Below are 144,179 nucleotides of genomic sequence, written 5' to 3' on the forward strand. Positions count from 1 at the left end.
AAAGGACCAAATCTGAGAATCATGCATATTGATGAAGGAGAAGAGGTCCAGCAAAAGTGATGCATAATATATTCAATAAAACAATAACAGAAAAATTTCCAAACCTCAAGAAGTTATGCCCATTTAAGTATAGGAAGCCTCCAGGACACAAAACAGAACTGACAAAAACAGAACTTCCCCACAACATATTATCATTAAAACAACAGTCACAGAAAATAGAGAAAGAATATTGAAGGCAGTAAGACAGAAAAAATAAATAAATAAACTACAAAGGTAAACACATCAAAATCACAGCAGATCTCTGTTAAGGTTTTAACGGAAACCTTAAAAGCAAGAACATGGAGTGAGGTCTTCTAGGAAGTGAATGAAAATAACTTCAGCCCTAGGATACTCTACCCAGCAAAACGATCATTCAAAATAGGTGAGCAATAAAAGTCGTCCATGATAAGCAGAAATTAAAACAATATATGACCACAAAGCCACCACTACAAAAGAGTCTTCAAGGAATTCTGCACACAGAAAATGAAAGCAAATAAAACCATGAGAGGATAGGAAACACAAAAATACAGGAGAAGAAAAGATAAGGAAAGAGAGAGTAACATTAATTCAGCTACACACAACCTAACCCTTAAACAACAAAACCAATTTAATGACAGGAGTCACCGCATCCTATCAATACAAACAATGAATGTTAACAGACTTAACTGCCCCATCAAAAGACACCATTTGGCAAAAGGAATTAAAAAGGAAATCCAACAATCTGTTGTTTATAGGAGACCCATCTCATCAACAGAAAGAAACACTGGATTAGGGTGAAAGGCTGGAAGAAGATTTACCAAGCCAGTGGCTCCCCAAAACAGGCAGGAGTAGCAATACTAATCTCAGACAAAATAGACTTCAAACTTACATTGATCAAATGAGATAAAGGACACTCCATACTAATAAAGGAGGAAATACGCCAAAAGGAAATACCAAATATCAACCTATATACACACAACATCAGTACACACAGTTTCATCAAACATACTTTGAAGGAATTAAAAGCATATGTAGACTCCAACACACTGGTAGTGGGAGATTTTAATACCCCACTACCACATCAAATCCAACAACACATCAGAAAGATCATTCACCACAACCAAATCAGCTTCATAACAGGGATGCAGGAGTGGTTCAAGATATGCAAATCTATAAATGCAGCACATTAATAGGAGCAAAGAAAAAAACCACTTGATCATCTCAATAGATGCCGAAAAAGCCTTCAATAAGAACCACCACACTTCATGATTAAACCTCTAAGAAAACTAGGAACAGAAGGAAAGTACCTCAACATTGTAAAGGCTATATATGACAACATATATACTTAATATGTTACATATAGCCAACATCATACTTAATGGAGAAAAACTGAAACCATTTCCCCTAAAATCAGGAACAAGACAAGGGAGCCCACTCTACACACTCCTATTCAACATAGTCCTGGAATTCATAGCCAGAGCAATTAGGCAAGAAGAAAAAATAAAAGGAATACAAATAGGTAAAGAACCTGTCAAAAGATCCCTATTTGTAGATAACATGATACTATATCTTAAAGACCCAAAAATCTACCTGAAAACTCCTAGACACCATAAACAGCTACAGCAAGGTGGCAGGATACAAAGTAAACTTCCAAAAATCATAAGCTTTTCTGTACAACAACCATGAACAAACTGAGAAAGAATATATGGAAGCAATTCCATTTACAACAGCCTCAAAAAAAATCAAATACTTAAGAGTAAACTTAACAAAGGATGTGAATGACCTCTACAGGGAGAACTACAAATCCCAGAAGAAAGTGATTGAGGAAGACTACAGAAAGTAGAGAGATCTCCCATGCTCATGGATAGGTAGAATCAACATGGCAAAAGTGGCTACACCACCAAAAGCAATGTACATGTTTAATGCAATTCCCATCAAAATCCCAATGATTTTCATCACAGAGATTGAAAAATCTATGCTTAAGTTCATTTGGAAACACAAGAATCCATGAATAGCCAAAGCAATACTCAGCAAAAAGAGCAATACCAGAGGTATCACAATACCAGACTTCAAACTATATTATAAAGCAATAGCAATAAAAACAGCATGGTACTGGCACAAAAACAGATATGAAGACCAGTGGAATAGAATAGCAGACCCAGATAAGAATCCACACAACTATACCCACCTTATTTTTGATAAAGGGGCCATAAATATATGAAGGAGAAAAGACTGCCTCTTCAACAAATGCTGCTGGGAAAAGTGGTTATCCATCATCAAGAAACTAAAACTAGATCCATGTCTATCACCCTGTACTAGTATCAACTCAAAATGGATCAAGGACCTTAATATCAGACCTGACATTCTGAAGTTAGTATATTAAGGAGCAGGAAACACCCTGGAATTAATAGGTATAGGCAAGAACTTCCTCAATAGAACCCCAGCAGCCCAGCAACTAAGAGAATGAATGGACAAATGGGACTTCATAAAATTAAAAAGCTTCTGCATAACAAAAGACTTGGTCTCTAAACTGAAGAGACCACCCACAGAGTGGGAGAAAATATTTGCTAGCTATACATCAGACAAAGGAGTGATAACCAGAATATTCAGGGAACTTAAAAACTAAACTCTCCCAAAATCAATGAACCAATAAAGAAATTGGCAACTGAACTAAACAGAATTTTCTCAAAAGAAGAAATTCAAATGGCCAAAAAACACATGAAATAATGCTCACCATCTCTAGCTATAAAGGAAATGCAAATCAAAACCACACCAGGATTCCACCTCACCTCTGATAGAATAGCCATCATCAAAAACAACACCAACATGTGTTGGTGAGGATGTGGGAAAAAGGAACTCTCATACACTGCTAGTGGGAATGAAAGCTGGTGCACCCACTCTGGAAAAAAATTTGGAGGCTTCTTAAAAATCTAAACATATATCTGCCATATCATCCAGCAATCCCACTCTTAGGGATATACCCAAAGAATGTAACACAGGTTACTCCACAGGCATCTGTACACCCATGTTTATTGCACAGCTTTTTTGCAATAGCCAAGTTATGGAGATAGCCAAGATATCCTACTACTGACAAATGGATTAAGAAAATGTGGTATTTATGCACAATGGAATTTTATTCAGCCATGAAGAAAAATGAAATCTTATCATTCTCAAGTAAACGGATGGAAGTGGAGAACATCACTCTGAGCTCGGTTAGCTAGACTCAGAAGACCAAAAATTGTTTTTTTTCCCTCATATGCAGTCTTTAGATCTAAGGCAAATACAGCAATGTTGTAGGACTTGGCTTACATGACAAGGGGAGAACATATACGGGAGGTATGGGGTTAGATAGAAAACTCAAAACATGAAAGCATTTGATGTCCTCACTCCAGAGGAATCAATACAGAAGCCTTAAAGTGACAGAGGTCAAAATGAGAAGGGGATCAGGAACCAGTGTAAAGATCAGTTAGAGATGAATCAACCTGGGTTGTAACACATTTGTACATGAAAGCAATGCTAGGAATCTCTCTGTATAGCTGTCCTTATCTCAACTAGCAAAAACTCTATATCTTTCTTATTATTGCTTATTTCTACTATTCAACAGAACTAGAAAAAAGCACAGAAAAGGTTCTGCCTGGAAGGGAGGGAGGAGGAACAATGTATGCACATGTGAATAAGTGAATAATAATAATAAAAAAATAAAACGTGGTGGTATTTATACAAAATGGAATTTTACTCAGCCACAAAGAAGAATGAAGTTTTGTCATTCATATGTAAATGGATGGAACTGGAGAATATTATCTTAAGAGATGTTAGCCAGGCTCAGAAGGCAAAAAATCATATTTTCCCCCTCATATGTGATTTATAGACCTAAAACAACTGCAGTAATATTATTGGATATGGGTCACATGCTAAGGGGAGAACATGTACAGGAGGAATAGGGAAAGGGAAGGAAACCTAAAACTTCAATGTGTTTGATGTGCCCACTGTAGAGAAGAGAATAAAGTAATCTTAAACTGACAGAGGCCACTATGGGAAGGTGACCGGGACGTAGTGAAGAGGTCTGGTAGAGATGAACCAATTCTGGTTATAATATAAATGTGCATGGAAGCAATGCTAGGAACCACTCTGTATAGCTATCTTTGTCTCTAGCTAGCAAAAATGCTATTTCTTTCTTATTATATCTTACGTTTTCTCTTCAACAAAAATGGAGAAGAGGGTAGAACAGGTCCTTCCTTAAAGTGAGTGAGGAAGGTGTGGATGGAAGGAAGGGGGGAGAAATGGCCCAAACAATATATACACCTATGAATAAATGAATAAACAATAAAAAAAAGAACTTCTACACATTTCTTAGTCATTATTTCAGTGAGAAATGAGAGTGTGAGGAGTCCTATTGACTAGTTTATGCCATCAGTGCTCCTATAAGTTAATTCCTAAAGTGTGTTTTCAATATATACTAATCAGTGTATCCTGCTGAGTTAAATGTGGGGTTTGTTAGTCATGTTGCAAAATTCTTAGACTTGTTTCCCATACTAATCACATTTGGAATCATAGAAAATATGTTCTGCAAGCTTCCATTTCTTATAAAAGTTCTTTAAGTGCTGTCAGGATCATTTGGCTTATGAAATAATTCAATGAAATAAAAAATTACTTGCAAGGCCTGTCACATAGAAAATGCTAGTTTTTATTTCCTTTTGTTTTCATTTTTCTTTCCTTCCTCTCATGATCAAACAGACTCACTCAAATGTTGCATTTCCTTGTGATTTAGAAGATCAGCTCAACCAGGATTATCACTCATGAGGGTAAAACTCAATTGGGATGGCCAAAGTGGTATCTCATGTGAGCCAAATCTGAGTTTAGAAGCTATGTAGAGCTTTGATGACTCACTAAGCATGGTTCATTCATCAGAGAGAATATTATGCACTGTTATTTGAGAATTACACTACAAAATAAAAACACTGCAAAATTATTTTTAATGCTAAATGCATAATTACAATATAAAAGTTCATTAAAGAATCACATAAGTATGCAGAAATTCATAGAAAACATGACTGAAAAGAAATCTACCAAATACAGTGATAATATTTGTTGATGAGATTATGTGTTTTAATACTTATTGATAAATAAATTTCATAAAGTTGAACAATAAGTATGATTTTATGAATATTTGATACATTTTCATACTAAATAGGATTAACATTTTACAAAAGAGGTAATATAAGATGATCAAATAAAGTGCATTTTAGCAAAGTCTGGGAAAACAATGTCAAAAAATAAATATAAAATATAGTATTGATAGCTACAAATATTTGCAAATACATTATATTGTAGATATGTTCTTAAAGAGTTACACGTGTTATCTTTACTTATAAAAGTCATCCTATGACATAGTACTATTCCTTAACATTTTGGGGGAGATGAAGCAATTATGAAAAAGAAAACTCCAGAGCAAGCTATTATTAGAGTAAAATTCAAACACTAGGCAGTGTGACTCCAAGAAACTAAAATAGATAGAATAAAATTGGTGTATGTCCTTAATATGAGTCAATATTCCTAATAATTTTCCTTCAAATTGAATAAAAGCCTAACTCATGGAATTTTACCTTTCAGATTTTAGTTTCATAAAGAAATTGAGATAATCATCCACATATCTATTTATACACACATCATACACAAACACAACCATGATGGTTAATTTTTATGACTTTCTAAATGCCCTTTGTGAATAATTCATAATGAATGGCTTATTTGCTTTACAGAGAAAATATGAGTTTGTTAATCAAACCTGACTTTATTAATATGAATGCTATTTTAAGGGTCAACATTGGCCACATAGGGTACAATAGACAAGGCATTCAGAAACTAAAGATTGTAACTTGAAATATGCAAGGACAAAATAAACCAGAATGGAAAAGTTCCAATATATTCAACCGTCTATTCTAGACAACTTGAGTCTAGACATGCAAAAATCATTACGTGAAGCCTACAGCTTCTTAATTTACCTAATGTGTTTTGGAGGGATATTACATCATTAAATTCTAAGACAATTCTAGAAATGACTTCTTGCCAAAACTGGGGAAACAACACGAAGTTTGCCTTATTTTAAAGAAAGCTTGTATTTTAATTAAAGCTATCAATGCCACATAAGTTACTTTAACAAGTTACTAGTTACCACTTTACCTTGAATCCTGGTGCATATTCATACAAATACACACAAATTTCCTTTTTTATAAATTCTTGATTAAAGGAGATTTTGTATAAATAATTCTAAGGGTAGCTGATTCTCAACTATTAGGTATGCTACATTTACTTTGTGAAAAAACAATATACTTTTGGAATCTGAGGCTTGCTTCACATGTCTGAAAAAATGCAAAGATAGAAAAGGTGTCTGGTAGAGAAGAAGGTAGCACAATTTTAGTGTTCTCACCACCCAAAATGATAAGTATGTGATCTAAGTTTTAATATTAATTAGCTTTTTTCATCATACCACAAAATCCATATACTTCAAAACATCATATTATATACTTCATAAGTATACAAAGAAGTCTTCATAATGAAACTACTGTACAAGAACATATCAATATTTCTTTCTCTTATGTGACTATAACTATAACCCATCTTTCTTAATCCTTCTTTTGTCTTTGCTCTATAGTGTAGGGTGGCTACAAATAATGATTTTTAAAACAAGAAAGGACTTTCAATGTCTTTACCATAAAGAAGTGGTGTTTGAGGAGCTAGATATGCTTACTGTAATTTGAGCATTACACAATGCATGTTCATGCATTAAAATAGCACAAGGTGCCCCATAAATACATGCAATCTTATGTATTAATCAATTTATCTTGAACTAAATAAATGAGAAAAAACTTGCCTCTCTTTAGAGGCATTCTTTAAATTTTTACCAGAATCTAGCAATAACACTTTATTGAACAGTTTATTGCCTCTCGGGAATTACAAGAGTTAATAATGGTTCCAAGGGACACAGAATGAATTTATCAATTGAAAGATTTTAGAAGACAACACATTCCCAAGATACACCTCTATAGAACAGCACTTGATATTTTCACATCAAGTCAATACAGAAACATTGATATCCACTTGTTACACAAAGTATCCAAGCCCACTGAAATAGAAATACATTTTCTTTAGACAAAACTGGGGTGATTTCTCTCAAACTTCCAATCGCAGGAAATGCAGATCCTGAAGAAAATGCTGTACCTTCTAAGTCAACATTACTTTTATCTAATGTTACCTAATTCATTTCTGGTGGATCAGGTATGTTTTCAAACTATATGTTTTAAATCTTATTCCTACATTTGCCAGTTTTATTGAATAAATGTACTGTTTTGCCAAGAAGTATAAAAACTCTGAATCCAGACTTCAATGTTGTGATTTTGGTAAAAAATTTTTCTGCTTCAGGTTTTGTCATTCATAAAATAATATGTCTACTTCTATGTTTTTTTCAACAATGATGTTCAACAATTCAGATTGCTCTGTGTGTGCATGTGTGTGAGTGTGTGTGAGTGTGCATATGTGGTGACTTCTGGGTCTTATTTTCAAAGATTCAGCAAACCATTATTTAAAAGAAAAAATGATTAAATATTAAAGTAAAACATTTAAATATCCCATCATGCCATATAAAGGCATCAGAGATAATCTTGCTTTCAGCATTGTGAAAGAAATTATGTTTCTTTATTAGCCTGGTACAATACTGATACAACAGTTTTTAAAACTCTCTGTGTATATGCTCTGAACACAGAACTCAAAGAAATAATAATGAAGCATAATATATATGCTGTCTTCAGATGATCATATTTAGATTGAAGAGCAAGGAAGGAACCTTGTGAGCCTTATATATTGTCAAGTAGTGTGGAAGAGACAGGTATAATGCTGACAATAATGACATTTTAACAACACAGACGTGCATCAAATTCAGATTTCCTGGTTAAGGGAACTGAAAATTCCCCTAACTGAACTGAACTGAAAATTTCATGCATTACACAAACTAGATGATAATGTCATTTGCAATTTTTTATGTGAGAATTAAAGGGGTAAGGCATGAAAAGTGCTGGCACGTAATATTGGTGTTGGCTTGTAGTGCTCTTGACTTCTCCTGTTAGAACTTCTTTGTCTTTCTCATGTCAGTAAATAGCAGTTGCTTCTTTTCACTTACTCAGTTCTAACCTGCACTTACAGTTATCACCCTGATCACATACATCATATCCAATTCAGGAGCAAGTTATTTTATCTCCTCTGGCTTTCTTCCTATCCATTCCAACAACCTACTTTGGACCATGGCACCCTTATCTATTACCTAACTTTTCTTTCTGCTAGATTGTTCATTAAATGTATGTCTGACCAAATTATTGACTTGCTTAAATCACTCTTCCATCTTTCATCTCACATAGATGGAAAATTGAAACTCTTAAAATGCCTTCAATGATTAGGTCTCAGTATGTACCACTTAATGTACCACTTCTGTCCCAGTCAACACAGATACATTCCTGAATAAACTGAGAAAGTGCTTGACCATACTGTTTGTCTTTGTCTCTCATCTTTTTTAAAGGTTTTTGCTGTATATCTGTATTCTTTGCTTTCAGGTAACTTCTTATATGTCACACCATTAGAAAAATCTTTCCCAATCATACAATTTATGCAAATTATAAGAGTTAAAATTATATGTCCTTTACACATAATCATCACCATAACCCACCTAACACAATAAACATGAACTTGCTGGTTTATCATTTACCTTATTGTGTGAAATACAAATTTCAAAAAGGCAAGATTTGTAGCATATTTTGTTCTCTTCTGTGTTGATGAGTCTAATGAATGTCTGATAGATGATAGGAGCTTTGAATAATATCTCCTTAAGTAACAAATGAACAAATCATACAGAATTTATGTCTACAATAATGCTCTATGTGTAGGAGGAAGTCTCAGAAAGAAAAGAATTCAAGAGAGAAAAGTACCCTCTCAAGATAAATTCCAAGGAATCCAGATTTTAGAAAACTAGCCAATCAAAGATAGCACACATACACACAGACAAGTATTTAAATGTTTACTCAATACACTTACACAATCTCAGAACTTACTGAGTTAAGTTAATTGGCTTATTTTTAAAAGAACACAACACTCTCATGTGGTTATATATGCAAACATTGTATCTTCGGATTCAGCAAAAGTCAGAGATAAAAGTTTTCTTTATGGAGGAATCATTAACATATGGATAATGTTGAAGATTAATGTTCTTGATGACTATAATTTAAAAAGTATAGTATTGTTGATTTTTAGCTCATCAGAGCACTCAAGTTATCCTTTGTTTGCATTGTTTACATGCGTTTGCATAGTTTTTGCCTGGAGTACTTTTGATACTAAAGGTACTAGGGACAGGACATCAATAATTCTCTAATTATTTAACCCTTCACAATACTCTGTCACCACGGCCTTCACTTAATATTGGAGTTAAGTGATTCATTGTAGTGGAACCACTAACATGGAGAAGACTGGAAGAAAGTGATTTCAAATAGAACTACCTCCTTCCTTTCAATGCATAACTCATTGCAGGTTTCTCAAAAGTGTTCTTTACCTACATGTGCTAGATTTATTTTATACATCACACACACACACTTATTTAGCATCCCTTTCCCAACATCAGTCAAAGTGTTAGTACAGAGAAGATATGCAGTGGTTGAAATTCAGGGTGAATAGGGATGCATGCAGGTATGAATGGTCTAGAAGGTGGATGGATGAAAAATGGAATAAAGGAAGTAAGTAAAATATTTCTGGCTTTGAAATTAAAGTAGAAGAATGTGAAGTCATATCAGCATATTATCTCACTTGAATGAAAACATTATTATTAAATAGATATAACATAGTAAAGATACTTTTTTGGCTCCTAAAGGAAATTTAAAATAAGAGGAACTTTTGGCCGATAGAAAAGGTATAAACTTGGCAGCTAAACTAACTTTATTTTATTTCACTCATCTGCAACTTCATGCCTGAGTATCTTTAAATAAACTCTTTAACATGTACTAGTTTTTGAATTTTTATCTGTAAACATAGATCATAATGTTACATGATTGTTGTAATATTTGGATCCATCAAAGAATTGAAGTATATTAGGAGTTTAGTCAGTGGTCAAATAATATTATTTGGTAAGAGCATCCTGTGAAGCAAAGTGTTATCTTTAATAAACTACTTAAACTTGAATTTTGAGGTGTTATTTAAAGGCAATGTTTTATTTGGAGAAATCTGCAGAATGTCTCGTTTTATGAAAGCAAAACTCTTATAATTTCACACTTGCTGAATTGATTAAATAATGCAGCACTTTAGGGAATACAAAATGTCATGTGTCACCCAGTTCTAGGTTAAAATGTATCATGCTAGTTAAATCAGAGACTTCATAATCAGACTTGTGTTTCATTCGCTGCTCTGCCACACATACCTGTTTGACACTGGGCAAGTTAATTAACTTTCTAAGGCTCAGTGATCTCATTCATCTCCAAAATAAGGGTAAAGATGCCTACATCTTAGAATGTCTAATGTCTGAAAGGTATATTTTGCACAAAGTTCTTAACCCACCTAAATGAGTTTATACTCATTATTCTTCACAACAGACTGTGAGATAAGTGATATTATTATTTCCTTTTGTAGATGCAAACAGTTCCTGAGACTTGCCCAAGTTCCAAGTCTATGGAAAGTGAAGTCTGAATTCTCACCTAGGGAATAAGGTTCAGGAACATTCTAAACCTTCTTTGTATTGTCTTTCTCTTCTCTCTGTGGGACTATTCAGCAACCTAAAACCATTTGAGAAAGAATAGTGAACACTATTATTTCAATTTTTTGGTACCACAGAAATATAGAGTTGGTAAGTTTTCTCTCATAAGTGGAAGATAGACCCAAAAGATAAACATATACACAAGTACAAAAATGATTATGTTTATATATAATTATGGCTATCTGCACACATATATACACATCCTCACATATATAACATGTTTTTAAAAGTGGGACTGTTTGAGATTATGGGGAGGAGGGAGAGATAAAGAGAGTGCTACTGAATAATATAAGAATACATTGCTCCTGTGTAGGAAGATGGTATAATGAAATATACTGAAAACTGTTGAATTATAGAGGCTGAGGGGAAAAGGGTAAGGAAGAGTAGGAGAGGAGGTCTATCCAATTAGAGTACCATATATTTACAGGTGAAATACCATGGCAAAACCCCTTTGAACAATGAGTATACACTTAAATAATAAAGACAGTAAGTAAAACCGGTCCTATTGAAGGGTATTAGGAGGAAGAGGAGGGTGAATCGAGAGAGTAAAGTAGGGTGAATATGGTCAATGTAATTTGCATACTTGTATGAAACATAGCAGTGTAACCTATTGAACTCATTTTGAAGTTGGGTTAGGGAGATGAGGAAGAATTGATGGGTAGATGAAACTAGGCAAGTTACATTGTCAGTGTATACGGACATGTCACAATGAAAACCCCTGTACAACTAATATATGTTAATAAACATGCTTAAAAATATCCTAGGAACCATCAAAGGTCCTACATTTCTATTTTAGCTGGTGTTACCATAACTTTTAAAATAAGAATAGGCTTCTCTAATAAGAATTTGAAGCTTAGGATAATACGGGAAGCATTTCTCATAGGAAAACATTTCCAACTTCATTTTAGGATTCTTAGGAATAATATTATTTAGTACAATAAACTGCAAGTTTCACTTAACTGTTGGATTTTTATCTAGTCTATAATATGATAAAAATTAATACTGATGTGCATAATATCTATATAAAAATAGGAAGTGGCAAATTTTAAAGGGAACAAAAACAAATTTGGTTTCATGACATTTATATCTGTGGCCATGTTCTACCATTCATCAACTCTATAACTTGGTATAATGCACCTAATCTCTTTTATCCTCAGTTTTTTCATGTGAAAAATCTGAATACACACTTCACAGAATTGTAACCATCCAATGAAAGAATCCATACCAAAACAGCTTGCAAAATATTATACTGGTTCTTAGAATGATTAGTGATCAATCATTCCAATTTTAGTTTTGAATAAAAATGTTTGCCTAGGTACCAGTTCCCATGTACATCTCGCTTTGCAGATGAAATTTTGCCTGTGGAACAGTTTCCTAAAGACACATGCAACCCCAAAACTTAAAAGAAAGTGTAATCTATTTTCCCCCTGAGAGAGATTAATCTAGTATTTGATATGATGCCATGCATCTTTAAGCATAATAGATGGAATATGATTTATCTTTTTCTTAATGGCTCATTAGTATGAGAAACACGATTGAATAAACTGATTATCTTGTAGTGATCTTCTCTGAGGTGATGAAAGTGAATGCACAGCTTCTATGGCACTGGATACTCTGTTTTATCTTCACTTTTTCCACCTTTTATGAAATTGTCACTCATTTAAACTCCTATTCTTAGGATCATCAGTTCTAAATTTAGCTTGATGTGATTTCTAATCTTAATTTTCTACATTTCATCGCAGAAGAGAATATCTTAAAACAAGTGCTGGAAGATTATTAATACATAGTAAATTTGGAGTTGGAGCCAAGAATCCCTTCCAAAATAAACCACATAGGTTTTGGCACAAAAATGATTGAATAGATGGTAAATCTCCATGAAGGCTTTGATTTATTTGGCTGACTGAGGTTGTAAGAAGTCTAATTTCCAGAAAGTACTACTGCATACTGCATTCCTCAATTTTTGATAGTATCAAATGTCTAGGGAGGGAAAAATTAGTAAAGTAGTTCAGAAAATAGACAACATCATAAATTTTGTATAAAGACATAGTTCTCAGTTTTCTCAGCTAAAAAGAACCCTGAAATTTATATAGAAATCTCAGTGCCACCTGAAAGTTCTTGTTTAAAGAAGATACTAATTTGGTTTTCATATCCTGAAACAACAAAGAATATATGACTGATTTATTTTAAATATATATATGCTCTCCTTCCAAATATTTTTAGATATGTCAAACATCATTTTAACACATTTAGGTGTTTGGACTTGATATATACAAGCAATTTTCTGAAGTTCAAGACAAAAAAAACATGGAAACATTTCACTTAAAAATATATCTGTCAAGTTCCTATTACTTGGAAGAAACCTGTTTGTTGAGCCTCTGAGAATTGTCTAATATGCCTAATTACTCCTCTACACAAAGGAGAAGTATTTTTGTTTAGCCATATTTTCTATGTGTTCTTACTTTTAAATTGTGTGTTTGACCACAGAAATTATAAGCCACATTGAATGCCACATTTTGTATTCTAAACTCAGAAGGAAATAAGAGTAGGTGAGTGTGTAAGTTCTGTTACTTTTTCCTTCTACAAATCTTCAAGTTCTTCTATTATATTTTAAATGTATCTAAAAACAAAATACTATGTAGCAAATTAATTTTTGTATTAAATGTAGAATGAAGCTTCCTGTGAATAATTTCCATTAACAAATTGGCTTGGGCTGCATGAATAATCTCAAAAAGTTTGTGGATAATAACTTTTGACGAATGAGAGAAAAAAGTCTTTAGTACAGCTGACCTACAAGGGCTTTATCCTCCCTCAGGAAAAGTGACTTTACCTTCTCTTATTTTGAGCTACTCTTAATTTTTGAAAAACTTAGGAAATGAATATGTTTTATCTCAAGGTAAAAAAGTGTTGCATAATCTAAAATATAGTAGAACCAAGTATATAAAATTAGTGAAGTGTGAGTCTTTGCATTTCACAGATACTAATCCATTGTTCATTTTCTAAATAATGCAGATATATCTAATTTCCTGTATTTTAGACATTCACTTGATGAAAAATAGTAGTGTTAGAAGTTTTTAATGATGATGGGTTAATTGTAGGTATAGCAAAATCTGTCTTTGACTGATCAAATTTGGTTCAAAATATCTTTAGTGGTCTCTGCAGAACATATTTTTTGGTCCTATTTTGTTTGATTTATTTGTTGTCCATCAAATCCAAGGGTAAAGTGATGAAAGAAAAGAGGCAAATTGAATTGCCTATTATTATTCTAATCATGGTCTCTTTCCTTTCAGAACTCAAGTACACTGAATTCAAAACATATTATAACATCACCACCCCGCTGGAGAGAGAGAAAGAGAGAAAGAGACAGACAGACAAACAGATACAGAAATAACTGGAAAAAATTTAAACTAAAGAATATATTCTAAGTATGCTTTATTTATTTAGTAGAATAAATATAATATTAGCTCAGATTTATTTTATTGTAACCAAATTTTTAAAAGATTTGAAATATTAATTGGATTAGTGTTTACAGACTTCATAGACTTATAAAGATAAAGCTACCAGAGGTGACTGCTTAAGTTACAGGGAAGTCTAAAAAATCCTCCCTACTTTTAATTTCAATTAGTATAATATCAACAGTGATTTTTACAACAAAGAAATTCTTGTGCTGATTTGCATTAACCTCTTCCAGATTAATATCCCTCAAATCCAGCTACTGTCATCCCAGCATTTCTCTGCTCACTTTCAGAGATTGCAGTATAGGCTAAACAGGCTTAAAATAGCATGTTCTTAAAACCTTTAGTGATGTTACCTCAATTTATCATTTCATTCCAATTTAACATTATGTCTTTTTCATATACTTTTCAGCCAGATGAAAATACTTGCCATTTTAAAAATATATTTTTGTGTGTCTGCATACTGGTACTTTCATATGATCTTCCATATTATATATACTTCATTGCTTAGCTCAACTCTCCCTTGTAGTTAATTTTTCTTGTTCATTATCAGAACAGAAATAATCAACAACTTTTCTGAAGTGTATTAGGACTTAAATTCTCACAAATGTCATGACTGTGTGTGGATGGGTTTGTGTGGAGAGGGGAAGAGAGAGAGAGTGTGAGTGAGAGAGTAAGAGAGAGAGTGAGAAAGAGAGAGAGAACGGAAACAGTATGAACAGTGTTCATAATCTATACAAACTGTTACTGATTTATAGAACACATTTATGTATCCTTGACCAACCCCACTCGTAGATGAGCACCATGAACACAGGCATACAATCAATACTGAGTGAAGTAAAAAATTAGTTACAAACATATAAACTTTTAACAAAAAAAACTTTACATGTTGGCATGTTTGCTCTTGATTTAAAGTGAATGGTTGTTAAATCATTGCAACCTGATTTAGTGATTATGTATGAATATCTATATTGTGTACTGAGTAAAAAACAGGATTGCATCCTCTTTAAAATGCTACATTTGAAATCAGGGTTTAAATACTAGCTATTCGCCAAAATCTGTGAATATTTTTGTGCACATTATTCAAACTCTGCTTTTGATGTCCTCATTTAGGAAATTGGGTTGATAAACTGGGGATGTAGCTTGGTGGAAGAGAACTTGCCTATCATGTGCAAGGTTCTGGGTTTGATATTCAGCACCTCAGAAGAGAATGTGGTGGTGATGTCACAATTCACTTTAAAAGTCACATTTTTTAATGGATATTAGGATTAGGTGAGACAATATACTTACCAGCTTTAGGCTTCTGACTAGTATAATAGCACAATATTGACAAATATTAACTGTTATTATTACCATACATTTATATTGTTTAACTGCATGTGTTTTCCATGATTTAAATGAAATTATAATTATTTGCATTGATGTATTTGTGATCAAAATGTTTGTACTAATGTCCTCATTCTTATTTGTAGCCAAAATGCACATTTAAAAATCTATAAACACTAAAGCAGCTGCTGTAAAGAATTTAAGTTAATGCAAAATTTAATCATAAGCAAATATGTTTTATTAGTAAGCATTCTAAGTGGGACACATACACACACAACACCTGTGTGCAAACACAGACACTCACACATATGCATGCACTCATACAGTTAAAGACAATAATTAGCAGCTAAATGCACAAAGTGCTAGAGTGGTACAGAAAATATCAGCCCAAAGATGTATTTGAAAACTGCTCACAAAGTTACAGATGTTTTCAGGTTATGTGAACACACCAAGCGCTGTGTGCTGTGGATCATAACACTTTTTTTCCCAGCTGTGTCCCCACACTCAGTGACATGTCAGGAGAGACAACACCTGTGTCCTCCACAGAACATTCAGCACTTGAGCCATTCCTGACACGAGAAGCCTTGCTATTGTGACAGCTCTTCAGAAACTAAAATTATAATCAATTACCTATCTTAAATTAAAAGATAACTAAGATGTCCTTGCGATACACACTTACTAATCTCAATTTTGTCACCCCAGTACATTTTCTCATCTCCAACTCCTTTTCTAACCTCTCAGAACTTTTCATGTCCTTTGTTGCTGTTTGCTGGTTACAGATGATGTTTCTTCAGAACTTCCTTAAGGTAACTCTGTGGAAACTCATGTCATCTGGTTATGCCACAAACTATTTCTAAAGTTTGCAGTTATATAAAATGTTCACTTAATTCTTAATGCTCCAGTCATCCTTCTTCTCATTACTGCTAATAATTGTTGTCTAATATGTGATCTTCAACATTTATTGATTGGTAGGTCTATGACGCTTGATGTTTTGGATCTTTGGCAATCTCTTTTTAAATATTTTTCTTGTCATCATTCATCTTATAGCAACAGCCTAGACATTTTTACTCCCCAATGTTATGACATCAAAAAAACCCCTAATTTAAAGCACAACCTTTTATTGTCACCTCCTATGATTTCAACTATTTTGCTTGACACACTTGTCAGGAAAGTCTTGATTACTCTGCATCTTGCAATCTACTGACTGTCACTTTCTGAATCTCGATCACCATTCTCAGATCTGCACTTTAGTCTGCATGAAGCTTGCATTCTGCAGCCATCACATCATGTAATTTCTCCCTTCCTTCATTCAAAACGCATAATTCACTGTCCTTCTGTATTACCCACTTGGACAAAACCCAACTATAATTACATAAAAAAATTCCACCTAATGTGCAGAAATAAGCAAAGATGCTAACCTGCTTTTCTTTAAATTTTATGGCTATAAATCTGGCAAACATGCTTAAAGGAACTTGTCAATAACACTTTTTTGTTGGTAATTAATTTTTCTAGCATCTGATAAAATAATTTTATACACTCTAATTTCAAGGAGAAATTCTAGGGTTGATTTGGTTATAGTTGTGGAGAAATATTTTCTCCTATATTTTTGGGTTACAGTTTCTACTTAATATTTTGGAAGATTGAATTGTTTATGACTTTTATTTTCTAATACTGAGCATTTCTAGGCCATTGCTAATATCATTCATTCATGCATTTTCTTTCTGAACCACTTTGTCCACTATTTGCCTCTCTCTGTTTCTCTCTCCCTCTCTCTCTCTCTCTCTCTCCTCTCAGAACAAAAGAACATATTTGTTCAGAACATCATCTTGATTGAATCTCATTCTTACTATTCTAAACATGCTTTGGACATAGTTATCTGCATGAAAATAATGCTACAATCTACCTATTGTGCTTTGATGTTTTCCTTTTCAGGTCTTGTTTGTTTTGCCTAACTTCTTAGGTATTTCCAACCACTTAAACACTGCTGAAGCAGAGGCAAAAATCCCCATGTCCTTCCCAAACTTGATTGCTATTGAAACAAAACAAAAAAAAGCATAGATTTTAATAATGATAGCATGACTACCTATTTGTCCATTCCAGCCACCCAGTGCAAGCAACAGCACTGAAGCCTCCTCTAGATCATGCTCAGTTTTTACAGTACATCAAACCCAGGCCACTATCCTGCACTGTGTCCTTTTTCCTAGATTATGGAAACGCCCTCCTAATTGAGTTTCCTGCTTCCAGTCTTTCTTAACACTGGTCCAGTTTCTAGATGAGTTAGAAAGACTAGTCTAAATATGAAACTCCTATAAGTTTAAAATTCTACTTAGCAACTTCAAGGAATTTTTAATTCTCTTATACTAATGTCCACATGACAAGTATTATTGATTGTCTAATCAGCATGTCTTTATCTCATTTTTCCTACAATACCTTTCAGTACATCCACTGAAAATCTCAAGCATCTCTTTTTATCAGATGTTTGCAGTTTGAAAATAAGCAAATAACTCAATCCTAGCCAACTGAACCAGAAGTATGACCTACTAGATAGATTCTTGCATTTATAACAAAATAAGAGATAAGTCAAGATTATTATATTAGCTCCTATTGCCCTTCCAGTTTTTGTCCTTGTTTCTCTTCTTTCTATTTTTTTTAATGGCACTCATTCAAAAAGTCCTTTAAAAGGAAATCTAATCACAAAACTTTTCCACTCACAACCTCTTATTTGGCATACTACGTCACTCTAAATAAGCTTATGCCCACACAATAGTTTAAAAATTCTACCTGCATAAACCTGATAACATAGCATATCTAGGTGGTGTAAATCAGTATGGTATAGAACCATATGAGGTTGCTAACGAAATTAGTTGAGATTGTTCACAAAGACATTCCCTTAACAAGTCTCTTTGACAAAACAAAGCTTTGTTTTTACAAAGCACTTTCTCTTTAGTGATCTCAATAACTTCTGTAATTTATCAGATAATATGTATTCATAGATGGTGTCAGAAAAAAAAAGTTGATTTTCCCCAAAGGATAATTAGAGGCTAGAAAATTATTGACCCAACTAAAATCAAATGTTTAGTCAAAAAGATGCCCTAAATACTTTATTCATTTGAATCCATAATTTTTATCCTAGATTATGAAAAATTAGTTTAGTGCAGGTGTTTTAACAATTTCATTCTTACATAAAGAATCCTCAGGTGTTTACAGTAGAAATAATTTTAATTTTTATTCCCATAAATATGAAGTGTATTTATTTTTGAAATTATATCTCATTCTCAGTATTATTTGTGCAAGATTGTGTGAGATCAATGTTAACAATATAAATAAATATTTGAAGCACACTGAGTGCCATCCACACAACCAAATCTGAGGCGGTAGATAGAAGGGAAATAAGGAATGATGAATTAACAACTGACTTCTCCATTTCTCCTTAGGCAGCCACTGGACTCAATGGCTGTTGTGGGATGGAAAAGATAAGTGTACTCTCCAGACTGACTTTCACTAGGTTGCAGATATTGAACTGGATATCACAATGATAACATTAAGAGTGCTTGAAAACAACCCAGGCCTGCAAGATTAGAAGAACTTAAAGTGCTTTCTTTCTGGAGGAAGACAATATGAATGATAACCAGTAAAAAATGTCCCTGAAAATTTATTTGTTAAAAATCTCCCACATTCCATCAGAATTAACCTAACAGTTTGAAGTTACTTAATCAGAACTTTAAAAAAATTGTGATTCAAGTTGCTCTCAGAAAAAAGAATGAGATCGAAGATTTCAGCACAGACATGAATTTATAAAGAAAAAAATGAAAGTGTATGTAATTAGAAAACACAGTAACTGAATCTAAGAACAGATTTGATGAGAATTAGTGAAATGGAAGCCAGGTTAAGTGAAAATATCCAAACTGAAGATTTTTGTTTGCTTCATTCACAACTATAAATACAGAAAGTAGGGTCATTCTCGAACATATTAGGCATAGGGCATGACAAGAGTACTTGTGATTACCAGTACTCTTACTTTGACTACACCACTACTACCCCAATATTAAAATAATCTGTTCACAAAACAGAAACACCCAATATGTGATGAAAATGGTTGTAAGTACTAATCTACCAATCCTTTTGACTCTTAATCAAGTTTTTAGAGGACAATAATATCATATTCATTTGATAGGTGAGAATCTACAACTCAAAAAAAGTAACTTTCTTGGAGTGACATAGTAACTGAATACTAAATTGAAATTCTGTTCTCTTCTTCTTTTGGTGGTACTGGGGTTTGTACTCAGGGCCTCACACTTGCTAGGCAGGCGCTCTACTGCTTTAGCCACTCCGCTACTCAAATTAATTAGTTTTTGGAATAAACCCAGCATCTTGTATATATTAGGCAAGCATTTTATTTATTTATTTTAATTGTTTATTCATTTATTCATATGTGTATACATTGTTTGGACCATCTTTCGCCCCCTGCCCTCTCATCCTCCCCACCCACCTTGCTGTAGGCATAACCTGTTCTTCTCTCTTCTCCAATTTTGTTGAAGAAAAAACATAAGAGATAAAAAGAAAGACATAGCATTTGTGCTAGCTTGACATAAAGATAGCTATACCCAGAGATTCTTAGCATTGCTTCCATGCACATTTATATTACAACCAGAATTGGTTCAGCTCTACCAGACCTCTTCACTATTTCCCATAGTAGCCTCTGTCAGTTTAAGATTACTTTACTCACTCCTCTACAGTGGGCACATCAAATACTTTCGAATTTTAGGTTTCCTTCCCTTTTCTTATTCCTCCTGTACATGTACTCCCCTTAGTGTGTGACCCATGTCCAATAATATTACTGCTTTTATTTGGGGTCTATAATCTCCATATGGGGAGAACATACGATTTTTGGCCCTCTGAGTCTGGCTAACTTCCCTTAAGATGATTTTTTCCAATTCCATCTACTTACAAATGACAAAATTTCATTCTTCTTTGTGGCTGAGTAAAATTCCATTCTGTATAAATACCACATTTTCTTAATCCATTTGTCAGTAGTGGGGCATCTTGGCTGCTTCCATAATCTGGGTATTGTGAATAGTGCTGCAATAAACATGGGTGTGCAGGTGCCTTTGGAATAAGCTGAGTTGCATTCCTTTGGGTATATCCCAGGAGTAATATTGCTCTATCATATGGTAGATCTATGTTTAGTTTTTTAAGAAGTCTCCATCTTGTTTTCCAAAGTGATTGTACTAGCTTCCATTCCCACCAGCAGTGTATGAGGGTTCCTTTTCCCTGCATTTAGGCAAGCATTTAACTATTGAGCTATACCACTAAGTCCTCAACTCCCACTTTTTTTTTTTTTTGGTGGTACTGGGGTTTGAACTCAGGGCTTCATGCTTGCTAGGCAGGCACTCTACCACTTGAGCTACTCCACCAGCTAGAAGCTCTTAATCCATACTGCATTAATCCTTAAAAGTTGAGTGCTGAAAACTTATTTTTTATGTAAACAGAGATAGTAGTTTTTATTGTATTTCTCATTAGTTTATTTTTATTGTTTACAACTTTTTTCCTTTCATTTTATCGTTTTTACATTTATTTACATGTGTAGACATTGTTTGTGCCCCCTTCCCCCAGCCTTCCCAACCCCTCCACCCTGCCTGCTTCCACGCAGAACCTGGTAACAAGTAAAGAAGGAATAAAGGAGAGAAAGTAGGGGAAAGGGAAGGACACATATCATTCCTTGTGGAATCAAACTCCTTTCTGAATTTTATTTTTAAACTTTTCTATTTTCTGTGGACAATTTGTTGAAGGAACCATTCCTACAAAAGTTTCTTAAAATTTTCATAATTTTCATTTCATATTAGTTTAGGGTAAAGAGAGGAACACATGGCACCTGAGCTGTCCTTGTAACTTTGCCATTTGTGATATCATGTGTCATATCCTAACTTCTAGGATTACAGTTACAAAGAACTTAATGCTAAATTACACTCTGGATATTCACAATACAAATAGACTTGTTTGTAAGGTTAGCAGATTAATGAGCTAAAGTTGAGAAAGCATTTCAAATGAAAGGAAGACATTCTAGAGTCACTACAGATTTCATTAAAAATAAGCACAAAGTTATTTTGAAATCAAGTCAAATATGCAAGGAGCTTAAGAAGAGATAATATTTTTATGGTTCCTAGCATCGCAAATTTTATTGAATTTATAATTTCAATGTTAAAAGTTCACTGGCAATATAATTTGTATTTATACATTTTTAACTCTGAAAATACTATTCTTTAAAATATTTCATAGGAAGATTTAAAATTATGAGCTAATAGAAGAATGCAAGGAACCATGAAAATTATTTACATACTATTAGATACTACAGAGTGTCTTAAATTAGACACCCTAATTGAGTAATGCTCAGAAAGAAAAAACAGAGGCTTTCAACTGCTTGCAACTCAATCAGGTTCTTTGATGCCTCCCTCATAAAACCACATTTTATATCTTTTGAACTCTTAAGACATGCCTTCTCTTTTTATTGATCTTCCCAAAAGTATCTGCTCACTCTTCACTTTTAATAATTGTCCGATATGTACCCTTAATAATAGAAAGAGTAGAGATGCTCTTAGTAAAGTGCTTATAAAAGTTGCCTTTAACTTAACAAATGGAAATCATGCTCCTTGTATTAGATACTCTTAACTCATTTAAAGTAAGTTTTCTGAAACAGTTTATATAGGAATATATAATCAAATGAAAATGAGTCACTGTATTATAAATCCAATTAAAGCTAAATGTATGCATGTATTACTTAATGCTTATCAAAGCAGAAATTAGAGGAAAAAATTAAAGAATGAAAGCATTTTCTCCTTTTTTTGAGAACTTTTCTTTATTATTGTTGTTCTGGGTGGGGTACATTGTAGCATTTACAAAGGTTCTTACAATATAACAAACAGAGTATCAAAAGTTTAATTATGCACAGATATTTAAAATTAAAATAATTTAATTCAAATTTCAATCTACTCAATGTATTCATTTCAGGTTTTTGTCATATTAATCATTGTTTATATTTTTGTATATCTACAAATCTTCAGATCAGAAGAAGTGACAGAAAATGGTCCTAGTTATTCTTTGCTTATCTAAACATGAAACCCAATAGAAAATAATCAGGACTGAATAGCTATTTAAATTTGATGATTTACTAAGATTTTCCTCAATTAGATCATCCCTTTAGCAAAAATTTTTGAGAGTCTGCTATATTTCAGGCAGACTTTAGAAAATGCAGGTATAGCATTAAATAAGAAAAAATCTCTTCCTTCACAGAGTTTACATTTTCTAAAGGAAAAAAAACATAAAAACCTGATTGTTATGATTTTTATGATATGATTTTTATGATTTTTATTACATAAAAGGGTAATACGTAAGCATGAGAGTTGAGTAGGTGACTAAGTTTAATGGAATGGTCTGGAAATCTTGCAGATTAATAACCTATAAGCAGGTAAGACAGTCGAACCAAAGCTTGTGAACAGGTGGTGGCAAATATCTTAGCAGAGGAACAGCAGGAGCTATACCCAACAGAGCTCTGTGTTTAAGAGAAACAAAGTCAATGTGACTGGATTACAGAAAGACAGCTGTGTAAAGAATGGCTCACAGAAGAAAGGCAGCAGCTACACTGTTTGCAGAACTATTGACATAGTACAGGGGAGAAATGATGACACATGCTCCAGATGGTAATAGTAGGGATGGAGCAAAGTAATTGGCATTCAGAGCAAATTAATTTGTTGATTTTTAAGTCTTTAATTAAATTGAACCTCTGCAAGTATTTGCTGCTGATATTACATTTTCAGATTCTGGTATGTCTCTTCAATTAGTTTTGATTCTTAATTAATATAATTTATTTGTTTTTCATTTAAGCTAGCAACACTTACCAGTTTGGAAGGAAAATCTCATCTAGATCTTAATACATTTTCAAATCTGAGACTATCGATATTTTAACTTCTCAGGTATGGTAATAGAAGAGGAGGAATGTAATTTAAAAATAATTTTCTTCCATGTAAATTAAGAATGGTGAGTTTGGCAGATCTTCAAGTATTAGAAGTCAATATGCTGAGTAAGTTCTTTTGATAAAAAGAGTGCAACTTGAAATATGTCCAAAAGTGTTACTTGAAAATTTTAAGGTTTTTTTCGTGAACAAAGATTTTTAAATATATCATAAAATGTTCTATCATGAGAACTTTAGCAGGAGACAGTTTTAATGGAAAACATTTTATGCATCGTATTATTGTATAAAATTCTAGTTTAATTTACATATCAATGGCCCTTTCTAAATTCCAATTTTCAAATACATAATTTTACTCTGAATATGAAAGAAAAATGCATGTGTACAAAGTAAAATTGCATATATTTTTAATGCAAAAAAGCTTAAGTATGTGTTTGGAGTTGCAAAACAAACTTCTGGTCTTTCCTTCCTCTAGCTGTTTCTTGGAGGCAGAACTTTTTTCAAGTCTTACTAAACAGCAATTTTTTTATTATTATTATTTTTAGCTCAAACCTGTAGTGCCTACAATAATAAAAATAAAATGAATAGCAGAATGCCAGTATGTTAAAGTACATGCTGATATCTTCAACCAGATTTCAATGTGGTCTGTATTTTTGAACTCACGCCAACCTACTTTATGTGACTTTCTTGTTCAGTCTAATCAAACTGATTTGGAGGGAACAAGGTGAATTTTAAGTTAGTGAATTGGGCCATTTATTAATCAGTTGTAACTCTAACTATTTTGCTGTCTTTTATAGACCTGAACTTATGTTTTACCTCCATTATTACACCTTTTTTTGACTGTTCTATTCTATCAGTAGTATCTCTTCTTTTGCCTTATCATATTTATCCTCTAAGATTCATGAAGTTCCTTGTACAAAATTACATGACAGAATAGGAAATGACCAGGTCTTAAATACCCCCTTGCTTTTTGATTTTGCACTTCCTACATAATTCATCTGCTAATGGTCCCTATATCTTCATTAGAACAAAAGTTGTTTATTCATTTGTTTTCAGCTCAAAGCCCAGAATAGCATAAGCATTTAATAAACAAATGATGAATTATATCTTTCACTATGCAGGTGGAATTTAAATTTCTTCAAAATTCCCATTATTCTGTCTGTTAGTCTTTTTAGTCAAAGTTTCTCCCATCTTTGAATCTTTTCAGTTTTCTCAGTTTGTTCTACGTTTTTATTGACTTTAATCTGTGGAAATAAAAAATAGGAAAGAAAGAATGTAAATTTACTTGGGACATTTCCTAATTTTGTTGCATCAGCTGGAAAAGATCAAATGCAAATGCAAAAATGCTTCTCAAAATGGCTTGTATAATCTTGTTAATTTCTGACTGGTAAAAACATACTTCTTGCACAGAAAGCAGCAGTAAAGATTTTGGGAGCCAAAAGGCAGTGACTGTGCCTTCCCTTGCCAACTTGTGTTTGTGTATTTGGAACCAAGAGCTAAGATACTTTCTCTTTTCATCAAAAAAAGCTCAACTTTTTAATGCAGGCAATTGGTTTAATTCAAAGCACAATTGTTAAACATGGCTTGTCCATAATGTCTTGAAACATTTCATCAAGTTCTTTAAAGATACAGTATTTTTTAAAGGATTAATGCACTTTACACCTGCTAAAAGAAAGTTTAGGAAAAACCCCCACTAATCAAAAACAAAACAAGTCTGCACATTGTGGTACACACCTGTAATTCCAGCTACTTGTTAGAGATCAGGCATATCTCAGTTCGAGGCTACCCAGGAAAAAAAGCAGAAGATTCTATCTGAAAAATAGCTTCATGCCTATAATCCTAGCTACTCAGGAGGCAGAGATAGGATGATTACAGTTAGAAGTTATTCCCCAATGACCAGGAACTAGAGAAAAGGTTAGATCAAAAAGAATTAACCTAGAAGGTAACACCCACGCACAGGAAATCAATGTGAGTCAATGCCCTGTATAGCTATCCTTATCTCAACCAGCAAAAACCCTTGTTCCTTCCTATTATGGCTTATACTCTCTCTACAACAAAATTAGAAATAAGGGCAAAATAGTTTCTGCTGGGTATTGAGGGGGTGGGGGGGAGAGGGAGGGGGCGGAGTGGGAGGTAAAAGAGGGGGTGGGGGCAGGGGGGAGAAATGACCCAAGCCTTGTATGAATATATGAATAATTAAAAAAAAAGAAGTTATCCCCCAAGAAATAATTCCTGAGACCTTATCTCAAAAATACCCACACAAAACAGGGATGGTAGAGTGTCTCAAGTGCTAGACCCCCAAATTCAAGCCCCAGTGATGCAAATAAAAACAAAGCTAAAGGAAAAAAACGACTGGAGGCTCAAGTGGTAGAGCACCTGCTAACAAGCATAAGGCCTCAAAAAGCATCAAGAAGTAATCAGTATAGAAATATAATTCCCAGACTACATACCAAATTCTTGTGATCCATCCATGCTATAATAATAAACATGAGTGCATTGTAAATATGTGATAAGTGTACCTTGATCAGCTAAGAATAAGACATTTTAACACTGGAATATATTTATAGTGCATAATTTTAATAACTATCTGTCATCGTCTGGGACCAATCATAATAATTGTGCCTAACTCAGAAATGTACTTTAGGGTCTCATGTTTACAAGCACACTGTGTGACACACAAGTCTACAATGTCACCCCAAATGTACTTTAGCCATGTGGTTGTCCTGATGTACAAAAGAGAGATTACAAGGACCTGTCTCCCTCTTTCTCTGTGTGTATGGGTATACATACACATATACATGCATATATATCTGACCAAATGTCCTGCTTATATTATAAACTAGGAGAAAGTAGGTGATAGAGCTTCTATTTATTATTTTCAAATGTTTTCTTTAAAAGTAACTTGTATAAATTAAATTGCATTCAAATATTATTCAGCACATTGTTATTTTAGTAAAGGAGTAAGCAATAAAAATACAAAATAATTGAATCAGAATGCAAATGCAGTTATAAATGGCTGAAATTCTTTAAATATAACTATTAATACATTTGCCCAAATATTTTATGTTTCATAATTAATGTTTACTATACTTTATTACCTTTTACCACACAAGAATCCTTTTTTTTCTCTCAACTTAACATTTTGAGATAAATAATTTTAAGGAAAAACCTAGACTTGTGTTGGAATAAATCACTGAAACTTCAAACAAATGAAATTGAAGCAAAGAAATTAGGTTCTTTGAAGTTAAGAATACAGTTTTTGTGAATATGAAAGCCTCTGAGACTATGTATCACATTTTTTTCTCTTATATCTGAATGATCACAAGAAAGTTCAGAAATTAACTTGCTTTTTTTTTTTTGGAGATCTACAGAAAGACTAAGTAAAAGTTTACTCCATACTCAATATAAATAAATCATTACATTATGAAAAACACTTCATATTTCATTTAGCAAATCTTTATTTCTCCCCATATAAAAAGGAAGTTTTATATTTTTCCTTTTAATAGTTTAAAATTATCTATAGTAGCCTAATATTTAATGATAGATTAATATATTCAATAAATAATTGAAAGGCAAGATGAATATGATTTTAAGAATACATGCTATTTTTCTGTATTATCAAATGTTTGTGAGAAATTGATTTACATATTAAGAAAAATGAACTGGATCAATAGCATCAATGGAGCTGTGAGAAATACACATTATTGTGACTGTTTAACTGTTGAGCCAGAAACTCTGGGGCAAGTACCAGCAATATGTCTTGAAGTCAGGTTGTTTTGTCATGTGTGACTGTTCCTGTAATGTGAATATTCTCACTCTAATCAATTTCAAGGTACAAGATTCAGGTCACTGAAACCAGAGTTGGGTAGTGAAATTTATCTTTGCCTTCAGGTGACTCTATTCATATGTCACACTCTTGCCTTACTTCTGGACAAATTGAAAGTTAATTATTTTTGTTGTTGTTACTGCTACAGTTGGGATAATGTTGTACTACTCTGTTTCTTACCTCTTTTAGTTAATTTATGTGCAAATACTATGATTCTTTATACTGAAATATTTGATGCAGTTTAATCAATGCAATTTCATTGCAACTTGACAGGTCTTCAATATGTAATTCGTTAACATCATTATTGATTTTATTAGTGGATATATCTGACTTAAAATGTATAGTGAACATTCTCACCAGTTCTTCAAATAACTCTTTCCCCCTTAAATAATTGTTGTAGAAGGAATGGAGACAAAAAGCATAACACTTCATCTGGCTTTTGCCCACTTCTTGAGTAACGTTAACATTTTTCTTAGAAGTAGTTCAGTCCATTTTGGTTTTACTGCTTTCTGCAAATACTACATCTATCTTATAGTTCAAATTGCTCCAGAATATTCCCTTTTCTATATTTCATCCTAATATTCCCAGCTGCAAAGTACCATGTCCAAAATAAATAATTCCACTTTGCTGTGACATTTTCCCTATTCAAGTATTTGTACAAATTAACCTGTTCCCCCTTTAGCATAGTTGTAAATACATATTCCCTTTAATCTTTCCTGATATGACAGCCCTGTAATCAATTTTAGTTCCTTCATTTCAGAGTTTAATTCAATATGTTCTATAATTTAGCTCATATGAGTTAGCTGACCACTGTGAATATAATGTTTTTTTTGTTTTGTCTGTATTGAAAGGTTTGGGGCACACTTAGAAAACCACTCACTACTGTAAATGCATAGTAAAGATTAACCTGAAAGGCATTGATTTTATTTTGATGTATATTCTGCAGCTCATTGGTGTTTGAACACTTTACCTCCTGTGTTCCCCCAAGCAATAATACATTTTTCTGTCCTCTGAAGAATTAATGAAGCTTCCTATATCCATCATCTTTGAGTAAAATCAATAAATCCCAGGTTTTAAAGGCTGCTGTAATGCTTGTCAGAGCTATTGGCAATCACTGGAGTTGGTGGCCTATGATGATCTAGAAACGGAGAGGCAGACACAAGGAAGCTTATAAGATTTATAAGCATTTTATTGTATAAACAGATAATTAGAAATGTTCATTGATACTTTATAGCCTAGATCACAAAAAAATAAGAATCATAATATCCAGTAGCAAACACTTCCTGATTCCTGTGTCTTTTTAAAAGATACTTGAAACTCTTTCATTTTTGTGTATTTTAATATTAAGACACAGAGCAGTCCCTTTATTTTTTTCCTTTCTTTATTTATTAGAGTATTATAGTTGTACAGGGGATACATTGTGACATTTACTGTATACCTTAACTAGATTCATCCCCTCCATCATTCCACTTCATCCCCTTTCTTCCCTTTCCCAAAACATTTCAACAACTCTCATTGCTGCATATTCATACATGAATACACATTTACCCTCTTTCACCCTTCCCTTAACACCCTCCCCCCTCCCACCGTACCAGGTGGGACAGGACAAATGTTACCTTCCTTTCCTTTTTTTTAAAAAGTTGTTTTTTTTTTATGATGGTTATATAAGGAGTTTCATTGTGACATTTTCATATGTCACAAATTGGTTCATCCCCTGCATTATTTTCCTTTCTACCTTTGTACTCTTCTCATGGTGATTTTAACAGGTTTGCATGTTCCATATTCACATTTGTATAGAAAGTACATCAACCACATTCACCTTTCTTATTTTTTTCTCCTCCTCCCATTGTTGCCCTTCCCTTAGTGTGACATGTTTCACATTCTTGTCTTTCATTATTTAGGTGCATGTTCATTGTTCAGTTTTATCTTTCTATTTTGCCTGCACATGCATTGTGCTTAATTTAACCTAACCCTCCACTGCACTTCCTTGTCCTTTTCTCCCATCCTGTGTTGTTAAACAGTTGTTAGAGCATTTTGATGTTTCTTGTTCCTACACAGATGTGATGTATTTCATTATTATTCTTTCTTTCTTTTTCTTCTTCTTTTTCTTTTCTCTCTCTCTCTCTCTCTCTCTCTCTCTCTCTCTCTCTCTCTCTCTCTCTCTCTCTCTCTCTCTCTCCTTTCCCCATTAGTCTCCTCTACAAGTCCCACTTTTGGGTAAATATTTTGTATATATTTATATTATATATGATATTGCTTGTCTTTGTATTGAACCTAAGGAAATAAAACAGAAATTGGTAGACAGAACCTCAGAATGAAATAGAGATCTGAAAATATTTCAGTCAATTCTATGGAAATTGCTGGAATAAAGATTCCCTGTTAAGGGAGTTATGCTTTACCAGGATGGTTACTTTCAGATTCAAGTGTCAAGTGAGTACCAGATGTAAAAGATGGTCATTATGGTCACTGGACCTGTTCAATAGAATGCCAAGATATCTTCAACTTTTGCTGGGACTTGATGAAAAATGGCTTCCATGTCAACCAATGTACCATTCAGAATGTGTAGTTATGGTATAATGCTCCTAAAACTTATGCATGTTTACCAGAAATTTTCGCCCACTTCATCATGGAAAATAATGTAAAATAGAGGATTGTTTTTCCTGAGAAGTCTGGTGAGAAATAAAAGGAAAAGAATAAGAAATTCTAATTGCTCCCACATAGCTTTGACATTTGGATGCCTAAAATACATATTAATGGTTTAGGTTCATAAGTGATTACAAGGTTTATAGTCAAGCTACTGGTGTCCATGGATTTAATGATTTCTAGTGAAACCCACATCTCTTCTGAATGTTATCAGATTTATTCAGATCTTGTGCAAAGATCTACATGGTACTATTCTCCATTCTATAAGAACACAAAGTAATTTTTTATTATTTTATTTTCATTTGGGTTTAGTTTTATTTGTTACATTGAATTATTATGCATGTAAATATTATTCCACTTTAAGTGTGAAATTAAATAGATTCTGACAAAATATATGTAGTCAGGTAACTAAGATAATCAAAATATATAACATTTTTTATCAGTGAACCATATCTTCATTTCCTTTCGAAGCTGAATCACACTGCCCCATACTAGTTCCAAGCAACAACTAATCTAGTTTTTTTATCATTATAGATGTTTCCAAAATTTCATATAAAAGGGACAATATGTAACCTATTATGTCCAGCATCTCACACTTACTTTTAAGTTGCTGAGATTCATCCATGCTGATGTATTTATTTTTATTTTTATCTGATTTTAAAATAAATTTTTATCAATACCAAAATATGTTTACTCGTTTGCCAGAAGGTACATCACCTTCTAAGTATTAAAAATAAATTTGCTATGAAAATTCATGAACAAACCTTTGTGTAGATATATGTTTTCATTTATCATGAGAAAATGCCAGTGAGGATTCATGGGTTAAATGATAAATACATATCTATGTTTACAATAAAATGACAAGCTGGGTGCCAGGGGCTCATACCTGTAATCCTAGCTACTGAGGAGGCAGAGATCAGGAGGATTGCAGTTTGAAGCCCTACCTCAAAAGTATTCATCATAAAAAAGGCTTGGCAGAGTGGGTCAAATGGTAGAGTACCTGCCTAGCAAGTGTGACTCCCTGAATTCAAACCTCAGTACAATCCCCCAAAGTAAAAAACAATCTTCCTATGGGTTGTATATTAGAGTTCTTCCTGCTACACATCTGTCATACCACTAGTATTGTCAGTTCCTTTACTTTAAGGCTTTAAAATTTGTGGTTCTATCTACTTGTGTAATTCGTTTTCATTTTCTCAATGACAATAGATGTTGTATATCTTTTCATATACTATTTCACTTTGAAGTGTCTGTTTAAATCTTTAGCTATTTTTTATTGGGTGGTTTGTATTCTTTGGTTGTTACTGATTTGTAAAAATTCTTTATATATTTTCTTTTTTTTTATTCATTTATTCACATGGGCATACACTGTTTGGGTCATTTCTTCCCCTGCCCCCCCGCCTCCACCCTCCCTTCCCTTCAACCCTTGCTTCCAAGCAGAACCTATTCTGTGCTTTTCTCCAGTTCTGTTGAGGAGTACAAATAAGCAATAATAAGAAAGATAGAGCATTTTTGCTAGTTGAGATAAGGACAGCTATACAGAGAGATTCCTAGCATTGTTTTCATGTACAAGTGTGTTACAACCCAGGTTGATTCATCTCTAACTGATCCTTACACTAGTTCCTGATCCCCTTCTTGTGTTGACCTCTGTCACTTTAAGATTTCTGTATTAATTCCTTTAGAGTGAGGACATCAAATGCTTGCATGTTTTGGGTTTTCTATCTAACCCCATACCTCCCGTATATGTTCTCCCCTTGTCATGTAACCCAAGTCCTACAACATTGCTGTATTTACCTTAGATCTAAAGACCAAATGAGGCAGAACATACGATTTTTGGTCTTCTGAGACTGGCTAACCTTGCTCAGAATGATGTTGTCCAGTTCCATCCATTTACTTGTGAATGATAAATATTTCATTTTTCTTCATGGCTGAGTAAAATTCCACTGTGTATAAATATCACATTTTCTTGATCCATTCATCAGTAGTGGGGCATCTTGGTTGTTTTCATAACTTGGTATTGTGAATACATGGGTGTGCAGGTGCCTTTAGAGTAACCTGTGTTGCATTCCTTTGAGTATATCCCTAGGAGTGGGATTGCTGGATCATATGGCAGATCCAGTTTAGATTTTTAAGAAGCCTCCAAATTTTTTTCTAGAGTGGTTGCACCAGCTTGCATTCCCACCAGCAGTGTATGAAGGTTCCTTTCTCCCACATCCTCTCCAACACATGCTGTTGATGGTGTTTTTGATGATGGCTATTCTATCAGAGGTGAGGTGGAATCTTAGTGTGGTTTTGATTTGCATTTCCTTTATGGCTAGAGATAGTGAGAATTTCTTCATGTGTTTTTTTGGCCATTTGTATTTATTCTTTTGAGAAAGTTCTATTTAGCTCAGTTGTCCATATATTTTTTAAAAATAAATTGCATATGAGATATGTTTTCCAAATATTTTAATTCAGCATTTGACTGTCTTTTTAATTTCTTAGTAATGACATCTAAAGTATCTTTGTTAGTATACAAGAAAAATACAGGAAGCCTGTATTTTTTAATGTACCTGGCCACATTCATTATAATTCTTTCAAAATCATCCTTATAGTTGCATGAATCAGTTTCTTCTGATTCATACCACAATTTCTATATTCACTCACATTTAGATGGTTATTGACTTTTTCAAATCTTTGCTATTACAAATAATGCTACATAAATGTTTGCTTGCACAAACGTTTTTGTAGTGTATACTTTTATTACATTTTGGTGGTGAGATATATCTAAGAATATTTGTGATCTATTGTTTTTTTACTTCTAATAAACTTTTTTTTTAGATTGAGATCATGAAGATTTTCCTTCTGTCTTTGATTCTAGAAATGTGAAAGCTTTATGTTTTACAATATGGCTTGTAATGAATTTTGCGACATTTATAAGGATTAAAAGATATACAATGTAAAAAATTACTGTTGTAATGTGAATAAATTCTGCAACATGAAGAATACTCAGTGTTGTATAATCACGACCACTATCCATTCCCCAAGTATTTTCATCATCTCTAACATAACCTGTGCTTCCTTTAAGTAATAACTCCCCATTTTACATTCCTCCCAACCCCTAGGATCCTCTACTCTATTTCCTGTAAGTTTGCATTTTAAGTTACTCATGGGAATGGAAATTTACAAATGTTTCACTTTTACCCAACATATTTCACTAAGTATGATGTTGTATCATCTATTTAAATTATATTTTAAGACTGGATAATATCCATATATAAATTTGAGATGTGTTTATATACACACCACATTCCCATATCCACATTTTGTTTATTAATTCATACACCCGTAGACATTTGCATTACTCACACCTTTTGAGGATTGTGAATACGCTTGCTACAATAAGTATTCACTTGATTGAGTCCTTTTTACCATTTTTTGAATATGTATACTAGAAATAGAATTTCTTAATCATATGGTATTTCTATGATTAACTTTTTGATGGACTGCCAACCTTTTTCTGCAGCAGCTGATCGAGTTTACATTTTCACTAGCAATGCATAACTTCCAACTTCTTTATATTCTTTCCAAAGCTTCTTTTCTTTATTTTTATTAGTAGCCATACTAATGGGTATCAGTGGTATCCCATTGTATTTTCCATTTGTATTCCTTTTGGGGGGAGCATGTGTGTTTTTTTCTTTGTTTTGAAACACAGTCTTACAAGGCAGCCCAGGTTGGCCTCAACTTTGTGATCTTCCTTAGCCTCGCCCATGCTGGAATTCCAGTGGCACCACCAAGGTGTGCATGCATTTATATTCTGCAATGATTAGTTATCATGAATATCTTCTCATAAGCTTATTGATTATTGTATATGCCCTTCCTTTGCAAAACTGTCTATTCAAGACTTTGGCACACCTTTAAATTGGGTTGTTTTATGTTTTATTGTTGTTTTGTGCTATAGACTTTCTTTGTGTATCCTGAATATTAATCGCATCACAGATTTTATTTAAACAAATACTTACTTCTATTCTTCAGGTTGCCATTTTGTGAGCATGTCATAAGTTTAGGCTAAAGACTCTTCCTTCCATATGTTTTCTGTTCTTCTGTATGTTCTCTAAACATTTAGCATAGATGTCATTAGCTAATGTTCAGTACTTACTAACTAATTACATGTACAAAGCAGAAATATTAACAGTATTACTGCTTAGTTTTGACAGTTTCTTGCAGCTGTAAGATGAAAATATCTATGAAGATACACAATACTGCCGTCCTCCAGAAAAACCCTTGATGTCTTTTGTCAGTCAATTTCTACCATCTTGCCCCTATATTTAACCATCAACCATAATTATTCTTTTTTACAAACCATAAATACTATTTGGTGCCTACATTTTCACACAAAATTGATTAAATTTATGCATTCCTTTGTGTGAGTCTTCTATCTAAATTCAAAAGTTATTTTAAATTATTCTACACTGTTGCATGCACCAATAGTCTGTGTCATTGTAATGGTAATATTTCTTTCTATTAATTTGTAACAGTTTGTGTGATCATAAAGACTCTGATTTCTTCAATATTTTTAATGTCATCAGAATTTTGAGCATGTCTTTCACTGTGGACATATATTTTCTTTTTTCTTGGGTAAGTACCTAAGTTTTCTATTATTAATCACAACTGCATACATCTTTCTTTTTCAGTACTGAGGTTTGAGCTCAGGGCCTTGTGCTTGCTAGACAGGTGCTCTACCACTTGGGCCATGCCCCTACCCCTTTGTGCTTTAGTTATTTTTTCAAAAAGAGTCTCATGTTTAAGCTAAGGCCAGTTTGGACTGTGATCCTTCTACATTCCTGGGGCATGACAGGCTCAGCTTTTATTGGTGAGATGGGGTGAGTCTCTCTGCCTAGGTGGCCTCAAACTAACCCTCCTGATGTCCATCTCCAGAGTAACTAGGATTAGATGCATGAGACATCACCCCAAACCAGATGTCTTTATTCTATGAGAAACAGATAGAACTTTTCTCAAAATATTTGTACTTTATTTTATATTTTCACCGGTAACGTGTAAGAGATTCAGTTATTAATATTTGTGGTTATTACTAGGTTTTTATATTTTTTCAACTAGTGTCCTAAGAAGTATGTAGTAATATTTCTTTGTGGTTTTATTTACACGTACATTCTGAATAATTAGATTAAAAAAATTTTGAGGCCCTTTATTGTGCACACTTTTACTCATATTTTTAATTGACTAATCCAAACATTTGGGGATTTTGTTCCTAGATTTTTGGTAATTGTATAATTGAATGGTAGGAAATTTTCTTGTGCCTTATATTCAATCATCTTCTTATCAGGAAACATCTCTAACTGTTGAAGACTAATATACAATTGTTTTTCTTTATATGTTTTTTTCACTGACTTGAATAAAAAACTGTTGTTTCTTATAAAATCACAAAGAGCATAGTCTGTATTTTTCTAAAATACTATATATTATATTTTTGCTATGTTTAGGCCCAATAAATATTTCAAATTAGTTTTTAAGATGTAACGAAGGCCTAGTACTACCAAAAAAAAGATGTGAGGAAGAAATTGAATTTCAAATATTTGTTCTTATAAATACAATTTGTCAAAATTCACTTATTGAAATCTTTCCTACTAGATATTTTGCTTCCCCTAGTTAAATTCAATGAACACTTTAGTTTGGTTCTATTTCAGTGCTTTTTCCTCATTTTCATTCATCTTCCTGATATCAGCACAACACTCCTATTTTATTATTGTATCTTTTTAGGAAATTCTGAAGTCCAAACTTGCTCATCTTTTCCAACATTCTTATGTATACAATAGTCTCTGTGATGTTTTTAGAAAAAAATTAGATCATCATGTCGGTTTGTACTGGATAGGTTGATGGGATAATTATTTTTCTTGCAATAAATTTAGAAGACATTTCTGAGAAAATTGACATTTTATAATGTTGTGTTTTCTAGTCCATGAATATGGCATATTTTTTCATTGTTTAAGTTGTTTAATTTTTCTCAGAAATATTTGGTGATTTTCAGTGCAGGTATCTAGTATATCTTTTGTTAAGTCTACATTTTAAATTTTAATACTTAAAAATACTGCAAGTGAATTTTAACATTTTAATCTCTATATTAATCTTAACTCAGCAAACATTGGATCTCTTTTTAGGCAGATAGTTAAAAAGTTGTTATTCAGAAAAAAACAATTTATATTTTTTCTTTCTAAAGTCTAAAACATTTCAACATATTTTGCCACATTTTTCAATTGTTTGCAGAGGAAGTTTGTTTGGTCCTCATTTTCCATCAAGGTTTCTAAAATCGTGAGTTTTGGTGTGTGTTTCACATTGGCTATTATCACAATTAATAAAGGTTGAGAATCAATTCTGCACAGACCACCGTATTTACTGTAACAGTGATTTCTACTTATTAAGAGATATAGAATGTATATTTTAAATAAAATAATATAAGGATGATATAGAAATGACTAATTCTGATTTCATGCTCTTCATAATAGATTGATAATATTATTTAGTGGATAATATCAATAATTAAAAAACATAAGATTTAAAATTCTTTAATGAGAGAAAGATTTCAGACCTACTGGTGATCACGAGACAAGCATATCTAGTCTAAGTCCAATGTATGGCAGACCACTGACAGCAACACTATCTTATCATTCTTAGGATTCTCTCAATATTTATTGTATTTTTATCATTTCTACTGGATTTTTTCATTTCATTTAGGAATTCTGACAAAATCTTTACTTATTCACTAGGTACAGCTACCTGATATTATCTCCAGAATAATTCCAAGGCATATATTACAAATAGGGAGATTGAAGGTCAATTCATAGGAGAAACTTTGTAAAGTTATCCAGTCTTTCAGCAGACACCACATTCAAAAGTAGCTGGAATAAGTTTTAAGTTAGCTCCAATTAGGAATTTTTGAATATATGAGAGCACTTGTGAAGGGGAGTGATCATATATCAAGAGAGAAATCAAAAAAGAGAAACCTATGACTAATTAGGGTGCCACCAGAACACATTATGTCTTCTGAAGGCATGCATCCATGACCTAAGGATTTCTCGTGAGGCCCTAACTCTAGACTGTCTTATTACTTGTTAACATTGCAGTCTGAGAATCAAGTTCCAAACACATGAACTCTAGGAAGATAAAACACTTCCAACTCACAGTTATGGTCTGGAGGAGGGACAACCTAGAGTGACAAGCAAAAATAAATGTGTAATATCCAAGAACTAACAATCTGTAGGCCCTCTGGTATTTTGTTTATATCAATATAAGAGTTGATGTAAAGCAGAACTTTGATTTAAAGAGATATTACATCTCCAACTATATCTATCAGCAGCACACAGCACAAACAAAATCACAACAAGAGCAATGAACCACAAATGCTTTACTTTATGCAGTTTTACTTGTGGATAATTTTTTGTATGATGACATATTGAGGAATCCTCTTCAACTCTGTTTCATTCACTGTTTTCCCACTAATAAAGATTATCACTTATTAATTTCTGATTCCAACTGTTTTTAGGTATGTGCCTTATTACTTAGTATAAACAATAACAATGTTTTACTAATAGTTTTTTAATGAGAAATAAATAATAGCTCCATTAAAGTAAGTTAGCTATTTATTTTTATGAATTTAATCCTCAACTTCTCTTATAATCTAGTTATAGGATTTTAAATTATGCTTGTAGAATTTACTTTGTATGCAAATAATAATCTTATAAACGTATTTAAGTTTATAATTATTGTTTTCAAGGCTGGAATTGCCATACATTTTCCAATGTTTGGAAATTGATCCCCTAATTATGTGATATCTACTATTCAGTGATGGGGTAATTATGGAGTAACTGCTAAATCATTACTGAGTAATAACATCATAACACCATGAAATTGCCTTTGAGTAATAACACTGTAACACCATAAAATTTCAGAGCAGATAAATGTATGACAGATTTTACATAGCAAAGCACAGCACAGAAAATCTAATAATTTATATTTCATTGCATTTGAGAAAACCTTACAATAAATCACACTAACCAGTTTTCAGTACTTATATGTACTGAATTATATATATATAGTGGGCAAATTGCTTTAAAACAAAATCTTGGTTACTTTTCTAATTAGAACAACTGGCTTAGTTTTTGTGGAAAACATGGTAATAAAGACAGAGTGTAAGAGTGAGTTTACATTTGTCTTCATATATCACTACTTATATTACCTTTTACATTTAGGTAAGCCCTATTATAAAAAACAACTGAACTTTCTCCAGAAAAATATACCTGTGTCATTATTGCTGATGTAAATATTCCATTGAAATGGACACTAAATTAGAAATAATTAGTTTTTATAATTCTAATTTATAACCAAATTTACACATGCATACCCACCTAAATGAAATCAATAAACCAACAACAAAACACAACAACACAATAACAACAAAAAGCAACACCAAGAATCCTGTATGCTTTGGGAAAGTGATTTCTAAACTTCCATTGCATATTTTTTGGAGGTTTTTTTTATTTTTCACTTTTTAATTGGAAAATGAAAATTGTAAATATTTGTCATGTACAATATGTTGTTTTGAACTATTTATGCATTGTGCAGTGGCTAAACTGAGCTAATGACCACATGCATTTCCTCACATGTTTTTAATTTTTTAGTAAGAATACTTAAAATTTACTCTCTTGGCAATTTTCAGGAATACAGTAAGATACATTGTTTTAAAGTTAGCTATATTTAGTTAACACATTTACAATAGATGTCTTAAACTTTTTTCTCCTACTTAATAGAAATTCTTTATCCATTAGCTCCCAATCTCTCCTCCCTCCTCCAGCCTTTGAAAACCAACATTCGAATGTAGACTAGTACAACCACTCTGGAAAAAAATTTGGAGGCTACTTAAAAAGCTGGACATCGATCTACCATTTGATCCAGCAATACCACTCTTGGGGATATACCCAAAAGACTGTTACTCCAGAGGCACCTGCACATCCATGTTTATTGCAGCACTATTCACAATAGCCAAGTTATGGAAACAGCCAAGATGCCCCAGCACTGACGAATGGATTAAGAAAATGTGGTATCTATACACAATGGAATTTTATGCAGCCATGAAGAAGAACGAAATGTTATCATTCGCTGGTAAATGGATGGAATTGGAGAACATCATTCTGAGTGAGGTTAGCCTGGCCCAAAACACCAAAAATCGTATGTTCTTCCTCATATGTGGACATTAGATCAAGGGCAAACACAACAAGGGGATTGGACTATGAGCACATGATAAAAGCGAGAGCACACAAGGAAGGGGTGAGGATAGGTAAGACACCTAAAAAAATTAGCTAGCATTTGTTGCCCTTAACGCAGAGAAACTAAAGCAGATACCTTAAAGCAACTGAGGCCAATAGGGAAAGGGGAACAGGTACTAGAGAAAAGGTTAGATCAAAAAGAATTAACCTAGAAGGTAACACCCACGCACAGGAAATCAATGTGAGTCAATGCCCTATATAGCTATCCTTATCTCAACCAGCCAAAACCCTTATTCCTTCCTATTATTGCTTATACTCTCTCTACAACAAAATTAGAAATAAGGGCAAAATAGTTTCTGCTAGGTATTGAGGCAGAAATTGGGAGAGGAGGGGAGGGGAGGGGAAAAGCAGTTATGTAGAAGGCTAGAGATAAGAAGGAAAGTAGAGAAGAGGGATGTTTAAAGATGGTAGTCACGTAAATGCTCATTGTAATATTCTTTAATCACATTTTAAGTTTATTTTGTAACTAAAATTTACAGGAAATGATTCATATGTCTTTTAAGTGTATTAGAGCTTCACTTGCTTCCACCAAGATATTTCATTTGAGTAGGAAATTTCAGAAAATAAAGCAGGCTCATTTTCATTAAGAAATAGTTTCTTCAACCAAGATGCCCACTAGTGATGAATGGATTAAGAAAATGTGGTACTTGTACACAATGGAATTTTACTCAGCTGTGAAGAAGAATGAAATCTTATCGTTTTCAGGTAAATGGATGGAACTGGAAAGCATCATTCTGAGCGAGGTCAGCCAGGCTCAGAAGACCAAAAATCACATGTTCTCCCTCATATGCAGACTTCAGATCTAGGGCAAATGCAGCAATGTGGTTGAATTTGGATCACATGACAAGGGGAAAGCACATACAGGAAATACAGGAATAACTAGAAAACCCAAAAGATGAAAGCGTTTGATGTCCCCACTCCGGAGGAACTAATACAGAAACCTTAAAGCAACAGAGGTCAACATGAGAAGGGGATCAGGAACCAGTGTAAAGATCAATTAGAGATGAATCAACATGGGTCGTAACATATGGGTACACAAAAGCAATGTTAGGAATCTCTCTGTATAGCTAGCCTTAACTCAGCTAGCAAAAACGCTTTGTCTTCCTTATTATGCTTATATCTTTTCTTCAACAAAATTAGTGATAAGGGCAGAATAGGGCCTGCCTGGAAATCAGGGGGGGGAGGGGGGAGAGAGTGGGGGAGGGGGGCAGGCTGGAGAAATGACCCAATGTATACACATGTGAATAAATGAATAAAAAGAAAAAAAAGAAATAGTAGTTTCTCGATTACCACAGACATATACAGAAATCACCACACTATATGAATTAGTGCATTACTTAGTTTGAAATTGTGAGTTTCTCACATGTGGCCCTACAAAGAGATTAATGCAGCATGAAGAGATACTTCATAAATATTAAATTTGTATAAGAAAATTAAAACAAGGAAACTCAATGGTTTTAAACATGACTAAATGTCAGTGACAAATTAGAAGGTTTCTAAATATGTTTCATATTCACTTATCATATTTACTCCTTGTCTGTTCATGTGATATTCAGCCCTAAACTTGACTGAAGTCCCTTTCCACTTTCTCTACACACCCCCAAAGAGTGTTCCATGGTGACTCTACAACTCATAATCTTCTTTAATGATATTATCAGCATGAAATAGTTGTACAGGGAGATAACTTATGATATTTACATATGTATTTAAAATTTATCTTAGTTGGATTTACCCCCTCCATCATTCTCCCACTTCCACCCTCCCCCATTCTTAGACCAATTTCAACAAGTTTCATTTTTCTATTTTCATATATGAATACAAAATACTTCCATTATATACACCCTCATTTCCCCTTGGGCTCAAAACCTCCCACTGGGATCCATTCCCAGAAAAGATATATTTTGCCCTCCTGCTATTCTTTTTGTAAAAATTGTTTATTTATAGTCCAAGGGGATTTTGCCTTGGTACTTCAGGTCTGCATATATTGTGTTTTTATGAAATTTAATCCCACCCCTCTATTACTTCTCTATTTTCTATCAGCATGCTCCTCTAACAGTCAACAGTTTACTGTACAGTGCAAAATATTATATTCATATATAGATGGCTTGTTTTGATATTTTTCATTCTTTAATATTTTCTTTCTTGTTCATACCTCCCACAGCTCCCTCAGACAGACTAACACAATTTTGTTCTCTGTCACATGGTCATACATGTGTTTCTATATACATTTAACTTATAGGTTAACTTCCACATATGAGAGAAAACATGTGAACTTTGATTTTTTTGAGTTTGGTTTACTTCAGTTCACATGAACTTCTCGAGTTCCATCCATTTACTTGCAAACAATATAATTTCATTCTTCTTTATGACTGAATAAACACCATTGTGTGTACATGCCACATTCTCTTAATCCATTTATCAGTTGTAGAGCATTCAGGTTGCTTCCAAAGCTTAGCTAAATAGTGCTACAATAAACATGGATGTGCATTGGTTCTATCATATCCTGGAGTACATTATTTCAGATATATGCCCAGGAATGCTACCATTGGTTCATATGGTAGCTTTATACTTAGTTTTTTAAGGGACCTCCATATTGTTTTCTGTAGCAGTTGCACTAATTTACATTTCCACCAGCAGTATAGAAGTACTTCTTTTCCCTACATCCTTGTCAGCATTTGTTGTTGTTTTTGTTATTGATGATAAATAAGCATTTTGACAGGGGTGAGATGGAATCTCAGGGCTGTTTTGATTTTCATTTCCTTTATGGCCAAGCATGTTGAGCATTTCCTCATGTTTATTGGCCATTTGTATTTCTTCTTTTGAGAATTTTCTGATCAGTTCATTTGTCCATTTATTCATTGAATTGTTGACTCTTTGAAAGGTTAATTTTTTGAGCTCCCTGTATACTCTGGTTATTAATCCCTTGTCAGACGTAAAGCTGAAAAAGATTTTTTCCTATTCTGTAGGCTGTCTCTTCAGTGTGGTGACTGTTTCCTTTGCTGTGTATGTTAAAATTCTTACTCCATTTTGAATTGGTGTTTGTACAAGGTGAGAGACAGGGATCTAGTTTTAATCTTCTGCAGGTGGAAATCCAGTTTTCTCAGCACCACTTGAACAATTCATGATTTTATCATTATACAATATATACCAATGTCTCCTCAAATTTTCCTGTTAGTGTATTTATTCTAACTAAAATTAGCTATAACCTAAAGGTATTAATATTAGTTCCAGTGTTTCAAAGTGGCAGTCTTTATGCCCTATCCCATCTCTAAATCACAGTAGTAAGAGGTGAATTCCATATTACTGCTTCTAGGCTAAGTTGACAAAGTTTTACCATAAAGGACCAGAGAGGTACATTGCAGAATTTCAGACAATATATGGTCTCCCTCACTGTTACTGCTGCCTCCTTCTCCTCCTTTTTTTTCTGTTTTGTTTTCCAACTGGCTGAATGTACAAAAGAATATTTTTATCTCAATGACCGCACAGGCCAGGATCTGGATTTCCCTGCAGGCTATAGTTTTCTCACCCTTGTTCTAGACAAAAATTTCTCTTTTTTCACTAACAGAGATTTCATATAATTTGATTACCATCCTTTCATTTATCATCTATTGCTCTCTCAGTTGCTTGCCCTCATCCATGTTAGCATCTTGCTTATTCTCCATCTCTACTCCAGTCATTTTTCCTCCTAAGTTGTAAACCCACACAGACTATAGATGGTCCATGCATCCAGCTTACCTCTCATATGTATGTATTTGACATTCCCATCTTTAATAAGTCAAAATAAAAACCTCTCAAACCTCAAATTCAGATTTTAATGCTATGATCTCACACTTAGTTTCAATCTCACGATTTCTAATAACCTCACTTAAAAACTACTTTATCATAGGAACCTACTTCATCCATAATGACCCTAAAGACTTTTCTCTATTTGTCACTTCCCTCCCATCCCTATTTTTATTTCATGGTTTATTGTTATCATTACTCCTATATGCATACTCAGTATTTGTGTTCATTGTTCCTTTCTTTGATATATTCTACATGGAAAATGCAAGATTCAAAACACTAATTTCTCTGTACTTAAAACTAGAGTCAGCTGGAGAAATTTATACAATTGTGCCAGATAAGATCATTTTACTAGACGCTAGCACTTTATTGGATTTTCAGGGTCTCACCTGACATGATCCATGACCCTTTGCTCATCCATACTATGATTTTATAATCTTACTTTTGATATCACTGGAGCAAGTCAGAAAAGAGCACTCTCAAATCCTTGGCAATAATTCCTTTACCTCTCTCTTATTATGTCCATATAATCTACCAACCACCCTAGTACTAGGGTCAGAGTGTTCTCATTCCAGTCTCATGGATATGTCCTGCATTCCATCTCTTCTTACTCCTTTTCATAAATGCTCCATCCCATTTTTACCTGCTATTTTGTCTTTTGTATTTGAACATTGTCATCTTAATATAAACTTGACATAGTATATCATAGCTTTAAAAAATTCACCTGATTGTATCTTCTTAACTATTGGTTCACTTTTATGCAATCTTAAATAATAAAACTCTTAAAGTCACCTTCTCTGTCCATATCCTCTTCTTCATTTCTCCTTGAACACTTTCCAATTACACCTTTATGATGGATTCTTCCAAACTTCTCTTGCCAGTATTTCCACCAATTCTTCAAAAACCAGTTGTCAGATCCTCATGCTCAAATTATCAGGAGCCATTGATGTGATTGAAGGAATCCTCCTAAGTGACTAAGATTCCAGTGAAACTTACTCTTCTGCATTACCTTTCTTCCTAGTCTAGTCTGATTTATTCACCTCTCTACTTCTTGACTTTAGAAAGTCTCTTAGTATTCACTTGTTAAACAATTTTATTTTTTACTATAAAAATTTTTTATTTGGATATATTCAATATACAAAGTGACAATTCCAATTAGGCTTATATTGTACATTGGTTAGGTCACTCCATCCTTTCTCCTTAACCCTCTCCTCACCCCTACTTAAAGCAATTTCAAGAGGTTACTTTGCTCTATTTCATAGAAGTATATCAAGTCCATGAACCATATACCCTCAACCTAATTTCCTTTACTAACCTTTCCCTCCTAACTAGTACCCTCTAGACACACACTGTACCTATTATATGGTCTTGTATATCATTATTAATATTTAAGTTGATGTTCAAAGGGATTTCTCTATATATCCCCATTGTGGGTATATTTTATTTTGGTCCATTCAACCTCTCCCATTACTTTCCCCTACCCCTTTACCTCCCACCTTCCATTTTCCAATAGCTTTCAATACATATTGTTATATCTTCTGTCTTCACAGATCTTATTTTTTACAATATTACTGATGCTCTATCATTCTCTTTTTTCCCTCTCTTTCTCCAAGTTCCATAAAGTAGTTGCACTATTACTAACATGTTCTACATATGAGTTTGTATATGATCATGCTTGGTTTTTTGTATATGTTTATCTTTTGCACCTATCTTCCACATTCAAGAGAAAACACATGCCATTTGTGTTTCTGAGCCTGGCTTACTTCACATAACATGATGTTCACCAATTGCATGCATTTACCTTCAAACTACTTGTCATTATTCCTTATGGCTGAGTAAAACTTCATTGTTTATATATACCACAATTCTTGATCCATTCATCAATTGTAGGGTGTCTGGGTTGTTTCCACAGCTTGACTATTGTGAATAATGCTGTGATGAACATTGGTGTACAGGTGTCTCTACTGTATCCTGATTTATGTTCCTTTGGGTAGATGCCAAGGAGTGTTATCACTGGATCATTTGGCAATTCTATCTTTAGCTTTTTGAGGAATCTCCATACTGCTTTCCATAGTGGTTGTAGTACTTTGTATTCCCACCAGTAGTGTGTAAGGTTTCCAGTTTTGCCCACCATCATGGATAATTTACCTTCATCCTTTCTGATTTGGATGCTCTTCATTATTTCTTTTCTTAAGTTTTCTTCTACAACTTCTAGTGATATATTTAGTGAGTAGTGAAAGTGGACATCCTTATCTTGTTTCCAATCATAGAGTAAACATTTTTGGCATTTTCTAATTCCATAGGATATTGATTTTGGGTTGTATTTATTGTTTGTTTTTAATACAGCCTTGATTATGTTTAGTTATGTTCCTTCTATATAGAATTTATTGAATTATTATCATGAAGCTATGTTTAATTTTACTGAATGTTTGTCAACATCTCTCGAAATGATCATCTGGGTTTTTTGTCCCTCATTCAGTTGATGTGCTATATTACATGTCATCCTTACATTGTTGAGATGAATCCCACCTATCATGGTGTAGGGTATTTTTTATTTGCAGTTGAATGTGGTTTACTAGTATTTTATCAAGTTTTCAATAGATAAAGATGCACTGTCAACTTTTTCATCAAAAAGTATTTAGTGAATTTGGTAGAAACCAAATATATTCACTATATATCTCAAACTATGCTTGTTTGAGATAGCTCTTTATGCTTATTTCTTTTCTTTTATTTATTTCAGTGGCACTGGAATTTGAATTCAGGGTTTCACATTTAGTAGGCAGGTACTCCACCTTTGAGGCACACCTTTAGCATGTTTAACTCCATTTATAATATGCATAGAGTCTCAATTTTGTCTGTGCTGGCCTGGACCACAGTCCTGTTATTTACACTGCCCACTGTAGCTAGCATGACAAGCATGTACTACCACAACAAGCTGCTGGTTGAAATGGGGTCTTGAAAACTTTTTGCTCAGGTTAGCCTGAATTGCAATTCTCCCAATCTCAGACTCCCTAACAGTTAATATGATAGGCACTCTTTTGTCTTATTCTTGTCTCTCTCTTGAAATGATAGCACCCACACATGAGGAAGAAATAGAGATACAGTTAGAGATACAGAGAGAGAGACAGACAGAAAGACAGACACAGGGGGAAAATGTAAAAATTCAACAAAAACAATTTGTGTCTTTAAAGAAATAACTTGAGAGAATTATCTTTATAATATTTTTGGTAATATGAGTCACATGATTACAAAGAAAATTAAACTTTGGTGAACTTCAGATGAACTTGCACTAGAAATATCAAATTTGTATTATGGTTTTGGCTATTGCATTGTCCTAATTTTTATGGTACCATTCAAAGCAAAGGGAGAGACTTGTTTTCTGAATAATTATATACCCATTACTTGAAACATGCTTGTATGTTGTGAAAAAAATGATATAAAGTTGTCATTCTTTGAGAAATAAATATTTTCATATGAAAATGAAAACTTGAGAAAAGCTTTGGAGAAATAATATTTGAAATGCAAATCATTTCTTGAAATAAAAACACCCAGGATTTCATACCAGAATTACACATATTAAAGGGATATCATTCATACAATTCCACACTAAATTTCTTGCAATAAAGTATGTAAAAATGTACTTGACTATTATGTAAAAATCTCTACCATGATCTTAATTACAGAATACTATTGATGCTAACTTTATAATTATCTTGCTACGAGACACATATTAAGAAATATTTAATTCCTGTTACTTTTACCTTATTCATAATTACCATTTTTACAGAAAATAAGTATAGTTTTTCAAACTAAATCATTCCTATATAAGATGTAAATTATATGGTTTGCTCTTAAACCTTTGAAGGCAAATTATTCACAGTAAATGTGATATCTTAAATCACTAATAATTACTATTAAAACATTGTGTCTAATATTCTGCTTAAAATGATTATGAAATTTATATTTAATCTCAAGTGGCCTGAAGAGATTAATTTAATGCTCTTTTGAAAATGAAATTACTTATTAACAATTAATTCTATTCAATTATATTTTTCTTTTTTTTATTTTAGTAACAAAAAATAGTTTTACAGGGGGATACATTGTGATATTTACATGTGTGTAAAATATATCTTAGTTTGATTTATTCCATCTATCAGCTCCCTCTTTTCCCCACTCTCTTTCTTAGAACAATTTCAATAAGTTTCATTCTTCTATTTTCATATATGGATAAAAAAATATGTCAACCATATTCAACCTTATTTCCCCTTTCCTTGTGCTTGCTCACCTCTCACTGGTACCCACCCCCAGAAAAGATCTATTTTTCCTTCTTACCCTTCATTTTCTTTAAGTGTATCTTGATAGTGTGAGAGAGTTTCACCATGGTAATTCAGACCGGTATATGTCATGTTTTAATCAAATAAACAGACAATTCTCAAAACAAGAACTACAAATAGCCAGCAATCACAAGAAGAAATGGCCAACATCTTTGGCCATAAAGGAAATGCTAACCAAACCTGATTATGTTACTGTTGGTATTATTAATAATGCAAAGAACAATAAATGCTGGTGAGGATGTGGGGAAAAAGAAACAGTTCTACACTGTAGGTGGGAAGGCAAATTAGTTCAACCATCATGGAAAGCAATATGGAGGCCATTAAAGAACTAAAAACAATTACCATATCATGCAGTGATATCATTCCTGGGCATATATCCAAAGGGATGTCCTCAGGATACCATAAAGCTACTTGCCACACCCATGTTTATTGCAATAGTTAAGGTTTAGAAACAGCCCAGATATCCCACAACTGATGAATGGATTAAGAAATGCAGTATATATACACAATGGAGTTTTATTCACCCATAAAGAAGAATGAAATGATGTTGTTTGCAGGTAAATGGGTGGAACTAGAGAGTTTCATGTTAAGCTCAAAAACTCAAAGTTCACATGTTTTCCCTCATAAGTGGAAGCTAGACCTATAAGTTAAATGTATATAGAGATACATAAATGATCATATATATATATATACATACATGCACACAGATATATATATGTTTATATATATATACATATATATCGTGAGAGACAGAGAAAATAGTGAGTATTAATGAATTTGTCTGAGAGGACTACAATTGACAGGTGAGGTAAAGATAGTGTCCAAATCATATGTTCTCCCTCATATGTGGACATTAGATCAAGGGCAAACACAACAATGGGATTAGACTATGAGCACATGATAAAAGCGAGAGCACACAAGGGAGGGGTGAGGATAGGTAAGACACCTAAAAAATTAGCTAACATTTGTTGCCCTTAACGCAGAGAAACTAAAGCAGATACCTTAAAAGCAACTGATACCAATAGGGAAAGGGGAACAGGTACTAGAGAAAAGGTTAGATCAAAAAGAATTAACATAGAAGGTAACACCCACGCACAGGAAATCAATGTGAGTCAATGCCCTGTATAGCTATCCTTATCTCAACCAGCAAAAACCCTTGTCCCTTCCTGTTATTGCTTATACTCTCTGTACAACAAAATTAGAAATAAGGGCAAAATAGTTTCTGCTGGGTATTGAGGGGGTCAGGGGGAGAGGGAGGGGGCAGAGTGGGTGGTAAGGGAGAGGGTGGGGCAGGGGGGAGAAATGAACCAAGCCTTGTATGCACATATGAATAATAAAAGAAAAAGGAAAAAAAAAAGATAGTGTCAGAAAATGAAAAATATTGAAACAACTCATCTATATGTGAATATGATATAATGCATTATAATTGTTCTGTATTAGGGGATCATGGTGATAGACAATTCTATTTCTTTTTAATAATATATTGGGGTCAGGCATAATAATTCGTGCCTGTAATCCATTACCAGATACTCAGCAGATGAAGATGAAGATCAAAGTTCAAGGCTAGTGTGGAGATTCCTTAAAAAACTAGAGATAGAACTGCCATATGATCCAATGATACAACTCCTGGGCATCTATCCAAAGGAACATAAGACAGGATACAGTAGAGACGTAGAGACACCTGTACACTGATGTTCATTGCAGCACTGTTCACAATAGCCAAGCTTTGGAAACAACCCAGATGCCCTACAACTGATGAATGGATCAAGAAATTGTGATATATATATATATATATATATATATAGAGAGAGAGAGAGAGAGAGAGAGAGAGAGAGAGAGAATTACTCAGCCATAAGTAATAATGACATGTGGCTCAAAGGTAAATGGATGTAGTTGGAAGACATCATGTTAAGGAAGTTAGCAGGATCAGAAACACAAAAGCCTCATGTTTTCTCTCATACATCAAAGATAGATACAAAGATAACTATGTACTCAAAAACAAGCATGATAATATACAAACTCAATGGTAAAACATATTTGTAACATTGGAACTACTCTATGGAATTTGGGGAAAGAGGAAAAGGAGAATGATAGAGAATTAGTAACATCACATAACATAAGATATGAAGGTGGAGATATAAAAATGTATTAAAAGCTTTTGAAAAATGTATGAGAGGAGGTAAAGGAATAAGGGAAAGTAATGGACAGGGTTGAATGGACCACAGTAAAGTATATCCATAGTGGGCACACATTGACGAAAACTGGGGCTATAAAATAGGCACACTGTATGTTGGGAGTACTAAAAGGAGGGGCAGAGTGAAGAAGGAGATTAAGGTGAAGGCATATGGTAGATGGACTTCATATACCCATATGAAACAGAACTAAAAAACATCTTACAATTACTTTAAGTAAGGTGGGGAAGGGGTGGAGGGGGAGAGACTATGGGGGAAATATAAATAATGCACAGTACAACTCTAACTGGAATTATAACTATGAATCACCCCCTGTATAACTAATATATCCTAATAAAAAATTAAAACATAGTTAGCAAGACCCTTTCTCAAAAATGAAGGTGGTCGTAGTGGTTCATACATGCAATCCCAGCTACTCAGGAAGTAGAAGTATGCGAAACTTGGTCTGAGGTTCACTGTGGCCAATAGTGAGATGCTATCTGAAAACTGAACTAATGCAAAAAAGTTCTGGGGACAGGACTCAGGTAGCAGTGTGCTTGCCTAACAATAGTGAGGCCCTGAGTTCAAAATCCAGTACTGCCAAAAATAATAATAATAAAACACCTTCAAAATATTTTCATTCCTACCTTCTTTCCCTCATCAACTCAGTGATAATAAAGTATTAACTTATCATTTAAAATAATTTAATTAGGAGTATATTTTCTGTTTTGGAAAAAAATCTTAGGAAAGTATTGACTTAAATAAAGTGTATCATTTTCCACTGTAAATTTATATTCACCATGCACCCACTATAAAGATTACAAAGAAATTTAGTATTTTTGAGTGCTCTGATCATAGGTTCTCTACTGTTATGGATTGTTCAATTTAGACTTTATTATTAACAAAACTACACACACTATCAATTTAAGTAAATATAAACACCCACATTTCTATACGTAAAACTTATTTTCTCCTTGTTAATAAATTACATATTGTTTAGGCAAAACATGAAATTTATTATCCTTTTATTCTAGGCATAAAATCTAGAACTATCAAGAATGATTAAAAAAGAATAAGAACTTCATAACAAGTAGCACTTGCAGCCATCCTTATAATTTTGCAAGATTCTAATCAAACTGTTTAAGAGATTTCTATTTCAGTCAAGAAAACAGCCCCATTACACTGAAAATTGCTATCTGGATATTAACTTGCTTTAAGGTTTTAGAAGCTAAGTTATTCAATCCACAGAAGATTATGCTAAACATTTTGTTCTTTCAAGATATCACAGTTTTTCTCATTGTGAAGAATTAGGATGCTGGTTCGTGCACTTCTATGTTCTTCAGTCAGCAGTATGCAAGCCATTATAAAAATTAACAGAAAACATTTAAAGCATAACTCCACTCTCTGAGAAATACAACTCATTTGTGGCTGTAGTGTAAGGATTCCTCTATAATTTTATTGATCTAATTAAATAGTTATTACATACTTAAGTAGCAACTTATGATCTTTTTTTGATTCTTAAGTGTTAAATCTCCATTAATTTTAAGGAAGTCCTCATTTAATATTCTTCACTTTGTGGATGTGGCATCACTTCCTGACCACGGCTTTGGTTTTCAGGATAAGTAAGTCAAAAGCATCCATCTCTTGGTGCCTAAGCTATTGTCTTTTTCTTACATTTTCTAAGATAATTTTAGCACCAAAAATAAATTCTACCATGGATATGATTTAATTAATACTATTGTTAATATTCAGAGTATGGAGATAAAGCTGATATTTTAATGAAATTCTGATCTACAACATATTTTTCTATATTTGTTAAAGCAAAGCCTTACTCAAAAAAAAAAAACAAGGAAGAAAGGCAATCACCATCCTCATTAAAATGTTTACACAAAGTCTCATTCACCAACAGAGTAAAATATCCTAAAAGATAGATATTTTCATCCTCATTACTTGACAGCTGGCAAAATATAAACATTTGTTAAACAGCACTACACTTTTATCTAAACTGAGCTGACTCCTTGTGAAAGTCAGTGTTCTTATATTTCAACAGTAAGTATAATTAGTCTGACTAATAGATGTATTTGCTTAATTATTTAGAAAAACATTTCCTCCTGAATTTGTAGAACAAATGCTAAATTATCTTGCAATCACTCACCTAGAGGGGTGAGTTTGTTAGTTATTAAAGTATTGCTTGAATCTTACGGTGTCATTGACTTAAATATTGAAATGTGTTTTAATAACATCTATTTTTGGCCACAGTAATATATTAATCTATATCCTTAGTGTAATGAGACAGAAGCATGCATGAAAATTAGATCAAGAATCAACCCAATCCTGTTAACTAACTAGGTCTATAAAAGGTTAGAAAATAACTCTCAATTCTAGTTGTTCTTCATGTTTTCTAGCTGCTGCTTTCAGCCAATGATTTTATATCTTAGAGAAACAATTTCCTTATAAAACAAAACAAACCTATTTCGTGGATAACTTATATAAATCTTATACACAAGATTTGATAAAATGAGGAAAAGTTATGTCCTGCCATATACAAAGGACAATTGATAAATCATGGAGAAGAGATGCAGTCACAAAATTTGTAACTATGTTAGGGAAACTTAAATTATTTTTATTTTTTCTTCATGAGTTATACTTCTGGCTATATTCAAGAGACAAGTCAGGAAAATATTGTAAAGGAATCATTGTAATTTAATTGGCATAATGCATATAAATAAATAGAGCTGTTAAAGAAATTGCTTTCAATTTTATTTTCAATAGAAAATGTGATAATATGTTCTAATTCAAATGAAATTAGGACTTCAATTCTGACTTTGAGGAAAAACTCACTTCATTCTTCTGTATCTCCTATGAACATGACATGTCACATCACTTGACATGTCTGTACCATGTCAATTGAGTGAATGGTGATTCTGACAAGTAATTATAAAGCACAATTTAAAAATAACTTAGTTTCCTGGAAAACCTACCCTATTATAATTTAGGGAATATCTTTGACCCAATGTTTTCTTATCATTTTATCACTATTTTACATAGAAATGATCTAATTAATAATTATTCATAGTTCTTAAAAAACACAGAAACTCTTACTGAAATATAGTATATACCCTTTTAAAGTGTCATGTTTAATTATTCAAATGAAATTTGGGTTTATCTGTGTACTTGCAAGTTAATAATATTCTTTGTTAATGTAATTCTGTTATTTATATGACAATTATGATAGGATTATGGAATAAACTAAGGGTTTGGGATCAGGCAGAGGTTTTGAATCCTGCCATATTTATCTGATTTTGTCCACATATATTGTAAGTATAACAAAAGTAAGTAATTTTACCTATTTTTTTAATCATTTACATTAACTTGTATCTTTGGAAGTACTAAATTCTTCATACACAAGTTTTAGTTAATTTTATACAAGTTACCAATAAATTAAATGAAGGTTCATTCTGTCTTTCACTAGCCTAACAACTACCAGGCCTTAGGGTTATCTCCACTGCCCCACCCTCAAAAAAAAGAAAAAAAGAAAGATTCCATATACGACATACAACAAAAGGGCAAGAATAATGAAAATTTTGATGATGATATGACAACACACTTTTATAAATGTTATGAATTATATAACAATATGTAATAAATGATGAAACTATAAATTATGCTTTAAGAATATTCAGTATTTACACAGTCCTAAAGTCCACAAAGTTGCTGGTGTACATTTTTATATCTGGAAAGTATCATAAATTTTCTTTACATTGCTATTGATTTGAAATCTACCAGTTTACATTTAATTAAAAAGGACTTTCAATTGAAATATATAAAGAAGCTTTAAACAGGAAATAAAACAATGAGAGTATGCCCAATTTTGCCTTACGGAAGGAAAAGGGAGAAATGATGTTTAGATGATGATATACTTATTGATAGGGTGAGAAAATTCATCAAAATAATACTAAGTGAAAAATATCATAGAATGGGTAATTCTAGTTGATTATTTCTATGTATTTAAGTCTTGTTAAATAAAACAAAGCAAAAAGTTAATACTATAGTGAGTTGCTTCTTAGCTCCAAATAAGATGAGAAAAGGATGCGAGGATTACAGGAAGAACATTTGTAATTGCATTAAGTACTTGCCAGTCCATAATAGTTGGCTGAAAGGCTGAACTGTACTTCTGACAGATACATAAAGCAAAGACAACAAAAATAGATGAAAAAAACATTGAAGAGAATAGACCATGGTAAACCATAGTCCTTCTGGAAACCAAAGAAATCCATTCTAAGAGTAAAGCTGAATCTAATAAAATTAGCATTCATACATAATGAAGTAAAAGAATATGAATAGTCCAGAAATTTGCAAGTATACATTTAGATTAAGGTAATTTATGACTGCTGAAGTCAACAGAGGGATGGCAGAAATAAATGACAATTCTTTTCTGGAGTGAAACTATAATCCTAATCCTCAAATTACTTCAAATATTTCAAATTACTACTAATACTTCAATTACTTTTTAATGACATTACACTGTACACATAATCTAATGCAACCAGTCAAAGAAATGGCAAAATAAAAATGTGCAAAAAATCTCAGAAATGAGAATAGAAGTGAATAGATTCACAGAAATTAGAAATATCATAATTATCAAACAGACTTAAGCTAAAAATATTTATTTCTATAGCACAATGAAACCTATAATAAAATAGTTTTAAGAAGAGATGGGAAGATTAAGAAAATAATAGAGGGATTGAAACTGATCAAAGTATATTATATGAGTGTATGGAAATATCACAATGAAGCCCATTTGTAGAAATAAAATGTGCTAATACAATCTTCAAAATTAATACTAAGTTTTATTTGTCAGTTTATGAAAGACATACAATTTTTGAAGAATTAATATTCTTGACATATTATTTCATATCAATGTTTTATTTGATTCATATCAATGTTTTATTTTATGAGGGTTTTTTTGCTTATAATTGAACCTTAATTTTTTTACCAAATATCAGATATAAATAATCATTGAAATACAAAAGAGTTTTAATTTTCTACCAGTGTTTTTATTTGAAATGAGCATTAATGCAAGAAACCAAAAATTATTGCAGATCATATAAATATGTCATTGACTTTTCCTTGTATCACATTCTGTCATATATTTTCAAATGATTTCTCAAAGGAAACATATTGTATGCTAAAAAGGATAAATATACCATAAATTAATTGGGCAAATGATGGTGGTTTGCTATTTAATGTGAAAATGAAGGACATATTTTAATATTTATAACCCTCTATTGAAATAATTTTAAAGCATGTTATTTATATAACAACTTACATAATCTAAAATAGTCCAAATTTAAAAGTATTTGTTTCTACATTTAAGAAGATAAAAGGTAAACTTTTAACTCTTTACACTGGGAAGAATATCAAGAACAAAAAAGGTACTTACAATATTGAAGAAAACTCTTCCAAAGACTCATTTCTGTGAATAATATGGAATACCTAAAACAATGGCTAAGTAGAGTCACACTAAAGTCTATTACAGTAAGTGAAGGAAAAACAATGAATTGGAAACTTAGCCAGAAGAAAGAAAGCAGAATGCAGCCTTTAGAGACAGAAGTTTGGAATATTTGTGTAGAAGAAAAAAACAAAACAGAAACGAAGAATACGTAGAAGAACCAGGAACTAGAGAAAAGGTTAGTTCAGGAAGAATTAATTTAGAAGGTAAGACACATGCACAGGAAAGCAATGCAAGTCAACTCCCTGTATAGCCATCCTTATCTCAACTAGCAAAAACCCTTGTTCCTTCCTATTATTGCTTATACTCTCTCTTCAACAAAATTAACAATTTTTCCAATTTATTAGACTATAACTTTTCAAAAGATTGCCTAGTGATTTTCTGAATTTCAGATTTGTTGTGATATTCCCTTTTTCTTCCCTAATTTTACTAATTTGTGATTTTTGTTCTCTTTCGTTTAGTTTGGTTAAGGGTTTGCCAATTTTGTTTACCTTTTCAAAGAAGCAACACTATATTTCCCTCATCCTTTATATTGTTCTTTTGGTTCCTCATCCATTAATTCCCAATTCAATCTTTATTACTCCTTTGATTGTATTAATTTGGGATCTAGCTTGTTCTAGAATTTGTAAGCCTATGAGGTGTATCATTAAGTTATTTATTTGAGATTATTCTAAAATAGGCATTAATAACCATAAACTTCCATCTTAGAGCTCCCTTTTCTGTATCCCACAGATTCTGGTAATTGATATTTTCATTCTTATTTGATTGTAGCAATTTTTTTATTTCTTCCCTGATCATTCAAAAGCATATTGTTCAATTTTCATGTGGTTATGTATTTTCTTTGCTTTTTTTCTTGCTGTTGAATTCTAGTTTTATTCCATTATGATCTCATAATATGCAAGACATTGCTATTTATTTTTATACTTGTTAAGAACTACTTTATGTCTTAAAAGGTGATCTATTTTAGAGACACTTACATGAGCAGCTGAGAAGAATGTATACTCTACAACTTTAAATGGAGTATTACGTAGAAGTCTGTTAAATCCATTTGATACATGATCTAAAATTTTTTTGTTAATTTTTTGCTTGGATTATTTTTTATGTGAGTGGGTTACTGAATTCATCTAGTTTTATTGTGTATGTCTACAAGTGTTTGTTTTATGGTATTTGGTACACCAACATTGGGTGCATAGAAATTTCAATTGTTTTCTCTTCTTGATTAACTGCTGTCTTTGTAATTATACAGTCACTTAAATTTTTCATTTGATTTTGGGGGGTGGGTGGGGCTAGGGTTTGAATTCAGGGCTTTGCCCTTGCAAAGCAGATGGTTTACCGCTAGGGCCACACCTCCAATCCATGGTTGTTCTGGTTTTTTGGGAGATGTGGTGTCACGAACACTTTGTTGAACCATGATTCTCCCAATCTTGGCTTTCCAAGTAACTTGGGTTACAGGCGTGAGCCACAAGTGCCTGGCTTCCATTTGATTTTTTAAGGATATAAAACTATTTGTTGAACTGTTTCATCTATGATGCTTAGTTTCAAGTCTGAATCTTGAATTGACTCCCTTCCTTCATTCACCCATTTGTTTGAACCTTCTAGAGGTCATTGATCATTTTTATTCTTTTTTGTGGAGGCACTGGGGTTTGAACTCAGGGCCTCATGCTTGCTAGGCAGGTGCTCTAACCACTTTAATCACTCTGCCTTTTTAAAAACTAGACATTTAGATTCTTTGTCTAGCATTCAACAATTGAATATTTTTAGATTCAGATTGACAGTTTGTGAAATTTTGGAGTCATAGATGAGCAATATTGCTTTGCTTGTTGTATTTCATGTGTTTCCATACTGTAATTAATATATCTGTTTGGACAGGTAGCCCTTCCAATTTCTTTCTGAGGTCTTCTTAGTGGTCTAATTGTATACCATCAGGCAGAGGAGAGAAAGCAGATCACAGAAGTAAAAACAATTCAAATACAAATCAGATATTAAGTATAATAAAAAATAATGGCAAAGTTCAACTACACCCAGTATAAGAGGGGAAATGAAGGAGGTAGGATATTTATTTGATAAACTAGAAATTTAAAAACTATTAAAGTTAAAAATATTAATAAATAAAAGAAAAGAGGATGGGAAAACAAGACAAGTGAAAAGTGAGATAGGAGAGAGTATAAGCATATGGAATGAAGGTACAAGAAAGCGTTTTAAGGAAAAATACACTAAACAAATACAAGGGAAGATGAAACAAAGTAAAAAGAAAAGAAAAAATGAATATTAATCTCTGTCGACACAGAAGATGGAGATGCTTTGCTGGTTTTCCCACGTTTTCTACTTGGCAGTTACTTGAGGTGGTTGGCAGCAGGAGTGCTAAGTAGTTTTCTCTCTAAAGTACAAACAGTTTAAAGCACCAGAGGCTACTTACATGCTGTGCCCCACCTGCCTTTCCTGCTGCTGCAAATGATACTATGACAGTTACTGGGCAGAATTACTGCCAGTGCTCTCCAGATCTATATCCAGACCCTATACTTCAAGGATTGCAGGAGCCACCCTCAAACTCTCCTGAGCCTAAAGAGAATTCCGCAGACCAGAAGTGATGTTACTGTATGCATGGGCAGTCTATTTTTTTTTTTCCTTTGAAGTACTGTGGTTTGAATTCTCACTCACTAGGCAGGCGCTCTACCACTTGAGTACTCCACCAGCCCTTTTTTGTGTTGTATATTTTTGAGATAGTGTCTCACAAATTATTTCCCCCACAGCTGTCCTCAAAACACAGTCCTCCTGATCTCTGTCTACCAAGAGGCTAAGGCAGGCATGAGCCACTGGTACCCACTTAAGCTATGTTTTCATGGGGTCTCTGTCAATGTAGAAAACTGCCCTGTCTGGATGGAGCATGGGTCACTGATTGATTCTGTATGCCTGTCCATGCCAGTTTCTGCCCTGATACTTCCCTGTCCCGCCCATGTTCACACATAGCTGATCTCTCTCCTCAAGGCTCATGCTGTAGTTCCTGAATGTAGTCACCCTCGGTTTCCCTCTGCAGCTTGTCCCACACTTCCCACCAAGTAGACCTGTGCTTGAGAATCTACATCCAGGACACAAGTATTTTCTTGGGCCCACACTGGTTTTCTATTTAGCACAGAGGGAGAGGCCTCTGTGCACTGGAGAAATTAAAATTGAGGGACTTCTGCTCACCCTGCCTGAAAGATTTGATGGTAAGTCTTATGATGATTCTACACCATGGCACCAGTTAGTAAGCAAAGTCCTGAAGAAGGTTCCTTATCTGTCGTTTGCTTGCACAGAACTCTCATCTGGAGCTATATTTTTGCAGAGTGCTTAACTATGTGCTGTGGAACTCATAGAGACTTTCACTTTTCCTTTTGCTTAAGGCTCTGGTGGGAGTTTCTTCCCCTTCATTAACATTTTGCTTATCTCACTATGTTGGCATCCATTGTTTATTTCACAAATGTAACATTCAGCATTTCTAGATTTTACCTGGTCTCTGTCCAGTCTTCCAAGTTGCACTTCTATGCCTTTCCACAACACCCCCTTTTACCCATACACCTGATTTTTGTTTCAGATTAGTGGAGAGTCAGAAAAGTACTGGGTGTGTGTGTCTAATCTGCCATCTCACCTCCTCTTTGCAAAGTATACCCTAAGTTGGTCTTGAACTCATAATGGCCTCATTCTCATTAGCTTATGTTCTGCTAAAGCCAGACCCAAGTTTCTAAATCATTTGTGTGGTACTGGGATTATTCCTTTACAAACTTTATTACAATTTGCATAAATTACCTTAATTTGTGGAATTTGTTCTTAAAATTCATTCTGTCTCACTAAATTATAGCTGTGAATGACTAGAGACATTATTTTTTTTTCTCATTTTTTTGTAATTTAATTCCAGCTCATTGCAGGTCCATAATATTAAACTGAATGTGTTTACTTACAAATGTTTGTTGAAGGGTGAGTTTTCTGGGTACAATGACAATGTCATTTTCAGTATTATGCTCAAATGTATGGGTTCACAATTTGACTTCATTTTTTTATTATTCATTTATTCACAAGTGCATACATTGTTTGGGTCATTTCTCCCTCCTGCCTCCCCCTCCTGAGAGGTCCATAAACATTGCTTGAAAAATCAGGTGCGTTTGAAAGCAGAACAGAAACCTTTACAGGTTTAAAACTGAGTTGATCTCAGTTCTTTTCTTAAGTAATGTAAATTATGAAGGCCTATCTAAATGGAATAGAGCTAACTTTCTAAATGCTGTTTCATAGATGACAACCTCTGTGCATCAGATTTTATCTATCCTGCTTTAGATATGCCCCCCCATCCCCAGTAAGGAAACATCCATTCGATTTCTATTTTTATCTAATTTTCCTCCATAATGCGTTTATCTTCATTTCATATATTTCTGACTACTTCTCTTTTCATTGTCAGTTGCTCAGCACTATAATCTTTATTGCATTGTAATAATTTTAAAATCTTCCATACCTAACTTACAAGGCTTGCTCATAAGTTACAGGATTTGTGCACCTGACACACTTGTATTAATATCTTTTCTTTATGCTGATTTGGCCATCTCCATCACCTGTCTTTTCCCTCCCCACCGCCTCTATATCTTGTCTGCCATCTGGGGTTTTACTAATGTTTTTCAGTCTTTTCTAGCTTGCCAAATAATCTATATATCTTGTCTTTATTATTAAATTGTCTCTCTGTGGATTTTTAAACAACTGAAACTGAGTTACAGGAATTTTAACTCAAGGCTAGAGAGTAAAACTTGGTCTTCTGACACATATCCCTAAAATGTCCTTGGTTTTTCCCTCAGACACACTGAGATACCTGTATATAGGTTCTCCTTCACAGCTCTAACTTGCTAGCCACCCTCAGCCTCATTTTTTTTTTTTAGATATTCATTTGTGTTTTCCTTTCCTAAACTGCACAAAAAAGATCATTTGAATTGAGCCTGTGCCCTTTTGTCCCATTTCTATTGTATTTCTTCTGGAAATTAAGCTAAAATAAAGATGTGTTAGAGGTCACAATTATATGGTGCACAACAAGCCAAGTGGTCAGTGCGACATAGGAATTGGGGAAAAAAATGATCTTCACTGAGCACCCAGGAATTGCTAAGAACTTGGGAAGTAAGGGTAAATTCATCACTACCATCATCATTTCTCTCTCTCTCTTTGCTCTTCTCTCTCTCTCTCTTCTTTTTCTCTTTCTGTTATAAACAGAATAGAATTTCATTGTTTCTTCCATGATTATCTTCTACTAAGCATATTTTCAACAGTCTTGTACTTTAAATTATAAGCTGATAACTATACAAAGGAAATTCTCATAAAAGTGTAGCTTGTTTCACAGGTATAAAAGGTGATGCTACATTAAGGCAAAAATAATTGTCAGTTAAATGTTGTTTTTACCATTTATCAAAATGATTTAATATCCTAATGTCACAGGTTTCTCTTGTCTGTCCCTTGTTCATTACTACATTGTCAATTGAAATGAAGCCAGCTGTGGCAATTAGCTTCATTTTCTCTCTGGATGATATCTCAGTTGATAAACTTATATCATACTCTACTTCATATTTAATGGGAAAAGATTCTTTCAGCAATTGCTATATGACTTGTTACGATCATATTAAGTAGAATTATTATTAAATTGTTTCAAATAACTATTCTTTTCTGAAAAATCTGTCTTTGCTCTTACTAGTCTTTCATCTAAGAAATAATGGAAATAATTATGGAAGGTTATCTAATTTATAATTTAACCTTGAAATAAGGCATTTCAAGTGATATTTATATACTTATAGCTTTCATGATAATTTTATTATAGCTATTTTTAAAATGTATTTTTTCAACAAAATCTATTTTTAAAAAGCAATTATATGAGACATACTGTCTATAACCTTAGTGGATAACTTCTGGAGCTAACACAAAGTCAACTATTTTAGTCTCATTTTCTCAGTACACTGGATAAGATGTTTGCTCATTATATTTGGTCTTCACTGAGACAAATGGTCAAGTCTAGAAACATCTAGATCACCATACTACAAAAAATACAGTCTGTATTTAAAAGAAGTTTTCTATTCAAATTGTATGAAAGGGAGTTAATTTAAATGATGGAAAAAGAAACCATACAATTATTCAAGCATATACATACAGTTAATTAGATTATAAAACAGAAAGTTAAACACAATTGAATCCATAACCATTATTTTAAAGAAGCAAATATGATTAGAATTATTTTCAAAATAGATCTTAGACTTTTACATAGAGTGTGCTGTAAAAAATTTTATTCAGTAAACAAGGAAGTGAAAATAGTCTAGAATTGTACCAAAATGTTAAAGAGTTTATTTCTGGAAAGCAGAAATATTTATCTTCCTTATCTTAATTGTTGCCTATTTTTTAGATAAATTGTGTGTGTGACTAATTGAAAGGAGAATCAGAAATTCTTTTTTCTGTCTTTAATTTTTTTTATCATTGTGCTGAGTGGGGGTACATTGTGGCATCCAAAAAAGTTCTTACAATTTAACAAATTTATCATACTTGAATTCGCCCCCTCCATCATTCTCCTTTATCCCTGAGAATCCAAAACTCTTAAAATTTAAGCAACATTTCTAGTCATCTTTTGTTCTATTTTATTCTCAGGAACATCTTTTCATTTTGTGAGCAGAATACATGATTCTATATTGAGAAATTTCTTCCATAGATGTATTACAGAAAACTCACTAATAGTAGCTTATAATCTAAAGACCTGATCTTTAAAGTTATTATTTTGGCAAGTAATTATAGTTTATGCCATAAGGATTGGGCACATACAATATGCTACTCCTTCTGTTAAGATTTTTGTGTGATTATTTATCTCTTTCATTATAATCAAGGTTAAGAAACATTGGCATCCATTTCCTGAATCCCTGCCAATAGAAATTACTTCACATTTGCTTATGACTAATGTTCTTGTCACTTGGATTTAGATAATTTTCTTTCTTTCAAAACATATTCTTGAGCTCAATTATGAAGTTACTGAATATAATACATGAATTAATACACCTACTTGTGACAGTCTTATTCAGGGCAGACTTATTTCTATTTCTTCTTTTTTATAGTTTTTAAATTTTAGAAAATTGTCTATGGTCTGTCCTAGAGTTTCACTCAGAATATTATCAAGGTTGGGATGTGAGAAAAAGAATTACATGTTTTACCCAATATTAACAATATGATTTTCCACTTCTATGAGTTATCTAAAAGTATGCAGAGGCACCAGAAAATGTAAAGAATTTATGTCCAGATAGGTCAATCGTACAATGACAATGTGTAAGTCGAAAATAAATTTAATACATTTAACCTATGGAAGATCAGAGCTCAGCAGAACAGTACACTGTAGAATCATGGTTCACCAACATGCAGACAGTTCCAGAACTCAAACAATTTAATTCCCAAAGATAGTGAGAAATATCAACAAAAGAAATAATAATAATATAAGAAATAATAACATAAGAAGGAAGGCTGGTATGCTGTACAGCTGTGGTTAGAGCTCAGTTTAGCTAGGGATATATGCACTAATTTAAGAACTCTTCACTTATTGTTGTTATTTACAATGGCTACCCTAAGAAAATTATTAACATTTTTAAATTAATAATTTAAAATGTTTAATTTCATGTTTTAGGAAGACAATTTCTGCACAATAAATGAGGTTATTTGCATATTTTTTTAGGACTTTGTCTTCCCTGGTAGAATGTTCCACACTGAGCCCACAGAAAACTAAGTTAATGAAATGCATGCTGAAAGGTATGTCCGTGTCTCATTACTATAGCAGAATGGTTTTCAGTTACTCGAAAAGGGTACATATTAAAATTCTACTGAAAAAAGTCAAAGAAAATCTATGTTCGTGCATTATAGAAAATACCACAGAAAGGAGTAAGATGATTGCTTAGAAAAAAATACTTAATATGAATTTAAGCAAATTTACTTACTGGTAATTATTGTCACAAATGAGATCACTGATTGTTATACTAGTCATATTTGCGTGAAATAGTAAGACTAAATGGTCAAGTCACACCAAGAGGTAAGTCAGGATAAAAAGACTTAAGGATGAATAAATATGTTGATGAATTATTGGAAAGCTTGATTCCAGAGATTTGAATTCATGCAAGCATACAGCTAAATTCTAAGGCACACAGAGATGAACAGCAATCAAACAGCTACTGTGGTGTTCCTCTCTGCATCTAAGTCAATTCAAGCATGCTACAAAAATAAGCTTTAATTCATGGTAAAGTTTAAAACTTTGACAATCATTATATGAAACAAATAGTAGATGAGCAGAATCAAAGGAATTCAGAAATCATCATTGAACATACAGTCACAACCAAGAAAATGAAGTGATCTACTCCTTTCAATGGGTATGTCACTAAATGAGAGAGTCCAGGTTTTCATAGGGAACAAAATATGTGATTGAGTGATTGGTTTTGGAAATAACTAAGTGACAGGCCACACTCCAGTATGACTTGGGGAACTATACTATAACCAAGATAATGCAAAGAAGAAGAAAGAATTCAACTTGCATACACACACACACACACACACACACACACACACACAAAATGAGGAATAATAAAATGGAAGTAAGAACATTTTGTTTCATACATCAGCCCTGAATTAACTTGCCTCTTATTAATTAACTTTATCAATGAGCTTTGTAATAAAGTACCTATCCTGAATTTCAATTACTACCTCGAGTGCTGAAAGAGGAAAATATGCCAACCTGGCGACATTCTATGACACTAATTACCAGAGGAAATAAGTACAGAATACACAGATGTGGAAATTACAGCTAACAAAATAGTTCTTATTTTTACTCCCACATAACTACAGCAAGATTTTGATACTCCTAAAATTTAAAATGTATTTTGATGTAATTTCATAATGAGAGTAATTATAACATCTGCTCACTTTTATGAGTGTGGTGGAGCTGAATGAAAAGAGATTACTATGAAGTAGTATATAAAAAAAGATTCTTAGCTGATCACCACACTTGAACATGATATTTCACAGAGAAAATTATATGTTCAGGTATGGTGATTTCTTTTTCACTTACTTTTCTTCCATTCTCATTACTCTATGATTTGTTGCTTCTCTTTGGCTTTGTATGTGTATATTACCTGCCTTCACTGTTCCATTCCTGTTTGGTTAGATAAGCTTAAGTTATTGATTGAATTGATGGAATAGCAATGCTTTGAGATAAAATGGGATTGACAGAAATCAATTTCAATCAATTAGTAAACAAGTCCCCAAAATGACCAAAAACCTAAATCATTATTTACAAACAGGCTTTTAAAAATAGTCAAACTAAGTCAAATTGCTTTGTTTGTCTCTTACTAAACCAATATGTTAATAATTGTTATCTCCACAGAATGTTTAATTAGAAAGATTTTATGTAATTTCCACCAAATAATGTGAATTATATAGATGCGTCAAAAAAAATGGCCTAGAGAAATGGGACAAGTATTAGTGACTTAGCAATTGACAGCCAAATTTATTTTAGTATTAAAATCTTAATCTTTAAAAAAAGTATTTTCAATTACCACTTCCTAGGCATGTCTCTTAATTCTATCAAAGGTAATTTTATTGCTTTAACTTCAAAAATAAGAAGTCTAAAACTAGGTATGATACTCCCTGTATGGACTGAATTGTCTTCCCACAATATGTTGGTTTATCTAACCCCCAGCATCTGATAATAGGACATTACTTGTACATAGGATGTTGCATACTAGAGTAGGGTGGATTCCTAATGCAACGTGACAACTGTCTTCATAAAATGGGAAATGTGGAAATAAATTCACACATGGATGATGCCATTTAAAAGAGGAAGGCTGAGGTGCAAGGCAAAGAATAACAAGGTTCGCTAGCAAACTATAAGAAGTTAGCTACAAGAGAAGCCTGGAACAGATTCTCTCTAATGGCTCTCAGTGGTAATTAACCCTACTGACAACCTAGAGTTGAACTTCTATGCTCTAAAACTGTGAGACGATGAAGTCTTGTTTTTCGAAACCTCCTGATTAATAGTACTGCTTTAGGGCAGCTCAGGAAGCTAATCAACATCCCTGCCTCAGTCCAAATAAAATTGTGTATTCATAAAAATCTTTTAAACTTTTATTTTATCAATTTTACATGTACTTATAGGTAACAATTTTAATGTGGTCCATTCTTCTTTAATTTGTAAAATCAAGTGTAGTAAATCTGTAATGCCAGGCAAAATGTTAGTATTAAAGGCACTCTAATGGCAGAAAACAAACAAACAGAAAAAGCTCCTTAGTACGTTTTTCTAACTTCCAACCATGTATACATTGATGCTTGAACACGTGTTTTCTCTCTCTCTTTCCTCTTTCTCTCATACACACACACACACACACACACTTTTATACAAATTGAAGAAATGTGAGCCATTCTGAGAGCTGTGCTGTTTCTTTTACAGGGGCACAATGATGCCTCTGCTTCCAAAACACAATACAACATAACTAATATGCCATCCAAAGCACAGATCTGAAAGGGTGCAGGCTTTCCACGATTACATTGAATGCTAAAGTAAATCCTTTTGGGTTACAATGGTTACTGGCCACTGTGGGTTCATTGTTTAACATGTGTAATTATGAAAAAACATATGAAATCAGACAAGTAAAGTTGAATTCTATGGCCAAAGTATAGTTCACTCATAAATGAAAAGGCTGTCTTATCTCAAAATTAGAGAAGTAAATTGCTAGTTACTTCCTCTATGATGGATGAATATGTTATCATCTTTGTAGACTGTTTATCAATTGTCTCTATAAGTAACACAAAGGGATATGAACATTCCCTAATCTTTCATTTTCCTCAAGATATAGATGCAGAATTCATTTATAATTGCAATGTTTCAAAGGCAATTGAAACCTTCCATTCATCTTAATAACATTTCAAATGTATTTCTTGATATTTTCATAGCATCTTTTTTTTTCTCTAGGGATCTTAGGCAGGTTTTACAAGATTTGAGTACAGATTCTAATATTAGGCTTTTTATAGCTGCATATTCTCAAAAAAATAAAATCCATATGATGCCTAATGTCCAACACTCAAGCACAAAATGACCACTATCATCTCATTCTGAATCAAGAAATGATAGAAAAAAACACCAGTGAGTGAGTTGGCAGAATGGGTAGGTATGGTTCAATTTTAGTTTATTTTTCCTAATTTTACATAGTAGTTGCTATTTTTTTACTTTGAAATAAGTGGCTTTTTTCTTACCTTCAATCATTTCCTTCATGTTCTTGATTCAAATCAAATGACTAAAAGAAATAGAAAATAATAAAACCAAGTGATGTTTTAAAAATAGATTAATTTATCTGACAAAAGTTACACAAACATAGGTAGTTTAAATGGTAATAAATAAAATATTGAAACACTTGCTGTTTTACATTATAGTAGAAAAACATTGAGATCAGTTTATTACTAAGGTCATGTACCATAAGGAAAGACACCTCAATATCCAAAAAGATAAAGACATAATGATAATATATTAATAAGCAGTAGGCCAAGAAATGAGAATTGACAAATCTAAGTGTTGTCAATTAAAATGACTAGAAATTATAGGGTTTTCATACATTTCTGTAGTTTTAACTACAAAATTCAAAGTATATAATGAAATTTTTATGATAAAAACCTTAAAAATTCTTTCTACTTTTGTAACTACACTCCCTCAAGAGCTCTCTTCAGTGACCTTCACCAGAAAAATACTCCAAATTTTACCTGAAACATGTGCAGGTGAAAAATAGCTAATTTTTTTGCTTCAGTAACTCAAAAAATGGAGAATGGAATTTCACCAAATTTCCACTGAAAAAACTCATTTAGAAATGAGGAGAAAATGATGATGAATTTCAGGCCGATGGATTTGTGAAGGTTGTAAGTGGCTGCAAATAGGTCTTATCAAGAAATCCCTCCCCAGCTCCCACAACAGTGATGTGTGGAACTGTAATAAGCACCATCAATTTTTATTAAACAAAATTGGAAAAAAATAAATCCCTTTGTCAATCACATTGTTACTGGGGTCATCTCAAGAAGTATAAATCCTTAATTATTAATGATTTCTCCATTTTTAGATAATGTATCTTTTACTATGTGTTTCTATAAATTAAAAATAAACACTTTGGAAACTTAAAACCACTGTGATCACTTCATATTAACACAGTGATATAGAACTGACAATTTACGACTTCAATCCTTATTTATAATATATAAGCTTTCTTGTTACCTACCTGAAATAATAACAGAGGTAGTGAAAGATAGTGGACATTTGAACTGTAAGCATATATTTTTTGTTCATTTTGTGGTTTTTAGCTTTATATAAATATTCTTAACATTTTCCTTACATAATCTCATTGTCATCCTCACTACTAAAACACTTAGATCATGCTCTTCATGTTTACAAAGTAATTTAAAATTTTCTCTTAGGATTATCAGCAGTTAAGTGAACCTTGTCTAAGTCATCACTGAATTTTCTCCTTCAGAAAGACTTCTCAATTTAGTACATCCAGGGCTACCACAGAAATGTCTCTCTACGACAAACCTCTTCTTTGCGTTCCAGAGATTTTTTTCTCTCACCCAGTAAAATGATACAGATGACTCACTCTGCAATTCAAGCTTTGTTTTACTTCCTTTATCTCTTCCTCACTTGAACACAGTTTCTGAATACAAAATAACATGGCTTCGACATTTATTATAATAATGATATGAACTCCATTCTCACCGTATGACCTACATCAAGACACCAAGATAAGAGAACTGCTGTGCACCACATTTCCTCTGAAGCTGGTGGGAACATGCTGCAACACCCCTACTCTGTGTGTGGCCTCTGCTCCACCTCCACCTCCCATGACCAGAAGGACCCCAGCAAACTCACACTCTCTTCTCTGCTCTTGCTTTACTCTCTATCTACACTGGAGGCTTGAACCTGAGCCTTTTGCCCTGGAACATAATTTCACAGTTTATTTTGTGACTAATGAACTTGAATTAATATTAAAATATTTACAGCCAAAGAAGAATGTTAATATCAAGCTTCTGGGACTGTAATTTAGGAAATCAAAGGGAAACTGATTGAAAGCTTTTGTTTATTGACTGAACTTGTACTTAATAAACTGTAAACTTTTTTCAAACGTCAGTAAAGAATTGCACCACACAGAAGTAAACAAATGCAGCAGACATTCAATAGGAAATGTACAACAGATGAAGAAAGACTACAGTCCAACCTCTGAAACAAAAGAAAGGAGGATTTTAAAATGTCAAGCTAAGCTAATTAAAAACTCCTGGAGTTCAGTAAATATGATTATTCCACCTGTGGAATAATTTGCTCATTGGAACTTATCAAAATTTGGTTTCTACCCTTCCACACACCCTGGGTGGGTGCTATCTTTCTCTTTTTTTGAATTAATTTTTTAAATAATACATTCAACAAAGAATTGAATGTATTAATAAGGTACCAAATTAACAGGTTACCATGTAATGTTTTAATATATGTATATATTATGTAATTGTTCAATCATTTTAAACATACCTTCAACTCAAACATTTATTATTTCTCTATTTTATTTTTAAGCCAAGGTCTCCCTATGAAGCCCAGACTGGCCTCATTTTCACAACCTCCTGCCTTTATCCTCCCAACTGCTAGAATTACAAGTGTATGCCACCATGCCTGGCATTTATCCCTTTTTAGGGTGAAAACTTTCAAAATTCTTTCTTTTAGATTTTGCAATAGGTTATTGTGATCTCTATTCACACTAGTGTGCCATAGTAAAATCTTCTTACTCCTATCTAATTGTAACCTAGTATATATTGATCACCTTTTCCTCATTCTTCTTTCTGTCCTATAATGAATCCTCAGCCTCTGATACCATTCCGTTTTCACCTTCTATGAGATCAACTTTTGTAGAGTGCACTTATCAGTAAGATCCTGTGGCACTTGCCTTTCTGTACTTGGCTGCATTCTTTTAACAGAATGATCTGCAGTTCTTGTAAATGGCAGAATTTCATTATTTTTATGACTAAATAGTATTCTATTATGTATATGTATTTTCTGATTACTTTCCAAAAGATGGTTCTCAGGTCCTTGAGAAAGACATGATTGGGTTGAGATGATTCAAGGTTCTAAAGGACAGACAAAGAAATCAGAACTGCAATTTTTTTTTCCAAATAAATACCCTGAAAAAAAAGGAGATCAAGGATGTCTACTCAGTAAAACCTTTCTAAAATGTAGACAAGCTGAAAGGAACTTTAAAACCATCTCGGCCAAAAAGAAAAATTATATTTGTTTGTTAAAGAATTGCCAGTCTATCAACCAAAATATCCTAAAAATTTAATAAGATGATCTGTTGTACGAAAGAGTTTTTCTTCTGACTTTCAGTCTGTGTGCATCTTCATTAGGCTAGTTAAGATGTCCAAATCTTTGTCTCATTAAGTTATCATGTAAGATTGAGTTTATGTTAATAGATTAAGACAAGTACCCAATATATGTCCTTGTTTATCTTATTTTTCAAAGATAAGTGGAGATTAATCATTCCATCTAATCAAGATACAGTTATGACCAAAGTAACACCTTATATTTATATTCTGTATTACACAGTATGAATTAAATTCTTATAGGAATTATTTTTTAACAGTCATAGAACAAATTATGTGACCATTTGTGCAGAAGATTCTAAGAATTAAGTCATAAACATAAGATTTCCAAATGGTTTTTACTTGATATATGTGTGTATGTGTGTCCATACTATTATGTGTATCACTATCAATTAAATAACAGCCATCAGTGTCATTATTTAAAATCAAGTGGCCCAGGTGCAGTGGTTCAAGCCTGGAATCCTAGCTGCTTGGGAGGCAGATTGGTAGGATCATGGTTAGATACCAGCCCAAGCAAAAATTTTTCAAGACCCCATCTCAACCAATAAAAAGCTGGACATGTTAGTGGATGACTGTGATCCCAGCTGTGTAGAAAGCATAAATAGGTAGGATCATGATCTAAGCTGACCCAGGAAAAATTTGAGACCCCATTTCAAAAATAAGCTGGACAAAAATTGCTCAAGTGTTAGAGCACCTGCCTAGCAAGCATGAGGCCCCCAGAGCTCAAACCCCAGGACCACTAAATAAAATTTAAAAATGGATCTTAGAACTAGGCAGACCTGAGCTACAACTACAAATTCCCAATGCACTGCCTATGATGCATTGGATAATTAATGTAATAATCCTGAGAATTATTTTCTCTTTTTGTAAATGACGTTGATCTCTAAACAGAGTTTATTATCTAATTATGGCCATGACAGTGTCTCCTGTCTCTTTGCATGTGATTATAATTAATCCAAAGAAGTGTGAAAAATATTCAAATTTTTATTTACAATGACCATGCTTTGTGTAACTAGCTGTGCAGCAATGAATAATTAGAACACTGTTGAATTGCATGTATTAGTTCCTAGAGATATTTTATAATTTGCAGATGGATATTTTACTGAGTTGAAAGTGATACTAGTATGTCTCTCAAAACTTTAATTTTATTTTTACAGATTATAATTTTTCATCCTTAATGACTTTTCAGTGTCCTTTATTATAAGTGTTTAAATTAAAATAAACATGTTGAAGGCTTGTGAACAATGAACAAAGCAATAGTTAAACTACAAAGAATATAAGAAAAGTGTTGAAACTTACTATCACTTAGATTGACTGTGAAAGGCATGACAGACTTTGAAAAGGGCAGTCATTATTTAATGCAAAGCTACTTTGAATGAAACTGAACTCTTCCTCTAAATTCTCTGGAAAACACCGGTGCACAAAAGAATCCAAACTTCTCAACCCAAATAACAAGACTGAATCATGGTGACATTTACATATATAATAATATCTTAATAACTGTTGGAGAAATTTTGAAATTGGCTCCAATGTATTATCATTATTCCCATAAAGAGGTGAAGGGTTTTTTTATTTGTTTGTTTTTATTTTTGCCATTCTTTATATCTCACTGGTCTGTGACTTGTGTTTGCAAACTCTGAGCTTGCACAATGTCACTTCTGACACATTTTATTATGTACTTCATGTCTCATTAATTTGTATTTACATGTATTAATTGGACATATAAATGGGGCTCAGTGTGCTGTTTTACAACTTCTATTTTTGATGTTCATGGAAGCTCAGATGCTAAATAATTGTTCCTAGAATAGCAGCTCATCGATGGTAAGACAGACCATGTGGTGCAAAGAGAAGCCATCTCAGATGAGCCCATCCTAGACCTACTAGCTCCCACAAGGTTTTGGAGATCATTCCAGACTCCTCAGTGAACCTGGGAAGAAACCTTCAGAGCAACCAGGCAGGTGACCCAGACCAACTTGGTAGCCCACAAAATGTGACCTCGGTAAAATTTGATTCCACTAAATTTTGGGTGGTTTGCTTTGGAGTAAAAGCTGTTACAATTTATAACTAAATGATTCAAAACCTGAAAGAGTATATTTATGTGGATGTTTGACACTGTTATTTACTGAATAATGAGCTCTCTATAAAATTTTTTATATAACATGTATGTGGAACAAGTGATTTTGAGTCCTATTAAAGATGATTTAAAAATTGAGCATGTAGAGAAAAACTATTTAGAGCTATATCTAACTAAGACATCATTCTGTTGCATTCCCAAGTTTCTTAGTAAAGGGAATTAAAAGTTTTGAAATTATTTGATAAAGGTTAGAATGAAAACCTTACTATTTGTGGGTCTTAGGTTGCTGCATATTCCATTACAAATGGCATCCTTTAGATCGTAGTCATTTTAGTTTTCCTGTTGTCCCTGTCACTATGTTTAAAATTTTTTAGTGTATTTACTATCTACCAAAACATTTTCAAATATTGTGATCAATTACTGCACCACATTGTAGAACATACAAAAAATAATTAAATTTAGCATGGTGGTGTATGCCTATAGTCCCTGTTAATGGGGAGATATAGGCAGGAAGATTATGAGTTGAAGACCAATGCAGGTAAAAGGTAACGAGACTCTATTTCACAAACAAAATACTGACAAAAGGACTGAGAGCATGGCTCAGGTGGTAGAGCGCTTGTCTAACACATATGAGGCCCTAGCTTCAATCCCAAGTACAGAAAAAAACCCTCAAATAGCACACAATTTTATCAATAGTGTAGAATTTAAATTAAATAAAAAATATTGATTAAATTAAATAATAGAATGCAAATGCTTAGTGTTGAGAATTATTATATTGAATATCCTTCATTGGGTATTTTTATTCTTTTAGCAACAAGGATATTCTTCTGTCTGGGTAACTGAAAAAAATTATTTCTTTCAATATATAATATACTTTTCACTAGACAGACATGAGTGTGCAGTAAAGTATAAACAAAGTACAATGAAGCAATAAGGATATTTCTCTTTCATTTTGATTTACAAGTTAGAAGAGCTTCATTCAAAATAAAATAAGGAATATCTGTAATTCCCTAAAGTTTGAAACTTTAAATGTGATGATATTTAAAAAGCCATAGTATTTCCTAAGAGGGAGCCATAAAATCATCAAATTACCTTCTGAAATTATGAGTGACCACAAAAACGCTCTGCTTTACTCATATGTTTTGGTGTGTAGTGCTTATCTATGTCACTTTAGCATCAGTAATATCATAAAACATAAGATCTGTAAAGGTAGAGGATATAGGATGTCTATTGAAAGCTGTTGAAAAATGGGGGGTGGGAGGTAAAGGGGTAAGGGAGAGTAATGGAAAGGGTTGAACAGACCAAGGTAACGTAAACCTTCAGAGGGCCCACATTGAGACATCCCTTTGAACATCACCTTAAATTTTAATAATAAGAAACAGGACTGAAAAATAAGTACAGCATGTGGAAGGAGGAGGCTGAATGAAGGAGATTAAGGTCAGGGTGTGTGGTGAATGGACTTCATTTACCTATGTGAAACAGAACAAAGAAACCTCTTGCAATTGCTTTAACTGGGGCAGGGAGGGGGTTGAGGGAGAGAGAAAATGGGGGAAATGTAACTAATGTACAATATAAGTCTAATTGGAATTGTCACTGTGAATCCCCCCTGTATAACGAATATGAATATCCCCCCGTATAACAAATACATCTTAACTCAAAACAAAACAAAACAAGCCCTGTGCACTTTAAATGGTTCAGCACAGTTCCTTTACAATGTGCTGTTTTTCATTATGTGGTGTTCTTTAGAATATTTTTTTCTTCCTAAATGTCAAATCTTGGCACAGAAATTTGACAAATCTTCTTGATAGCCATGGTATAATAATTAACTTGTGTGCATAGAAGTTCTTACTAAATTTGAGACTTCCGCACTACTTCAAATGATTTCCCAGCCTTCTCATTCCCTACTCAGTGGTCACCATCGCTTTCACTCACATTGTACAACCCTAGAGAATGGCTCCAAGACATTGTTTTCTCTATTCAAGTAGTTGGTTGAAAGATCAGGATGAAAGCATTTGAATAAGCTAAACAAGACATTAGCTATGAGTTTTGCTTATAGTTTGCTTTCTGCTTCTCGAAAGACAAATGCCTATTCATTTTCAATTATTATGTATCTGCATACAGCATGTAGTGATCAGATAAAAGTGAGAATTGGGAAATGACATTTTTATTCATGTTTCCTGAATGTATTATTTGTTTATACCTTGAAATTTCATTGAGTGTATTAGATAAAGTTACTGTATAAAAATTATGAGAAAAAAATTGTGTAGAGGAAATACACAAAAGAAAAATACAGTGTTTCACAAAAATGAAGGTAGGTTGGTAGAACACTGTCCCCTCCACTCCACAGATGGGTTTTCTAATTCTAAAGACAGCGTTAACAACTCACTGTGAGAATCAAGGAGCATGGAGCAAGATCAGGAATCCAAGAAGACACTGAAGATGATTCTAGCTCACTTCTGTGTGAGCTAAAATAGAAATCAATGAGGGAACTCATATAAGAACATTAGTAGCAAAGGAAGTGAAGAATATTTTGAAGAGTATATTTTTAGGTATATAGAAAAAAATGAATTCCAGAAGGCAACATGTCTCTTCAGAGTCTGAAATAATCAGACAGCACTGCCTCTGTTGATACTTTCTTTGTATGTGGATGAAAAATTCTCAAGTATCTGAGTACGTTTTATGTGATAATGGTTACCCACATCCTTTTTTTTAACATTATAAAAATATTCTACCTTGTCTGATTTCATCAACTGTGTGTATTAGTTTCCATAGAACACACAAATAAAGCCATGTTTCTTTTATTAGATGGGCTGGCTCAGGACAGTGGTTAAGAAGAGCTCTGAGGTGTGTTGGATCTAAGTTACCTATAATTGTTATCAAAAAGTGAATAGTGTAAAAGAAAAGCATGAGAGGCCGGGTGAAGCTGAAGAGTGACCGCATAAAATCAGATGCTAAAAATATCAGCCTGATGGACAATTCTGAGTCAGGAAGCAAATTCAGGTACCAAAGCCAAGGTCAAACACTTGCATGACAGAGCAGTTACTTGAAAGAGTGAGTCTGGAATCAAATAAAGCTACAGGCTTTCAGCTCACTTTTTCTGTTGTCTTTTAATCTATTTACAAAGTAAATTAAACAAATGGAATACTTTTGGTTTTGTTTACCTTCTGTATGTTTACTTTCTTTCTGTTTGTTTTTAATTCAAAGCACTGCAGTGCACTGCCTTGATATGACAATCTTACCCTATACAAATACACTTCAGGAGCTCTTTAAAAAAGACAAATGCTTCGACTCTGTCTCCAGGGAATTCCACTGAGTAGACATAAGATTGCCTTTTATTTAAGGAACTCTTCAAAATTATTGGTACAGTTTTTCCATAAATCATACTAAAGAAATAACATCATAGGTAAAAGCATAAATTTTTACTAGTTTTGAATTTTAATTTCACTATGCATGAAAACATGTAATTTGAAACATTGAAACTGATTTTCAGCTATAAAAATGGTTAAATAATAACTGTTTCCTAAAATGTAATGGGTAAGTCAAGCAATGTTTCTAAAGTCCTGGCTTAGAAAAAAGCTAGTAAGACTTCACAGAGAGCTATGAACATAGATAGGTAAATTAACTTTGTTTAACAAAAATAAAGGGAAAAAGAGGTAGTTGCAGGTCTTACAATCAGGATATATCTTAGTTGCCCTAAACTCACCTCACAAATTTGCCCAGTTTCTTCTCTTGGTGTTATCTAAGCTTTCTATCCACTGTTGTAACTATTTCATTTTAACTGAGGTTTAGGCATTCTTAATTAAATTAACATTGCAGATATTTTCAAAAGTTGAGAATTTATTAATACAGAAAATAGTTAATTAATATCTTTTTTAAATGTTTCCAATTAGCATTATACAATTTTTATTAATGGTAATTTTGCAAATCATAACACCTCATTCCCTTCTTCTTCCAAAAAACATTTCGTAATGAAAAACAGTGATGGTAGAATTTGATAAATCCAAGAAGAGACTACAAACTTCCATTTTATGGAATACTCATCACATTTTTTTCCTCTTGAATTTGCTAGGAGTTAAAGTGAAATGGTGGTTGGTGATGCAGCATTGTGATAGAATGCTTGCCTGACATTTGCAAGGCTCTGGGTTTGATCCACAAAACCAAAAAACTTTGTAACATGAAAAGGAAAATTAAAAATAGTCATAAGATTCACAGTAAGGAGTTTAACTGACATAAATATGATTCTGAGAAAATCTACTGTGATCAATCAAGCGGATGTGGAACAGAATCTCCTTTTTATGGAAGCGTGGGGTGTTGTACATGTGTAATCTGTCTCTGCCTAATCACAGGCATGTAAAAGACAAATTTTCAAATTATTTAGGTGTTGTGGGGCATGCTAGGAAGTAGAGATCTGAGAAATCACAGTTCAAGACCAGTTCAGGTGAAAAGTGAATGAAACCCCATCTTAGTAAACAAGCCAGGCATGGTAGGATATGCTTATAATACCAACTATGTAGGAGTTGTAGGTAGGAGCATGACAGTCTGATTCCAGCCCTGGATAAAAACATGAAACCCTATCTGAAAAATAATTAAATCAAAAAAAAAAAACTGTTGAACTAGTCACAATAGCCAAGTTATGGAAACAGTCAAGATGCCCCACTACTAACGAATGGATTAAGAAAATGTGGTATTTATACACAATGGAATTTTACTCAGCCATGAAGAAGAATGAAATCTTGTCATTAACAAGTAAATGGATGGAACTGGAGAACATCATCTTAAGCAAAGTTAGCGAGGCTCAGAAGGCCAGAAATCGTATGTTCTCCCTCATATGTGGACTTTGGATCTAAAACAAATGCAGCAATATTATTGGACATGGGTCACACGCTAAGAACACACACAGAAGGAATAGGGAAAGATAGGAAACCCAAAACTTGAAAGTGTTTGATGTGCCCACTATAGAGGAGCGAATAAAGTAATCTTTAACTGGCAGAGGCCACTATGGGAAGAGGACCAGGAAGTAGTGAAGAGGTCTGGTAGAGATGACCCAATTTAGGGTGTAATACACTGTGCATGGAAGCAATGCTAGGAATCTCTCTGTATAGCTGTCCTTATCTCAACTAGCAAAAATGCTATAGCTTTTTTATTATCTCTTCTGTTTTCTTTTCAGCAAAATTGGAGAAGAAGGCAGAACAGTTTCTGCTCGGAATGGAGAGAAGTAGGGGAGAAGAGAAAGGGAGCAGTGGGGCAGGGGGGGAGAAATGCCCCAAACAATGCATGCACATATGAATAAATGAATAAAAACAACTGCTGAGGACATGTCTTAGGTGACAGAGAACCTACCTACCAAGCACGAGGCCCTGTGTTCAAACTGTTCTGTCACCCCTCCCAAAAAATGGCATCAACTTTGAAAATTTTGCATAAGCTGAATCTGTAATTATATTATTTATTTTATAATATACTCAAGGTTGTGAGAAATGGGACATGAAAGGAGAAAATCAAGAATACTGTATAATCTATATAAGACAGATGTAAAAAGTGATTTAAAGGCCCATATGTGGATATATCAAATATATTTCTGATAAGCCAGCAAGTGGACAAGCAATCATATTTCCATTTGTACTGGCAATTTATCCATAATTCAATGATCATTTAGCACTCATGCTATCTAAGTTCACTTACTGATGAACTAACAAGATAATAGTTGCTGGAAATTAACATTCTTCAGTTGAAATTTTAAATTAGGTACCTATGATGCTTTTTGTGCTTGCTTTAAAAAATATGCATTGAACTCTATAACTAGCTAGTATATTTACCCATAAGTTGTATATGTTAAATTTACCAAACTTTGCAGGCTGTCTGTACTTTTATATTGCCTTTTCATGTAAAGTAATTTGTGTGTGTCTCTGTACAACTGTATTATTTTTCTATAAAGAACAGTGAATAAATGAAATAAATAGGACTTCAGACTTGGTAAAAATTCAAAATGAAAAATTGATTTAAGGTTTGTATAATTTAATTTTTGACAAATTATTTTGAGGTACAGAGGCCTTTCAGAACAAGTTGTTTAGCTTGCTAATAATTTAATCCATATGGCATGAGACTTGCCAGACTGAAGTTAGGAGGTCTGGGCTATTCCTTTAGATATGGATGTATTTCTAATATGAAAGTGTGAAAATAAGTCTAATTTTCTCCCCTCAGGAGAGAACCTCATCTGAAATCTGAAGGAAATGAACTAGTTGATCTTTATTTATTGCAGATCTCTGCTTCAGAAACACTATGGACTCATATAAGATGCATCAGCTGGGAAACCAATCAAGCTAAGTGATTAGAAGATCCCAATGAGAACCTAAGCAGCATCTACAGTGTGAGAGCACACAGTTCTGACATTGTTGCCACAAGCTCTGCTTCCTTTAACCATACTGCTTGATTTCCAGTTCCTACAAAGAAAGCAATGTTGCAAAAGATACACCAGCTCTAAACATGGAAAGCTGGTGAACAGATATAGAAGGGGAACTTGAAAGAAAGTGCAAATGGAACTATGAAACACTGCAACCAGCAAAATTAGTTATTACTGCAACCAAGTGTGGCCTTTTTCAATTCTCATATAAATATAATGAACAATGGTTGACAGTGTGGCCAGGATTTAATGGCATGCATCTTAAACTGGGGCAACATCCCCCGAAAGGACACCACCAGACAATAGGGAGCATTATCTGGGGACATCATGCTTTTCACATTTTGGACTTCTCTACTTTCTGTACTCCTAAAATTAAATTGACTGAAATTTGTTCATCTCTCCCTCTCTCCCTCTCTCTCTCTCTCTTTCTCTCTCTCTGTCTCTCCCTCTGCTCTTTGGAAGAGGGTACAATAGGAAGAGGTTTCTGTATATGCCATAAATGATGGCAAATGTTGGCATTTTATGCCTTTGGGAGCCTACTGGAAGAGCTAATGTTCCATAGAGAAAATAATGATCCCCAACACTTTCAGAGGCTCATCTAGCTTGTCAATTTACTAACTTGTTATTAATTTTTCATTAAACAGATCTGCCACTCCTTGGAAGCTTATTTTCTTCCTAAAGTAATCTTGATTGAGCTTTGGTTTACTAAGTTGTGACCAGCTATAGTCCCATCTCCCAACACAGTGAGTTCTGTGATAACACAAAAAATAATGAAAATTTTATAGAATACTTTCAGTATTTTGGGTTGTTGTAAGATTATTTAACAATTTACAGTGTGATATGTTTTAAAATACAATTTTGATTAGAAGTAATGAAAACTGGAAGGAAAACAGAAAGATGGTAATTCAATATTGAAGCCGACAGTCAAACACACATGTACACATAAAACACTATAATGAGTAAAATTCTAAATAGATGAAATAAACCAGATTTTTGATAGGCATAGCATTATCTCTGGTACCTCACACAGTGAAATTAACAATGAAAATTATTTTATTCACCTGGGGTAAATCTGTAGTAATCTTCAGCAGTTCCTCCAACAGCTTAGTATGTATCTCTTAATTCAGAAATGGCTAGTATATAGGAGAAGATCTGGGTGAGTCTAAGTCTTACCAACTCCTCTGAGCTCTCCTGCAGTGACATTTACAAAATCAAACATACACACTTCCAATGAAAAAATGAGAACTCTTTGCAACTAAAATAAGAACACTTGGGAGAGAACAGTCAGAGGAAACAAATATTGATCCTTTCCTTTATATCACTTGCTGACTTTCCTCTTGAAGATGGAATTGAGGTAGTAGGAGAAAATTGGATGAATCTTGCTACTTTATGAATGTGCATAAATCTGATTTGACTCAAAACCAGGGCTATGTGATTTTAGAAAGGTGTATGTGTTGAATCATAATGGTGTATGTGTACATCAACAATTACAAAACAGCCATGAAAGCCATTGTGGACAACTGGTGGAAAGATAGAATTTAATGGATTTACTTCGTGATTTGATGAGTTGGAAACATTGATTTTGGTCCTGTAGATCAGAATGAAGAGATCTCTGGAGATATGCCCACTTGGCAGTATTTCATGATGCAGTTTAACTGGTTAGTGATATTTTTAGCTGGATGTGAGAGTATTTTGGTGTTCACTGTGCCACCTAGCAAATACATATAGAACTATAATGCAGTATAGTACTGAAGTAATGATCAGATTAAATGAATTATCAGTCATTTCATTAAGTACATTTTCTCAAAAATCTCATATATTTGTCAGGTGCTAGTAGCTCATACCTGTAATCCTAGCTACTTGGGAGGCTAAGATCTGGAGGACTGTGGCTCAAGGCCAGTCCAAGAAAATAGTTGTGAGACCCCAATCTCAACCAATAGCTGGCAGAATATCATCCCTAGGTACTTGGGAGACTGAGATCAGTAGGATTGTGATTTCATGGCAGCTCCAGCAAAAAAGTTTATAAGACCCTCACCTCAACTGGAAAAAGCTGGCTGTGGTGGCACACACTTGTCATTTCTCCTAGGACAGGGAGCTTAAACTAGGAGAATCACAATTCTTTCATTCTTGAAATTAGCTAGATCTTATCTCAAAAATAACTAAAGCCACAGAGCTGACATAATAGATTGCCTGTCTCACAAGCATGAAGCCCTAAGTTCAAAGTTAATTAATGCTAAAAAAAAGATCTTATATTTTAAATGTTTGTATGTGTTCAGTGGATGAATTCAGAATACAGTTATAAAAATGAGTTTTCAAGTTTATATTTTAGGCTGATTTGTAATAAAATAGGAATCAAATCTATAAACAAAGGTGTAATGATTTCACTGGAGTAGAGAAGCTTTTGCTGAGTTTTTGAAACCATGATTTAATTCTTTAATTTCTTAAGAACAAAATTAATTCCTCTTGTATATTGATTTATACTCCTTCAGATATATGCCCAAGAAAGGCACACCATACTCATGTTTACTGTAGCTCTGCTCAAAATAGACAAGCTGTGGAACCAGCTGAGGTACCCAACAGCTGGTGAATGGATAAAGAAAATGTGATATGTTTGTACACCATGAAATGTTACTCAGCCATAAAAAATGAAATTAAGTCATTAGCAGGAAAATGGATGAAACTGGAGATCATCATGTTGAGTGACATGAGCTAAGCTCAAATGGCCACATGTTGCATGTTCTCACTCATTTGTGGATTCTGACTTAAAATGATGATGATAAGACATGAATGTAAATATGGGACTCTCTAGGGGATGTGATCAGTGGGAAGAGGGAAGGGAAAGAAAAGGATACTGAGGGGAGAAGAGGATGGAAGAGCACTATATGCATACCTAAGAAGATAGCATATTGAAACCCACCAGACACTGTTAGAAAAAAGGGTATAAGGGAGGAGGGAATGCAAACATAAAGGCAAGGGTGAGCTCTCTCAGAATACACTGCACACATGTAAGGAACCATCACAATGAAACTCCATCATATTATTAATGTATGATAATTCAAAAATAATTTTAAAAAAATAACCACAGTGCATAAATATACAGTTATTATAAACAACTATTTTATTTAGAGATCTCCCCACTCCAAATATCTTCAAACCACATCTACATCATGGATTATAAAATTTTGGCATTTCATTGAAAAGAAAATAAATTTTTGAGATGTTGAGAAAAATAATTTTTGGCATTCATTGATGCCATTTGAAGATAAAGAAAGTGGGAATAAGTTTTTTTTGATTGTGGACGATCTCTGAGGATTTCCATCAAACAGGAGTAGTGCTTAATAGTTTTGTGAATATTTGAGAAAAGTCTCTCCATTCCAGGCATCTGTCAGCTACTTTAGAAAACAATGTAGGACAAAGTAGATGTGATTTGCACTCTCCTTAATGAGGGACAGAAAGGGCTCATGGAATCATGTTAATTAAATTTAAGATTTTAGGTGTGCTCAGGTTTCCAAAAAGAACATGTATGATAACATGAATGCACTGAGAGAAATACCTTGATAGTGAACAGGTATTGTTAATTGAGTCCAAGGGTTTTCTAAGTACTATACATGTATCATCAAATTTAATTCTTACAACAACCCATATGGCAGGTGTTGTTTTGATTATATCAATGATACAGATAAAGAAAATTGTGAGGCAGAATAGCTATGCATGTGTCTTAAGTTCACATAGCTATCCAGTAGCAGAGGCAGCACATAAACTGTCAGACTCTTTGTTATTACCATTGTTATATATCAAAGGAAATGTCTTTGCTGAACACTTGTCTGTTCAGAACTCTCAGTAGAAAAATCACTATAAACCAACAAGTCCTTCTTATGGAGCATGCTTGGATAAGTAAAGAAATGCTACACTATTTGAGGGCTGGCTACAGGAAGGGAAGTGAGTAAAAAAGCAAGAAAAGGAGGCACCATAAGTAGGAGGAAATGTAAGAGTTGTGGTAAAATGAGTTAATTCTACATGTTAAAAAAATCAGAGGATGTATTAAAGTACTTTTTGAATGCAGTGATTTTATACATGATAGCAACAGCACTTAGAATATTTTTACCAAAGTTGTCAAAAAAAGCCTGCAAAGAAGAGGAAAGAAAGAAGAAACTGTAAAGAAATTAGGAAAAGGATCTATGAAAATATTATTACTTATTCTTTTTCTCATTAACATTTTGTTAATAAGAAATGATCTGGTGAAAGTCAAAAATATATTATATAATCATGGAAATGTATATCAAAGACAAAATCTGCAATTCTCTCATCACAAAATAAACAATGTTAAGTATCCAATTTTCTTACTAAATATCATCTCAATGTACATTAAAAGCAAACTATTTTATTAAAATATAATGTGCACTGAGATTTGTGATGGGTTCTAGAATTAACAAAGAAATGACATAATCTTTACCAAAACTACATTTCTTCTATTTAAAAGAAAAAAGCATTTAAATTAAAACTTACAGATTAAACAATTGAAATATATTTTAAATTTGCAATGCAGCATAAGCACTGAAATGATAAAAGTAGTTATAAGCTTAGGTAAAACAGATGCAAATGTCACAAACTTTGCAGAATTCACTTAATGAAAGTTTCAAATATGCTGACTTTGAAGGCTATTGGGCTTCATCAGAAAGATACAGAGAAAAAACATATTTTTGCACAATTGAATTGATAGAGATGTGAAACATTCTGATAGTTACAGGTAGTCTAGACTATTCTCTTGTAGACTCCTGAGCTTCTCAGTAGAAACCACAGACTTCAGAACTGAGTTAAAAAAAAAAAAACTAGAAAGAATTGCAGAGAATCTATATCTAGAAATTTGAGTCCTGAATGTGATAGGAAATCATTGCCTGATTTTAAGTATGAAATTGCAGACTCATATTTGCATTTCACACAGAGCACTCAGTCTGTTTTTTGAAGAACATGGGGTAAGAGTTTATTCCAATGACTGAGTTAATTCCTCCAGGACTCTACTCGTTTAACTTTAGAGACTTGCAATAGCCTTATTTACTGTCATAGCCATGGCAATAGGTTGGTATCATAAAAACATCAATCTAGGCACTCTCTCCTGCACTTACATTTTAATCTAGTAGCTCAGGATAAAAAGATAAAGTTGCTCAAGTCTGTTGTGCTTTATAAGCATTTCCGAATTTACTTAACAGATAATTCACATGGTACCAGCTTAACTAGAGTTACCACATTTGTTAAAACATTATTTAAAACCAATACTGAAGGTCTGGAATGCTAGATGAAACATAAATAATGGTCATCTGTTTACAGCTTTGCATTGGGAGTTAGAGGGATCTATGTATTTCACTAACCTGCCCTGGGCATAGTCCTTTCCTCCCCATCTGTCAATCCAAATGTTAAACTATAGAACCAAACATAACATATCTTGGTAGCCAGACTAAAGCAATGCTTTTTTCATCAAAACACAAACTACTGCTATACCATGTAATAGATAACTGGTATTTTTTCTGAAAAAGAAGAGCTCCAGAATAGGAGTTATGAGAACAAAAAAGTAGGAAAGCAGAGAGACCACATCAAAAATATAAATTTTAGGGTAATGCTTTTCAGTGTCTTATTCTAAAACCAAAAATCACTGTCAATCAAATGAGCTCTCAGCCTAGGAGAAGAAAGGGCTGGTCCAGACTTCTGGAAATCATGACCTACACAAACAGTCCATTATTAGGGTTTTGGAGCTCTAAACTGGGCTATAAAGATTTGAAAAATCCTGAGATAGTTTTATATGGGCTAATGGTATGTGTGTGGTGGGGTGGGGGGGGATTGTGAAAAAGGCGTGATAAAAAGTTGTCCTGGCCTTGGTCTTGGTCACAGATTTTTCCTATCTCCTTTCCTTTTAATTAGACTGACATATGTATTCCTCAACGATGCTGCTCATTGCTGCTCCTTAATCTAAGAATTCTGAGTTGAAAAAGCGTGTGAGGGAGTAACCTCCTAGAAAAGCAGGTGTAAGACAACAGCCTTGTGGTAAAAACTCAGTCCAATGACCACTTTTCAATCTCTAGGAACTTATAGAAAGAACCTACTGGAAAACCATCAATGAAAAGACATCCACTGCAGCTACAAATCTGATCTATGTTCCAAATTTACATTTATGAATGAGAAAAATAATTGTATATTTTTATATTTTTGTATTGTGAAAAATAAAACTCCAAAGTTAATTAAATTAGTTGACTTTTGATTGAGAATTTATGTATGCATATGTGATGTAAAAATTAAGAACATTCAACTACATAATTATTATTAAATGACAGAATGTTATATCCATTATAATGTTGGAACTCAATTTAAAAAATTAATGTACTTGTTAATTATCAAAGTAATTTCTTATTGAACCCAAGCAATTTTCTTACATAAAGTAAAAGCCTGCAAGTAAGCATAATGACCTTTAAAGGGTATAATTACAAATATCTTCCAATGTATTAACGAACATTACATTGTCCTCAAATTAGTTTCACAATTCATGGGATAATAGAGCAACAATTAATTTATGGACTTCTTCATTTACTCAGTCACTTGTCAAATTGTTGAGTGATCACCATGTGCTGTATGTAGATAATACAAAAATAAACAATATTATTTCTTCAATGAAAGGTGCACTGACAACTTTTCCAAAAGAATGTTGTTTAAAAAAACCACAGAAACCATATCAGCAACATGGTCAAGTTCAAGGGTCCCTACTCATATTCCCCCATAACAACAGTAATTTGATAGCTATCCACATAAAAAAAAAGGTCTCTGAGAGAACTTTGTAATCTAGCTAGAAGATTTTGAAAACCTGGAGTGAACCAAGACTGAGGAAGAATGTTTTAAAAGTGTAGGTCCATGCTTAGGTAGCAGATTCACTGACTATTATCTCAGATATACATATACCTGATTATGGTCCCATACCTCTCTGGGATTGAATTCAGCACCTCTGGTCTTGATTCCGACAGGGGCGCTATCAACCAAGGGATGTGAGTAGAGTTACAGCCACATGAGCCTCAAGTGGTGGGACCTCATACTTCAATCTTTGCTATGGGCCCTGGAATGACCAGTCACTTAGCTCCAGATCTCAGACATAATCTGAAAGCAGTACTTCTTGGCAGAAAACCATTCAGAATCATGTCTTTCTGTGCAGTCCTACTAATTAACCCCCTAAAAAATCTTGAAATGCTCCTGGAACTCAATACCAGACTCTCCTCAATTAGAAGGCCAGGAGCTCAACATCAAATGAATTGGATTGAAATAAGTCTATTCCTGTGTCCATAGGTCCACTGACCTTTGTCCAACTCCAGATTTTGTAGTGGCCCTATATCTTGATTCCTGTTACTGCCAGCTGTGGTAGGAACAGTACTTCCTATTAGGGACCCACCAAGTGAAATGCTAATCCAAACCCTTCCCATATGTGGATTCTACTTCACACTCTGAAATGGATTCCTTTCTCATCTTTACTGTCCAAAATTCTGAAGTAAAACAATTCACCAAGGAATCAGTTTTGGACCCTGTCTAAACCTTTGGTAGCTGGGCTATCAAGTAAACTTACCACCAGTCAAATAAGTAAGATCCAACTATACCCAATGGCAATCACTGAGGTAATTTTGCTATTCCATAGATCCAATGAGAAAACACCTTTACCTGTAAAACAAATCTGTAAATACTGAAAAAAAAATGTTAGCTTTCAAATGCATAGGTCCAAATGCAAAGCTATATGAATCCAAAAGAATCAAGGAAATATGACACCAAAGGAAGAAATCAATATAGTACCATTAACCAGTCCCAAAGAAATGGATATCTGTAAATTGCAAAACAAACAATTCTAAATAATCATATTGAAGAAACTTAAGTTTTGCTTAGATCACATATAAGGAAAGTAAACAAAAATCAAGAAAAAATGTATGAACAAAAATGAGACATGTAATGAACAGCAATGATAAAAATGAGCTTGAGCTGGAGAATACAAGATGGAACTGAAATATTCAACAGTGTTTCAGTAAGAGACTTGGTCATGAAGAAGATAGAATCAGAAAACTCAAAAAGGCTTTTTAAAAATAGTGCATTATAAAGCAGGATGCCATCAGCTTAACCTATAATCCTAACTACTTGAGAGCCTGAAATTGAGGAGATTGCATTTTGAGGCCAGAATGGAAAAAAAAAAATGTTTGAGGGACCCTAGCTCAAAGCAAAAAAAAATTCTGGGTATGAAAGCGTGTGGCTATCATCCTAACTAAGGCAGGAAGCATAAAATAGGAGGCTTGTGGTCCAGGTTGACCTGGACAAAGTGTAAGACTCTATTTCCAAAATAACTTGAAGACAAAGTGTTGGTGTTGTGTCTTAAGTGGTAGAGTGCATGCCTAGACAGTGAATAGCTCTAAGTTCAAACTCCAGTAACTCCATAAATTAAAATGAAATTGATCTATTATAGATCAGGGGAAAAAAACAATGAAAAAGAGAATACACAGGATCTATTATACACCATCAAGTATATAATATATATTATATATCCCTTGTAGAATCTTAGAAGGTGAAGAAAGAGAAAAGTAAGAGAGAGAGAGAGAGAGAGAGAGAGAGAGAGAGAGAGAGAGAGAAAGGTAGATAAAATTTTATTAAGAAGTTATGCTTAGAATCTTTCCAAATATTGATATAAACATATAGACATGAATATCCAGATGTGGGAGGCTTAAAGGCCCTCCAAAACAGTTAGGCCAAAAATCATTCCATGACACATTATAAGTAAATTGCCAAAAACCAAGAAAAACCATGGTAGATAAGATGCTCCTCTGTGTGAATTTGTAATGAGAAGAGTCAGCGTAACATAAGAGAGAGTATATTCTAAAGAGAGAAGAGAGAATAGGAATCTGGAATTACAAAAAAAAGTGACAGGACATCTGAAAAGCATGTTGAGAAAAAAAGTGATGCAGAGGAAGTTAGGAAACAGTCTAGAGTTTACAACTTCAATCCTGGCTCCCTTGGGGATGGTATGCCAAAGCCATAGCCACAAGTACAGAGAGCTCAGTGATATTTTTGCTTCCCTGACTGTAGACCACATTCAGAGGTCCCTCCTGAGTTTGGATGTTTGCTGTGCCTGGAGCCACAAACTGGCAGATGGGTACTACAGAGTTACTGGGAACTTAAAAGCCAAGAAAGCATGTAGTGATATATTTCAAGTTCTGATATTAAATAACTACTAGTCAAGATTACTACATCCAACAAAGTAACCTTTTAAAATCAATGGAGAAAAAAAGACCTTCTAAGATAAATGCAAACTAAAACAATTCCTTATGACTAAGCCATAAATGCAGAAGATATTTAAAGGAATATTACAGAGAAATAGAGGGAGAAAGAGGTCAAACAAAAAAAAGAGAGAAGCCAGGAAAGAATAAAGCTTATGAAAGGAATAGAGGAACAAATAAGAATTATGAAACACCAAATGTGATCAACTAAATAAACCAGCAACTCTGAAGCAGAACAAGGAAGGAAAAGAGGACAAAGAGTTCTGGAACCACCCAGGAAGAGTCAACAAGGTACAGGAGTCAGGAAAAATTCCTCAGTTATAATGCTAAATGTAAATAGTCTTAAATCACCAATTATGAGATGAATATTGGTTGATCAAATTAAAAAAAAACAAAAAAAAACAAGACCCAACTATTTGTTGTCTGTAACAAGGTAAGCTCTTCGTAATGGAATGCAGTCACACCTTTCCCTCTTACACTTTTATTGAAAGTAATTAATTACAGAAACTTTTTAAATCTTTCAGAATTTTTTTAAAAGTGAGAATATTTGCCAATGGGAATTCTTATACAAACTCTGTTACATCTCTCTCTGATTTCATTAGAAAAATTTTGTTTAATTTTCATTTGAACTTCTCTTTGACCTCTGGTTTCCTCTCTGCTTCTCTAACCTTCTCATTTCTCATTTCTCCTTCATTTTAAATTTTCAAATTATTTTGGACTAGAAAACATTTTTGAAAAGGGATAAATTCCTACAATCCCTTTGTCCTGTTTTCCCTGGTGTTAACAACTTACAGCATGGTGATCACAACCAGGAAATTGATGCTAATGCAACATTGTTCATTATTAACCTACAGATCTTACTCAAAATTCAGTCTTTCTTTAGTATCATTTTTTTTCTCCTGGCAGATTACACAATTGCATTTTTAAAATATTTCCTTAGTCTACTCCAATTTTTGAAAATTTCTCAGGTTTGCATGTCTTTCGGGACCTTGATTTTTGAAAAGTACTGGTGAATAATTCTGGTATTCTTTAATTAATTTGCATCTGTTCAGCATTGTTCATGATTACTTTGCTCTTACAAATTCATACAAGACTGTTAATGACAGGGCATACATCAGTGTATCATGCTACAGAATATATGATTATAATTTTACTGTTAATAGCATTAAACTTGGTTCAAGTATTGTCTTTTAGATCCTCCAAGTGCCAAGCTTCTATTTTTCACTTTTTTATTGCTAAGTATCTTGGTGGACAAAAAAATCCCTTTCAAAATATGAAAATGCCCTATTTTTCCTCACTGTTTCACTTGACCTTTTCTTATTTAAACATTTCTTCAGTAGTTGAACAAAGGTCTGTTTGCTTTGGAATGGAATCACAGTAGCTAAGATCCAATGCTCTGCAGTTAGACTGTTAACACATGTATTTTCTCACTTAACCCTACAATAATTATAAGCCTCAGCTAATAGTATTCACAACATGCTACAGATGAGGATCTGGTGGAGAAGTTGCTTTCCCAGCCGATCCATTTGGTAGGTAGTGGGTTCACGTTTCAAATGTAGATTGCTAGACTCCCAGGGACCACTTGATGAACATCTATTGATAGAACAGCTCTCAAATGAATATATAATTGCAAAATATATTAAGTGGTAGCAGGGAAAGTCTCAGGAAATATGAGAATATACACCACAGTGATGTGATCCACAGGAAAGAATAAGAAAAGTTTCCGAGGACAAAATAGCATATTAATAAATACCAAACATTACTCTGTTCCTTTCCATGTAATGACATTGGAGAGCTTTCATAAGTTCCATGCCTTAGTCTCCCCATCTTTAAATTAGAAATAATAATTATTAATATTACAGAGAATTTTATGTTTATTAAATAAGGCAAGACACATAAAGAACCTAAATTATTTACAATATGTACATATTCAATAAATTTTAATAGACGTGCTAAGGGATCTGAAGGGTGAAAATGAGTTTTTAAAAAAAATTAGAGTGTCAAAATTTCAGTGAAAAGTGTCTAGGAATTAAGAGCAGTAGAAATTGGTTCATTTTAGATGAAAGCTATATAAGGTGGATGGGGTGAAGAAACAGCACAAAATAAAAGTATTTTGAAGCAAAAATGAAAAGTAAGGCAATAACTCAGCCATCTTAAGGACTTGGGCATTGATTCTTAGATCCGTGCTGAGAACACCTTTTTAACAATTATAAAACTGGGCAGTTACATGCTCGCCATCTAGTTTAGAATATTCTGTCCATGGTGTAACACTAACAGCTATGTGTTATCATAGTGCAACTGTTTCTAAATCTTTACTTATTTATTGAGTTACTAGTATTTGAACTCAGGGTTTCATAGTCAGACACTCTACCAGTTCAGCCACACCTTCAGCCCTGAATATAAAATACAAAAAGTCATATTTTTCTTGTTTTACCTTGGCAACACCATGACATAGCTTCTTTTATTTTATTGATGCTACAATAAGGAGGCTGAGGTATAACAAAGCTAAGTTATCCAATAGAGTTTCAAACAATATCCATCTGTATAAATAAATTCATTACCTGAGTTTTTGCAACTGAAATAAAAGCATTTTTACATCTCTTCTAACCTAGTTTATTTATGTGGTATTACAATTTTAGTCCAATTTGTGTGAATATTATTTAGGCAATTGCAATAATCACCATTAAAATATTGTGCCTATATCTAATATTGCATATGTACATTAACTGTCTAGTTTCTATCTTAATAATTTAGAGAATGGCTTTCCTTTATTTCCTTTTTCATGGCTTTCTCTTTTTTCATTAGCTCAACCTTTCTAGAATCAAGATATAGAGTATAACCAATCAGAGTTGCTGATATTTAGTCACAGCAGTTTATAATTTGGTTACTAAAAACATTTTCATTTTCCTGAAAAAGGTAAATTTTGAGAGTGTTCTTTGGCATAGAGGAGAGGAACATAAAGTGATGTGAACAAGAGTGTACCATGGAGAGACAGCAGGTTTGGCTGTGGAAGTGGCAGCATCAGGAGCCTCAGCAGGGTGACAATATTTCCAGGCACTTCACAAGCATCCCATCATGAACCCAACCTGTTCAGGTCTCTCCTGCCTAAGGAGGCTGGTTCTTGATTAACATCAAGTCAAGTGTTTTGTCCTTGTAAAGATTTAACTTATTAAGCCTGAGGTTAAAAATGTTTTCTTTTTATCTGTGAATATTTTAACTCCCATCTGTACATGGAGGATATTTTTCCCCACAAGTGAATTCTAGGAAGCTAAATCTCTTTTGGTTTAAAATTCATTGATGATGAAGGAATACACAAGATAAACATGATAAAAGTATAGTGAAAAGTAATCTGTAGTCAGTATCTATGTATAGGAGTAAAACTAACTTGCTCTCCCCCAGCAGGTTTTGGACATGGAATGAATTTTAATCATTCACTGAATTCATGTGAAGTATCAGTAGTAGTGTACTCTTGTATCATTGGTAAGATGCACAGAACAGGTAAGCCCTCCTTCAATATGCATGAATAGAGTATTAAAGCCAGCATATTGGGTTTCTGACTAGTGTCACCTCTGATCTTGTAACCTTAGCCAGCTTACTCAACAATTTTATAATTCCTTAGACTCTGGAACTTTAAAAGCAGAATGATGTGGTTAAGAGAAACATGGAGAAATATTTGAATATAATATAAAACCAGAAGTGTAATATTTTGCACACTTCAGGTGAACTGAAGGTTAATATTGTCAAAATAAGTTCTGCATCATACAGCATGAAATTCTTCATCATATAGTATGGATCATCTCGATTAGAAATAGTGTGTACCAAACAAGGGAAGATTATTTTATTATATTGCTATAATCAGTTGTGACCACAGTAACAACTTTGAAATCATTCAATGAACAGAATATGTCATCATAATTTATTCAGAAAATTATAACCAAAACTACTGGGAACATTTTATTCAGTAACGGAAATTAAAATACCAAACACAAAAATTTTCCTTGTACATTAAAAATATTAAAAATTGATAAGCAAACTCTTACTAATTGCAAAATAGTAGGAAAATGTGAATAATTATTATATCATAATAAAAAGAGATTTTGGAAAGGGAGTACCGGAGTTTGAACTTAGGGCCTTGGACTTTCCAGACAGTTTCTGTACCACTTGAACCATGCTCCCAGCTCTTTTGCTTTATGTATTATTCAAATAGGGTCTTGTGTTTACACCTGGCCAACCTGGACCATGGTCCTCCAATTTAGTTGGAAAGACAGGTGTGTACCACCACGCCCAGTGTTCATTGTTTGAGATGGGATCTTGGTAACTTCTTGCCTAGGTTGGTCCTCTTGATGATCTCTACCTTCCAGATAGCATCTATAACTTCAAAAAGAGGGTTTTTTAAAGCTTTTGTCTATTATCAGCTATGGGAAAAAATGTTGAATCTCTTGAATAAAATACATTAGTTTTTAACTATTATTATTGAAACTGGAATCTTCTTGAGAAATCCAGGTCTGTTGACTGACTAGATCACAACTCTAGCGTATAGCAGAAGGTTCCCAATTTTGGTCAAATTCTAACATATAAGCAAAAAGTTTTTTAAGAGAAAGGACAAAGCTCCCCCATGAGACAGGGAGGGGTTTCAAATGGGTTGCCAGTGAAGTGACTTGATCTAGGGTTTTTATCCATATACTCCAGAGCCTTGTTCAATCTCTATGCAAAAACCTGCATTCTGGTTAGTTGTGCATGTTCTGATTGGTTGTTCCCTTTAAACTATGAGGGCTTGAAATTCCTGCTCGTCCTTTTTGTCTTTATTCTGGTCCCTCCTGCTTTTCCTTCTTTCCACCCTTAATGGTCACAGGAAGGTCATAATTGTGTTTTCCAGGGTCCCTTCTGTCATAGCTGTACTGTCTAATTGTAGCTAACCCTTGTTCATGATTATAGTCTCAAGAGTTAGCTTTTAAATGACAAGGCTTTTATGGAACTCAAATGATATTTTCTCAATGAAGTTGGTCTTCATTATTTGTGCTTTTTGTGTTTGCAAATTCACCTATTGTTAAAGTTTATTTAGAAGCCTATAAACTGTATCTGTCATGTATTTGAGGTCATTTTGCAGATATGCAAAGAACAACTAAACATCTGTGAGCATGCATGCATATTCCCAGCTGATGGGAACACTTGGTCACCCCATCTTTTTATTTCAGTTCTCATACTGTAAACATGTGCCCTATTCACTACTTAGTGTCAAATTATCCAGAATTTTGTACATTGATAATGTGGACCCTGAGCAAAGGGCTGAAATGTTGTCTACATAAGTATTCCTATGCTAATGAAGGCTGTGATATGTCCTGTGGAGAAGATATGTGTATGAGATATACATCAATTAGTTATGTTATCTATTGTCCATTGAGGATTTTGCTTTAAGCAAAGTTATGTATTTATCAACAGATGAAAATGTGAGGCTAGCAAGAAACTAACCGTGTATTTCCCTAGCATCAATGATTTGATATTTGCTAATTCAGTGTTTGTAGACACTTCATAGAAGATAAGTACCAGGGACAAAAAGAATAAACACTAATTTTTCCTGTATTGTTTTATGTTGCTGCATGCATAGAATGAAAGGGGAGAAGAAATACACAAAATGTAGAAGAAATTTGCCTTCATGAAACAAGACTTAGGTTTCATTCATGAAACATAAATACCCTACCAGCAATGAAAGCAATAAAAGGAAACTTGTTCAAGAAGTGTTGTAGCACATGGTGGATCTTTGAGGGCAGGGATTTAATAATACTCATTAAGGATTGTGCTACAACTCAGCCTTCTGTATAATTCAATGGTAAAACCAAGTTTCTGAAACAGACACAGACACCTAAGTATGTATACAGTAAGTTTTAGTAACTAAGTAACTTCACCAACGTGCCTGCATTGCTCAAATGCTCAAATCTAATATTTTTTTCCTCTCTTTTTTTTGTTCTTCTTCCCTTCTGCCTCCCCTGTGTTGAGGAGTTCAAAGATTTAACATTTTTCCATGACCTAGTGAGTCACTACCTGGTGGGTCATCATGCTCCTTTACCTCCAGAAGAAGTCTTGTTAGCAAGACTGAAATTCTGAAATTGGAACAGGCATTGGAACCAATGGAAGATAAGCATATCTGGGAGCTCCCAAAATTTCAGGCTTTCCTGTAAAAACTTATCCTGCTCCTTGGAAAACAATCTGTAGTCCTTGGGACTTTAAGTCCACAGCATAGCTTAATTAGCTGATAAATTAATAAACCATAATTTCCTTTTCTCCAAAGCCCTGCTCTCATTATTCAAATTGGCATTGAGCTCAGCTCAGGGGACCAAAGTTTTGGTAACATTTCAAGTAAATATTTGCATATCTGTCTCACCTAACAGTGATAAAATAGTTACACAGATACTACAGAGAATCCTACTGGATGTTTATTACACATGAACTCATAACACTTCTGGCCCATTAGAGTCACTACACGACCTAATTTGTTTTCTGTTTGCTCCTTTGGCTTTGACTCTCTTTTCATGTGTACCATACTGTCTACTGATACTGTGGCATGTTCACCCATCGTTACTGATTCTACTGCAACATGACACAGTTGCTGCTTTGCCTGGGCAGTGTTATCACTACCCATTGTTCTTCTTTTCTCCATGTACAGCTCTCTACAGCCAGATACTGTATAAATAGAAGCCCTCTAGGTGCTAAGGTTGTGTTATAGTATGTGGTAAACTGTGAGTAGAACTTCCCTTTGATTTATACGATACTGAGAGATTAGGATTTGGGAACAAGTTAGGAAAAGGATCCAGTATTGAGAGTCACACAATAAAACAAAGAAAGTAAGTCATAGAATATTTTTCACTACTGGTTCACCATAAAGCAAGTGTTCCAGAATGGGGCAGCAAAACAGGGTGACCTAAGGTTGACCTATACAAAAGGAGAGACAACGGATGGGAGGGGAAGCAACTTGAATACTATTCCTGTTATTTGAGAACCAACTCCCTCCAAATCTCATAGTTCACTCAGGTCATGGACATAAAAGAAACCAATAAACCTGCATTAGTTCAATTCCTAGTTAGAATATGAAACTGGGTTAATACCTTACTTTTGGAGATAAAAACCCCTAGACACCACAGAATCATCGGCAACACACGTGGGCCCCTGCCTTCCTGTGGAAGCTTTTATTGTTTCACTTAAGTACTTTCCTACCTCTATGCTCATCCTTCATTGTCCGTGAAGTTCATTCTTTGGCTTCATGACACAAGACCCTAAAATTCCGACTGTCCCTCTAAGTACCTAAGCCAATAAGGTTGATTGGGGGCTTTTGGTCCTGCATAAACCTACTGTTTCAACACAGTTCATTAAACACGTAACAGAACTGTGTCTCCACCCCAATCCTTTAAAGTTTTCAGTGAAAGCAAATATCTGATTCTATTCATGTAACACGCTCATCTGAGGACTCTGAAGTATATAATGAATTGATAGTAAGCAAAACTAATTGTCCAACATCATCTAGACAAAAAGTCTTTTTCAACTACATATTAAGATACCTGTTTAGCTTCTGAAACTAAAGGAATAGTAATATGGTCAAGAGTGTAGGATTTAAGTCTTCCTAACTTTGTTTAGACATTGTCTCCACAGCATATTTGTGTGATCTTTTAGAAATTATTCAGTTTCATTGGGCCTCACTTATTTTTTATGCAAAGTCAATATTACAATGGTATTGAACACATCAAATTACAAGAGTTACACATGAGTAGTTCTTTGTGTTTAAATTGTTTTTCAATAAAGCTGTTAAAATCCATGCATGGAAAATCTGAACTCAAAAATTATTATTAGTAGTATTTTTCTTTAATTTCCTGATTGTTTGGGATTTGAACTTAGGGCCTCACACTTGCTAGGCAAGTGTATCACTTAAGCCACTCTGCCAGCCCAAATTAAAAATTATTAATTAGAACCAGGAGCTGTGGCTCATTCTTGTAATCCTAGATACTCAAGAGGTTGAGATCAGGAGGATCACAGTTTAAAGCCATTCTGGGCAAATAGTTCCGAAAGACCCAATCTTGGAAAACCCTTCACAAAAATAGGGCTGGTAGAGTGGCACAAGGGGAAGGATCCAAGTTCAAACCCCAGTACCGTAATATATATATGTATATATAAATTAGGGCCAGTGCTGGTGTCTCATGACTACAATTCTGGCTACTCTGGAAGCAGATATCAGGAGGATTGCTGTTCCAAATCAGCCCAGGGAAATAGTTCTCAAGACTCTATTTCCAAAAATCCCAGCAAAAAAAGGGTTGGTGGAGTGGATCAAGGTATAGGGCCCAAGTTCAAGGCCCAGTACCACCAAAAGAAAATTATTAATTAAGTACCACCCATAGGTGATATGAGATTAAACTGACTAGCAAATACATATAAGAAGCATTTATTTAATATAAGGTCAATTTTATTGTGCGTGTTTATAATATAAATCATGATGTTATTTCATTGATACATGTAAATGGTATAAAGGTTAGTATAGTGAAGGAAATATTCATAAACTCACATTTTTTTATTTTATGTCAAGCACAGCTAAAATATACTGATTTAGCATGAATCCTACAGTACAATCATCACCTATACAGTTCAATTTTATTACCTATGGTTCTGATGCTATACACTACATCTGTTAATTTATTCATCTTTCGTGTCTCCTGTTTTGTATCCTCTGACCCACAAATCCCAATTCTCTCCCCTCTCCTTTGCTAACCTCTCCTTTTTTCTCTATCCATGAGCAGCATCGAAATCAAAGTGTCATGGTGCAACAGTCAAAGAACTTCAGGTATTGTTTTTTTCTTTGAGGTGCTCTCACCTCAAACAAATCGTTGTGAATTAAATTTACTCCATCAGTTTCTCAGACATGCCTATATATGTCTTCATATTACATTTAGACACATATATCTCTAATCTTTCAGCTTCTAGCAATTAATAGATATTAAGTATTTGGAAAATATATGCTGAATAAATGATATGTACAGACAGACTACATAAATTAAAATGTGTGCAAAATATGTATGCCTCCAATACATAATGATTATGCTATCATAAAGACAAGAGAACTACATCTTTCCTAATGGCAGGCAATGGTGTGGTACATTATTGGTGATTAGTAAGCCTTTCCCAAATACGAAAACAATTTGGACCACCTATTGAAAAATTCCCCAGAACATGCTGTGTTTAGCATGTTATCACCTTTAACTATCCAATATAGTCCTTTTACTATTCCCATTTTTTCAGATATTAACTCTAAAGCAAAGAAGAATAATCTGTCCAAAATAACACAGCTACAACAAGTAAAGAGGAAACCGACATGGTAAAAATTTGAATATAATAACCCAATCTTAATTATGTTCTTTTTTCCTTGAAATTTACCAAAGGTTTATATAGTAATGCAGTGCAAAATTGAGAGAAAAAGAAAGGGAGAAAGAAGCCCTGCCTGACATGCGGGATCGTGGCTGTGCCCATTGTAGTATTTTAAATAACATGTTTTACAAAACTGGCTTAAAATATCATTAATACTTTTTTTCTGAAAATGATACGAGAAGTTACTGAGCAAGTAGGCTAGGCAGTCAGTTAAAATTAGTATAGCTTGAACAGAAGAGCACCTGGAAAAACCCATTAAGATACGCCTGTGACCTTAAAGGGCAGAAAGAAGGAAAAGCAGGATGGACCAGAGGACACTAGTAGGACAAATGGGAATTTCAAACCCCCATGCTTTAACGGGCACAACTAATGAGAATATTCAGCCACAGCTAACCAGAATGCTGCTTTCTGTCATCTAATTAACATAGAGAATGAGCAACTCTCTTGTGTAAATGGATTAAAAACCTTAGACCACGTCACTTCTCTGGCAACCCTCTCTTGCGACTCCTCCAGCTCTGAGGACTATACTCTTTGCTACTTTTCTATCTCAATAAACTCTCCTGCTTTACTAACTTCCATTTCCATGATTGTCATCCTTCAAAATGGGGAGACAAAGACCCTGGGTTCAGACAGAGCAGTCAGTAACATTACTTGTCTGCCATTTCTACCTTCATCATTTCCTTCAGAGTATAGACCTCAGTGACAATGCCAAACTAACAAATAGTTTAAGTTTTGGTTTGAAGCAGATAGGAAATTGTTCCAAGATGTTCTGAATGGGGTCTGACAGATAATGTATTTTTTTTTCGTGGCAGAGAGATTGTTGTAATTATTCCCTAGTTACTATTAGGAAATTGCACAGTCATTAATGTTTTCCAAATGTAAGATCATGTATACTTAGATGATAGAGTTTTATATAAGTGGAGGTTCTAATTTTTTTTATAAATTTAGTTCTGATTCAGGAAAATTACAAGTCCTTGTAAGCCTGTAGTTCTCCTCAATCATAGTCTTTTAAATTTTGTATTTTGATATATATGCTACCTTAGCCCTATAGTTATATCATTATTTGCAAGTTGTGTTTCAATATTTTATTTTGGCTATTCTAAGGGTATCTCACAAAAGGAAACTTGTCTTCTTCTCAGTCATAATCTATAGTTTCATATATTTAGAGTATACAATAATTTTTGAAGTAAAATCAATAGTGTTACCATTAATTAACATATGTACAATTGTAAATTTATGAGCATTGATTAAAAGCTGAAAACTATATTTAAAATGTTAAAGAAACATTATTCATGATATTATTTCATATACACATATTTTCATCAACATCTTGTTTCTGAAAGTAAAATCTTCTGGAAGGGTACTTCATCCTGTAACTTGGTAAAAGTATAAGAGCTTTACATATTACCAATATGATAGTTTTTCTGATAATTCCAAAACATTATCAGATGTTCCAAAATATGGATCTTTTAAGGTAGGGACAGCTTCACTTGAGAGTAGCAGACACTACAGTGTGTATTAATACATAAGGAGGTAAATATAGATCATTCAAAGTAGCAGTAAGTGCTATGAAGAAGGAATGAATAAAGACTTGGAAAAGAGTGGGTAGGCTACAGGTAGGTTTTATATTTCAGATAAAGTGGTCAGCGAACTTCGTGTTTAAGTAGAGCTCTAAATGACAAGAGGAAGGGAAAGTGGTGATGTGAGAAAGAAGAACATTCCTATATAGGTAAGACAAGTTTATCATCTTCAATAAAGAAAAAATGACATACTTTAATTTCAGTAAGGTCAGTGTGATGAAGATAGAGTACAGCTGGAAGTATAGCTGAAGCACAAAGGAGTGCTGGTTGGAGTTCAAATCTTTGAAGACTTGGTAGTCTAAGTTAGGAAGTAGGACTTTGTTCTAAGTGTTAGAAAAACTATCCTAGTGTTTGGTGTATGGGAATGATATGATCTTATGTAAGATTTTTCATGAAAATTAGACTAGATTAGAAGTAAGTAGATTACTAAGGTTGTTACTAAAGTGATCATGCCAGAAATGATGGCAGCATGGTCTAGAGTGGTAGAGGTAAAAACCAAAACAGATGGTGATGTACAGGATATCCTTTGAAGTTTGCTTTATATTTTTCTCAAGTGAAATGAAGTCAGTATACTTAAGAGATAGCTGCACTGTCATGTTCATTGCAACATTATTCCTAATATTACAACACATACTGCATTACGTATAATACATATAATTAACATGAGTCCATCAGTGGTTGAATGAAGAAAGAAACCATGGTATATATGCACAGCGAAATATTTACTATTCAGACTAAAAAAAAGAAACAGGTGATTCTACTCTGAGACTGTCACCATCACTCACTATTGTCTGACTCACCAACTATGAACATGTATCATATCCAATGATCTAGTCATAATCCTACAGTATGGTATCCCTTGTTAGCATTTGATAAATTTGATGTCATCCTTACTTAAATTATTTTATACTTGACTTATTATATGTATCATTTCCATTTCTAGTTCACCTCTTTCCTTATTTCTTTTATCTGGACTCACTCTTTTTAAAAAATTTTCTAAATTCTGGAGCTCACTATGGTTACTGTGTTCTCCAACTTTCTTCTTTCTTGTCTATCTCCTTTCATCTCCCTTTGCTCCTTTCTTCCTCTTTTATCTATTCTACCTCCCTTCTTTACTATTTGATCAAGTTTTATTTATGCATAGTTGACCTTAATCTGTACATTCTGATGTGCATAATCTCAATGAGCTCAAGAAATTTGAAACTAAACTGTTGTCATTGCCACTAGGTGATCATAACATGTTCAAAACAACTCAACTTTTTTATGTTGAAACTCCAGTCATCCCCATCTTGTCATTCACTATTCATCAAATTGCTAAAAACTTCAAGTTATTCATGATTCTTTTTATTTTCACTCTTATTTTGAAACCAATCCATTTTGACAAATCAACATTAATTTACTTTTTAATGAACAAATAATATTCTGTATGTTGATAGTATATAATATGATATTTTTATGTGTACACATTATGGACTAACTACATCAAACAGATTAACACACGTATAGTCTCACATAGTTTTTGTGGTGAGAACAAAAAATCTACTCTCCATTATTTTCAAGCACGCAAGACATTGGTATTAACTATAGTCACCATATTGAACAATAGAGCTAGCGACTTACCATTCTTGTCCACCTGAAATATTACGTCATTTCAAGGATATTTCCATCCCCTCCTATGGCCCCCAGTGCCTGATAAATGCCACTGTATTTTTCTGTTCGTGTGAATTGGACATTTTAAATTTTCACATAAAGTGGGTGATTTCATTCAGTATTTGTCTTTTTATTTCTGGCTTTTTTTCACTAATATAATGCCTCCAGTTTTACCCATGTTATAACCTCATCACCTCACCAAGTCTTACATGCATCCACCAAGAATTACCTTTTCTTGCCAACCCTGTGAAGACCTTTTCATCATCCAGGCCATTTTAATCACTCTATTTTGTGATGACAATTATTCTTCTTAATTAACACTACATTTATTATTACCTCCTCAATTATATGTTCACCCTTCATTCTGCAGTCTCCAAAATCAAATTGCCTTTGTTCAAATCCCAATCCTGATTGTTATCATGTGTGTGACAACTCTGGTAAATCATTTTTCCCTTTGTACTTTGAATTTTCACATACACAAAATGAGGAAAATAATAGTATGTCTAGCTCAAACTCATTTTGAGAATTTTACAAGGTGATATGGAAAGCATTGTTACAATATAAATTTCAATCGATCCTAAATTTCATTGTTTTATGTATTTACTCTGTTAAATTCATTGTTCCAAATAGTTGATACATATCAACAAATAATAAGAGCACCAAAAATGATGGCCAAATCCTTTTGGCATTGTTAGAGTGTCAGTAAGTTATTCATATTAAAGAATGTAATCACTTATTGACAATTTCAAATCTGAAACCTCAAGAAATAGAAGATTGCTGAAAACTAATAAAACCAAATTAAGGTTCTTTTCATATTTTTATTCCATAATTACAGCGCACTGGAGATGTGCATAATGTGTAATATATGACTATAGTCATATAGTCATATGGTTGCCTTTATAAAATTAAGAAGTTAGGTAAATGTAGGTAATTTAATTGAGTGTAGACTTGTATTATTTAGCCTTCCACTGAGTCCCTTTATTACAGAGTGGTTATTTTGAAAACTGTACATCAGGATATTTGATTGAATAATCTATAGGAATGTATAAAAAATGTGTGTGGATGGAATTTTACTTGGCCACAAAAATGAAATTTTGTCATTCACAGGTAAATGGATGGAATTGAAGAATATCATCTTAAATGAAATTAGCCAGGCTCAGAAGGCCAAAAATTGCTTGTTCTCCCTCATCTGTAGATTGTAGATCTAAAACAAATGCAGCAATATTATGGGACATGGGCCACACTAAGGAGAGGCCATGCAAGACAAGGATAGGACAAGGGAAGGAAACTAAAAATTTGAATGTGGTTGATGTGCTCACTGTACAGGAATGAATATAGAAATTTTAAACTGACTGGGACCACCATGGGGATTGCACTAGAGAGGAGCGAAGAGGACTGGAAAAGGTGAATTAACGGGGGTTGTAATACATATATACATGAAAACAATGAAAAGAATGTCACATTTCTAGTATTTTTTTTTCTTGTACAAAACTGGAGAACTGGAGGAGGAACAGGATCTGCTGGGGGTAGGAAACTGTTCCAGGAATCAGAGGTGGAGGGACAGGGGACAGTAGTGGATGGGGTGAATTGAAGTATGATATATTTGATACATTGTAACAACCTTTGTAAATGCTACAACATATCCCCACCCAGCAAAAGAATAAATAAATAAATAATGTGTGGCAAAAGAAGCAACTATCTGAGCTTTAATTTTGAAATTTTAAAATCTGTAAATTATGATAGAGGCAAGAAAGGCTTGGTGTGTGTTTAAGATTTCAGAAAGCATTTTTAGAAGATTTTGTGACAACAAAAATCATAAGCCAATTTATTCTGGACATTTGGTAAGGATTATACACATAAAACCCAACAATATTCTTTTATGAGACCACTTTTTTAAAGAATAAATATTCTTGACACAAAATATGCACTCTGGTGTGGAGTGGAGTTGAAAAAGAATTCCATATGGAAGAGATTTACTACAAAAGTAAAACAACACCTGTAGTGACAGTAGCTGCTCTCCTAACCCAGCATCAATTTTTATTCACATAACTCAAGTTGGAAGGAAGGTCTTGCTTTTTCTTACTACACTAAAAAAGACTTTGCCACCTGCGTCTCACCGCATATCTGTAAATAACAGATTGCGCCAATTATGTTAGTGTTGTGTTGCTGTGCATTAAAATAAAATGCAGCAGTGGGAAAGATTTATACGCAAATGCCTCCTTAAGAATTCTAAAGCTGATAATCAGAGAAGTATGAATTATTAAACTAAACCAAAGCTTTATAGAAAGACTTGTAATCAAGCTTTACTTGCACAAAAACAAGAAACCTGTGAGAAATTTCAAATAATTTTGTTTGCCTAACAAATTGAGACATTTAAAGGTCAACTTTGTAGTGAAAACCTGATTTAAAGGAAAGAAAACAACTGTTAACTTAGTCTTATAACTTACTTAGGATAAACATCATATTAAATAAAATAAAGTACAGTGTTGCCAAAAGTTAAATGTTTTTGATGATTGTCTATAATTACTTTAGTTAAGTGCTGGGCAGTAATTAAAAACCTAAGTTAAAACTTTCATTTACAAGTGAAGACTAGATAGTCAAACTTTGACAAACACCAGTTTTTGTCTTAACTTTCACGTTACAAAAATTAGGAATTTTCAATCAACTGCATTGTTATTAACTTGGTATGGTTACCCCTTATTCCCTGCAATTTTCTCCTATAAAAAATAAATTAAGGCAGTTTGTTAATAAAGACATTAGAAAAGCAAGTCAAAGATTTCATATGAAAAATGTTTCAATATGATTTCATATGATTTTAACTATGGCATTAGGTATATTGATTAAGGGAAAAAATATTTACTTTCTTATCTGTGCTATAACATAAGCTGTTTTCTTAAATCTAAATATGTGAAAAGAAAACAATATGTCAATTTTTGAGCACTCCTATTAAAAAAGTAAATAAAATTTGCCATTTCTACACTGCTTTCCTTTATCCAATTCATCACTACCTGCCTCAAATCTTTTGCCTCCCCATACAATAAAATGCACTCTGCTTTTGAGGTGTATTGAACTTCAAGTTTCTTAAGGCAAGTCTGTCTTCTAAGCATCCTTGTAATCTGGCTGTGTCTACAGAAGCAAGGTGAAGAACTTGGATGCATTAGGGCAAGGAAGAGTTTAATTATAGTGATTTATCAGCACCTTGACCTGGAATCAAAGAAAACCCATCCTAGTGGGGTTGGTTTTCTCTCTTCCTTCTTTGAGTATAAAATATGAATTTTCTGATTTTGTTTTCTCTGCCTTGTCACTGACTGTAGTATTTCCAGTATTTGTATATGCCATTTTAGCTCTTGATTTTAGAGTTTCATAGAGTACTTTTCCAATATATTTGTTGGGGATTACTAAGCTCATACAGAAGAATTGCATTAGTATTCATGCAGAAGGTTAAAAATTACCTTAAGAGATAACACCAAAATAACTGCTGGAATTCTTGTTTTTGAAACATAATTACTTTACCCCAAGAAAGTTCAGTCATGTAGAAAAATAACATGAGGAGAACCAAAATGTTCTGTTCTACAGCTAAGATGAGTTCCTGGACAACCATCCACACCCACCAATAGCCCCGTTCTTGAATCATCTCATTTAGAACCTAACTAGGAATGTGACCTTGGCCAATGCTGACTATACCTATACCTTCTTTCCCCTTCCAAACACTGACTAGAAATTTCCATCTACTCAGAGCCTTTTTAAAATAAATATTTTTGTCATATGAGTTTTATGGTAGTCTTTTTTTTAGCTATAGATAACGAAATCCTATGCTTTTAACATCTATAATTTTTGACATATTCAGGCTATTATTACATACTTCAGATTTGATTATAGTTTGGGTAAGTCTTTCTTTTCCAGTTCAAATAAATGTGAACTGTAGTCCTTTGGTATACTCTGAATATGCCATAGAAGTTAATTGAGCAAATCAGGTTGTTCAGATTTTTAGAATTTTTTCTTATTCAGGTACTGAGAGAAGTGTGATAAAACCACCCATTTAAATGGGAGATTTGTAGATCTGTTATATTTGTTCTGTAAATTGTGACTTTAAAATTATGATGCTATGTAAATAATCACATATTTTAATTAGTATATTTACCTGGTTTGTTGGTAACCATGAAATATAAATTATTTTGTTTCATATTTACTGACACGTCTGAATTTTTCTTTATTAATCTCTTTGCATGACAAATCTTACTCTCGACTTTTATTTTCAGCATTCCTGTGTCATTTAAAATACCTTCTTTCAAAAATTAATAACACTCACAAACTTGTGAAGATACACTATCTGAACTAAAAATGAGCTTGAAAAAATGTTTAGTTCAGAGGAAGAGAAGCATAATGGAAAGGCTGCATCAGGAACAAAAAGTTTCAGATTATATTTCTGACATTGAATAACTTTAGAAAATGTAGTCAACAGATATTCCCCTCAGTTTTCTCTCCTATTACTGAGATAATAGTAGATATCTTCATGATTGTAAGAGTAAGAAAAAAAGTAACATGGATTCAAATATTTATATCGCACAATGCTTGATACATGGTAGGTGTTACATAAATGTTCATTAGAATTTTAAAATGTATAGTTGGACTATTATTCAGTTTCAGGTGTTGGACTTTTAACTAAATTTTACAAGGGGAGGGGTACAAAATTAAAATTCAAATAAGTACTATCAAAACTACCTTATATACACTTTTTAAAAAATGAGAAAGGAAGATAAAACAGGTCCTTTCCAAGGATGGGTAGCAGTGGGAGAGGGGAGGGAATAAGGAAAGGGTGAATAAGGATGAATATGGTGTATGCATTTTATATTCATCTATGAAAATAGAATAATGCAATTTGTTGAAATGAAGGGAGAAAGGGGAAATGAAGGAGAACAACTGAGAGGGTGAACCTAATTAAGGTTTATTGTAAACACATATGTAAACATCACAATATATCTCCTGGTATAACTATTGCTTGCTAATAAAAAAAGAATTCCTAATATTTCAAAATTAAATAAAATAAAATACCTTCCTTCCACACAGAATATTCTTTTTATAGATATCCATTCAGATATTCCTTGATTTTTTAATGGAATTGTACCTACTTATATTTAATATAAATTAATCTATTTGGGTTTATGATTATCATTTTACTTTTTCTTTTGCTTAATTCTTGTGCTAGGTGGGGGTACATTGTGACATTTACAAAGGTTCTTACAATGCATCGAATATATCATACTTGAATTCATCCTCTCCACCTTAACTTTTTGTTTAATTTTTCAACACGTTGTATGGTCTTTCCTTTTCATTATCATTATAGCTCCATTTTCCCATGTATTAGGTTTTCATTATACAATGTCTTTGCTATTTATTGATTTTGTGTGCAAATATATGCTTGACTTCTTGGCATCTAACATAAAGAGTATTATCACTTCCCAAATCATTTTGTGATTTTAGATTATATTATCCTTTTTTACTCTCTCCTACTATTTGTGTATGTATATGTGTGTATGTGTGTGTGTGTGTGTGTGTGTGTGTGTGTATGTGGTAGAGTTTGAACTCAGGGCTTTCACCTTGAGCCACACTTCACCAGCCCTTTTTTGTAATGGGTTTGTTTTGTTTTTTTGGTTTTTTTTTTTGATAAGATCTCACTAACTATTTGCCTAGATTGGCTTCAAACCACTATCCTCCTGATCTCTGCCTTTTGTGTAGACAGGATTACAGGCATTAGTCATCAGCGCCTGGCTCTCCTACATTTTTTTTTTAATTGAACCCAGGGCCTGCTGCATGCTGTACAAGCACTCTATCATTTTAGCTGCAGCCACTGGTCTTTGTTAGTTTTATTTTCTTTTTGAGACTGGGTGTCATTGCCTTTACCCCTACTGGCCTCAAATTCTTAATCTCCTTACCTCTGCCTCCCAAGTAGTTGGGATTACATATGTGTGCCACCAAATCTGGCTCTATTTGTGGCCTTTTTTTTTTTTATCTGTTTAGTGGTACTGGGGATTGAACTCAGCACTTTGGGAGGCAGCAATTGAGATGCAGGCGTTCTACAGTTGAGCCACACCATACTCCAACACTTTTTGTTCTGGCTATTTTGGAGAAAGGGTCTTGCTTTTGCCCTGCTAGCCTGGACCACAGTCTTATGTTATGCTTCTCACCATGGCTGGGATGATAGGTTTATGCACAGATCCAGCTTTTTTTCATTGAGCTGGGGTCTTGCTAAGTTTTTGTACCCAGGTTGGCCTGAAGCCATGATCTTCCCTGTATCAACTTCCTACATATCTATGATCCCAGGCTATAGCCATGACACTCAACTTACTTTTTTTTTCTCCTTTTATTTTATCATTTTTAAATTTACTTATATGTGTATACATGGCTTGTGCCACCTCCTCCTCACCCCCTAACCCTCCAACATCCGCTTCCAGGCAGAACCTATTCCGCCTTCTTCTTTTCCGATTTTCTTGAAGAGAAAACATAAGCAATAATAAGAAAGACATAGTGTTTTTGCTAAGTTTGGGATGAAGATAGCTATACAGAGATTCCTAGCATTGCTTCCATGCACTTGTGTATTGCAATCCATATTGGTTTATTTCTACGAGACCTCTACACTACTTCTTGGTCTCCTTCCTATAGTAGCCTCTGCTAATTTAAGGTTACTTTATTCTCTCCTTTACAGTGAGCATATCAACCACTTTATATTTTAAGTTTCCTTTCCTTTCCCTATTTCTTCCAAGCACATTCTCCCCTTAGGGTGTGACCCATATCCAATAATATCACTGCATTTGGTTTAGGTCTATAATCTGCATATGAGGGAGAACATGGGTTTTTTGGCCTTCTGAATCTGGCTAACTTTGCTTAAGATGATGTTCTCTACTAGTTCCATCCATTTACTTTTGGATGATAAGATTTCATTCTTCTTTGTGGCTCAGTAAAATTCCATTGTGTATAAATACCACATTTTCTTGATCCATTCATCAGTTGTGGGACATCTTGTCTGTTTCCATAGCTTGGCTATTGTAATTCCCAACTTACTTTTGATGTGTTCATGTACCTATATTTTTGTCTCCCTTATTTATTATTATTATTATTATTGTCTAAAATTGATTTACCTGTGAGATAATCAGAGCACTTTCTTTCTTTTTACATTTCTATGAGCCAGACTGGCATAATTTTTCTTCTGAGTAATATTTTTTAGTATTTCTTTTAGTATAAGGTTATTTTTAATGAAATTCTTCTCATTTTTGTTGACTACAAATACTCCTGTCTTCACCTGTGACTGATATTGTCAGTGGGTGTAGATTTCTAGATTGATACCTATTCAAACTTCTATTTTTCAAAGAATCACAGTAATTTTTAATGTTTTTGATGGTTAGTTAGGAAGCTAACCTGACTATTGTGCTGTTGTTCATTTGAACTTAGGGCATCTTTTTTGTCACTCTTGCAGTTGTTACGTTTTCCATTTTTCTTTGACTTTTAGTTATTTTTCTCCAAATAGCTACTACTTCAACAGGCTACTACTCTTCTGTTAATTCTTGCTTTATAATTGTGATAGAATGCTACTTTACTTATGCATCCTAAATAGTTTCTATATCTCCTGAATATGTGGCTTAATGTCTTTTGTTAGTTTTAGCAAATACATAGTTGCCATCTTCTTGAATATCATTTCATTATAATCCTTCCATTCCTGGTGATTCTTTTGTTACATCACTAATTTTTCCAACATTCCATATGTCTCTTACATTTCTTTCTGCATTTTCTGTCATTTTTATTTCTGTGTTTTAGTTCAGACAGTTTCAACTAGATTATTCCAGTTTGGCAATCTTCTTGTCTATTTTTTTCCAGTATATTCCAAAATCTATCCAGTGCTTTCATTTTGCTTTATTTAGCTATAGTGTTCTAAATTCAGATTTGTGAATTTCTCCACCTTATATTATTGACACACTAATAAAATTGTACTAAAGTTCATATCTGGAAGCTGCAATACCTAGTTTACTCCAAAAGTCTCTGCTGACATATTTTTCCCTTGGTACTTCCATCAGAATTTCTAATAATAATTCACCGTATGTCACCAAATGGTTATAAACCATAGAGAAGATTTGGATGATGGTAAGTTCCCCCAGAGAACATGGACCAAATCCTCTGTCAGACTTCTAGAGTAAACAAAGACCACCTTAATCCACATTGAACCAGTCTGGCTGGAACTTGTTTTTTATGGAAGTAATGATTGATCCAATTTAGAATCACCAGTTATATTCCAACTTGCCAGGTTCTAAACCCCAATTTATTATCATAAATGTTAAATATTCAGCATTGTCATACTGTCAAGGTATCCATGAATCATTTCAGCTACCTTCCACTATGATTTTTAGTATTTGTGCCAGTGTACATTAAGCATTGGAAATTAACTCGGGAAGAAATCCAGACAGTGTGTTATAGTCATCCTGGACACATCTCTTCTCTCCAGGATCTTGGCTGAACAAGTTTTGTCTGTTAAGGAAGCCAGGCTCAACTTCCATTTTCTTTTCTCACCATATTCATGAAATTGCTGAAAGATCTTCTGGCTACTGCACATCCCAGTGGCTGTCCTCTGCCAAGCTCCTTAGCCTCTTACTTTGTGCCACTTAAGACTTGGAAAGGCCTCTAAGGAAAAAAAAAATGAAGTATTATCTGTGAAATAACCTCAATGAGTTTTCTTTCTTTCAAGTGTCATAACACTTTTCTCAGACACTTCAAAAAAAGCCTGTAAAATCTTCATATACCTGTTCATTTCCTGCTTTATTTATTTTATTTTGTATTTTCCAACTGCTTAAACAACAAAATCATTACCCAGATAAAAGTTATACTAACAAAGCTAAAAGAAAAAAAAATGAGCATCTCCTTTTTTTTGTTGCTCTTGTTGTTTGGTTTGATTTAGTTTGATTGGTTTGAGACAGAGTCTTGCTATTAGCCCAGTCTGACCTCAAATTTGCAAACCTGTCACCTGACCTTCTCATGGGCTGGGATTATAGTTCTGTACCACCATGCCTGATTCTACCTCTATATTAAGTTGAACAAATTTTTCTAGAATGATACTGCAAATATCAGTTTAGGTATTCACATATTCAGATTTAGGCATTATTATATAAAGGCAACAGCTCCCCCCCTCCAAGTTTCTATCAAATATTGGCCAGTCATATAATACCTTAAAATTATTTATTTTAACAATAACACATTTTTTATGGGACACTTACTATCTGCAGCCCCAATTTCTATGAAGTGCTGGAGGTGAAACCCAGGACTTTGCACAGGCTGCACAGGCATTCTACCATGAAGTCAAATATCAAGTCCTAACCACAGAAACAAGTGTAATTACTACTTAATTACTGCAGTCTAAAAATCACATAAGGATTCTTGTGTGTGCATGTGTATGTGTGTGTGTGTGTGTGTGTGTCTGTGTGTGCATATACACACTGTATGGATTTAATTTATATGCAATCTTGACAGTTTAAAACTTGACCAGTACAAATTCTACTGGATGAACAGCAAGTGTTTTCTTCCTTTATTCCTAATAAACAGACACTGGATAAAGTTTTGGAAATGACATTAAGGAGAAAGGGACTGGGACAAATTGTCCTGTGGGTTTCATAGTTAAGGATTTGTTTAAATAAAACATTTAAATATTTGCAAATGTGAACATAGACATTTTAGTATTTTCTTATTTAGAAATTTCAAAATTACAAAAACTAGCATACATGTGCTAGTATCTTTGTTTTGCTAGGAAAAAAATGTCTTAGACTGAGTAATTTACAAATAGTAAAAATTTATTTCCACATGGAAGAAGGACAATGCAAGCTTCCTCACACCTTTAATTAGGACACTAATGCCATTCATGAGGGAACACCCTTATGATGTAATTACTTCCCAAAAGGCATAAACTCATAATACTATTACAAAAGTTAGGAAGCTGAGATAGGATTCAAGATGGTGACTAGTACACAGAAGCAGACAGAGTGAACTCAATAAATCAAAAATCTTGCTGAGAGCCTGGAGCCACACATGGCAGAAATTAAGCATCAAAGAGTGTCAAAACTTTGACACCCTGAAGCCCTGGTCCATAGAAAGCTTCTCCATGCCACATTACACTGAGAAAATAAGAGGGCTCCCACTGCCTCCAGACACCAGCTCCAAACCTGCTTGAGAGACATTTGGCAGACCAAACAGGTGAGCACTAAGCATCACACAATATGCCCCCAGCCACCCCTGGGATAAATCAGCATAGTCCCCTGGGCAGACTAACCACCGCCCTCCCCATATAAAAAAAAAAACCTGAATAAGCAACGAACTGAAAACTAGCACACAGCAAAGGGGGCATGAAAGCTAGAAGCACACAGGAAAAGGGAGGAGGGGCAAGGAACTCATCTCCACATGAACTTCAGTAAACAAGGGCTGGAAAGGCAGAAGGGCCAACAGTGGGTGGGTAATAAGCTGCTGCCTGAAATAAGGCAGGTAGCAGCCCACAAAGGTAATCTCCTGAGCCAGTGAGCAACATCCAAAGTCAAAAGCCACTGCAAAATTGAAAAATAATCAGCAAACAATCACAACATGCTAACAGCTGATGGATCACTGAACTTGCCCTAGAGAAAGGGGATGAGGCAAAGAAACAAGCTCCCAGTAAACAAGCATAGTGAAAACCCAACTCCAAAGCAGGACAGCTGGTGTGCTACAGAGCAGATTCCAGAATCTGAGAAAAATATACAAACTAAAACTTCCATATCTCATTGAGGGAGGAGATGACCAAACAGCTGCCTCTGAAAGACAGAAGAAAAAAAAAAAAAAAAAAAAACTACCCAACCACCTGGCAAGATTATGATAGAGCTTCTGTTTAAATACCAACACCAGGACTAGATACTGAGGGAGTAACACCAGAACTGAAACTAAGATTGAAATTCCATTGTTCCTGAACCTGGATTTTTTTTATTTGTTTATTTTCTGTTTGCTTGTTTTGTTTTGTGTTTGCATTTGTTTGTTCATCACTCCCCATTGATTTCTTTGTTTGTTTGTTTTTTTTTTTTTTGGCTAGTTTTAATATTGTGAAATAGCTACTACTAAATTACACACAGACCAGGGACAGGAGTAGCACACACACATACTTAGCTACAAACACAATACAGCCATGAAACAAAATTAAACAAAGGGAAAGAAAACAGGTAACTGAAACCACCAACTAGCCTATCAAAAACACAATTGCACAGTACCAAGTGGAGTGATAGTAAGACAAAAAAAGGATGGAAACCATTCTCCCCACTAAAATAATTTAATACAGGATTCAGAGGGAAATGAAGAAAATGGATACCCAGCTCTGGACACCAACAAAACAAAGATAAATGACACCAAGGAACCCAATGATGCCCACAAGTACAATCTCAAAGAAGAAATCCTGTAAGAAATCACTGAGAATTTCATGGAGGTATTACTAGACATGGTTAACAAAATATACAAGAGGCATTCAAGAAATTTCAAGACACCAAAAATAAAGAATAAGAAAAGACACAGAAACAAATAAATGAACTCATAAGGGCCCTAAATAGACACCAAAGTGAAACAGAGAGCACTATAAATAGAGAGATAATGAATTCAGGATGAAAATAGACAATATTAAAGACAAGGTGACCCATGATATGGAAAACCTCAAAAAAAAAAAAGAATGAAACAGAAATACAAAACACAATGAAAGGCCACTCCAGCAGACTAGAACAAGCAGAAGACAGACTCTCAGAACTTAAAGATAAAATAGAAATTAAAGGAAAAAATGAAGAGGTATTAGTCAGACAACTCAACACCTGTGAGTTGTCAACTCCAACTCCATCAAAAGACCAAACCTGAGAATTGAAGAAGGAGAAGAGGTGCAAGCAAAAGGGATTCATAATATATTCAACAAAATAATAATAGTAATTTCCCAAACCTAGAGAAAGTTATGCCCATTCAGGTACAGGAAGCCTCTAGAACACCAAACAGACTTGACCAAAATAGAACTACCCTAGGACATATTATCATTAAACAATAAGCATAAAGCATAGAGAAAGAATACTCAAGCCTGTAAGAGAGAAAAAACAAATAACATACAAAGGTAAATCCATCAAAGTCACAGCAGATTTCTTAATGGTGAAACCTGAAAAGTAATAAGTGCATGGAGGGAGGTTTTCCAGGCACTGAATGAAAACAACTTCAACCCTAGGATACTCTACCAGCAAAATTATCTTTCAAAATAGATGGAGCAATAAAAGTCTTCCACGATAAGCAGAAATTAAAACATATGGCCACCAAGCCACCACTACAAAAGAGTCCTCAAGAAATTCTGCACACAGAAAAAGAAAGCAAATAAAACCATGAAAGGACAGGGAGTACCAAACCACAGGACAAGAAAATACAAGGAATCAGAGAGTAATATTAATTCATCTGCACACAATCAAACCCTTAAAGAACAAAAACAACTAAATGACAGGAATCACCACATACCTATCAATATTAACACTGAATGTTAACAGAATTAACTCCTCCATCAAAAAACACTGTTTGGCAAACTGGATTCAAAAGGAAGATCCAACAATCTCTTGTTTACAGGAGACCCATCTCATTAACAGAAACAAACACTATCTTATGGTGAAAGGCTAGAAGATGATCTACCAAGCCAATGGCCCCTAAAAACGGTCAGGGAGCTCAAAAACCTAAACTCTCAATATCAGTGCCCATAAAGAAATGGGCAACTGAACTAAACAGAACTTTTTCAAAAGAAGAAATTCAAATGGCCAAAAAATATGTGAAAATATTCTCACCATCTCTGGCCATAAAGGAAATGCAAATCAAAGCCACACTAAGATTTGATGATAGTCAAATGTGGAGAAAAAGGAACCCTTGTACACTGCTGGTGGGAATGTGAGCTAGTGCAACCACTCTGGAAAACAATATGGAGGCTTCTTAAAAATCTAAACATAGATCTGCCATATGATCCAGCATTCCCACTCCTAGGGATATACTCAAAGGAATGCAACTTAGCTTACCCTAGAGGCACCTGGACACCCATGTTTGTTGTAGCACTATTCACAATAGTCAGGTTACAGAAACAGCCAAGATGCCCCACTACTTACAAATGGATTAAGAAAATGTGGTATTTATACACATTCTTCTTCATCTGTGAAAAAGAATGAAATCTTATCATTCTCAAGTAAGTCAATGGAACTGGAGACCATCATTCTAAGCAAGGTTAGCCAGGCTCAGAAGACTAAATATCGTATGTTCTTCTTCATATGCGGACTTTAGATCTAGGGCAAAGACAGTAATGTTTTTGCACTTGGATCATGCGCTAAGGGGAGCACACATAGGTGAGGAATGGGGATAGGTAGGAAACCTAAAATATGAAAGTTTCTGATGTCCCCACTGCAAAGGAGCTAATACAATAACCTTAAAGCAACAGAGGTCAATATGGATAGATGACCAGTCAGTAGTGAAGAGGTCAGGCAGAGTTGAATCAATTCGGGTTGTAATACACTTGTGCATGGAACCAATGCTAAGAATCTCTCTGTATAGCTATCCTTATCTCAACTAGAAAAAATGCTTTGTCTTTCTTATTATTGCTTATGTCTTCTCTCCAACAGAATTGGAAGCAAAGGGGGTGGGGGGAAGAGGGATGGGGAAGGGGGCAGGGGGAGAAATGGCCCAAACATATGAATATATGAATAATGAAAAAAGAAAACATATTACTTCACCATGTAAATGTATGGGGACACTAACATTCAGATCTTAGCAACTTCCAGATAAACTTACCAGAAAAAATAAGTTTATGAAATCCACAAACATGCTTTATTGACAAATTGATGCTTAGAACTCCAAAATATTGAACAAAATTTTTGATAACCTTTATACCTAGAACAAATGGAAGTCATTTGGTAGAGAAGTTATAAATGCCAACACCAAAGCACTATTTTCTCCTTATATGCCAATATTAAGTTCATGAGTATTATTAATTTTTAAAAGACAGTCAGAAAATTGAAGAAAATTATGAACCTTGTCACCAAAGAGGTAATATAATAGCATATGTATACATACTTGTATATAACAATCAATAAAAATACATTATTCCCCAAACTAACAGACAAAATTGCATGTTGCATTAAGAGTGTAAAAAATATTCTTAAATTCATAATACTTACATAACCTTACACTTTGGCTCATATAAGGAAGTTTTTTCCTTACATTTTTATTAATATAAAGTAATTGTACAAAGTTGGGATTTATTGTGATATTTTCTTGTATGTAAATAGCAAATTTTGATAATTTTCCACACACCATACCTTCTCTTGTCCACCTACTACTTGCTCTGGCCTCCTTCTTTTTCCCAAGTAGTCCCCATTCTACATTTGTGTCTTTTGTGTTTTTTTTTTTTTAAAGTCTAGATTCCATGCAGGAGGCAAAGTGTGTCCCCAAATGGCATGATTTCATTCTTCTTTACGGCTGAATAATATTCCATTTGCATATATGGCACATTTTCTGTCACACGATAGGAAAATGCTTCCTGCAGAGTTTTGGTGAGAAAGCTCCATCAGGCAGAGGTGCAGGCAGCATGGGGAACATGTGAGTTTCCACTTGAAACTCCCAGATCCTACACCTCCTTGCCTGTCCTCTGTATGTTTTGGGTTGGGGCACAAAGAAGACAGAAATATCTCTGGAGTGGATCAACTGTAGCCTCCATTTTGTAATGAAATGAGGAAAGTATGGGCTAAGGTATGAAAAAACTCTAAAGATGATCAGATGGGCAGAAAGAAACTGAGCATCTTCTCTAGCAACTGGCAGGCTTTGATGAAATCTAAAATCAAAGACAATGCTATGTTAGCTAAAAGTGGTATCCATCACTAGTAATGGCAATAATACTGAATTGAGGACAGTATGTGGAAAATGCTTCAGAGTAATCCACACTGACTGTCATTGACCCAGGGGATTCTAATATCTCTAGAAGCTGCCAGAGCAGATGGGTGAAAGATAATCCATGCAAGAATTTTCTTTAACACACTTGCCAGAGCGTGTTTAAATGAATGGAAAGAAAGAAAAAGGAAAGAAGGAAGGAAGGGAAAAACAAAGAGAAAAAGAAAGAAAGGAAAAGAAAATGCATCCTGGGAAAATGACTGAAGTAACCTAATCAAGTCTGCATACAACAGAGACAGCACTATGGCTGTGTTACTGGAAACACTACTCACAACAACCAAATTATGGAATCAGCCTAGGAATCTAACAGTAGATTAGTGGGTAAAGAAAATTTGACATAAGGAGTTTTAAGTGGGACTTCTTAATATACTTTGGGATGTATTTTTGTTGAAAATATTCTGAAAAATTTCAAAATTTGGATAGAGAGGAGTTTAAGGCTTTGAAACAAAAATGTGTTTAAGAATAATGGAGTGTTTTTATGCACTTTGTTGGCAATATTGCATTTATTCTTAGCTCAGAAATAAACATTTCTAATCTCAAATCAATAATTTACCAAAATGATAAGGTAACATGTCCTACAAAAAAAAAAAAAAAGGAAATTCACTCATTTCTGAAATTGATGCCACTGAATTTAGTAAGATTTTTAAACAGAGAAAAAACTTTCAAATTTCTGAGAGTTTAGTTGTATTTCCTAATGTCTATTTTGATCTCAAATGTTGTCTGTAAAGTTTGCCAGATATTATATCCACTCTAATGATACCTACCCATCAAATCTATGGCATTTGCAATCCCTTTTTATTGATCAGCCATAAATAATAGAAAATAAGCACCACATAGCATCTCATCAGAACTGGTATGAATTGACCTCATTTTTGTTATACTCTTACTGGATTTTGTATTTGCTTAGATTATAATGAACATTTTCAGCCTTATTACTATCATCTGCATCTTCCACACATAATCCCCATTGGATCATAAGGTTCATGAGAGCAACATTCTGTCAGCCCAATTGTCTCTAAACTATATACAAAGAAATTGTTCATTAAACATCTACACAATTTAATTAATGTGCACCTTTATTAGCATCTAAATAGACTAACTTGAAGAAATAAGTGATATAAAGTTTCCCCTGAATCTGCAGTTTCTGCATCTGCAGTTTTAACCAGCTGTGGCAAAATATGTATTTTTTTATTCTATCTGTAGTGATCACATATAGTTATTTTTTTACTAACAGAGTGCATAGCCAGGCATTGTGATGTACACCTGGAATCCCAGTTACTCAGGAGACAAAGATTGGGAGGATCACTGTTTGAGGCTAACCCAAGCAAAAAATTAGCAATACCCCATCTCTATAACAAGCGAGGTGTGGTTATCATGTCTTAAGTCCTAATTATATTGGAGGCATAGGTAGGAGAGTCACAGTCTTAATCTCGCCCTTGTCAAAAATGCAAGACCCTATTTGAAAACTAACTTAAAGCAAAACAGGTTTGTGGTTGTAGCTCAGGTAGATGAACCTCTGCCTAGTAAGCACAAGGTCCGAAGTTCAAAACCCTAGTACCACCACGAAAAAAAGCATGCCTAAACAAGATAGTGCAACAACTATTTACATAACATTTACTGTATATTAGGGATTATCAGTAATCTAGAGAGGAGTTAAAGTACACAGGAAGATGTGCTTATGTTATATGTGTTATGTTATGGAGCATTACTCCATTTTATATAGGGTTCCCAGAACCAATCCCCTGAGTACAAGAGACATGACAGTTGTCACATGAAACAAATACAGCCCAAATTCTACCCTGAATTAATCTCAAATGCATGTCATCAACAGGTATTCATAAAGTACTCTGGAATTTTCAGAAGATGGATTTTTTTTCTTTTTGTACATTTTTAAATGTTTTTACTCACAATTTCTGACATGTAAGTTCTTATGTTTCTGATTAAGATTTGTTGAAGTAATTGTTCAAAGACTATGAACTGGACACATTTTACTCCAATTAGAAGTTTTCAACTTTAAATAATGAAAAATAAATTTACAAATCTCTTAGCATGTACTATGCAACATTACATGATTGAATGATCAAACCAATTAAATCTCATTTAGATGACATGGTTATATAGATGACTAAAACAACTGTCTTTTCAACTGTAATTTCACAGAATTTTTGAATTTTTGTTTTCCTGATAAACAGATATTAAATTTATACAAATGATATTAATCAGCAGTCTTTTTTAAAGAAGGGGATTCTCATGTTTAAAATTTAAAAACTTGACTCTCTGCTCCTATTTCCAGCATGGGGAGCAGGAAATCTTGTTCTCTTTTTGTCTCATTTCTTCCCACTTTCATCCTGTCATATTAAATTAATTTCCTACTAAACTTTACTATTACATTTACTACAAATAAAAATGAAATGCAATGAAATTTGAAAACTGAGGGCATGTAACAGTGAGTCATATTGGGGTGAATTTGATCAAAGTTTCCATTTTTACACTCATGTATGGAAATATCACAATGAAGCCCATTTATACAATTAACATACACTAATAAAACATCTCTAAAAATTAAGATATTCAAAAGTTTATTATCTATAATAGGGCTCTTAGGCTATTTCATTGAAAGTCATTGGTATTTTTCTGAAGCATAAAACATAAAACACTATGTTGTACTTTTTAGCTCAAAACTGTAATAGATTAGATGGCAGAAATTAACAATTTCCAGGAAGTCGAACTTTATTCAATTGTTACCTCCTAAAATAGAATTTGTATTTCTGCTTTATACTCAAGGAAAACAAAAACTCCAATCATATAGCCACGGTTAGGTAGTAGTTACCCTGAATAAAAAGCACTTTCCACTTGGTGCACCCTAATTTCTTAAAGTGACCGTGTATCATTTGTAACATCCATTTCCAAACAGGCAAAGATTCAGAAATCTTTCATTCCTATGAAAGTACTGCATGAATCACTAATTGCCAAGCACTGCTCAGCTCTCCCACTTACTTTAATCCTGTGTGGAGATTAATAGCCGATAATAGCCATCCCTGAATACCAGCTGGTTTCTATTTATTAAAGGACAGCCAGAGGCTGGGAGCGGCCCTGGAGGACTAAGACAAGATAATGCACAGACTTAACTGCTGTATTGGGAACCTAAAGATGGAGATAATATAACGCACCCCTCCCCCAGATGCTGATGAGTCCCTAAACATTTGGTTGTCTCTCCCCACCCCCACTGTTTATTAGTACACCCTCCATGTCTTATATTCTTCTCATTTAATTTTTTGACTTAGGGTCTCAAGAAACACCAACCCTACAAACAGTTCTGTTTCACATTGCTGTCACCTGAAACCCTATGTTAGCATTCTAGGGTCAATTTTTCTTGTTTTTAGCAGTGATTTACATATTTTCTGATATTTTAAGAAGAAGTAAATTCCTTGCTTTCAACTTACGTTATCTTAAAAGTAGTGAACATTAGCAAAAATTAATACATGTTCTACAGCCAACTCCACGCTTGGAGTTTATTTCCAATGTTGTGCTATAATCTCCTCAAAACCTATTAATCAAAAACAAATCCATTGTCTTCCACTCTAAAAGTTTTCCTCATTTTTTTCCCTCCTGCTGGAATAACTTTCCAATTGGTGAAAATAAGAACCCTAGTCAACCTTGTCATGAACTTTGACTTGAATTTTATTTCACTTATTACTGTATTGTTCATCAATTCTCAATGTATTTCATTGTGTCTCAATTCTAAACATATGTGATGCATTTCAAAATTATTCACTTTATCATTCTTTTCTTCTTCCTTTAAGTAAATATTTTAACAAATTGAGATCTACTTCAGAAAGTGGAGGCAGAGCACATCACCGGTCATATTAAACAGAAAGGGAACTTAACTTAAAGGGACAAGCTTGGTCAGTCAGCAGTTCCATCAGAAACAGTTGCAGGCTAGGTGCCTGTGGCTCACACCTATGATCCTAGCTACTATGGAAGATTACAGCATGAGACCACCCCAGGCAAATAGTTGATGAGACCTCATCTCTAAAACAACCAGACCAAAATGGACTGTAGTTGTGGCTCAAGTGGTACAGTGTCCTGAGGTAAAATCCAGTCCAACCAAAAAAAAGAAGCAGTAACAAGCAATCTACAGTGGCTGGGCTGTCTGGGAAATCCATGCTTACATACTTTTCTCCATGCTTCCCAGAACTTCAAATGGTTCTCTTTATTATCCTTCTATCACTGAGTAGAAATGAGCATTAGTGAGTGATGTGTATAAAATTAACACTTCCATATAGTACACAGAGGGAATCTGTTTAATAAGCATCTTGTAAGCAGAAAATTTACAAATACATCTTGTGTATTACCCTTGACTTAAAATTTCCTTTTTGTCTCCCACTTTGAAGATGTCTTCTTCTGGACAGTTTCTTACACAGTATCTAATTTTCTGAATCTTTTCTACTTTCAGAGTTTTGTTAACAAGTAAAGATCTTTTATTATTATACATGGCCATATATATACATGGCATAGGATCAGGACAATAATCTATATATAACACAGATACTATTTATTCTTCCACAAGAGGACATGGTCTCCTTTGAAACAAATTATACATGTTCCTTTATTTTATTACATTCCCAGTCTTCAGAGTCACAAAAATTTGTTATTCTTCTTCCATTCAACTCTCACAAATTATTTTTTCCAAGCAAAGCTCAAGTGCTTCTTCCTTCCTATGCTAGATAAACCACTTTCAACTTATCAAGAACTCACTGCCATAATTAACCCTATCTTCTCTATTACTACTTCTTGCCTTTACTACACTGAGACATCCTAATTAGTGTATGAATTATTTTCTGAAATACCTTAAATCTTTTTCATTAATCTCTACCACCAGATTCTAGCTAGTGTGCATAGATGGAAATTTCCATGTGTATTTTCGTCCTTGTTTTCTTTGTCTTTTTCCTTTTATGGTGTTACTGAGTTTGAACTTAAGGCCTCATGCTTGCTAGGCAGGTGCTCTATCACAGAAACAACATTCTCAAGTCCTATGTTTTTCTTCAAATGTAAATTGTTACCTTTAATCTTTCTCTTCACTTCTAATTTGTATTTTTCAGCACTTTGCTCTTATCTGACTTTTACCAGTGAGACCCACACTGCCAACATCACAGAAGATTTTCATGGTTAGTAATTTCTCAGAATATTTATTATCTGTCTTCTCAGTAACATTCAACTCAGTCTTTGGACACAATGTGTTTTATTGGGATATATTGTGATATTTACAAAAATTTCTTATAATTTATCACAGTTGAATTCATTCCCTCCATCATTCTCCTTTATCCTCCCTCTCCCAATTCTTGGAATAGTTTCAACAGGTCTCATCTTTCCAGCATATTCGCCCTCCAGTCGTTTTCCTTATATCCCCCTCTTCCCACTGAAACCCACCTCCCAAACAGAATCTATTTTGCCTTTTTGCTCCCTGTTTTTTAGAAAAAAAAAAGGCATTATTGTTTGGGTTAGATAGCTATACAGGGTGTTTCATTGTGACATTTCCATGTTAGGTATTATAACCAGAACCAGCTCATCCCTTCTATTTTTCTCATTTCTGTAGTGATTTCAACAGCTTTAAAAATTCTATGTTCATTCTTGTATAGAAAGTATATGAACCATGTTCACCTTCTTAACTTCCTTCTTTTACCCTCCCTCTCTCATGTGTGACCTTCCCTTAGCATAACCTGTTTTTTCATGATATTGCTGCATTTGTATTGTGTTTATATACCACATACGAGAGAAAACATGTGGCTTTGTGTTTTCTGAGCCTGGCTAACATCACTTAAGATGTTGTTCTACAGTTCCATTCATTTACTTACAAATGACAAAATTTCATTCTTCTTTATGGCTGACCATTGTATATAAATACCACATTTTCTTAATCCATTCATCACTAGTGGGGCATAGTAGCTGTTTCCCATAGCTTGGCTATTGTGAAAAATGCTACAATAAACATGGCTATGCAGGTGCTTTCATTTTAACCTGGCTTACATTCCTTTGGGTATAGCCCAAGGAGTAATATTGCTGGATCATATGGCACTTCTAGTTTTAGTTTCTTGAGGACCCTCCATACTGTGTTCTGTAGTGGTTGTACTAATTTACAGCCCCACCAACAATGTATTAGGATTCTTTTTTCCCCACACCCTCTCCAACATTTGTTGTTGTTTGGACACTACTTCTTTCAGAAACTTCGCTTAGCCTCATTCACAATGCCCCTTTGGCTTCCTTCTACCTCAGTGGCATGCATTCTCAGTCACTTTTGCAGTTTGTGCTTCTCTGCTAAATTCTAAATCTTGGAAATACAAATTTAAACCCTGGGCCTCTTTTTCTCCCCAGCCTAGGTATGCTACCAGGTGATGTTTGCCACCTCATAACTTTATAATTTTTATGCCAGTACCACTTAAATCTGCATCCACACCACTACTTTCCTATAATTCTAGATTCATGCGGCTTATATCTTACTTGACATCTATTTCTAAACACCTTATAGGCTTATTAAACTGTTAAGTATATTCTTGATTTCCTTCCTAAATTGTTCTTCTTCCTCAAGTCCATGTTGTCACTAAATAACTTCTCCTTGTGTACATTGAATGTTTTAAACATCTAGGAAATCGTTTTTGCTACTCCTATCTACCTACTATTCAACTCACGAGAATGAGCGTGTTGACCCAATTTTTAAAACATCTTGGATTTGTCTACCTGATCCTTGTCAGTGGCTAACATGATAGTGCAAGCCACAATTACTCCTCAGCTGAAGAGTTGTAGTAAACTTCAAAGTATTGTTGCTTCTTCAAAGCTTGCTCTTTGTATTTGGAGATCCACAAAGCTGTCAGGGTTATTTTTTTAATTTTTTAAATATAAATTAGTCCTCCTGCTTATAAATTTTCCAATGGCCAAATGAAAGGAAACATATAGTTATGTATTGCTTTCTTGCACTTGATTTTTTTAAAATATGAATCATCTTAAATTATAGAAATATTAAAGGCAAACTTTCTTCTTCACTGTTGTAATCCTCACTCATAGTGTTCTGTTTTCACACTAAATAAAGTCTTTGCAATATAGGTATATTTTTGTGAAATAACTTGCAAAATTACCTGGTAAATGTTACTTATACAAGCAAGGGGTAAGTAATTTGTGCCAATAATTTCATCTACTATTTAGGAACTTATTGCATTAACTTCCAGATATTGAAATTTTTCTATTTATTTTTGCTCTTGATGAAGATTTCATGAATGTTTGTTACTATATTCTCCACCAAGGATTTTTTTTTGGTGGTAATGAAATTTGAATACAGGGCTTCATGCTTGCTAGGCAGGCACTCTATCACTTGAGCCAAGCTTCCAATCCCTTTCCAAGGATCTTATATGTGTAGAAATTAAACTTAGGACAGTGACATACTTACAGATAAATAGTATGCAATCTGGAGATCAATTTTGGAAATATTATAAACTTTACAATGTGTTAAATTATTAAACACAGGAGCTATCTTTCCATTTATTGAGCTTCTTCTTAATTTATTTCAACAATGTTTTGTGGTTTTCAGTGTATATATCTTGGAATTATCTGTTCAGTTTATTCCTAAGTATTGTATTTTTCTTGAGCTATTTTCAAGGAAAACATTTCATTCTAAGATAACTCTTCCTACTGTATAGAAATACAGTTGATTTTCTGTGCAGTAACATTGCATTCTGCAAAATTCTCAAACTTGTTCTAATAGTAACTTAATGGCTTTCTTAATATTTTCTATATATGATAACATGACATTTGCAAATAGAGACTTGCTTCTTCTTTCCTATTTGGATGCCTATTTGCCTTGGCCAAATCCTTCACCTTAATATTGTCTAACTCTTGACATTCAGTAGGAAATAATTAGATATTGCCTATTAACTGTGTGATTAGGAATGGTTTTATTTGTAGATGTCCTCTATTCGGTTAAGAAACTTATTTTCTTTTCCTGCTTTTTTGGAGTGTTTTAATAAATCAAATATTTTGTAGTTTGTCAAATGATTTTTCTGCATCTGTTATGATTATTGTGATTTTTGTCATATATTCTGTTGGTGTGCTTTACTACATACACTAGGTGATTTTCATATGTTATGCAACCTTGTATTTCTCTAATTTATTGCACTTAGTTATGCTATACATACTTTCATACGGAGATGGATCCAGCTTGCCCATGTGTTAGGGAATTTTCTTCCATATTCCAATGAGACAATGACATAAGAGTTATTTTTCTGATATATTCATTAGGACTTGGTATTAGTATAATAATTATCTTTTAAGAACAAGTTGGGCAGGTTTCTTGGTCATAATTTTGGGAAAATATATAAAAATTGATTCTAATTATCTTTTAAATCTGTGGTTGAAGCCATCTAGACCTGAGATTTTCTTTGTTTAGGGGTATAAATTGCTCTACTCCCTGATCTAATTAATCCAAGGCTCCTTGGCAGCATAGTATAATTTTTTAGGACAGACTTTGTGGTTTTCTTTGACCCCAGAAAGGGTTTTTGAACTTTCTCCTTAAATTTATTTTTCTGGTAATCTGGTTGGCCTGAGGGTTAACTTGTTTCTAATGGTAATATACCATGTTCCTCTTAATTGCTTAGTATCAAAACGTTGCTTGAATTCCTAGAATTCTTTTTTATTTTTCATGAACTGCCTTCAGAGCATTGAACTATCTCTTCTATTTCAGGTCTAGGATGGGCAAAATGGTTCATTTCTCTTCATATCATATCCTTGCTTTGGGGGACATCACTGTGAGAATGACAGCCTATGGTAATCTCACATCTCCTCTTTCAGGATAGATATTCCACCCTGTCAATAAGCAGAAAAAGACCAATCAGGGCTGCATTAATCTTGGTCTGTCACACCTGGAAAAGATGCAAAAGACCTTCTACTGAATGAGTAGAAGGTAAGTGGAGTACATGAACCCTGACCTCTCAGGGAGAATTTAATCTCTGAACTATGTTATGTTGCATGAGAAAAGCTTCAGGTGTTGCCTTCCATGGAGACATTTCAGTCCTTGACTAGGAACGTATGAGAGAGGGAGCTCCCTGTTTCTTGGCCACAGCTGTCCAGAGCTTCTGTCATGCTGTACTGGGCAAGAGTATAGTTGTGAGGCAAGTGCCATAGACTTTCATTATTTTACCAAGTTTTGGTACATTTTCTTAGATAAATGTTTCTTTTGTTGCTGTAAGAGTTCAGGACAATTCTCAGAGCATTAATTTCTATTTTTATGATTTGTTCAAGTTATGATAGCATTGCTGGGGAGTAGGAACACGGAGTTCTCATTCTGTTTTTCCCTTTATCTTTGAAGATTATTTTTGCTACTAGATGCTAGGTTTATAATCATATTCACCAAACATTTTTAACATTTCAGTTTTCTGATTTCTGACATTAATTATTTCTGTTCACATGTGAGCATTTTTTGTGCTTCTCCTTTTTGTTTTTCCTTTCTATCTTTTTGTGTGTGTGCGCTTCTCCTTTGCTTGCAATATGTGAGATTATTTTTCCCCCTCTATCTACTTTTAAGTTTTTGCATTTGACTTTTTAATTTACAGTGATATGCCTCAGTGTAATTCTCTTTGTATTTGTATTCCTCATACATTTTTGTTTTATGATTTATTGATTGATTTTTGATGGGACTGGGGTTTGAATCCAGGGCTCCATGCTTATAAAATAGGCACGCTACTACTTGAGCCACCCTTTTAGTCCATTTTGGTCTCCTTATTTTGGAGATGGGGATCTCAAAAACTACTTGCCTCAGCTGTCCTCAATCCGCAACCCTCCCATTTTCAACCTCCCAAGTAGCTAGGACTACAACCTCTGACCACCCAACATTTGCATTTATCTTGTTTTTAATAATTGTCATTATTACCACTTCAAACTGTATATTTGACATTCTCTTTATCTTGTGTTTCTAGGCTTCCAATCCATATGTATTGATCACTTAAACAAACACCCTTTACCCTTTTCTGTACTTTCAGTGTATGCATTCATTCCAAGTATTTTCCTTATGGTTTGTTTTCTACAGTTTTAGTCATTCTTTGTTTCTGCCTACTCTGATTTAATATTACTTTTTAATATTTAATTTCATAAACATTTATTTTCCAATATTTCCACTTTTTTTCTTCATAAAATTTCTTGTGTCACAACAAATGGTCATATTCTTTTTTGCCATACAATTTTTCATGTCGGCACTTTCAGAACTAGATAGGTAACTACACAGTTCTAGAAAGAGATGTAGGCTCCAAATTTCACTCTATGAGTGCATTGATCATTTGGTTTTGCTTCTAGCAGGGATCTACATTAGAATGCTAGAAGATTTAAGTTACATTAACCTAAATTATGAACTCGGGTAATTGAATCTTGGCTTTAGTTACTTGACGGAATTATTTCTTGACTGACATTCCTCCTAAGGTGGAACAGTTAGTATGCTAAACAAATCCTTTGGCTGTTTTACAGAACTCCACTCCTTAGTGAATGCAGGATGCCAACATTTGGCTCCACTCACAACCAGCAGCACAATGTAAGTGGATATGATATATTTCTTTCCTTTTCTCTTTTACTATTTTAGCTTTTCCTGGTAAGTAAACTTGTACTGGAGAGTACAAGTGAGTTCTACTGTAAAAATAACATACAATGAATTTTGGATCAATCCTTCTATGTAAACAATAAATAATAAGACAAGCTAAAACAGGAAAAAAAACAAAAATAAAAATATCAGAGTTTTAACAAAGTGATTGGATTTGTGGGAATAAACAATGGAAGTCCAAATAAGTGAGTCTAAAATTTTGTACTGTGTTTTCTAGAAGGTGCTTGCCAATTTGGACTGATAAGATAAGAAACAAAGAGTAACTTTAGGAAGACTAAGCTAATAATTGTGGTGCAGTAGTGTAAATTAATTGTATTTCATGCTTACCAAGAATTAGGGGAAAAATAAATTCTTTTTTTTTATTTTATTATTCATATGTGCATACAAGGCTTGGGTCATTTCTTCCCCTGCCCCCTCCCTCTCCACCCTACCCCCTCAATACCCAGCAGAAACTATTTCGCCCTTATTTCTAATTTTGTTGTAGAGAGAGTATAAGCCATAATAGGAAGGAACAAGGGTTTTTGCTGGTTGAGGTAAGGATAGATATACAGGAAGTTGACTCACATTAATTTCCTGTGCATGTGTGTTAACTTCTAGGTTAATTTTTTTTTTTTATCTCACCTTTTCTCTAGTTCCTGGTCCCCTTTTCCTATTGGCCTCAGTTGCTTTTAAGGTATCTGCTTTAGTTTCTCTGCATTGAGGGCAACAAATGCTAGCTAATTTTTTAGGTGTCTTACCTATCCTCACCCCTCCCTTGTGTGCTAAAGCTTTTATCATGTGCTCAAAGTCCAATCCCCTTGTTGTGTTTGCCCTTGATCTAATGTCACATATGAGGGAGAACACACGATTTTTGGTTTTTTGAGCCAGGCTAACCTCACTCAGAATGATGTTCTCCAATTCCATCCATTTACCAGCGAATGATAACATTTCGTTCTTCTTCATGGCTGCATAAAATTCCATTGTGTATAGATACCACATTTTCTTAATCCATTCGTCAGTGGTGGGGCATCTTGGCTGTTTCCATAACTTGGCTATTATGAATAGAGCCGCAATAAACATGGGTGTGCAGGTGCCTCTGGAGTAACGTGTGTCACAGTCTTTTGGGTCTATCCCCAAGAGTGGTATTGCTGGATCAAATGGTAGATCAATGTCTAGCTTTTTAAGTAGCCTCCAAAATTTTTTCCAGAGTAGTTGTACTAGGGGAAAAATAAATTCTTGGGAATATATGCAAAACCCTTGAATCTATTCTGTTGAAATATACTTTTTCTTATGTAACACTTCCTTCTGATAACCCTTTTCTAATAGTCAATCCATACTAAAGTGGGGTATGAAATATGTTAAATTTAATTCATTTTAAATATTTCCTGGTATGGTAGTATCAAAATGTAGCAAAAATGTATTAAATTTTTGTTCATTTATTTATTTCCTTATTAATGCATATTAATTGTAAAAATAATGGGCTTCATTTGTGATACTTTCATACATTCAAAAACTAACTTTAATCCTATTAATTAGCACATTATTCTACCCTGTTCATCCTCCACCCTCCCTCTGATTCCCTTCCTTTTCCCAAATAGTCCTCCTTCTACTTTCATGTGTTTTTTTAAAAAAAAATCTAGATCCATGTATGAGAGGAAACATGTGACACTTGTCTTTCTGACTGTAGCTTATGTCACTTAACATGATGATCTCTACTTCCATTCATTTGCCTACAAATGACATCATTTTGTTTTTCCTCATTGCTAAATAAAACTCCATTTTGACTATTTGCTACATTTTCTTTATCATTTCCTTGGGGGAAATCATTATTATTTTAAATAAGATTTTATGAGTTTCTATAGTATTCTATGTTTAAATTAGAGACTGTAATCTCTAATTTTAATTAATTCAAAATTCTTTTTTCCAGATGAACTGAACTTGTTTTAAGTAGAGCAATATTTCAAAGTAAGCAGTTCAATTCTATGCTTTTTACATATGATAAGAGTGATTATTCTATGCCAAAAAGCTCTAATAGCAGCTACAATTAAGAAACATCTTTGCCATTTTTTAAATTAGTGTTCTAGCTAAAGCATTGCAAGAATAACCACTTTGAAATATGGCATAAATTTAAAGTGTCCCTCAGCAACTTCTAGGTTATGACATGCTCTTTTTGTTTTATTTTAAGTAGAGAAAAGAGGAAAGCTAATACACATAGAACACATTGTCCATCACTCAGTGTCTGCCATCTGCATTATCTCCTTGAACATTCCCCGTAGTCCTGTCACAAAGAAGACAACACTGAACTTATACAACAACACATGAGTAAGGACTGACAAAACTCGATGCTGAAGCTGTTTGGGTACAAACTTAATGCTTATTTTCCCTCAGGTTCTGCAATAAAGTAAAACAAAGTGTCCCTTCAACAACAGACTGTAACACAATATTATCTGGAAATTAGTTCTGCATTTGTCAGGAGCGATTAGAAATACAATAGAAAGGAAAGGCCTAGAAAAACAAATTTTATAAGTCAGAGATTCAAGGGATTAACCTAAGTACAAATGTTTGAACAGATTTAACATTTCAGTAAGTTTCTTATATACTAAATCCAATAAATCAGAGAGTAGATGATGAAAAAATTGAAAGATAACTGTGAGATTACCGGAGCTATATAGCGCAAGTAAAGATTGTCCATCAAATAGAGGTATGTCTGTAAATATGTAATCTGGGCATTGTATTTAAGACTCATTAGAACACACAGACAAATATTAAAAATCTACTTAGCTTTTGGAACATGTTAACTATAATTTGAAAGAAGATTTTAACTTTTAAATATTTATTTTAGTTATTATTATATATTATCCACTTGAAAGTAAAAGATGTCCCCTAAATCCCAGAGAGAAAATATAAAGGTAGTAGACAGAAAACTATACAGTTCATTCTTGAGAGTGGGTGTGTTATATTTTCAGACCCTTACAACCACATTAGAGTAACTCAAAACTGAAATTAAGTTGATGAATTCATCCTGAACTAAAATTTAACAATATTATTTCATAAATTCTCATATATGTAGGGCTTACATTAAATAATCCAGAAAAATTAACCCACATAAGCCACCCATACTACTCCTGGAAATATATAAAAATACCATTTATGGAAAATAATATCAATTAACTAGAACTTTTCATAGATTCAGAGTCAAATAGTTTTATCATGCATTGCTGATAATATTTGAAAGTAAATTTCACATTATATATTGTCATTATTTATTGTACTTAGAACTATATAGTCTGATATTAGACTACTGGTCTGAGAATAGAACTCTATTGAATGATTTTAACCAATGAATTTACTATACACCTATTAAAAGTTACAGTTAATTTTTATCAAATGCTTTCAGTTGAGAATAACTTATATGTTATCATAGAGAAGGAACATTGTTTCTGAGGTATCTGATATAGGAAAACTCTGACCTAAACTAATACTTTGTTGGACAGAGAGTCCAAAATTAGTTGTGAATGTGCCACCATGATCCTGCATTCACATTGTCTTATTGACAAGGGGATAGTACACTTAACTTGGCATTTATTATTGCTGTTAACTACAGTGGGGTTGGAAGAAACTGAGACTAATGACTACCTTGTGAACAAGAGACATCATTATTTTCCTTTTAGAGGTTGGTAACCAGAAGTCCCAAATACAGAAATATCTTATTCAGAAGGAAATGGTTGCCAGGAACCTGAGGCTCATGCCTGTAATCCTACTTATTCAGAAGGTAGAGATCACAAGCAAAGCAATTCGAAGCCAGCTAAGGCTAGTAGTTGTGACCACCTATCTCAAAAATACACAGAACAAAACAGGGCAGATGGAGTGGCTCAAGAGGTAGAATACCTGTCTAGGCAGCGTAAGGTCCTGAGTTCAAACCCCAGCAAAAAATAAATATCTATGAGATAACCAGTTTTATCTTTGAAACAAGTAATTTTATTTGAAATTAAATATAACTTCCTTTTCACACAATATATAAAAAAACCAGAAATGTGATTATGCAGGGTTGTAGTTTTGCTATAAAATATTAAAAGTGAGAAAAACAAATACTTTTATAAAAGTTAAATTAAAAGCTTATGTATTTAATTTTCTCTGCCTTCTTAAAATAGATAATTTTTCTTAAAATTTTATTCTATTTTTTTAAATTATGTTTGTGTTGGGGGTACAATTGTAACATTGACAAAAGTTCTTAAAATATATCATAGTTGACTTCACCCCCTCCATCATCCTTTTTTCTGCTCCCTCCCCCCATTCCCGGAATAGTTTCAGCAGATCTCATTTTTCTATTTGTGTACATTTGCACATAATATGTCCACTATATTCACCTGTGCACACTCCTTCTCCACAACTTCTTTCCTCCCACTGGTATCAACCCCAAGACAGGACCTGTTCTGCCTTCTGTTCAACAATTTTGGGAAAAAAAATGACATTTTGTTTGTCTAAGACAGTTTTACAGGGAGTTTTCCTTGTGACAGTTCCACGTACACATGTATTATACCCTGAACTGATTCATCTCCTTTAAAAAAGAAAGTTAAGAAGGTGAATATGGTTGGTGTACTTCCTATACAAGAATGAACACAACATTTTTAAACCTGTTGATATCACCATAAGGAGGGAACTAAGGTAGAAAGGAGAAATAAAAGGGGGGGGAGAGACGTAAATATTTTCTGTTTAAGAGTGCTTTCTAATTTTCTTTCTTTTGCAATTGAACATAATATTTAGAACTATGCTCACATTTTAGTGTAGTCTTCACTAGTATGCAGTGTTCAGATGATCAAAACCTTTCTTTGCAGAGCACATTAAATAAAATTTTCTTAAGAGGAGTGTTAATTTAAAAGTGCACACAATAACGAATATGTAATTGAAAAAGATGTCTAAAAACATATTTTTAAGATGTTTACTCAAGTTCATCTTACTTGGAGTAAATTTTGTGAATCACTACCAGCAGGTTATGAACAAATCTAACGGAAATTAAGGAAAGTTTTTCTAAGTAGAATATGTAAGAATGTCTTCATTTTTTTAGTCTCCTTTCTCAAGGAAATGTTTTGTATATAGACATGAAGCCAATTGATTCCTGTCATTTGATTCAATTTGAGCCCTTCAGTTATGATCAATGTCCACTGAACTACATATTCTCATCAGAGTGCAAGGCCACCTGTGAAGACAAAGCATGATAAATAGTCTGGAAGTCTCACCCAGAGGGGCTGAACTTGGCATTGGTGAGGCCCAAACTAGTATAAAACCCTTAGCTCATCTTTCATTAAAATATCATCTTCTATAGGACAGAGTCTGGACCAGATGTTTGTTAGCTAAGTAAAATTCAAAACAACTCCTGATATTTAGAGATATAGATTCACCATATAAAGTTTTTACAAAGACACAGGAAATGAACTGAATCTAGGATTTTTTTCTTTCTTTTTTCCTTCTCTAAGAGAAACTCCTTAATAGCTCCATTGTAATCTTAGCAATTATCTGGTTCATAGTACCTTATTTTAACTTTTGTGGTTTTATGTAACAAAACATAGAATTTTTTATTTTTGCAAAATAGGTTCTATTGTATTTGAAGTGATCCTTACTAAAGAATTTTTTTTAATTCTGACAAAAAATAAACACACTGCTTTAATGACTTCTAGAAAATTATTATGGTTCAGCTAGCCTGAACATTACCTCAATTTGTCTTATAAATAAACTCAACTTAATTGTATTTTTCTTATGTGTATGTGTTCCTTCTAAAATCATCTTTGTGAATAGTTGAATTTTAAATGTACTGGAAATTTTGGAATATTTCTTTACAATAGCATGCTACGAAATAAATAGTGAATCCATTTCTCCAACCCTTGTGGCTGAGGTGTGAATTTTCCTTGTTTTAATTTTTAAAAATGTAAATGTGATTAGTACTGTTTCAAATATCAACACCTAAAGTCAGAGAAAAAGTCTTTGCTGATGTAATTTCGGAGTTTATGACTGACAAATTGGCCTTTCTCATATATTTTCCTTCTATTCTTACTAATTTCTAACTTTGTCTTTTGCAAATCTGAATCAAGAAGAGATATTTAAAATCATGACAAATCATTGGAAATAAATTTCATCCCACAATCAGAAAAATTTCTTTCACTGAACACATATGAGATAATATAACAATAAATATGAGTGATAATGTGGTTATTCTCTCAAACATATGTTCTCTATTATGGTTATTTTGAAGATGGGGGGTCTTGCAAAGACCCTGGGCTGACCTCCAAGCATGATTATCCTGATTTCAGCCTCTCAAGTAGGTAGGATTATTATAGGCATAAGCCATTGGCTCTCAGCAAGAGATAACTCTTTTAAAATTAAGGGAGGGGTGAGGATAGGTAAGACACCTAAAAAACTAGCTAGCATTTGTTGCCCTTAACGCAGAGAAACTAAAGCAGATACCTTAAAGCAACTGAAGCCAATAGGAAAAGGGGAACAGGTACTAGAGAAAAGGTTAGATCAAAAAGAATTAACCTAGAAGGTAACACCCACGCACAGGAAATCAATGTGAGTCAATGCCCTGTATAGCTATCCTTATCTCAACCAGCAAAATCCCTTGCTCCTTCCTATTATTGCTTATACTCTCTCTACAACAAAATTAGAAATAAGGGCAAAATAGTTTCTGCTGGGTATTGAGGTGGGGGGAGAAGGAGGGGGCGGAGTGGGTGGTAAGGGAGGGGGTGGGGGCAGGGGGGAGAAATGAACCAAGCCTTGTATGCACATATGAATAATAAAAGAAAAATGAAAAAAAAAAAGAAACAAAAAATAAATAAATAAATAAAATTATTATTCATTTATTCACATGTGCATACATTATTTGGGTCATTTCTCCCTACTGCCCCCCCACCCATTTTTCCCCTCCCCCTCCCTTCCAGAGAGAACCTGTTCTGCACTTTTCTCCAGTTCTGTTGAAGAGTAGAAATAAGCAATAAGAAAGACATAGCATTTTTGCTAGTTGAGATAAGGACAGCTGTACAGAAAGATTCCTAGCATTGCTTTCATGTACAAATGTGTTACAACCCAGGTTGATTTGATCTCTAACTGATCTCTACACTGGTTCCTGATTCCCTTCTCGTGTTGACCTCTGTCACTTTAAGGTTTCTGTATTAATTCCTCTGGAGTGGGGACATCAAATGCTTTCATGTTTTGGGTTTTCTATAGAAATAACTTCTTAATGAAGAAAATGTATAAAGTAGTTTCGTAAAGTTTCTGACATAGTCCATTTTGTGCTGCCATTACGGAATTTCACAGACTGAATATAAAAAAAATTATATAAAGAATAGAAAACTTTACTCCCTCATAGCTGTGGTGGCTGAGATGTCCAAGATCAATGAAGTAGCATCTGATAAGGGCCTTCATGATTCTTTATTCTATGGTGGAAGACAGAAAGGAGGGGCAGGGGAAGGAGAGAGAGAGAAAGAGAGAAGGAAAAAGAGAAAATTTAGGGATATAACTTGTCCTTTCTTTAAGTATCCACTCATGATAATGGCATTAATCCATTCATGATTGTAGTACCCCATGACACATCTATTAGACCACACCTATGGAAACCATCACATTGGGGATCAAATTTTCAACAAATGGACTTTGGATCACACATTCAAAGTATCACAGCCTCCAATAAGAAACAGAATACATTAGGAAAGGCTAGAATAAAACATATCAGGATGGAGTAGAGTGAAATGGGATGAGAAAAAACGTTAGCTGTGTAGTAGACATGGAGATTGGAATGTGTACTGTGTATCTCCCTATGAAAGGCATTTGTTACTGAAAGTGTCAGTCAAAAACTTTGAAAGAGTATTCATTGTTGGTGGTTGATGCCTGTAATTCTAGCTACTTAGGAGGCTGTTTCTAGGCTGACTGAAGCAAAAACATTGCTAGACCACATCCAATAGAAAAAAGCTGGGTGTGTGTTTCTGTCATTCCAGCAATGGTGGGAAATCTAAAATAGGATGCAGTCCAGGCCTACCTGAGCAAAAAGCAGAATATTATCTCTAAAATAGACAAGGAAAAATGGTTATAATCATGGCTCATGCTACAGAGTCTTGTCTAGCAAGTTCAATACCTTGAGTTTAAATCCCAGTACTACTAAAAAACAAAACAGACAAACAACACACAAAACCCAACTTTGATAGCAATTGTGATGAAAGGCAAATGAATGAAAGCAATTATAGTATAATAAGAAATAAGAAATGATGAAAATAGTTTAGATATGATGATTCAGATGTAGGCAGACATTATTCTGGTTGTAGAAATAAGATGGCTAATCAAACACCCTTGGTAACATATTTGTAAAAGGAAGACCACTTCTAAGAAATAGAGAAAGGAAGTTGGGAAAGAGTTGTGAGGAAGAGTGGGGAGGAAAATGGTTATTAGAGCACAAATCCTCCAAAGATATGTTCTGTCCTACAAATACCAGTAGTAGTAGATCTATATAGGGACCAAAAATTTAGGACTTTTTACTTTTTGTTGTTTTAAATTTTAGGTCCATTTTGAAATAATAATGCCATTAGTAAAAATACCAATCATTTTTCACTCCTTCATATGTCCAGAATATTATCCAGGATAATTCATGTTATTTGATCTGAACAAAAGCATCACAAAATTGGTGTGCCTATTTTATTCTACTATGAGAGGATGAAAATAATCTCTGAAAGGTTAGGAAGTTTACATCTTGGTCATGCATGCAGTTTGTGGATGAATGAACATGGAGTTATCAGGATATCTTACTTGTAGACCACTATTCTAAATCATCATGTTCTACTCTCTCTCAGAAAGGATAATAATACCTTATTAGAAAAAATTTTCCATGCATGTGTGCAGATGGATCTTCACAATTAAGTGTGTATCAGGTATAAAGAATATTAAAAAAAATTGTTGAAACAGGGTCTCAGTTTGTAGCCTAGGCTGGCCTCTAGCTCCTCATCATCTTACTGCTACCTTCAGAGTGCTGAGATTGCAGGTTTACATGGCCAGGAACAGCCTAAGAAACATTAGAATGTGGAAGTGTTACCTACTTCAAAGTGCCTCATATAACTGAATATTCTGCCCCTATCTTTTTGTAGATTTTCCAAGTTGATTCAAAAGAATGTTTACTTTCTGGAACTGATTCAGTAATCCACATTTTACAATATGAGAATAAAGCCTCACTTTTCTCCAGATGGATCTCTGGATATGAGTTGCATCTCTTTTGGCATCAAATGCTAAAGCTTTCAAGTAATCACAATGCAGATGTGCAACAAGACAATTTTGGCTATAGTTTTATGCATAAAGTATAGCTCAATATTTATGAAAAGGTTTGGGAGAAACATATTGCAATGTGTCTATTTACATTTTAATGGGATAGAAGTCTGGGGCAACATTTTTTATTATATGGAACTGGTTTTCTTGCAAAGTACTGTGAATTCTGCTGACATTTTTGCCTTGGTGGCTCTCAATCATTTAAATATAACACTTGAACTTACAGAATCTTCTATCACATCTAATTTTGATCTGAAACTCAAAAATTAGCATACAGAGTATACATGCAATATGTAAACTATCCAAAAGAAAGGATAAAAGTCAACAAAAGAAGCAGTTTTTAAGTGTATAACTGGCTATTTACAGAGCAGTTTGTAAAGAGTAGCCTGACATCAACCCAGGCACATCTATTGCCTTATGATTCAATATTTATAATGATGAGGTCTCAAACACTTTTAATATGCTCCACTCCAATCAGAACCTTGCTTTTTTTCTTCAAGGTGACTTGAACCTATAAATTCTCTGTCATCCTATCCCTTATCTAGGTAATCCCTTCAGATTTTGAAAAATAATTTTTGTAATATACATCAGTGTAACTGTCCCAGTACAGTCAAATTTTGACTATGATTATTCAGCCTTCTTCATCACTTTTTCTTCACACTTCCCTGTGAAATTCTCAGTCTTGTATTCAGTGCTTATTATTACCTGCAATTCTTCATAATTTTCCTACCTATGTATTACTATGAATTTTAACCATATGGAAAATGTCATATTATTTTATGCAAACAAGTATGTGTAGATACAAAAATTGACTCTTTTCAGTAGAGGATTTTGAAATTTTTTCTTTTTTTATTCATGTATTTATATGTGCAAACATTACTTAGGCCACTTCTCCTCCTTGCCCACCACCCCCTCCCTCTACCTCCCACCCCATCTCGCTTCCAGGCAGAACCTGTTCTGCCCTTTTCTCTAACTTTGTTGAGGAGAAGACCTAAGCAATAGTAAGAAAGACAAAGTGTTTTTGCTAGTTGAGATAAAGATAGCTATACAGAGAGATTCCTAGCATTGCTTCCATGCACAAGGGTATTACAATCTGAATTAATTCATCTCTACCTGATCTTTTCACTAGTTCCTAATCCCCTTCCCATGTTGACCTCTGTTGCTTTAAGGTTACTGTATTAGCTCCTCTTCAACGGGAACATCAAACACTTTCAAGATTTGGGTTTCCTTCTGTATATGCTCTCCCCTTAGTGTGTGACCCAAGTCCAACAACATTGCTATATTTGCCTAGATCCAAAGTCCTCATATGATGGAGAACATATGATTTTTGGTCTTCTGAGCCTGGCTAACCTCACTCAGAATGATGTTCCAAAGTTCCATGCATTTACTTGAGAGCAGTAAGATTTCATTCTTCTCCATGGCTGACTAAAACTCCATTGTGTATAAGTACCACATTTTCTTAATCCATTCATCAGTAGTGGAGCATCTTGGCTGTTTCCATAACTTGGCAACAGTGAATAGGACAGCAATAAACATGGGTGTCCAGGTGCCTTTGGACTAACCTGTGTCACATTCCTTTGGGAATATTCCTAGGAGTGGGATTCCTGGATCATATGACAGATCTATGTTTAGATTTTTAAGACGTCTCCATATATTTTTCCAGAGTGGTTGCACTAGCTCATATTCCCATCAGCAGTGTACAAGGGCTCCTTTTTCGCCATATGCTCACCAACACATGTTGGTGGTGGTGTTTTTGATAACAGCTATTCTAACAGGGATGAGGTGTAATCTTAGGGTGATTTTGATTTGCATTTTCTATATGGCTAGAGATGGTGAGCATGTTTTCATGTGTTTTCTGACCATTTGCATTTCATCTTTTGAGAAAGTTTTGTTTAGTTCAGTTGCCCGTTTCTTTATTGGTTTATTGATTTTGGGAGAGTTTAGTTTTTTAAGTTCCCTGTATATTTCTGGCTGTCAGTCCTTTGTCTGATGTATAGCTGGCAAATGTTTTCTCCCACGCTGTGGATGGTCTCTTCAGTTTACAGACCATTTCTTTTGTTGTGCAGAAGCTTTTTAATTTCAGGTAGTCCCATTTGTCCATCCTTTCTCTTAGTTGCTGGCCTGCTGGAGTTCTATAAAGGAAGTCCTTGCCTATTCCTATTACTTCCAGAGTATTCTTAGGTCTTTCCTGTACTAACTTCAGAGTTTTGAGTCTGATATTGAGGTCCATGACAAATTTTGTGTTGATACTAGTATAGGGTGATAAACATGGATCTACTTTCAGTTTTTTGCAGATGGATAACCATGTTTCCCAACAACATTTGTTGAAGAGGCTGTCTTTTCTCCAACGTATATTTTTGGTGCCTTTGTCAAAAATAAGGTGGGTATAGTTGTGTGGATTCATATCCAGGTCCTCTATTCTGTTCCACTGGTGTTCATATATGTTTTCATGCCAGCACTGTGCTGTACTTATTGCTATTGCTTTGTAATATGGTTTGAAGTCAGGCATTGTGATACCTCTAGCATTGGTCATTTTGCTGAGTATTGCCTTGGATATTCACTGTTTCTTGTGTTTCCAAATGAACTTTAGGGTAGATTATTCAATCTCTGTGATGAATATCATTGGGATTTTGATGGGAATTGCATTAAATATGTAGATTGCTTTTGGTAGTATATCCATTTTTACTATGTTGATTCTACCAATCCATGAGCACAGAAGATCTTTCTACGTTCTGTAGTTTTTCTCGATCGATCTCTTTCCTCAGGGGTTTATAGTTTTCCTTGTAGAGGTCTTTGACATCCTTTGTTAAGTTTGCTCCCAGGTATTTGGTTTTTTTTGAGGCTATTGTAAATGGAATTGTTTCCATATATTCTTTCTCAGTTTGTTCATTATCGGTGTATAGAAAAGCTAATTGATTTTGTAACGTAATTTTGTATCCTGCCACCTTGCTGTAGCTGTTTGTGGTGTCTAGGAGTTTTTGGGTAGAGTTTTTTGGGTCTTTAAGATATAGGATCATGTCATCTGCAGATAGGGATATTTTGACAGTTTCTTTACCTATTTGCATTCCTTTTATTTCTTCTTCTTGCCTAACTGCTCTGGCTAGAAATTCCAGCCCTATGTTGAATAGGAATGGGGTTAGTGGGCACCCTTGTCCCATTCCTGATTTTAGGGGAAATGATTTCAGTTTTTCCCCATTGAGTATAATGTTGGCTGTAGGTTTGTCATATATAGCCTTTACAATGTTGAGGTACATTCCTTCTATTCCTAGTTTTCTTAGAGCTTTTATCATGAAGTGGTCTTCGATCTTATAAAAAAAGTTTTTCTGTATCTATTGAGATCATCAAGTTGTTTTTGTCTTTGCTTCTATTATAGTGTCATATTACATTTATAGATTTGCATATTTTAAAGCACCCCTGCATCCCTGGGATGAAGCAGACTTGGTCATGGTGAATGATCATTCTGATATGTTGTTGGATTCAGTTTGCCATTATTTTATTGAGGATTTTGCATCCATATTCATTAAGGAGATTGGCCTATAGGTCTCCTTTGTGGAGATGTCTTTGTCTGGTTTGGGGGTAAGTGTAATACTGGCTTCATAAAATGAGTTGGCCAGTGTTCCTTCCCTTTCTATTTCTTGGAACAGCTTGAAAGTTCTGATAGAATTCATCAGAGAATCCATCAGGTTCTGGACTTTTCCTTTTTGGGAGACTCTATTGCTGCTTCAATTACATTTTGTGTTATAGATCTATTCAACTCATTAATATCCTCTTGTTTCAATTTTGGATGGTCATGAGTATCTAGAAATTTGTCCATTTCTAAAGATTCTCAAATTTATTAGAGTATAGGTTACCAAAGCAGTCTCTGATGAGTTCCTGGATTTCCGTGGTATTTGTTTTCATCTCCCCTTATGGATTTCTGATTTTGCTGATTTGGGTTTTTCTCTCCTTGCTATAGTCAGTTTTACCATGGGTCTGTCAATCTTATTTATTTTTTCAAAGAACCAGCTTTTTGTTTCTTTGATTCTTTGTTTTCTATTTCATTAATTTTAGCCCTTATTTTTATTATTTCCCTCTTTCTGCTTCTTTTAGGATTTGCTTGTTCTTGTTTTTCTAGAATTTTGAATTGTGTCATTAGGTCATTGATTTGAGACCTTTCTGTCCTTTAAATATATGCATCATGGCTACAAACTTTCCTCTTAAGACTGCCTTTGCTGTGTGCCATAGGTTCTGGCAGGTCGTGTTTTCATTTTCATTAACTTCCAGGAAACTTTTAATTTCCTCTTTTATGCCATCAATGACCCATTAATCATTGAGCAATGTGTTTTTCAGATTCCAATTGTTTGCATGTTTTCTACTGTTGTTTTTTTTGTTGTTGTTGAGTTCTAGTTTTAATGCATTATAATCAGATACAATGCATGGAATTATTTCTATTTTCTCAAATTTGCTGAGTCTTCCTTTGTGCCCTAAGACATGATCAGTTTTGGAGAAAGTACCATGGGCTGCTGAGAAGAATGTATATTGTGCAAAAGTTGGATGAAATATTCTGTAGACATCAGCTAGGTCCATTTGGTCTATGGTGTGATTTAGTTCTAGAATTTCTTTATTGATTTTTTTTGTTTGGATGACCTATCTATTGATGATGTGGGGGTATAAAAGTCTCCTATTACCACTGTGTTGGAGTCTATATATAATTTTAGATCCTTCAGAGTATGTTTGATGAAAATGGGTGCATTGACATTGGGTGCATATAGGTTGAAAATTATTATTTCCTTTTGGTGTATTTCACCTTTCATTAGCATGGAGTGTCCTTCTTTACCTTGTTTGATCAATGTAAGTTTGAAGTCTACTTTGTCCAAGATAAGTATTGCTACTCCTGCCTGTTTTTAGCTGCCATTGTGTTGGTAAAATTTCTTCCAGCCTTTCACCCTAAGCCAGTGCTTGTTTCTGTCAATGAAATTGGTCTTCTGTAAGCAACAGATTGTTGGATGTTCCTTTTTAATCCAGTTTGCCAAATGGTGTCTTTGATGGGGAAATTATGTGCATTAACATACAGTGTTTGTATTGATAGGTATGTGGTGATTCCTGTCATTTAGTTGTTTTGTTGTTTAGGGTTGATTGTGTGCAGCTGAATCAATGTTATTCTTTATTCCTTATCTTTTCTTCTCCTGTGGTTTGATACTACCTGTCCTTTCATGGTTTTGTTTGCTTTCATTTTCTGTGTGCAGAATTCCTTTAAGAATCTTTTGTAGTGGTGGCTTGGTGGTCATATATTATTTTAGTTTCTGCTTCTCATTGAATACTTTGATTGCTCCATCTATTTTGAATGATAGTTTTGCTGGGTAGAGTATCCTAGGGTTGAAGTTATTTTCATTTAGTGCCTGGAATACTTCAACCCATGCCGTTCTTGCTTTTAAGGTTTGTGTTAAGAAGTCTGCTGGGATTTTGATGCATTTGCTTTGTATGTTATTTGTTTTTTCTCTCTTGCAGCCCTCAATATTCTTTCTCTATTCTCTGTACTAGTTGTTTCAATGATAATATGCCGTGAGGTGGTTGTATTTTGGACAAGTGTTTTTATTGTCTTGGAGGCTTCCTGTACCTGAATTGGCATAGTTTTCTCTTGATTTTGGAAGTTTTCTGTCATTATTTTGTTGAATATGTTATGAATTCCTTTTGCTTGAAACTCTTCTCCTTCTTTAATGCCCATGATTCTCAGGTTTGGCCTTTTGATGTAGTCAGTGAGTTCTTGCATGTTCTTTCACAGGTCTTGAATTGTTTGACCAATAGTTCTTCAGTTTTTCCTTTCCTTTAATTTCCATTTCAATTCAAGTTCTGAGATTCTCTTCTTCTTGTTCTAGTCTGCTGGAGTGGCCTTCCATTGTGTTTTGTATTTATGTTTCATTCTTTTTTCTGATGTTTTCCATCTCATGAGTCACTTCCTCTTTAATATTGTCAACTTTTTACTGTAATTCATCTATCTCTCTATTCATAGTGTTCTCTGTTTCACTTTGGTGTTTATGTAGGGCTCCTATGAGTTCATTTATTTGTTTTTGTGTCTTATATTCTTTATTTTTGTTGTCTTGGAATTTCTTGAGTGCTTCTTGTACATTTTGGTTGACCATTTCTAGTAATATCTCTATGAAATTATTAGTGATTCCTTGCAGGATTTCTTCTTTCAGTGCATTCTTGTGTGGGTCATTGTATTCCTTAGAATAGTTTATCTTTGTTTTGTTGGAGTCTGGTACTGGGTATGCATTTTCTTCATTTCCCTCTGAATCCTGTACTAATTTATTTTTGGCAGGAGAATGGGTTCCTTCCCTTTTTCTTCTTTGCATCACTCCACTTGGTACAGTGTAACTATGTTCTTGATAGGCTGTTGGTGGTTTCAGTCACCTGTTTTCTTTCCCCTGGTTTAATTTTATTCTGTGGGTGTGTTGGGCTTTAAGTTAGTGTATGTATGCAATTTCTGTCCCTGGTCTGTGTGTAATTTAGTATTAGCTAACTCAAAATAGAAGAAAACTAACAAAACAAAGAAAGAAAAGAACTAAAGAAATCAACAGGGCCGGTTGACAAACAAACAGGGAACAAAACAAACACATAAAAAAATTCCAGATTCAGGAGCAATAGAATTTCAGTATTAGTAGTTCTGGTGTTACTCCTTTATCATCCAGTCCTGGTGTTGGTATTTATGCAGATGCTCTGTCTTAGTCTCACCAGGTGGTTGGGGAGACTCCCTGGTTTATCTTTTTTTTTCCCTGTCTTTCAGCACCAGCTGCTTAATCAGCTCTTCCCTCAGTGAGATGTGCCTTGTCTTCAGGTTCTGGAGAATAGCTCTATAGCTCACCAGCCATCCTGCTTTGGACTTGGATTTTCTCTGTGTTCATTTACTGGGGGCTTATTTCTTTGCCTTGCCCTCTTTCTCTGGGGCAAGGTCAGAGATCCATCAGACAGCTCTCTGCTGTCAGTGTGTTATGCTGCTTTGTTAATTGGTTTTCAATTTCACAGCATCATTTGACTTTGGATGTTGTTCACTGACTCAGGAGATGAGCTTTGTTGACCACTATCTGCCTTATTTCAGGCAACAGCTTATCACCCAACTGCTGTCAGCCCTTCTGCCTTTCTAGTCTTTGTTTACTAAAAATTTCTGCAGAGATCAGCTCCTTGCTCCTCCCCCTTCTTTAAGCACTCACAACACTCCTCCACAGTGTGTTCCTTTTCAGTTCCTTGTATATTATTCTTTTTTTTTTTTTGCAGGGTGGGGGAATCAGTCTGTCCAGGGGGCTATGCTGGTTTATCCCAAGGGTACCTCAGGGGTACCTGTGGGAATACCATGTGATCCTTGGTGCTCACCTGTTGGGTCTGCTGGATGTCTCAGGCTGGCTTGGAGCTGGCATCTGGTGGCATGGAAACCCTCCTATTTTCTCAGTGTAATGTGGCTTGGAGAAGCTTTTTATGAGCTGGGGTTCAGGGTGCCAAAGTTTTGAAATTTTTGGGAGCTTTTTTTCTGCCTAGTGTGGCTCCAGCATCTCAGCAAAATTTTTGATTTATGGTGCTCATACTGCCTGCTTCTGCACTCTTGTCACTATCTTGGATCCCTCTGAATAATTTTCAATGAATTAAATTATATAGATTCAATTTACTTATATTACTACACAGTATATCATTGCAAGAATATTTCTGATATTTTAATTTTTCTTGATGAGCATTGAAATTTGATGAGCATTGATTTTCTGATAATGCAAATGCCAAAACGAAACTGTTCTTATTTTAATATATCTCTCTGATTCTTTAACGTAGTAATGTAATTTAGGTTTGTAAAGACCAAAATATAGTATGTAGTATTTTCCAAACTTGATCTAAATAAAGTCTATTTCTGTCAGGATAATCTTTGGGATTATTATTTAGAAAGAAGCACTGTGTGAAAACCTTTGCTAACAATCCCAAGAATACTATCATTTTACAAATAAGACAATATAGTATTGAAGAATTTGAGTAGTTGCTCAAGGCCACATATCTGGGATTAAAACCTATGTCAACTCTTTTTACTGTTTAATAGAACTCATGGAAGAGAAGAAAGTAGCAATTCAGGTGCTTGTATTTTCATTATCATGATTTAAAATAAGAAGAGAAAGCTAGGCAAAATTCCCCAGAACTTGGTACCAGCAACCTATAAGAAAGCAAAAAAATGTATAATGTTAATCAATGGAAAACAAAGTGTGTTACTCTATTCCTTTTATTTCAGTCTAGAAATATTTTAATGAACAATGTCTGTGTACCTCAGAGTAATGGAGAGATCTTGGAGAATACTTTTGAAGTAGCATGGAATATTTCTTTCTAGTATAGATTAAATGTTTGGGTTATTGGAAGATTTTCCTAGCTTGCATAACTGTATATATTTTTAGATATAGTATTTCTGAGATGTGAGTTTAAAAAGTTAATTTTATCCAGTTGGATGAACATTGAATAGTGCCAAAATGAGGAAGAATTTTTTTAAATATAAGGAATAAAAATCAACCAACTATTCATAAGCAAACTTTGAGGAAATTTCTGTTCATTTTAAAAGGTTTGAAATATGTTTAATCATTATTCTATCAAGCTTTGATCATCTAAACTATAACATCAAATATGACCTGTGATCCCATATATGTATGTACACGTGAATGATTATCAAAAGTGGCTTTTTCTGTTGCTAACAATGAACTCCTCAGATTTAGCACTGAATCCTGAACTTCAAACTGTTTGCTAGTAATTTTAAGGGTTTCTAAACTTTGTTATTCATAAACTAATGATTACCACATTACTAATATTTTCTGATGACTTACTTTAACTCCATGCTGTACAAATACATTTGGTCACCACACTACATTTGACAAGTTTGCAATCTCCATCTGCACACGTACTTAACCAATGGAAATCCAGAATTTTCAAGTGGCTGTGTTTGAAATATAGGAAATAATATCTTCAAATATCATATTGTACTATATATCTCAGCCTGTGCATTTTCTCCAGTGTATTAGACATTACATTCTCCACCCTATTCTCTAACTCTACAAATTTACTATTTACATTCTAAGCCTTTCCAATCTCTACTTCCTTCATTGCAGAAAGTCACTTATGAAGATTGTACCCTGAAATTGTAAATAGAAAATGTACTCATTCTCCATTTGGTATGATTAATATTGTTTCATGGAGATAAAGATTTGTATTTTTAAGCTAGCAATGGCATCAAGAGTATAAGTTTTGATGTTGAAATGCATGAGCTGAATCCTGGCTTTACCATTGTCCCCTAAGAATTGTAGGATCTGTGACTTATCTAAGCCAAGATTGTGATATGTAAACACAGATGAGAGGCACTGCTCATAATGCTTGAGAGTTAAGGAGAGAA

Source organism: Castor canadensis, chromosome 1, assembly GCF_047511655.1.
Source record: "Castor canadensis chromosome 1, mCasCan1.hap1v2, whole genome shotgun sequence".
Lineage (NCBI taxonomy): Eukaryota > Metazoa > Chordata > Mammalia > Rodentia > Castoridae > Castor > Castor canadensis.